This window comes from Loxodonta africana, chromosome 8 (assembly GCF_030014295.1).
Source record: "Loxodonta africana isolate mLoxAfr1 chromosome 8, mLoxAfr1.hap2, whole genome shotgun sequence".
Classification (NCBI taxonomy): Eukaryota; Metazoa; Chordata; class Mammalia; order Proboscidea; family Elephantidae; genus Loxodonta; species Loxodonta africana.
The window spans coordinates 65089578-65233756 of NC_087349.1; the positions used below are offsets into that span (position 1 = coordinate 65089578).

A 144179-nucleotide genomic window follows, 5' to 3' on the forward strand; every position below is an offset into this window, starting at 1 on the left:
TTACAGAACAAACTAGCTTCTCATTAAAACACTTAGTACACATATTGTTTTGTGACATTGGTTCTCCAACCCCATGACATATCAACACTCTCTCTTCTCAATGTTGGGTTCCTTATTACCAAATTTCCCGTCCTTTCCTGCCTTCTAGTCCTTGCGCCTGGGCTGGTGTGCCCCCTTAATCTCATTTTGCTTTAAGGGCCTGTCCAATCCCTGGCTGAAGGGAGAGCCTCAGGAGTGACTTCATTACTGAGCTGAAAGGGTACCTGGGGGCCATACTCTTAGGGTTTTCCAGTCTCTGTCAGGCCAATAAGTCTGGTCTTTTTTTAATGAGTTACAGTTTTGTTCTACACTTTTCTCCAGCTCTGTCCAGGACCCTCTATTGTGTTCCCTGTCAGGGCAGTTGGAGGTGGTAGCCTGGCACCATCTAGTTCTACTGGACTCAGTCTGATTGAGGCCATGGTAGTTGTGATGCATTGGTCCTTTGGACAAATCCTTCCCTCGCGTCTTTGGTTTTCTTCATTCTCCCTTGCTCCCAATGGGGTGAGACCAGTGGCGTATCTTAGATGGCCGCTCACAAGCTTTTCAGACCCCAGACGCTACTCACCAAAGTAGAATGTAGACCATTTTCTTTATAAACTATGTTATGTCAGTTGAGCTAGATGTTCCCTGTGACTGTGGTCCCCACAGCCTTCAGCCCAGTAATTCGGTCCCACAGGGAGTTTGGATGTGTCTGATTGTCTGTGGAGATTACATGACCTTGTCTTGGTCAAGTTGTGCTGGTTTCCCAAGTATTGTGTACTGTCTTACCCTTCACCCAAATTACCGCTTATCTATTGTTTATTGTTTTTCCATCCCCACCCCTCCCCTCCCTCCTAACCATCAAAGGTTGTTTCTTTTTGTGTGTAAACCTTTTCATGAGTTTTTATAGTAGTGGTCTCATACAATATTTGTCCTTTTGTGATTGACTTATCTCACTCAGCATAATGCCCTCCAGAGTCATCCATGTTGTGAGATGCTTCGCAGATTTATCACTGTTCTTTATCGTTTCCTAGTACTCCTTTGTGTGCAAGTACCATAGTTTCTTTATCCATTCATCTGTTGATGGGTATCTAGGTTGTTTCCATTTTTTGTTATTGTGACAATGCTGCAATGACCATGGGCATGCATATGTCTATTCTTGTGACAGCTCTTATTTCTCTAGGATATATTCCTAGTGGTGGGATTACTGATCATATGGTATTTCTAATTCTAGCTTTCTAAGGAAGCACCATATTGTTTTCCAAAATGGTTGTACCATTTTGCATTCCCAGAAGCACTGCATAAGAGTTCCAATCTTCCCACGGCCTCTCCAACATTTGTTATTTTCTGTTTTTTCATTTGTGCCAGTAATGCCAGGGTGAGATGGTATCTCACTGTGGTTTTGGTTTGCATTTCTCTAATGGCTAGTGATTGTGAGCATTTCCTCATGTGTCTGTTGGCCACTTGACTGTCTTCTTTGGTGAAGTGTCTGTTCATTTCCTTTGCCCATTTTTCAATTGGATTGTCTTTTTGTTGTAGAGGTGTTGAATTTTCCTGTAAATTTTAGAGATTAGACCTTTGCTGGATTCGCCATAGCCAATTTTTTTTTCCCCAGTCTATAGGTTCTGTTTTTACTCTTTCGGTGAAGTCTTTTGATGAACATCAAAGTTTAGTTTTTAGAAGATCCCAGTTATCTAGCTTATATTCTGGAGTTTGTGTGTTGTTAGTTATGGTTTGTAACCTGTTAATGCCATGTATTAGAGCCTCTAGCATTGATCCTATTTTTTCTTCTATTATCTTCACAGTTTTTGGTTTTATATTTAGGTCTTTGATCCATTTTGAATTAGTTTTTGTGTATGTTGTGAAATATGGGTCCTGTTTCATTTTTTTGTAGATGGACATCCAGTTTTGCCAGAACTATTTGTTAAAAAGACTGACTTTTCCCCATTTGAAGGACTTTGGGCACTTGTTGAAGATCAGGCGATGGTAGGTGGATGGGTTTTGTTCGCTTTTAAAGAAATATCAACTGAGGGCCAGACTTCACAATTAGAACAGTCTAGTTTAATTGTAATAATACACTACCATTTACTGAGTTCTTGCTATGTAACAGGGTCTATGCCAAGTAATTAATGTACCCCTTTTTAATAATTCATACAACAATCTCATGTTAACCCCCATTTTACTGATGAAGAAATGGAAGGTTGGAGAGGTGAAGTGGCTAGTCAAGATCACATAGTTCTTATAAGAGGTGGGGATAGATGAAATGGCGGGGAGCTGGGTTTCACAGATATTGACACTTCACAGAGGCCTCTTTAAACACGCCAGAATGTGTATACTGACTGGTTTCTATGTGGGGATTTGTACATTATGACTGCGATCAGAGTTGTGGATACTGCTCAGAGTTGTGGATACTAAAGTGTGTCTTTAGTGCAGTTTAATTACAATAATATGATAAAATATATAAAATCCAGCCTGGAGAATAACATCCTAGAGTCGTGGATTTTGTAGGGATTGTACAGCCTCCTGCTACACTGAGTGTTTGGATTCAAATCTTGATTCCACTTATATAGCTTGTGTGACCTTGTAAAAGTTATTTAACCCTTCAACTGTTACTTATTTTTGTGAAAAATAAGTGAATTATTCTTTGTTAAAACTCAAGAAACCAGTTGTCCTTGAGTCCACTCCAACTCGCAGCAACCCCATGTTTGTCAGAGTAGAACTGTATTTCGCAGGGTTTTCAATGTTTGATTTTTTGGAAGTAGATTGCCAGGACTTTCTTCCCAGGCACCTCTGGGTGGACTCAAACTTCCAAACTTTCAGTTAGCAGCCAAGTAGGTTAAACCTGTGCACCACTTTCAAGTTCTTATGATTGACCTTAGAGAGCGGGTGTGGTGGGATGGTGAGAAATCATGAATCCTCAAAACACTGTAAAATTGTGTGTGTATGTGTGTGTAGAAGTATAGAGGGGATGTGAACTGGCATCTACACTCATAAGTATACAAAAATGTCACGTTATTTGTTGTTGTTGTGTGCTATTGAGTTGATTTCAACTCATAGCGACCCTATGTGACAGAGTAGAACTGGCCCCTAGGGTTTCCCAGGTTGTAATCTTTATGGAAGCAGATTGCAAGGTCTTTTCTCCTGAGGAACTCCTAGTGGATTAGAACCACCAACCTTTCGGTTAGCAGCTGAGCACTTAACCATTGCTTCCCCAGTGCTCTTTTCACATTATTTAATAAATTTTAAATGGAATTAAACTTGATCTCAAGCCCCCATTCTGCCTCACATGGCAGGAAATCCAATCTTGGTCATTGCTGATACTTTCCCAACCCTTCCTTAGGCAGGACAAAGGTTCCATCCAGGGAGCAAACTTTCTGGGAAGCCCCTAGTGAATGGACGGGCAGGTTATGCTCTGCAAACCTCGGGGACACCATTCACGTCTCAAGAGGCTTGACCACATTCTTGGAACAGGAGGGAGGGAAAAATAGAGCATAAAACAACCCACCAATTAACATTTCAATAAATGATCCAGCCACGTGCATTTTTTTTTTTAAGAAGGGAGAGTCCATATCTTCATTACACTCTCAAAGCAAAGAGAGGCTGATTTGATCCAGCAAAGAGATGGGTGTCAAACCCCTATGCTCCACAAGGCAGGAAAACATCACATTTGCATTGATTATAGACCCTTTTCATAGTGCTGACACATCTATGAGCTTTGAGTAGCCTCATTTTTTTATTAAATTGGGTCGGGGTGGGGCCACCTATTCAACCTAAATGCAGATGGGGTGATTGTGAATGAACTGCAACATACACAATAGGTAATAAATTCTGGGAAATGAAATCTTTCATTAGACTACTTTTTCACATAACAAAACATAAGATGGGGAATAACATTGGGACTTGAGGCCAAAAAAAAAAAAAAAAAAAAGGCTCCAAGATAAAGAGGCAGAATTGCATTTATTGAGTTATAAAGCATTTGGGGGCCCCTTCTAAGGACAGAACATGAAAGGGCCACTATTGATTCAGTCAAATGTTTATAAAACTACTGAACAGAAGACCATGTAGGTAAAGGAAGGAGCCTGTGGAATACATGATGGCTTAACAAATAAATGTGGACACCTGGCTATAACCTCATTATCAGCTTCATCTTCAAATACAGGGAGAGAGAAAGAGCTTTCAGAAGAGAAGCAGGAAAAACACTCAGGTTAATGAAGAAAGCCTGCACTATGTGGTATCTGTCATTTTAAGTGCTCATTACAATGATTATTTTTACCAGCATTTAATTTTTTACAAAATTCAATTGATCAGACCTAGAGCCATGATTAATCACTTGAGATGACTGGACATAAGTGAGCACTAATGAGCAGCGAGAGAATGTCCAAGGCTCATTTTTAGCATTGTTCTTACATTAAGTAGTGTCCACTTTCTACATCCCATTGCCTTCGGGTGAATCTGGAAGCTCCTATTTCTTAACAGATCAGTTTAGGTTTTTTTTTTGTCACTTTGATGTCAGAGTTATTTAATAATTTAAAAGTTATTTTTATAATAATATATATTTTTTAATTCTTAGAGTTTTCGACGTGCCATACAACCACATTTTCCATGTCTTTATCCTCATAAAACATTATCTGTACAGGTTAGCTAAAGATTTTTCACTAATGAATGGTCAGCATGGAGTAATGGAAAGTACGTTATATTTGGAGTTGGACAGATTTGAATATGCAACCTGTTGGAGACTCATTTTCTTCATTTGTTAAACGAGAAAATAGCACCTAATTCACAGTGCAGTAGATAATATACCTAAAACATCTAGGATGGGTCAGAACACAGACGGTAGTGAATAAATAATTGTTTCCTTGCTTCAAAGTAAAAGTACAACATCACTGGTAAACAGCCAATTTTATCTTGCAAGTTCTGGAACAACAGAATTTCTGTAACTTTAGCACAAATGTTTATTTTGTAGTACAAAAGTCCTCAGTGCAAACTTTTATTTTACAGGGGAGGAAACTGAAGGTCTGAGGAGGCAAAAAGACTTGCCCAAGGTCAAATATCTAGTTTCATCATTCAATAACTATTGTTGAATGAAGGAAGAACGTTATATTATCACCAGAAACAAATTTCCTGTGTGTCAGGTAATGATCTATTTCCTACAAGCATGGCCTTTGGGCTGCATTATGGTAACGTAAAATGGTAAATGTGAAAAAGAATGAGAAAAATTTGTATGAATTCCTCTTTTTACATATTTTTTAATTGAAAAATATGCATTGATGGCACTTCATGCTAATTTAATTTGCTTATTCAGTTAAAACCGACACTGATTTATTGTTCTCATCAATTACCTATTTATACAATATATATATTATATATGTAATATAATAAAGAAAAGGACTAAGTCACACATGGCTGATTATGAGAAATAGCCATTTACCATTTAATTGCTGGTCCTTTGCCCATTCATAAAAAAACTAGAATTGTTGCAAATAAATTCACTGGTATATAACACAGTTCATTTGGCATACTCCTGTTCTCCTGTTCAGAATTTAGTAAATTTTATTTTCCATTATATCAGTCTTATCAGATTTATATACAAATACTACTAAAACGGTGAATTTCCATATAAAAGAAGAGGGCATTATGATGTATGAATTTTAAAGTAGTGCTTTCTGAGAAATTGCACTGTGGCAGTCCTGCCTTCCTGGGGTTATTCAACAGCACTTCAGCTTATGTAATTACCACACATGCCTGCCTTACAGAGACCACGAGGCGCCCAGGTCCGTCACCATGGCAACAGATTCTGAATCTGAGTAGCCCCATCCTTAATACTAAACAGAGAGCCTCTTCTTGGAAAAAAAGTTTTGTTTTTTTAAACACATCCCCCAAATGACAGATAAAACAATTTTGGAATATTTGTTCTAGTTTTCTTACAAATGTAATCTTATTATTGAAGGTCCGGGCATACAAAACTTCTTGAATAGCAAAGGAAATATAATGTAAACATTTAAATACACATTACTTTTTCATTCTGGGCACCATTTTGAAAAGAAGAGGAAGTAAATAACCTTTCAGAATTAAAAACAAAAACAAAACAAAACCCTGAAGGAATAGCCAACGGAGGAAATAAACTTTTTTTGATCTTTGACGTTTATTTGTTTTTAAAGGCCTTTAAAATGCATAGGTCGAACCAAATAAAATGCGTTTTTCTTTAAAATTAAAAAAAAAAAAAAAAAAGGAATGAACACACGCTTGTTGCATAGATTCTGTTTTCATCAGAAAAGCAGAGAGGACACAGATTTACTCAAGATTCCCTGTCCTCCTCTGTACCTTCAGGAGGTGGGTGAGACCTTGCAGCAGCTGTTGATCGCAGCTCGGGGCTCATTTCCGCTCGCTGTTTGGACCTGCTTCGCTGCTGTGTGATTGCATCTACGAAGGAAGGCCGATAATGGTTGACTATTACTTAATGGGGCCTCTCAAGCACTCTTCCATCCATTACCTCATTTGAAAGCAAAGGTAGAGTTTTCTTTTCTCCCCATTAGGAAATATATTTTTGTGTTTTATTTAGAATTCCTTTCTAATCTACCACCAAACAAGAGAAAGAAATTCACACAATAAACTCACAGCGTGGCTGTCTGTTAACACAGTTAAGCTCAACTTTTTGTTTTCTTTCAGAGTCTTAAATTTAAATCCTATTTCATTCCTTATTTCTATTTTTAACTATCCTTGAAGCCATATGTATTTAGTTCTTGATGATTTCCTTGAAACTTTTGCCTTGGCTCCTTTCTTACTGTGCTTTTTTATATACATATATATATATATGAAAAAAATATATATATATAAAACAAAAAAACCAAACTCGTTGCCAAAAAGTCGATTCTGACTCATAGTGACCCTACAGGACAGAGTAGAATTGCCCCATAGAGTTTCCAAGGAGTACCTGGTGGATTCCAACTGCTGACCTTTTGGTTAGCTGCCGTAGCTCTTAACCACTAGGCAACCAGGGTTTCCAGGTGTATATATGTGTGTGTGTGTGTGAGTGTGTGTGTATCACTGCCAGCCGCCCCATGACTTAAGGAGGAATCATCCATTATTAATCCTGTTCTACTTTTTTTTTTTTTTTTTACATAGGGTCGCTATGAACCAGAATTGACTCTATGGCAACCATTTTGGTTTGGTTTTGGGTTTATAGAGAAAAAGATATATGAGCCCTTCAAATGAGGTGGCTTATGCTGTTGAAAACAGGATTGATGTTTCAGCCAGGCCTGATCCTCAGGGTTCCTGCTCCAAGGCCAACAATATTTTCAATCTCTCTCCTCGGGCTCCTTCATTTACAAAATAATGTGAATACCCGTTCTAGTCTAACTAACGGGAAACTAGTTTTAAAAATCAGTTGCCTTTGAGTTGACTCCAACTTATGGTGACCCCACATCTGTCTGAGTAGAACTGTGCTCCAGAGGGTTTTCATTGGCTGATCTTTCCAAAGTAGATGGCCAGGCCTTTCTTCCAGGGTGCCTGTGGGTAGACTCAAACCTCCAAATTTTGGGCTAGCAGTATGTTTATTCCTTTGCACCATTACTAGGAAGAAGAGAAAAATCAGAGCAGCTATGTCCAGGGCCTTCGGCACTGCTAAGCAAAATTTAGGAAGAGAAGTTGAGAGAAATTCAGGCCACCTCCATTTCAGGCTGTAGGTATATTTAAAAAGGAAAAAAAATGCCAAAACTAGGTTGTGCTATACTTAAAATGTTTACATTTAGCAATTAAAGTCTTATGAGGAAAAAAGGATCCAAAGCTGTCAGTGTCTTTGTGACTGCATGTATTTATCCTTATTTGCAGATAAAAACAGATGTCTAAATTTTTGTCCCTTAATGAATTTGAGGACCAAGCCCAACGCCCTCTTGTCTCAGTAGAGGAGTGCTCCAACGTGAACATATGCTTTTTTAGGCAGGTACTATTATTATTCCCGGAAACCCTGGTGGCTTCGTGGTTAAGAGCTACGGATGCTAACCAAAAGGTTGGCAGTTCGAATCCACCAGGTGCTCCTTAGAAACCCTGTGGGGCAATTCTACCCTGTCCTACACTATGAGTTGGAATCGACTCAACAGCAATGTGTTTTTATTATTATCCTCATTTTTATAGAGGAAAACTGAGGCACCGAAAGACTAAATAATTTGCCCAAGGTTGTACAGCAAGCAGTGATATGGCGTCCATGCTCTTAACCAATGTGCTATTCCATCTCTTACAGGACACACGACAGAAAACACGAGGACAAGAGGAGTAGTGTAAGTGTCCTCAGACTCACAGCCCAGGCAGGTACCAGGAATAAAACTAGATGAGGACTCAGCAACGCATTTTGATTCTTCCTCAGCCTTGTGATCGTCCTCAGCAGGGCTGGAGGACTTAGGCAAACAAGGTTATATCTGCACCCATATTCTCTTCCCCTAGAGCATACGATATGTCCAAATCAAGATGCAAAGTGACATTCTTCACTGACACATGGAATAAGGGCTGTCTTCCCGGGCATGCGACCTGTGCAGGTACACATGATCCTGTGCTCAGAAAGGCTCCATGCTTATATTAATGCTCTGTTGTCCCCATCCTGAAAGTCTTAGTACATTTTTCAACAATGAGCCCTGCAAATTAGGTAGCCGGTCCTGTGTATAATCCTGAGCCATCTGCAGAAGTTTGCCGCTCCAGCCTAACAGGGGAGACAAGATTGGATTTCCCTGTGACTCCCTTGGAACTGCAGTGCTGTAAATCGCAGTTGCCTGTGAGTGGATTTGCATTTTACTACAGTGAAATGCTCTGTCCATCCCGGGAAGGCAGCCAGCTTTCGCTAATGGGGCTTTAACAATGCTCTGCCGAGGCCCACGTGCACAGCCTCAAGCAGAGAGGTTCAGGAAGGGCTCCCAGTTCAGCAGCAGGGTTAACTACAAGTGAGCCTTTTTGCAGAAAATAAAACACAATTAACCTCAGCTGGGTTTGCAGCTAGTCCCACGGAGTCCTCCTGCAAAGTTACACAGGCTGTGTATAGAATTTCAGCTCTGATTCTCCTACAAATTTTCATTTTATTTGTGCAATTAGGGCATGCAATAATTAAGTCAAGATTTGCCAAAACTTGTGGAGAAAATCAAACTGCCTTGGTACAAGCAAGACAATATGCTAAATCCTCTATTTCCTCTTTCAGTGCTTGAGGAGCTTGGCACTAGAATAACTGATGGCTTGCCAGTGGCGAGTTTCCAGGGGATCAGTTGCTCCTAATGCCTGTTCTGAAGTGAAGGGTAGTGAGCTGATTTGCTCCATCAGGGCAGTAATGACACCAGTGAGCAGAAACTTTCAGGGGAGTGGGTGGGGCGGACGAGCCAACTTCTTAAAGAAGTCAAAAAGGGAGTTTAGCACCTCCATCATTCTTTTTTTTTTTTTCATTCCAGGAGGAAACCCTGGTGGCACAGTGGTTAAGAGCTACAGCTGCTAGCCAAAAGTTCAGCAGTTGAATCCACCAGGCGTTTCTTGCAAACCCTATGGGGCAGTTCTACTCTGTCTTATAAGGTCGCTATGAGTTGGAATCTACTGGACGGCAACGTTTTTTGTTTTTTTGGGTTTTTTTTAATCATTTCAAGGAGGAGTCAGAGCCCTCACATTCAAGGAGATGCGTTGGGGTCTGTTGAATGAATAATGGCAGATAACATCTAGTGTTTACTGTGCCCCAGACTCCCTGATCGGGGCCCTGGTGGTGCAATGGTTAAAATGCTTGGCTGCTAACCAAGAGGCCAGAGGTTCGAACCCACCAGCCACCCCACGTCTGTAAAGCTCTTTAACCTTGGAAACCCTATGGTGGCAGTTCTATTCTGTCCTATAGGTCACTAAAAGTGAGAATATACTTAATGGCAGTGGGTTTGATTTTTTGGTTAGATTGCCCTCGTAAGGGCTTTACACATGTCCACTTAGTTAATCCTCACAGCAACACAATGAAGTATGTATAATTATTATCTCCGTTTTAAAAGTTAAGGACCTGAGACACAGAGGTTCAGTCAGGAGAGCAGCTGCCCGGCTACAGGAGCTACATACAGGTTTATCCAGAACAATAGCAAGCAGTGGTGAGCTCTCTGTGGGGCCTGGCTGAGTGTGCAGCTGCCGAGTTGCATCCTGTTCTTCTTCACAATGAACCCCCATTAACAAGGGAAGCCCAATTGGTCTCCCTTCCTCTTGCGACCAGAAAGAGCCTATAGAATGCAGATGCTATTGTGAAGGCTTTTGTAATTTGGAGATTCCTTTTTTTTAAAAAAAAATCAATGGAATAATCACCCTTTTAATGTAGTCCGTAGGGAATTCAGGAGAGGCATGAAGAAGCAGCTCCTGTTTTTGAGGCATTTGTAACCATTGTTGGAGAGACAGAGCCAACAGATGGGGAACAATGAATGGTGAGGGACTCTTAGAGCTGAGAGAGCAAGTGCTGCACTGTGGACTTTACCCGTGAGCGGTGTGGGAAATCAGAGAAGGAAATGCATTTACTCACTGGCTATTGAGTTAGGTGGGATAAAGGGTGACAGAAGAAACTAGATGGCTTTGGGCACATTTCTTAATCTTTAGGCTTTGCCTTCCTCACCTGTAAACTAAAGCCATGGAACCAAATGATTTCAAGGGCTGCTTCTAGCTTTTACAACTATGAATCTTGACTTTTTCTGTAAAGTTAGATCTTTATGTGTGGTATTTGCTAAAAGTAGCAGCATACTCATAGCTGACAGGACCAGGACTGAAGATCACATGGTCAGATTGATATAGTTTTCTGACCTCACTTTAGCTTCCAAGTACATACGTGTCCTGAACTTTGAATCTTTAGCTTTTCTTGTCTAATGATTAATTATTGCACTTGCCATTTTTATGCATTTATTTTTTTTCCCATGTGTGGGGGATATTTATTTTCTTCTTTTTAATTTTTTTTTGGCCAAAATATAAAAATAGGATTTACGTGGACTGTAGCACTCAACAGTGACTTGTATGTTTTGATTTTTTAAAGAAATAAAATTCACCAAGTGGAATAATCAGTCATCTTGCTCATTGTCATTTAAAATTTTTTTCCTCGTGTTTTTGTGTAATTCTTCCGGTGTTTTAAGTTATTCAACCCTAACAATTGGTTATGGTTGCTTAACATAAGTGTAAAATTGTTGTGTGCTGGAGAATAAACAAATTTTAGCAATTAGTTTACATATAATTAAACACATCATGTTTTCAACAGTAAAATGGTTTTATCCCAACCAGGCATGTGATTAAAATGAAAAATTACCTGACTGTGAGATAGAAACAATAGTTAAGGATGAAGGATTCATGAAGTATTTTTCCAGTAGGTTTTTCAGGATTGGGGTGGCTTTCTATAACCTGGCAAATATTTTGTAGAACTCATAGACCAGTGGCTCTGTGAGTGTGGCCTTGGACAGCAAAATTGGTGGGCTCTCCTGAAAATTTGTTAGGAATACAAATTCTCAGGTTTCACTCCAAACTTACTGAATCAGAAACTCCAGGGGTGGGCCCCCCCATCCCTGCCCCCATAATTCTGACACACCTTCAAGTTTGAGAACTTCCATCAAAGACTGGTCTGTCAATGGGATAGAAACAGTCATAGATTATATTCAATAACTATCTTTCATTACAGGATCCCTCCACATGCCCAACTTGATATAGCATTTTGCAAGCAAATCACAATTCAGGGTATTGGTAATCTTGAGTGGCTCCCCCCACTGCAGGTTGAATTTCACATGAACTGCTCCACTTGCATTGAAGGTTTTCCATATTTATAGACACAAACCATTTTGCATGTTATCATCTACTTCTCTTGGTGCCTTTTTTATTTTAGCGAAATTGGATTACCACTCTCTCCCCTGTCCCCTAGTCCTCTCCATTAGGGACATTCCTGGTGGATGCCACAGTGTAAACAAAGACATCAAGTCACTCTGGCTTCTTAAAAAAAAAAAAAAAAATTTTTTTTTTTTTCTTAGTCTCTATTAATATAATTCCGTGACAAATATCACTTCCTCTATAAAATCTCTCTTGATTCTTCAAACCGGAAGGTGTGGTTTCTCCCTTTTATAAAGCCCCAGCTTCTATGTTGCACTTCTCTCACAATATATCATAGCCTGCCTTGTTGCAGAGTCAGTATTGTATAATATCTTTGATTAGACTGGAAGTTCTTGTGATCAGAGTTTGCATTCTACTCATCTTTCTGCCCCCGTCATGCTTATTATGTGTCAAGCACATAATAACAACTCAGTCTGTCATTGTTGAATTGTAGTCCGCAGTGGCAGGGTGACAGCCCAGCCCAGAGAGTCATTGGATAGGTACTTTGCACATACCTGTCCCCAATATTCCCTGTAGGTGACTGGCATTCATTCTTTTAAAATGTATAAAAAGCTCACAGCCCGTGTTTAAAATACAAAATCCACGGAGGAGGGATCAAGAAATGGAGGGACTATCTAGAAGACAAGTCTAGCTCTTTTACCCCCTGGAGCTATCAAGAGGCAGCACAGAGCAATGAAAGGACCGGCCTAGCAAACGGGAACAAATCTTTGATTTCACAGTCTTGCCTGGGGCCTTGACTGACAGTAGCTGCTGCTTTAACCTCCATCTGTGGCTTCACGCCTTTTTAGAAAGGACTCAGGAAATCTCACTCTGGTCTTATAGGGAATATTTTCAACCTAAGAGGAAAATTGTTAGCCTGAGAAGCAAGCTTGTCTTGCGTTCCCACACCCAAAGATAGAGACTCATAAGACAATAACGGTCTGGAAGGAAACTGAAGACACACGGCCCAAGACATATCTAGTTTATTTTAAATGCTCTTCTTCTTTAAACGTTGTAGAAAAGACAAACAATAAATGGGCAGCCCCCTCCTCTCTCCAAACAATGTTTAATTTATACGTATTTGTTAGCCGCTCACGGCTTGAAAAATCATTAAAAAAAAAAAATCATTAGCCCATAGTAAATTCTGAACAGAACAATTCACTCTAGGAGAATATGATCAGGTAAGATATGGTTTAGGTGGGTTAGAACCGAATTTTTTAAATCCATATTTGTGATTTAATCTAAATCACGTTTTATCTGCATTGGCTCATTCCTCCCTCCCCCCACTCCCCAGGAATACTGCTGCGGGCCTTCCGGTTTCATTTCTCGAGGAACACTGCCATCATGTGGCTGGATATGTTAAAGACAGTTCGTAAAAGGAGACTAGCGGGGTGGTTTTAATTTTGATTTTCTCTAGAAAAATGTTTGTGGCTCTAAAATGTGCTTCGTTGTTTGAGGCTGTATTTGTTGATTTCTTTCTGATATAGAATCCTTAAAATATATGATAAGGGGTGAACTCTGTGTTAGCTTTTGAATCTCCCAAGTATTATAGTTACCACATAAACAATATTACATATACAAAATAATTGATCATTGCAGATTTTATGAATTTGTAGTTTTCATACATTTCTCCACTTTAAAGAGAGTAGAATACCTTTCTCGTATACACTAACGTGGCTGCCTATACTTTCTTTAAATACTGATAAGTCAGTTTAGGGGAAGGAGATGTCAACACAAACTATAGTGAAGCAAGGTTAGGTAGTTCAAAAGCTAAAGTATAAAGCTTGACACTAAGTTGATCTCCACTTTGCCCCTAATTAACCATGCAGTCTTGAGCAAGTCACGTAAGCTATCTGGCCTCAGTCTTTTCTTTCTAATATGAATAGATTTGACATATACACTCAAAACTACTTCCCAGCTTTATAACTCTGTGATTCTACTTAACAAGTAAACGAGTTCTAAAATCTCAAGAATACTGTTTCTCTTTAGGTAGATTATTTCCCTGTGGTTTTCCTGAAAATATGCTTCCCCTTCCTTTCTACCCCTCTGCCCAAACCCCAATTGCAACTTTGCCTGCGTGACTCATCATGCAAAATTTTCTCTATAGGAGCCGGGAGATTATGTGTTGTGCTTGGCAGTGCACCAGCGCACACGGCATTCATGCATTTTATAGGCATTCACAGTTTAGGTGTTTCCACAAATATAAAGTTGGTGAATCATTGTCATTGGTAAACAGCCTCCTGGCTTCTAAGAACTGTAGGTTTTACAGGATATTCAAGAATGTCAGATAAGACAATTCAGAGCAAAATCTGATTAACACCTGGAAGGGAAGGAAGGACAATTTTCTTCACTTATTACACCTTCTGCTTCATAAATTTGTCAAAAGTAACAAGAGGATATAAATGCTGCCTGGGATAGAACTGTGAGATTAATGTTCTGATTAGGCGAAATTATGGTAAATTGTTCCCTTGAGTTGATTTTGTGAACTGTTAACAGGGCGAGGGATGGAAATACAAGCTGGTGTTGATGTTTAAGCGGTGCTGGGAGGGTATGGAAATGCAGGTCAGTTGCTAGGAGACCTACAGCACAGAGCTAGTGTCCCCCTGTGTGCACAGGGATGTTTTAGTTCAAGAAACATTATCTTTCACAGTCAAAGATGTCATCAAATGTACAGTCTATCAAAATTCAGATGGGCCAGGGTTTGCTTATGGCTTGTGTCAATGCAGTTATTCTGCCATCCACCACCACCGCCAGTAAAGGGAGCCGCTAAAAGGGAACAATATAGCACAGTGTCAGTGACCAAGATCGGCCAGAAACACTCAGGGTAATTAACTGCAAATTCCGCTTAAATACTCTTACATGAGAGACAGCTGGGTTGCTCTCTGGTCTTGGTCCCAAGAAGTGTGCAGTAGTGGCTAAATAACCACTTTACATTGCAAAGAGAAGGAGGCCAGGTCACAAACAGTTCTGGAGGGAGATGTGCTTGAGTCACACTTTGGACCCTGACATTTACAAAGCAATTATTTCAGCCATTTGTAGGATTTTTGAAATAGATTTTATGCTAAACAATATTCTTCTAGTTTGTGATTATGACAAGTGTATATATGCACAGAATTTTAGAGCTGGAAGGGCCTTGAGAGTTACTCCAGTGCCCCCAACTGGCTGAAGGCAGAACCCGACCCAGTCTTGGGCGTGGGTGATGACAGCCCAAAGAGCTGCTTTCTCAGGGAAGTAGGGCAAGGACTTCCACCCTTGAAAAAATACTGTCAAGCTTTGCCAATATCCGGGACACAGTATTCAATGCCGGAAAAGCTTAAGGTTGAGGAGTAGCTCTAGTGGGTCTCATTTTACTTAGAGGAAACTGAGTCACTGAGAGGTATTTCCGATTACTGAATCACACAGCTAATGATCTCCAGACCTGGGAACATGATTCAGAGGTCCCAGTCCTATGCCCTTTACACGATCTCATCTTTCTCAGGAGAGTCATGATGTTCTCTTAGCCCACTGATACAAGCAACAACAGTAATAATCCTTCTGTAATGCTTTACAACCTGCAAAGCACTTTTATAGTCATTGTTTCCTTCAACTGTTATTATTATAATTCTGGGAATTATTCTTATGAAATCGTATACTCAGCACACAGAATTGATCCGTAGTGTTATAAAAGCATGATTCTAATTTTGTCAATTTTTTAAGTCTCTATTATAATTCTATTGCCATGCCCCAAGATCAAGGGCCATCAGATGGTCTCTGGGAATAGATCATTGAAACCCTCATGTGGTTCTGAGATTTTTGCCTTTGACCCCACTTAAATATTGAATATCTGCAAACAACTCATTGTGCTTTATTAACTATCTATGGAAAAGATAAAATTATCATCAATTATAAGCCATCTTTGAGAATTTATTATCAGGCCCTACACCCAGCAGATACAAAAATGCTGGTCTATACCTAGCTTTGAGAGGATTGGACTTGGGTTCAAGAAGTACAATAAATGAAATAAATGGATATCCATCAGTTCTAATTTTAAGCTTTATTGAGCTTCAAATACATCAAAAGAGATGGAGGCCATCTGAGTGAGGATGGTTTCCTGGGATCTTTTCCTGTTCTCCTCATCTTAGGACCTTAGCATCTGCTGCTTCTTGTCCTGCAAAGCTCTTTCTCTGACATCCGCATGGCTCACTCTCACATTTCAAGTCTTTGCTCAAATGCCACCTTAACAGGAGGACAACTTGTCTGTTTATTTATTGGAAACTGTAGTGCTTTCCAGGGCCGTAACATCTCCCCAGACCAGTCTGGAAGTGTAGGACTTTTTCTCTTATTTATCTACCCAGAGGAGCATACCTTTTTCTGATCTGTGCAAAGGAGACTCATGGGCTAGCTGCAGCTCTAGATCTTACCTCGTTGATTTTTCTCTGTACCACTATTGCCACTCAACAAACTATGTATCTTACTATTTGCTTACTGTCTATTTCCTCACAGTCCCACTAGTAGTACATAAGCTCTATGAGGATAGGGATTTTTGCTTGTTTTCTTTATGTACCTACAGTGCTGTGATAACTAGTCTCTAAAATGAACCTCAAGGATCCTTACTTCCTGGTAGTCATGCTCTTGCTTTGTCATCACTCACATTGAACCAGGGCTAATCGGTGTGACCAACAATATGATGAGAGCAATGGCGTAGGACTTCCTTAGCTGGGTTTAAAAGGCATTGCAGTTTCCATCTTGCTCTCTTGCATTTTCCATTCTGGGGAAAGCCAGCTGCCATGTCGTGATGATACCAAGCAGCCTTATGGAGAGGACCTCATGGAAAGAAATCAAATTGTCAGTACCAACTTGGTACAAATCAGCAAGAGACTGATTTGCTTTGAAAGGAAATCTTCTAACCCCAGGCTTTGAGTCTTCCAGCTGAGTCCTCCAACGTCATGGAGCAGAGACCATCCTTTCCCACTGTGGCTTGTCTAAATTCTTGACCCACAGAAACAGTGGAAGATAATAAATGATCATTGTTGCTTTAAGCCAGTTAATTTTGGGTTTATTTATTATACAGCATGAATATAGTGCCTGGCCCATGGTAATTATTTGTTTGTTGAATGAGGGAATAAATATGAGCAGATTTCCCTCCTCAGGTACTTAGTGATCACAATATAAGGTCTGTACTGAATGTAAGCGAAACTGTATCAAAAGTCATCTGATCAACAGGAATATTAGTTTGGAACTTCAAGACCTAGGCTTGAATTTTGGATCTGCTATGTATTTGCATTTGATCTTGTATAATTTAATTTTTTTTTTTTTGGTTCTTAGTTTTCTTGTAAGCCAGGAATAACAATAACAATTATAATTATGCTACTAGTGATACCACTACCTGGCAAATCCCTGGTGACATTATAAATCTCTGGATCATATCTCTCCTGAAATCCACTCTACAACTGGAATTTTCTGTTACACGAATTAATAAAGCATATTTACAGTTTAAGTCAATTCTAGTTGTTGCTGTTACCTGCAAGCAAAAAGATCTTTATAGAAAACGTTGACACTAACATATATGGGAAATAGCAAACACAACCAGATTACATGTAATGTGGTAAACTGAAGTGTAATAATGAAGAAAGGGATATCAGATCACCTCATCACGAATTTCTGTGCTCCAATAACAAGGACATCCTAATTCACCTGCCAGGAAGGTCCAAACGGCTCTGTTTTCACAGAAAATCTGGTTTCTGTAGGTATATTTTAGAAGCCCTGACTTCTCATTTCTTCCCTAGGGTTGCATTTGGTAAGTAATTATGGCTTAGCCGTATCAAATTCATGTTTAAAGGCCATAAGGGACCAAAGAGCTATTTGTGTTCCAGAGAAGACACTCCAAGTGGGCAGATTGCATTGTACACAGACATAATGAAAACAGCAACCAGGCTTTGGTGCCTGCTGCCTCAGCCATAGGTCCTCAGAGAGTACGGTAGGGTCTTAAAGGCCACTTGCCACAACATCATCGGCTTGTCAGAGGCACCTCATACTGTTACAAGAGCAGCGGACACTGTATTGGGCATGTCACAAAATACTAATAAAAATCCCATCCTATGGGATGGAGAGTTTTCATTTCTAGGAGCTGAGGCGACAGCATGAAATATGGCTGCTGTATAATTTGGCCTCCTGAGGCCTGGAGAGAGAGTGTGAATTGAGGCAGTGGTCTGCATAATTTAGGCAGATCTCAAACCTATTTTATTAACATTAGTTATATTACCTCCTACATGTTAGAATGACTTTGATGGACAATTTAATTAAACTGCTGTTTCCTTTTTTGTAAGTGCAAATAATAATCTTTAAGTTTTAGGCTCTGCCGCTTGGATTAATTGGTCAAAAATAAACTTTTAGCAGAATTAGCTGGATAATTTCCTCAATTTGATGCATTTCTTCTGGAAATTTGCCCTACGCTCTCAAATTATTCCACAAAGCTTAGATTGATGCATTTGTACAGTTAAGGGACAGGACTGAAATAGCTCCTGAGGAAAAATATAAGTCTTCTCCTTAGGTTAAATTTTAAAATAGAAATAATATTTTTCTAAATATTGAACAAAAGCTTTTAAATTTTATTTTTAAATCATTTTCCTTGTAACCTTCAACCTTCAGAGCCAACTCTTGAGGTTTATCAACCTAAAGAAAGAAAGAGTGGGAGCAGGCTGGGACAATTTGACCACTGATGAGGGTTGAGTCTCAAAAATGACTTTTCAGAAAAAGAATAGTTGTGAAAATCAGGCATTAAAATGAGAATTTTTCTAAATCATATTATTCCCTTTTAAATATCAAGCACCGAGCCAGAAGGACTCAGATCATGGAGTTTCTTCTACAATGCAGAGATGATAACCCTTCCACTTATGGACAGAGGTCAACAGGCTTGCTGACCCCAGGCGAACAAGGGAAAGAAAGTTAAAGAGGAACTAAAAGCAAGGGCGAAATGAGTGACTTTGCAACTTTGTGACAAATTCTTGTGTAGAGAAGATGGAAAAGATCCAGGGACCTCTGTCACTACTTAAATCCATTAGAATGCTGAATTCTACATGGGCAGGAGTTTTAGTCTGTTTTGTTCACTGCTGTATCTCCAGAGCCCTGAGTAGTGTCAAGTGCATGGTAGGTGCTCGATAGGTATTTGTTCAAGGAACTAAAACTATAACATGAAGCAGCCTTGCAAAGTGCCTCCCAAGAATTCCAATACAATTTCAGCAAAGAGTATGTCTCTATTCTCATCCATCATAATCTGTAGTTGTCAGCTTCCTCTAGGAACATTATGCTCCATTTTAAGCACCATGGTTGATGTCAATAAGCTAGAAAGGGATCCAGAAAGAACAGACAGGACAAGGGAATTCTGAAAACCACTCCAAATGAGGAACAGTAGAAGCTACTTGAAGAAAAGGTGATTGATGACAGACGGACACTATTTTCAAATGTTAGAAGGACTTTCATAAAAGATGAGTCTGGACTAAATGAATGATTGCGTGTGCATTATTAGATCAGACGGGAAGATACTATGGAGAGAGAAATTTTGGCTCAACGTAACAAAGGAACTTTCAGTTTCAGTAATGGAATGGATTGCTTTATGAACCACAATGTGAGATTTAACTATGTGTTTGGTTGCATTTTCTTTTCAGTATTCATGTATATTTGTCTTCTCCCCACAACTCACTTGTAAATTCCTGAAAGCAGAAAATGTAAAGTTTGAACTGGTAGGGTTAGGTTTTAAAACTTTATTACTGTAGAGAGTCATAGGCCCTATCAACTGATTTTTCAGTATCTTAATCTGTAAGCTTACAAAGTGGCGTATTCAAATATGAGAAGTTGTCTCTGACTTCGAATCAATACGTAGACAGGCTTACTCTGATCATCTGATGTCTTTTGCAAAATGAAATTGAAATATTGCAAATGAGGCAAGATTTTAAGAAGTTAATGGTTTTCTTCCTATACGTGTGTGTAACATATATATATACATATATATATGAAACTGTAAACAAGGCGCCAGGAATTGACAGAATACCAATTGAAATGTTTCAACAAATGGATGCTGGAGGTACTCACTCATGTATGCCAAGAAATTTGGAAGACAGCTACCTGGCCAACTTACTGGAAAAGACCCATATTTGTGCCCATTCCAAAGAAAGGTTATCCAACAGAATATGGAAATTATCGAATATCATTAATATCACACACTAAATTTTGCTGAAGATCATTCAGAAACAGTTGCAGCAGTACATTGACAGGGAACTTCCAGAAATTCAAGCCAGATTCAGAAACGAATGTAGAACAAGGGATATCATTTTTGTCAGATATCTTCGCTGAAAGTAGAGAATACCAGAAAGAGGTTTACCTGTGTTTTATTGAGTATACAAAGGCATTCGAGTGTGTGGATCATAACAAATTATGGATAGCATTGAGAAGAAGGGAAATTCCAGGACACTTAAATGTGCTCATGTGGAGCCTATGCATAGACTAAGAGGCAGTCGTTCAAACAGAGCAAAGGGATACTGCGTGGTTTAAAGTTAGGAAGGGTATGCGTCCGGGTTGTATCTTTTCACCATACTTATTCAATCTGTATGCTAAGCAATTAATTCCAGAAGCTGGACTATGAGAAGAAGAATGGGGCATCAGGATTGGAGGACTCATTAACAACCTGCATTATGCAGATGACAGAATCTTGCTTGCTGAAAGTGAAGAGGACTTGAAGCACTTACTGATGAAGATGAAAGACCACAGTCTTTAAAATGAATTACACTGCAACATAAAGAAAACAAAAATCCTCACAATTGGACAAATAAGCCACATCATGATAAACGAAGAAAATATCAAAGTTGTCAAGGATTTTATTTTAGTTGGATCCACAATGAATGCCCACCAAAGCATCAGGCAAGAAATCAAATGGTGTATTACATTGGGCAAATCTGCTGCAAAAGACCTCTTTCAAGTGTTAAAAACAAAGATGTCATTTTGAGGACCAAGGTGTGCCTGACCCAAGCCACAGTATTTTCAATCACCTTATATCCATGTGAGGAGCCCTGGTGGTTAAATGGCTAGGTGGTGAAATGGTTAAGAGCTCAGGTTGCTAACCAAAATGTCAGTAGTTCAAATCCACCAGCCGCTCCTTGGAAACTCTACAGGCAGTTCTGCTCTGTCCTATGGGGTCACTATGAGTTGAAATGAACTCAACAGCAATGAGTTTGTCTGCTGTTTTTATATGTACGTGAAAGCTGAACAATGAATAAGGAAGACCTAAGAAGAAATGATGCCTTTGAATTATGGTGTTGATGAAGAATATTGAATATACCATGGACTGCCAGAAAAACAAACGAATCTGTCTCGGAAGAAGTACAGCTAGGATGCGCCTTAGAAGTGAGGATGATGAGAATGCGTCTCACATACTTTGGACGGGTTATCAGGAAGGACCAGTCCCTGGAGAAGGACATCATGCTTGGTAAAGCTGAAGGTCAGCGAAAAAGAGGAAGTCCTTCAACAAGATGGATTGACACAATGGCTGTAACATGGGCTCAAACATAGCAACGATTGTGAGCATGGTGCAGGACCAGGCAGTGTTTGGTTCTGTTGTACACAGGGTTGCTATGAGTTGGAACAGACTGGATGGGACCTAACAACAACTTTTAATATGATTTTATCCCATTTAATTATATATGAATTTTATGTTAACTAACAAGTATAAAAAAGGAAAGCCAATGCTGTTGAGTCAATCACAAAATTAAAAAAAAAGATGTTCATACTATATATATATATATATAACCTGCTTATATCACTTCTTAATTTAGCAGAGATGCTTCTTTCATGTCAGTATGGACCTTTCTAATCAGAATGACTGAAGGGTATTTCATCACATAACTATGCCGTCATTTCTTTATCCAATTTTCTACTGATGGCCACTTAGATTGCTTCTAAATTTTTACTGTTGTTAACAATGTAATCATCCACATATACATTTTTACGCATTTAACCATCCTTTTTTTCAGGATGTTTTACAAATTTTTAAGCTTTAAATTTTATCTTCTTTAAGATTTAAATTTTGATAGTTTATATGATTGTCTGTCTCTCTTTTCATTCAAAAGTTACCTGACTTGGTCTAGTCACCAGCCAAGGACTCATGTGTCACAGAAGAGGCAGTTGAGGAATTAGTCCTGGTTGAGGAAATGTGTTCCCAAGTAGGAATTAAAAAATATTTTATAATTTAACAACGTAAAAAATATTAAAAACAAAAAAATTTATATTAAAATTGGAAACAAGCAAAGTTAACCTATTAGATGTTAAGATAATGGCTATTACTGGCAGGCAGATGGGGATAAAGATTGGAATGGGGCATGAAGGGAAATTTTGGATGCTAGACCTTGGTGTTGATTGCAAGGTGTGCTCATTTTGTGAAAATTCGACAAGCCGTACATTTATGATTTGTCACTTTTACTTATGCTGTTGTTGTTAGGTGCCCTAGGGTCGGTTCTGACTCATAGCGACCCTATGCGCAACAGAACAAAACACTGCCCGGTCCTGCACCATGCTCACAATTGTTATGCTTGAGCCCATTGTTGCAGCCACTATGTCAATCCATCTTGTTAAGGGTCTTTCTCTCTTTTGCTGACCCTCTGCTTTACCAAGCAGGACGTCTTTCTCCAGGGACTGTTCCCTCCTGATAACATGTCCAAGGTACATGAGATGCAGCCTCGCCATTCTCACTTCTAAGAAGCATTCTGGCTGTACTTCTTCCAAGACAGATTTGTTTGTTTGTCTGGCTAGTCCATGGTATATTTAATATTCCTCACCAACAACACAATTCAAAGGCATCAATTCTTCTTTGGTCTTCTTTATTCAATATGAAAAAAAAAAAAAAAAACCCAGTGCCATCGATTCGATTCCGACTAAATTGAAAATGCCATGGCTTGGGTCAGGCACACCTTAATCCTCAAAGTGACATCTTTGCCTTTTAACTCTTTAAAGAGGTCTTTTGCAGCATATTTGCCAGGTGCAATATGTCCTTTGATTTCTTGACTGCTGCTTCCATGGGTATTGATTGTGGATCAAAATAAAATGAAATCCTTGACAACTTAAAATACTTTCTGCATTTATCATGATATTGCTTATTGGTCCAGTTGTGGGGATTTTTGTTCTCTTTATGTTAACGCATAATTTGATCTTCATCAGTAAGTGCTTCAAGTCCTCATCACTTTCAGCAAGCAAAGTTGTGTCATCTGTATATCGCAGGTTGTTAATGAGTCTTCCTCCAATCCTGATGCCCATTCTTCTTCATATAGTCCAACTTCTTGGATTATTTGCTCAGCGTACAGATTGAATAAGTATGGTATTATACTAAGTATTATGTTACATCAATAAAATAAGTTTAAAAACTTACGTTGTGCTTTGCATTTATATTTAAATCCTTAGGCAAATTCTAAGAATCAAATAATATTACAAGTTTATTTTGATTCATGTTGCTAATCATTCTGCAGAAAATTTGCAGTTTTGATTTCTACTAACAATACACAAAAATGCTACTTCCTTGCATTCTGGTCAATGCTTGTTAGTATCATGTTTCTAAGTTTTAAAGATTTATAAATAAAAATAAAATTATGTATATTTTCCCTTCAACTTTTTATTTTGAACACTTTCAAACTTACAGAAAAGCAGAAAGAATAATAAAATTAACACTCATACATTCGTCATTAGATTCACCAATATTTAATTTTGGCTCTTTGCTTTTTCTCTTTCTCACTCTTTACACACATGCACACACCTATGTGTATAGTGCGTGTGTGTTTGAGTGTATTTCTAAATTATCAGAAGTTTTAGACAATTTGCCCCTTAATGCATCATTTCAGTAAAAATATTTTTCTATATAATCTCAATACCTTTATCATACCTTGAAAATGAACGATAATTCCATAATACCAAGAAAAATCTAGTCCATATTCAAATTTTCACAATTGCCTCAGTATGGTCCTAACTGTATTGGTGTTTTCTTAATCCAGAATTCAATCAAGTTCATTTACTTTGCATTTGGCTGTTGTCTCTTTTATCTCTTTTCCTCTAACAGAGTCCCTCACCCCCTTCGCCACCCCAACTTTTTTTCATGACAACGAATTTTTTAAAAATCTGGGCCAGTTGAAAACATTCTGTTTGTTTTCAAACACATATGACCATGCTTGATTATGGAGGCTCATGTTGCAAAATTATTACAGGTTTTCAGAAGCCTGTATATCGGCAACTGTGACAAATTTTCATTTTTGTCTGTTGGTTAATCAGAGCAAGACATTGAATCTCCAGTTGGAAACCAGATGTTTTTACTGAGGAAAAAGAGAAAAAAAAAAGCATTAAGAGCTTTTAATTCTTACATTACTACTTTGGTTGCATAAGAAATAATAGTGACTTTTTTTCTCTGAAATGTATCACAAGGCTTTCTTTCATATTGACACTGCCACTGAATGGGTCGGTTAGTGTATAACCAGTTTAAAGGACCTGAAAACGCAGTGACAGCCAAGAAGGATATTTTGAAGTTTGAAATGGTCCCTATATAAATAGAACGGATCAGCATAACTTTGGGATAAAATTAGCCGACAGTTTGTGGACTCTCCAGCATGTGCCTGTTTGCTTGGTGCTGCTCTCCTGATAAATCACAACAAAGCTTCGAGAGGGAGAGGAAGCATGGACGGCACCACCACCCCTAGAACTAAATCTGCAGCTGCCAACTTAGTTAAGAAAAATTTCCTTGAGGCTTTAAAGTCAAATGACTTCGGAAAATTGAAGGCTATTTTAATCCAAAGGCAAATAGATGTGGACACAGTGTTTGAAGTTGAAGATGAGAATATGATTTTGGCTTCTTATAAACAAGGTAAAAAATATAGGTGTAATTGTAAAAGCGATAGAATACTGGATTTGTTGTTTAAAATGCACAGTGTCAGTAACCCACTTGAAACCAGTAGCTCTTATTGTTTCTTTAAGTATTTATTTTGAAATTATTTCTAATTTAATCCTTTCTTTTTAAAATAGGCAGCATCATGGGCTGATATATGTATTTCTTTTCATTTCTTTCTCCACTCCTGTGCCTGGAATTTGAAATCCTGGACAATCATATTTAGTAATGTTCTATTTCTAACTTTCCTTCTGACTGTAATGTCATAGAATAAAGAAAACATCTCTAAATTTTGGCGAACCAGGTTGTTGAGACATAATCCAGACAATGTGGCCGGCTTGAGAACAAGCTGCTAATTCTCTGTTAACAGCCACTTAACAATATACCATCTCTATGTCCATCTGGACGAAAAAGAGGATTTTTTTCCCCCCATTTGGAGGGTTAATGAATGAGTGAGGCTATGCCACAGGCACCATGATGGTCCTTATCATTTTAATGAATTTTCAATGCAGGTACAAAAGCTGAACCCAGGAAAACCAAAAAATTTAGCTTTTTATTTCCTTGACTATTTGATAGATCTAAAATTGTAGCTTTGTTTACAAAAATATCTAGCTTCTAAAGAATGAAGGAAAACAAAAATTAGAACAGAATTTTTTTTTTTATCAAGGGATTTTTCTGGGACTCATGCTTAACAAATCAGAAATAAATTAGAAGTGCGCTGATTCTGATTTCCCAAATCAGCTAGTTAATGGGAAACTTGAGTAACGAGGCCATCTGGTGAGCGAACTGCAAACAAACACTGTTTAACATCACTTTTGTTTAAACAAATAAGGTCTTGTGTGTAGCATTTAGAGAGCGATAGTAATTATTTTTTGTGTTCAAAAATAATTTCTGTTCACATATAAATCATCAGCATCATCAATTTTCAGATACAAATGCTAATGGTGTTTTATTTCTGCATTCACTTAATATCCTCTGATTGCCAGTTTTGAAAAAAAGTATAAAATAGTCGAGGTCAGTTTCTGTGTTTATATTTACTTGAGAGCTTTATAATAAATTGCCTTGCTGCTTTGTCTGCAAGATGAAGGAGGAGTCTATTTTTTAAAAGTCGTTGATGGGGACTCTGTTAAAGGGAAAAAGTATATACCATATTAATTAGATTACTTTCATCCTACTGGCTTTGTTCTGTGAAAGAATGTCTGAATGTTAAACACATTTTAAAAATTTATCTTTTACTTGTATTTTCATCCAATGTAAAATGGCTTAGGTGTAAGTCAGTATGTAATTTATTGGACCCTGGGTTGTGAAGAGTGCCTTTTCTCATCTCCTGAGCCTGCCAAGTTGCACAGACCATGGTAAGGCTTTGAGATTATAAGAAAGGAAGTTTTAGGAGCAGGGTCTCTAGAAACAGGCAGTCGTTGCCCCTGCTTCCAATGGTGTCTTCACCCCTGAGTGAGAAGACAATGCATTTTAAATTCTTCTTGTCAGTATGAGCTGACTCCTATGGTCCTCGTAGAGCTAAATTTTCATTCACGCTAATGGGTGTTTTCCTAGCGTTAGGACTGTGGGATGTGGCTTTCAATTAGGGAGACACAAATCACACCCTCTGGGAAAGGGAAAGAACGGTTCCTTTCTTAAGCAAGCTGTGTGGATGTATGCACAGAAATAACAGAATTTGTGAGCATATCTTCAGGGTTTACGCAGGAAATCATTTGTGTATGAGTGTGTAGAAAGAAATACACACGGTCATTGTTTAACATGAATAGGAATAAGAATCTGGCATAAAATCTGAAACCACGGGTTAAAACTTCATCTTTCTTCAAATTTTTCACATGCCTTCCAGCCTGATGATCAATCCTTTTACATAGCAGTTAGGAATGGAAGTGATAAATAGAACCCCAGTGTCTAGCCAAGGAAAATTGACCTAAGTGATTATACAAATTTTTTTAAGTCACAAAGGAATTCTCAGTGAACAAGGTAGCCCTGATAATGGGTCAGTTAGCTCCTTTCTGAATAGTTCTAAGGGCAGGCACCTATTTCTGTGTGGCCTTGAAAAAGATGTCTTTGGATTAAGCTTTGTGAGACTTTATTAAATCAAAGCAGACCTCTTAGACGTTGAATGCTGTTGAACGGCTATACGCTACTGTTGAATTTTTTCATGCACTTTTTCAAAGCTCTACACAGAAACGTGTACAGATCTTACGTGTGCAGCTTGATTACTTTTCACCAAATAAACAAACCTACGTAACCAGCATCCAGATCAGGAAACAGAGCATGACTTGTTTACTTCTGAAGTGTGGGAATTTTCAGGTTTTATTTCTTTTTGGCTTAATAAGCAAGGCAATATGTAAAACCCATAACAGATATCATATAGATATGACTACTTTTAAATTTGCTTGTGTCATTGATAATATAATTCTATGGGCAACATTTGATGGGCCTGCTGGAGATCAACAGTGGTTATGAATGGTTACAACAATTCATTCAAAACCATGAAAATTTTATTTTAGGACATAACATTTTTCATAGAATTTCAAAAAGTGACCACATTTTACCCCTAAATATAGTATGCCTAAGCCATGGGGGTCACCATGAGCTGAAATTGACTTGATAGCACCTAATGACAACAAGCCAGTATAAATGACCTTTATAAGTTTTGGAAAGGTAACTCTGAACTGTTTTGGTGAAGAGATCAATTTAGGGTATAAATATTGTTCCCCCAAATCCACGGTCTAATTGGCACACTAATAATCAAAAGTTGACCTCATAAGCAAATATAAAGTGTGGATTTTGTGAGGAACGTAGAACTAAATTTTGGGGTTGCAATGAAGGCTGGGAACTCATTTCCGTCTTTTTTTTTTTCCCCTGTGGCATTTCCCCCCTCCCCGTGGCAACCGGCTCACCTCATTGAGTGGCTTCCCTTCTCTGTCCTGAATAGATTCAGAAGCCAGTCTGCAGAGCTCATGTTCAAACCGTGGGTCCTGGCTCTCCCCAGTACCTGATAATGATTCTTAATATTGGAGAAATCTCATCTTAATTTTTCAGTTTAAGTTCTGAATCAAATCTTCAGATAAAATCACATAAACCAAAAAACCAAACTCACTGACGTCCAGTTGATTCCAACTCATAGCGACCCTACGGGACAGAACAGAACTGCCCCATAGAGTTTCCAAGGAGTGCCTGGCAGATTCAAACTGCCGACCTCTTGGCTAGCAGCTATAGCACTTAACTACTATGCCACCATAAAGGAAACGTTGGAAGCATGCTGGTTGGCATTTGAGACACCTCAAGAGGAAGTTAGAGATATAAATCTGAAAAGCAAAAACAAGTAAGCCAAATTGCATCTACAAGACAATCACTTTAACATTGGAATGACATGAAAAAAACATAAAATTAACTGAGGGATGCAGTAAGTAGTCCAATAGTCAAGGAATGCCAATGACATAAAGTTTACTATGAGCCAAGCGCACAGTATTTAAATTGAAAACTGGGCCTCTCTCTAAGGGAACTGAAAACTATTCATCGTGGTTCTCATTGGTGACCTCCATATTGGAAACATGAATGTTTTCAAAGGTTTTTCCAACTATATATTTTGATTCTCCTTCAGATGGATGAGCCTTGGCTCATTAATGATACAGGCAGAACATCAGACTTATCTCTTTGGTATGAAATTCCCTAGTCAGCAAGGTTAATCAGAGTCCTTGTATTAATCAGTGTGATGCATTTTAAGCCCTCCGTTTATGCCCACAGCCGCTGGTTCCTTGGCTGGTAGTCATATTTTTAATTAAAATACCCAATGAATGATTTTACTTGAAAACTTTCTGGCAGGTACTCTACCTACTTTACTAAGTAGCAGCTGCTGTCCAAAAATCTCCTAAAAGCTCTTATTCCCACTCTCTTAATGAATGATCTCTTTATCACCTAATTTTTCTCTTTGCCAGAACTTTACTCTCTTGCTTTCCTATTACCACCTTTGGGTCCCTTTTTCTTCCAAGATGTTCAAATTTTCTTCTTTTAAACTTTAGATTTCAAGCTTGCTTGTTTTCTTCCTCGGGGGTTTGGGGGGAGGGAATCTCTGAGAGTTATCCTGAAAATATTAGTTATTAAAAAATAGCCAAGAATGGGGCTTCAGTGTATAATCCATCAGGACTGTGTAAATACGTGGACGCAGGCAGAACAAATGTGTACTAATCCAGCCACGAGCAGCGCTCGTATCCTTCGGCTGTAGTAACAACGGCTTCTTGTGTGTGAGGGTTCTTTTAACTCAGATAATGTGGTAGCTTGATAGCTGCTGCAGAGCCGGGCTTAGCTCAAGGTTTACCAGAGTTGTGTACATCCGCCCCCAAAGTGGGAGCAGACCCAATCACCTCTTCTGAAAGAGGATCAAATCTCCTCACCCCTTACCGTGTTTCCTCAGTTGGGGGGCTTTCTACTCAGCTACTTAGACCTATCTCCTTGGTTTCAGATTTAAAAAAAAAAAAAAAAGTGAGAGAGATTAGTCTGCATTATTTTTGTAGGGGTAAAACTTCTAAAATTCCCTCACAACTTTTAGCTACAAATGATGTTAGTTTGGAGGTGAACTGTTTACAGCCTTCAGAACACAGACGACCATTTAAAGATCCTGGGGTGACCAGAGTTTGGATGGACATCTGTCAGCTCTCCTTAGATGAAACAAGGGCACTTCACAATACTTAACCTTTAAAAAAAAAAAAACCTTTAGGAGACTAATTATTCTCATTCGTAAAATAAAGGCTTTGGCAAGATCCTCTCCAAGCCCCTGTATGCTGACCATTCATCATGTTATGAGGGAGAAATTATGTACGCAGACTGCATTTCCACGCCATGATCTCTGGAAGGTAAACCAAAAATAAAAACAAAGAAACAACCGAACTCATTGACAGGGAATTCCAGCTCATGGTGACCTCATGCGTTACGAAGTAGAACTGCTCCGCAGGGTTTTCTTGGCTGTCATCTTTACAAAGAAGATCGCCAATTATTTCTCTTGCAGAGCTACTGCGTGGATTTGAACAGCCAATCTTTAGGTTAATAGTCCAATTCAAACCGTTTGCTGCCACCCAGGGACCTTAGAAAGATAACGGGTAACTGAAAATATAAATCCACATGGGCATGACCTGTATTTGGGAGTCCCCTGGGGATGTTTGCAAAGAAGAAAGAATCTGTATTTTGTCTCCCTTCTCTTATCAGTTAAGCCCCTTGCTCAAGCAGAGCTGTTTTGCAGGGACCTGCCGTAGCACACAGACTGCAGACCTGGGTAGAGATCGCAAGTGGTTTATGTTAGAGGAAATACCGGCTCCTCACTTGCTGGAGGGCTTTTTTCCTGGGCTCTGTCCCACCCCTGTCCTTTGTGCCCTCTGAGCACACAGCAAAAGGGCAGCCTGGCATCTGCAGAGGTGAGCAGAGGGAGGCCCTTTGAAAGACAAATGCTAAAAATCAATCACATTCTAGCTTCGAAGCCCCAAGACGATTCTGCTGAGGGAATGAGGGAGAGTGTGAAAAATGAATCTGCCTTATAGGTTAACTGTGTTTCTATCATGCTGTGACTGTTGAGGGTTATATTTGGGCAGGCATATTCTAATCTCTTGATGTATCAGTGCCTACACCAGTATGTTATAATCTGTGGTTTTGAAGATGGCTTTACCTCCAGTTTGTCCTCAGTGAGGGTAGGTGTGGTAGAAAGGACTCTGCCCCTCATTTCCACACTAGGTAAACTTGGGGGTTGTTCAGGAGCCTGTGGTTGCAGCCTCATTTTAAGGCATGAGATTGTACATGGGTGGCCACTTTGCTATGGGGCTGCCAGTACTCTGCTCAAAGTGGGAGTCTTTCCTGTTACTTTCCAGGGTGAACTATTTAGAACTCTCCCTACCCCTAAAACCAAAAAAAAAAAAAAAAAACAGTTGACCACTCCCAAGCAAAGGTGGCCATCAAATTGACTCATGGCGACCCCATGTGTTGCAGAGTAGAACTGTGCTTCACAGAGTTTTCATCGCTGTGCCCTTTGAGAAGCAGATTACCAGGCCTTTCTTCTGAGGTACCTCTGAGTGAGTTCAAACCACCTTTCAGTTAGTAGCTGAGCACTTGACTGTTCGCACCACCAGTGACTCCTCCTTCCTTTCCCCAAAGTTCTGTAAAACGACTTCAAGATGTACCTCAGCATACCCTGATCTATATCCTATGATCTGTCCTATTCCTATTTCTTCATTTTCCTTCCCCGGGGGCAGCAGCTAGGGCACCCTGTTGCCACCCATCTGCACACATTTCCATCTAGGAGAGGTGAGTTGCAGGCGCACTTCCATTCCGGGGGTCCGCTGGATTCTAGCAGCTGGTGGGTGGGCTGGGAGCCTGATGTACCAGTTGATGATTATAGGAGATGCAGATGAAATTGACTGAGAAACCAAGGATGACTGCTTCACATAATAAATGGGTAGGAGACATTGTCTGGGTGCTATTGGGAATTTGGGAGGAAGAAAACAATCAACAAGCAAATGCATTTCCATATCAGAAACGTGACATATTATAGATGAGTTCAGGGTATTCTTCCCTTCCTTGTGATTTGTGAAGCAGCCTTGGAGCTAAACCTATTCTGCGTTCACAAAGACAAAGACAGATGGAAACCCTGCATTGCAGACATCCCGAGTCCATTAGCTTGGACTGAGGCAGGCAACTTATGGCTCTAGCAGGCTGAAAAAGTGGCAGTTTTCTCATCTGGAAAATGAAAGGCTTGGACTGGATAATCTTCTTTCCAGCGCTAACATTCTCTGTTTCTTTGATTTTACATCAAAATGGTGTTTTCTTAATCAGCTCTCTCTGCTTCCTTTCTGAGGTCATTTTTCTTTCCATTGCAGAAGCAGGCTTGAGTTTCCAAGCAATTGCTGCATATAGCTGCTTAATCTGTGCTGCTAATCGGCAGGCAAAACACATCCTGGGTTTTAGATTTGGAACCAGCTTCTTTCTGAGGCAGAGAGAAAAGACTGTCTTTGCGAATTGCCTGTTGAGGAAATTTGAGAATTAAAAGAACTGATTAAGGATTTGTATTCATGTGATTCAATCAGTTATCAAAGGCAGGTTGCATACCACAGGGCTTAAAAACAGCTTGGAACACAACACAATATCCAAAACTAAATAGAAATGGAGAAATAGCTATTTAGGCATGTAATGTGTGTACATCTATCTACACACACACACAAACACGCAGGTACAGATGCCACACACCCCTTAGAGGCATGAGGTTGATGCTCTTCAGCCCAGGCTGTCTGTAATATAATTTTAGCTTGAAAGTTGATATCACCAAATACCTTCCTTCTCAGGGTCTGGAATTTCAAATTCAAATCTTACAACCTAATTCTATTAAGTACAGATTTCCATATAAATTCAAACAATCCTTTAAACAATCCTCACTCCATTAAAACTTATTGCGAATTGAGTTTGGGTTTCTTTTTTAAAAGAGGATTAGGGTAAGTGAAGAGGTGGGAGGAAGAGAAAACAAGATGGCCCTAGAATTTTGAATGGGCATAGAAAAGGGATTGTGTGGGTGCGGGTAGGTGTAGACAGAGGGTGGAGGGAGGGCTGCAGAAACACAGACTTCAGTCTGGGTTCGTTCATTCCTGGGGAACTAATCAGCACTGTGTATGACCCTACGAACGGCCTCTTTAAATAAAATTATTTTCCTGTAGACATGGGGATAATAGTTTAATTTTACTTTTTTTTTTATGAAGAGTTATGCAAGCAAGATACTAAATTTAAAACTTACAAAGGGGGTATCCAGGGACAAGTAAATTTATGTCCTTGTCCCCCAGCCTCCCAGGTCTTCCTGGAGGTTTCCAGGGTTCATAACTCCAGGGACCACCATTCACAAAGAGTACAACAGAAATGATGTCCTTGGAGCTAGGCAATACAATGGCCCTGATAGGGCATTTCACTCAATGAGCAATTACACTTGTATGATGAATACCAAGGAATAAAATTGTTGGGTCAAATAGGATACACTTTTTAAGCTGATTGTTGTTAGGTGCTGTCAAGTCGTTCCTGACTCACAGTGACCTATGCGCAACAGAAAGAAACACTGTGAGGTCCTGCTCCATCCTCAAAATTGTTGCTATGTTTGAGCCCATTTTCTTCAGCCACTGTGTCAACCCACCTCACTGGGGATTTTCCTGTTTTATGCCGACCCTCCACTTTACCAAACATAATGTCCTTCCTGATAACCTGTCCAAAGTAAGCAAGATGAAATCTCACTATCCTCGCTTCTAAGGAACATTCTGACACTGCTCCTTCCAAGCAGATTTGTTTGTTCTTCTGGCAGTTCATGGTATATTCAATATTCTTCATGAACACCATAATTTAAATGCATCAATTTTACTTTAATCTTCCTTTTTCATTGACCAGCTTTTGCATGCATATGAGATGATTGAATATACCATGGCTTGAATTTTTTTTTTTTTTGAGTCGGGCACACCTTAGTCTTCAAGGTGACATCTTTGCTTTTTTAACACTTTGAAGAGGTCTTTTGCAGCAGATTCATCCAATGCAATATATTGTTTGATTTCTTGACTGTTGCTTCCATGGGTGTTGATTGTGGATCCAAATAAAATAAAATCCTTGACAACTTCAATCTTTTCTCCATTTATCCTGATGTTGCTCATTCGTCCTGTTGTGAGGATTTTTGTTTTCTTTACGTTGAGGTGTAATCCATACTGAAGGCTATGGTCTTTGACCGTTGGTAAGTGCTTCAGGTCCTCTTTGCTTTCAGCAAGCAAGGTGGTGTCATCTACATATCACAAGTTGTTAATTAGTCTTCCTCCAATCCTGATGCCCCGTTCTTCTTCATATAGTCCAGTTTCTCAGATTATTTGCTCAGCATACAGATTAATAAGTATACTGAAAGGATGCAACACTGACACACACCTTTCCTGATTTTAAACCATGTAGTATTTTTTTTCTAGTATCACTTTGTTCTTTTTGAACAATTACCTCTTTGCCTATGTACAGATTCCTCATGAGCACAATTAAGCCTTCTGGAATTCCCATTCTTCCCAATGTTATCCATAATTTCTTATGATCCACACAGCCACATGCCTTTTAAAAGTCAGTAAAACACAGTGTCTTGGACTGAATTTTGTCCCCCCAAAATGTGTGTCAACTTGCCTAGTCCATGATTCCCAGTATTGTGTGATTGTCCACCATTTTGTGATCTGATGTGATTTTCCTATGTGTTGTAAATCCTACCTCTAAGATGTTAATGAGGTGGGATTAGTGGCAGTTACGTTGATGAAGCAGGACTCAGTCTACAGGATTAGGTTGTGTTTTAAGCCAATCTCTTTTGAAATATAAAAGAGAGAAGCAAGCAGAGTCATGGGGACCTCATATCATCAAGAAAGTAGAGTCAGGAGTGCGTGTCCTTTGGACCTGGGATCCCTGCACTGAGAAGCTCCTAGAGCAGAGGAAGATTGATGAAAAGGACCTTCCTCCAGAGCTGACAGAGAAAGACTTTACCTGGGGCTGGCACCCTGAATTTGGACTTTTAGCCTCCTAGACTGTGAGCGAATAAATTTCTCTTTGATAAAGCCATCTACTTGTGGTATTTCTGTTATAGCAGCACTAGATAACTAAGACACACAGGTAAACATCTTTCTGTTATTCTCTGCTTTCAGCCAAGATCCATCTGACATCAGCAGTGATAGCCCTTGTTCCATGCCTTCTTCTGAATCTGGCTTGAAGTTCTGGCAGTTCCCTATCAATGTACTGCTGCAACCATTTTTGAACTACCTTCAGCATAATTTTACTTGCATGTGATATTAATGATATTGTTCAATAATTTCTGCATTCTGTTGAATCACCTTTCTTTGGAATGGCCATGAATATGGATCTCTTCTCGTCAATTGGTCAGGTAGCTTATCTTCCAAATTTCTTGGCATAGAACAGTGAGCACTTGTAGCATTGTATCTGTTTGTTGAAACATTTCAGTTGGTATTCTGTCAGTTCCTGGAGCCTTGTTTTTCACCAATGCTTTCAGTACTCCTTGGATTTTTTCCTTCAGTATCATAGGTCCTTGATCATATGCTACCTCCTAAAATGGATGCGTGTTGACCAATTTTATTTGGTACAGTGACTGTGTATTCCTTCCATCTTCTTTTGATGCTTCTTGCATTGTTCAATTTTTTGCCCATAGAATCCTTCAGTATTGCAACTCGAGACTTGAATTTTTTCTTCAGTTCTTTCAGTTTGAGAAATTCCAAGTGTATACTTTCCTTTGGGTTTTCTTACTCTAGGTTTTTGCACATTTCATTATAATACTTTGTCTTCTCGTACTGCTCTTTGAAATCTTCTGTTCAGCTCTTTACTCCATCATTTCTTCCTTTCATTTTAGCTACTCTGCATTCAAGGACGTGGAACCAGGGATATCATTGCTGATGTCAGATGGATCCTGGCTGAAAGCAGAGAATACCAGAAGGATGTTTACCTGTGTTTTATTGACTATGCAAAGGCATTTGACTGTGTGGATCATAATAAATTATGGATAACATTGCAAAAAATGGGAATTCCAGAAAACTTAATTGTGCCCATGAAGAACCTTTACATAGATCAAGAGACAGTTGTTCGGACAGAACAAGAGGATACTGATTGATTTAAAGTCAGGAAAGGTGTGCATCAGGGTTGTATTCTTTCACCATACCTAGTCAATCTGTATGCTGAGCAAATAATACAAGCAGCTGGACTGTATGAAGAAGAACGGGGCATCAGGATTGGAGGAAGACTCATTAAGAACCTGCATTATGCAGATGACACAACCTTGCTTGCTGAAAGTGAAGAGGACTTGAAGCACTTACTAATGAAGATCAAAGACCACACCCTTCAGTATGGATTGCACCTCAACATAAAGAAAACAAAAATCCTCACAACTGGACCAATGAGCAACATCATGATAAATAGAGAAAAGATTGAAGTTGTCAAGGATTTCATTTTACTTGGATCCACAATCAATTCCCATGGAAGCATCAGTCAAGAAATCAAATGACGTGCTGCATTGGGTAAATCTGCTGCAAAGGACCTCTTTAAAGTTTTGAAAAGCGAAGGTGTCACCTTGAAGACTAAGGTGCTCCTGACCCAAGCCATGATATTTTCAATCACATCATATGCATGTGAAAGCTGGACAATGAACAAGGAAGAGCGAAGAAGAATTGGCACCTTTGAATTGTGGTGCTGGTGAAGAATAGTGAATATACCATGGACTGCCAAAAGAACGGACAAATCTGTCTTAGAAGAAGTACAACCAGAAAGCTCCTTAGAAGCAAGGATGGCGAGACTGCATCTTACATACTTTGGACATGTTGTCAGGAGGGATCAGTCCCTGGAGAAGGACATCATACTTGGCAGAGTACAGGGTCAGCAGAAAAGAGGAAGACCCTCAATGAGGTGGATTGACACAGTGGCTGCAACAATGAGCTCAAGCATAACAACGATTGTAAAGATGGCTCAGGACCAGGCAGTGTTTCGTTCTGTTGTGCATAAGGTAGCTATGAGTCGGAACCAACTCGACGGCACCTAACAACAACAACAACACACATTTAAGAACAAATTCCAGAGTCCCTTCTGACATCCATTTTGGTCTTTTCTTTCTTTTTATTGATCTTTTGCTTTCTTCATGTATGATGTCCTCCATGTCATCCCAAACTCTTCTGGTCTTCTGTCATTAGTGTTCAGTGTTTTGAGTCTATATTGAGATGGTCTTTCAATTCAGGTGGGATATACTCAAAGTCTTACTTTGGCTCTCATAGACTTGTTTTAATTTTCTTCAGCTTCAACTTGAATTTGTGTACGAGCAATTGATGGTCTGTTCCACAGTCGGCCTCTGGCCTTGTACTGACTGATAATATTGAGCCTTTCCATTATCTCTTTCCACAGATGTAGTCATTTGATTCCTGTGTATTCCATTTGACGAGGTCCAGTGTATAGTCACTGGTTATGTTGTTGAAAAAAAGTACTTGCAATGAATAATTCATTGGTCTTACAAAATTCTGTCATGCGATTTCTATCACTAAGGCCATATTTTCCAACTACCAATTCTCCTTTGTTTCCAACTTTCACATTCCAATCAGCAGTAATTATCAATGCATCTTGATAACATCTTTGATCAATTTCAGAAAAATCTTCAATTTCTTCATCTTTGGCCTTAGTGGTTGATGCATAAGTTTGAATAATAGTGGTGTTAACTGGTTTTCCTTGTAGGCATATGGGTATTATCCTATCACTGACAGAGTTGTACTTCGGGGTAGATCTTGAAATGTTCTTTTTGACGATGAATTCAGCACCGTTCCTTTTCAATCTGTCATTCCCAACATAACAGACCATACGACTGTCTGATTCAGAATGCCAATACCAATGCATTTCAGCTCACTAATTCAGAGGATATTAATCATGTCTTGCTCTGTTTCATTTGTGATGACTTCCAATTTTCCTAGATTCATACTTTGTATATTCCACATTCTGATTACTAATGGATGTTTGCAGCTGCTTCTTCTCATTTTGAATTGTGTCATATCAGCAAATGAAGGCCTTGAAAGCTTTGTTCCATCTGTATCATTAAGGTTGACTCTACTTTGAGGAGGCAACTCTAGCACGATCGTATTTTGAGTGCCGTCCAAACTGAGGAGGTCATCTTCTGGCACCATACTAGACAATGTTCCGCTGCTGTCCATAAGGTTTTTACTGGCCAGTTTTTTCAGAAGTAGATCTCCAGGCCCTTCTTCCCAGTCTGTCTTAGCCTAGAAGCTCCGCTGAAATTTGTGCACCATGGATGACCCTGCTGTTATTTGAAATACTGGTGGCATAGCTTCCATCATCACAGCAACACACAAGCCACCACAGTACGACAAATTGACAGACAAGAGGTGATGAGTTGTGATAGCTACTGGCAAATTAGAAGCTGCATAAATTTACACTCCCCCCAGCAATATAGGAGAAAGCCTCTTTCCAAACACTGGAAGGGCCCTTTAAGAAGGTATACTTGGATAGGGTGGAGCAAGGAGAGAACAGTTTCACCTTCCTTCTCATATCTTGAATGAGTCCCATGTCTTCTAAGAGGCACACTTACTGAGTGCTTACTGTATACTAGGTACTGTCCTAAGCACTTCCCACATATTGGCTCATTTAATCCTCGCAATGACCCTATGAAGTAAGTATTTTCATATCCGCATTATACAGATAGGGCAATTGAGACACAGAGTGGTCAACCAGCTTGCTCAGGGCCTGTAGCTAGGAGTTATGAACATGGATAGTCTGGTGCCTGAGCTCAGCCCCCTCAGATACTATTTTCCCCTTTCTCAGCTCAAGATCAGAATGAGTACGTGACAACCATGTAGGATATAATAGTGGTATGTATGTAGTGTTTTTCACTCAAGTAAAAGAATTTTAGTACCTAATCTGATCACGAGGCCTATTTTCAATGTGGTCATCATCCTCAGAGAGCCCTCCAGACACTCAGCATTTCTTACAAAAGGTCATCCCCAGAAGTAATCACAGTATTTTGGATTTATTTTGTCCTCATCTAATCAGTGAAGAATACAACTTTTACTTTGCTTGTTCTGGGCACTGTACTTTTTTAAATGTAGCTTAAGATTGTATTATCATTTTTGGCAGCTCCATTGCACTGTTGGCTCATTTTGAGATTACCATCAACTCAAACCCCTAGGTCTTTTCTCAAATAAATTGCCACTAAAACATATTCTGCTTAGCTTATACCGGTATAACAAAATTTTAATAACCTAAAACCAAACTTTTGACTTACCCATGTTAAAATTTACTTTGTTGTTACAGCCCTAGAGTTTCTTCTGGACTCTCGAGCTATCGCTACATCTTCATCTTGTCCTAAATATTCCATCCTTCTGTACTTATTTTCCCTTCCTGCTATAGTGAGCTTAGGTTCCATGGCTATAGATATTGACATTGGAAGAAAGTTTATAAAAGATCACTGTTATAGCTTGTCAAAAACAGCAATCGTTGGAGACTTGTAAAGAAAAGATCTAGCTCAGTATATAGAAGCCAGAGGTCAGAGGAAGAAAGGAACTATGTGGGGAAGGGAGAGAAAGGGCATGAACATTTCCAACAACTAATGGGAAATTCTATCTAAGATCTCAGTTCTAAGAACAGCTGTGCTTCTCGTGACCAATTAATTTGTGTTTAGCTTGTGGGTATATGTTGTCATTGTCGTTAGGTGCCGTTGAGTCAGTTCTGACTCATAGTGACCCTATGTACGACAGAACGAAACACAGCCTGGTTCTGTGCCATCCTCATTATCGTTGTTATGTTTGACTATTGCTGCAGCCACTGTGTCAATCCATCTCTTTGAGGGTCTTCCTCTTTTTCTCTGATCCACTACTTTACCAAGCATGATGTCCTTCTCCAGGTATTGTTCCCTCCTGATAACATGTTCAAAGTATGTGAGATGAAGTCTCACCATCCTCACTTCTAAGGAGTGAGGTATTTGTGGGTATATGTGGTTTTTTTTGTGTGTGTTTGTGGTTATAGCTAATTATGCAATATATCATATTTTCCTGTTTATGTTGGCTGCTAGAAAATTCAAAGCCAAAATTGAAGTCCAGTTGTAGTGTACAAGACATGATTTATATTTTGTGGAGCTATCTTACCCTTGCTCTCTTTTTATTTTCCTTTTCCCTTATTTTCTAGATCATTAAAAACAAACAAAAAACCTTGTTTTGTCTGAAATTTGTAAGTTGCCTTAAATTCTTTTTTTGAAAGAGACATTGTATAAACCAACAGACAGGCAAATAAAATCTTAGCATCACAATTTTTTTTTTTAGACATTAAACACATCCACAGCTTCGATTGACAACAACAATAGGGAGAAAGAACTGCGATGGAATAAAAATTGCAAGTTTGTCACTAACAGCTGGGGAACCATGCAAGACAAGCTCTGGGTGAGAGCGAGAAAAAAAAAAAAAATTCCCTGAAGAGTCTCACATAACTCAGTGTGGAAATACAATCACATATATGATTCTGTGTGAAATCGAGGCAGGTAAAGTAAATAAAGGAACCCGAGGAATAGGCTTGATGAAAGTGAAGAGGACTTGAAGCATTTGTTGATGAAGATCAAAAACTACAGCCTTCAGTATGGATTACACCTCAACATAAAGAAAACTAAAATCCTCATAATGGGACCAATAAGCAACATTATGGTAAATGGAGAAAATATTTAAGTTGTCAAGGATTTCATTTTACATGGTTCTATTTTTTTTTTTTTTTTTACAATCAGTGCCCACAGAAGCAACAGTCAAGAAATCAAATGATGTATCACATTGGATAAATCTGTTGCAAAAGATCCCTTTCAAGTGTTAAAAGGCAAAGGTGTCACTTTGAGGACTAAGGTGTGCCTAACCCAAGCCATGGTATTTTCAATCACCTCATATGCATGCAAAAGCTGGACAATTAATAAGGAAAACTGCAGAATTGACGCATTTGAATTACTATATTGACAAAGAGTACTGAATACAGCATGGGCTGCCAGAAGAACAAACAAATCTGTCTTAGAAGAAGTATTGCCAGAATGCTCCTTAGAAGGAAGGATAGCAAGACTTTGTCTCACTCTCTTACTTTGGGCATGCTATCAGGAGAGATCAATCCCTGGAGAAGGACATTATGCTTGGTAAAGCAGGTCAGTGAAAGAAAGGAAGACCCTCCATGAACTGGGTTGACACGGTGGCTGCAACAATGGTTTAAATACACCTACTGTTATGAGGTTGTTTCAGGACTGGGCAGTGTTTCCTTCTGTTGTATGTGGGCTCCCTACGAGTTAGGATTGACTCCATGGCACCTAACAACATAACGACAAATAATAGAAACAATGAGAGCTGGAGAAAACTTGTCCCACTTAAATGTCCCACTTAAGTACATCCAAATATGCTACTAAGCAAAACCTTTGCAGGCCCGTTAGCTATTCTTTTACAATTTCTGAATCATTTCCCCCCAATTTTATAAATGTGACTAAAGTAAAATACTTTGTAAAAATACTCACTAAACAGGGAGAAATTCTAGACCAAGAAGTTTTCTTTCCTTTTCTTTTTCAGGTTATTGGTTGCCTAGTTATAAATTGAAGTCTTCCTGGGCCACGGGCCTGCATCTTTCTGTCTTGTTCGGACACCTGGAGTGTCTCCTAGTGCTGCTGGACCACAACGCTGCAATCAACTGTAGACCCAATGGGAAAACCCCTCTCCATGTAGCTTGTGAAATGGCCAATGTGGACTGCGTTAAGATCCTCTGTGATCGTGGAGCAAAGCTCAATTGCTACTCCTTAAGTGGGCACACAGCTTTGCACTTCTGTACAACTCCAAGCTCCATTCTCTGTGCCAAGCAATTGGTTTGGAGAGGTAAGCCTTTTTGTGTGGTCGACATTTCATCTGTTCGCACACTTCTGGTTTTGAAACTTGCTGATCCCTATTTACTTACCTCAGGCAATGTAGCAATTTATACCTGGGTGGTATAAACTGTTAATGTGCTTGGCTGCTAACTGAAAGGTTGGAGGTTTGAGTCCACCCAGGGCTCCCTTGGAAGAAAGGCTTTGTGATCTACTTCAGTAGATCAGTTACTGAAACACAGTTCTAGTCTGTCACAGGTGAGGTTGCCATGTGTTGGCGTTGACTTGACAATAACTGGTAACTGGTTTTATTATTTATATTATGTAATAATATAAACATACTTAAAAATAAATTTATTAAAATGTATAATATAAATACGTTTTATACAAGTACATTTACATTTTAATATATAATTATATTTTAATATATTTTATGTAAATTATATTATGTATATAATATATAAACATATATATGTAAATACATATTTTTTGTTCTGTTGGCACAAGTCATTCAGTGATAATCACATTGGAATCTTTTTTTTTTTTAATTGTAAAAACTTGTTAATTTACTAATTTATTTAGCAAATATTTATTTGGTATATACTGTGTGTTGGGTATGGAGTCCTAGTGGTGTAATGGTTAAAGCACTCAGCTGCTAACTGAAAGGTCAGCGATTTGAACCCACCAGCTGCTCTGCAAGAGAAAGATGTGGCAGTCTGCTTCCGTAAAGATTTATAGCCTTGGAAACCATATGGAGCAGTTCCACTCAGTCCTATAGGATTGCTGTGAGTTGGAATCCATGTTGATTTTTGGTTTGGAGCTGAATTAGATGTAGGTGGGGAGTGAAGGAAACCCTGGTGGCATAGTGGTTAAGTGCTATGGCTGTTAACCAAGAGGTCAGCAGTTCGAACCCGCCAGATGCTCCTCGGAAACTCTATGGGGCAGTTCTACTCCGTCCTACAGGGTCGCTATGACTCAGAATCTACTCGACGGTAGTGGGTTTGGGGTTTGGTGGGAAGAGTGAAGGAGAAAAGTTTCAAGAATCTTTGCCAAGTTTCTGGCTTTTGAAAATGGGTGGATAGTGATGTCATTTATTAAGGTGGGGAAGGTCATTAAATCAGTTTTTTAAAAGTCAGGTTTATTGAGGTATAATGTACACACAGTAAAATTCACCATTTTTGACAACCATAGAGTCCTAAACCCTGACCACCCTCATCTCAAAAAATCCCTGATGCTCTCTGTTGTTAATCCCCTCCTTCCACTCCTATCCCCTAACAACCAAGGATCAGTTTTCTGTCCCTTTTTCAAAATGTCATATAAACTAAATCATACAATATATAGCCTTTAAGCATTTGAGTCTGCTTTCTCTCACTTAGCGTAATGCTTTTGAGATTCATCCATGTTGTTGCATCCTCCGTAAGCCAGACCTTTTTAGCGCTGAGTAGTATTCCATTGTGTAGAGGTAAGTAACAGTTTTCCATTCTGTAGTAGAGGAGCATTTGGGTTGTTCCTAGCCTTTGGTGATTATAAAAAAAAACAAAAAAGTTGATATAAACACTCACCACAGGTTCTTGTGTGGACATAATTTTGCTTTCCTTTTGGTAAATAGCTAGTCGTGGGATTGTTGGGTTGTATGGTAAATTTATAAGAAACTGCCAAACTGCTTTTTCAAAGTGGTTATGGCATTTTGATTCCCATCAACAATGAGAAGTGAGGGTTCTGATGGCTCCTCATCCCCCCAGAACTTAGTAAGGTCAGATTAAAAAAACCTTTTTTTTTTAATTTTAGCTATTTTAATAGACGTGTGATGATATCTCACCATGGTTCTAACTTGAATTTCCCTAATGACTAAGGGTGTCGAACATGTTTTCATGTACTTTTTGTCAGCCATGTGTCTATTTGGGGGGAAGTATCTGTTCACATCTTTTGCTTGTTTTTAAAAAATTGTTTTTTTCTTCTTCTCATTGATATGTGGGGGGTTCTTTATATATTCGGTATACCAGCCCTTTATCAGATATGTGGTTTGCAAATATTTTTCCTTATTCTTTGGCTTTCTTTTTATTTTTCTAACAGCGTCTTTTGAAGATCGAAAGTATTTAATTTTGATAAATTCAATTTACCAATGTTTCTCTCATATGGCTTCTGCTTTTTGTGTCCTACCTAAGAAATCTTTGACTACCTTGGGTAGCATATATTGTCTCCTATGTTTTCTTCTAGGAGTTTTATAATTTTAGGTTTTACTTTTAGGTCTATGACTCACGTTGCATTAATTTTTACAAATGGTGTGAGGTATTGGGTCAAGGTTCACCCTTTTTTGTTTGTTCATTTTTGTATCTGGATGTTCAATTGTCTCAATACCATTTGCCGAAAAGATTATTCTTGCACCATTGAATCCCCTTGGTATCTTTGTCAAAAATCAGTTGTCCATATATGTATGAGTTTGTTTCTGTACTCTATCCTGTTTCGTTTGGTCCATGTGTCTATGTTTTTGCTAATCCTCTACTGACTCGGTTGCTGCAGCTTTATAGTAAGTCTTGAAATCAGGCGGTGCGAGTCTTCCTAGATCAGTTTTAAACTTGAGAATGTGAGATCTCTTTGAGACCTCAAAGTGGATAAGTTAAGTATGCACTCGTATAATTTTTCTTTTTCAGAAGAAAGCTCTGAACTAAAGCTAGAAGTTTAGGAATCATTGTCCTATAGGTTGTATTTGAAACTAACCAAATCACTGAAATCACCTAGAGAAAGAGAGTAGCAAGAGAAAAGAAAGCCTAAGACTACTACCTGATGAATTCCAACGTTTAGGTGTTTGAAGGCTGCGGAGGAGATAATACAGGTGACTGAGATGGGCTGATAGGAGAAGTTGGAGAAAACCCAAGGGCATTTTTGGTATCATAAGGACAGAGAAAGAGGCAGGTTCAAGAAGAAGAAGTGGTCAGCTGTTATTGATAGCTACTGAGAGGTTTAATCAGATGTTCATTACATTAGGTCACAGGGTCATCATTGGCAAAAACTGTTTTTTGGTGAAATGATTGGTATAGAAGCCGGGTTAGAGCAGGGGCTCCTAAGGTTTAAATGAAAGTTTGTGAATTAGAGATGACGTACATAAATAATTGCTAGAAGAAGCTTGGCTACAAAAATGAGCATAAGAAGATCAGGATTGCTAGAAGTGACTGGCATGGCTGCAGGAGAGTTTTATTTACAGCTAGAGATAAAAGGAAATGTTTGCATACTGTAGGAAATGATTCATAAAAAGAAAATAGTTGAGAAGTTGAGAGGAGATAAAACACAGACCATGGGACACATCCTCATTTTTAACAGGTGGATCGAACTAAAAAAAGGTTTTAAATGCCAGAGTGTTTATAGATTTGGTGTGCCTGGCCACCCCGCCTTTCACATTCACTCAGTGATTTGGTTGTTTTGTATTTATTTTTAGATTTAGTTTTTATTTCTTTTTAATGAATTCATTTAAAATTTTAAACTTTTCATTTTTAAAAATTTAAGAAAGTTAAGAAATGATTGAATTATAAACTATTTACACCAGAGCTATGTGTTTAATAATTAACTTTTTATATCACTGTTTTTCCGAGCCTCCATCAGCCACAAGCCTACAGAGAGCTGTCAGCTCCTTTAATGTCTCAGAGGCCTTACCACACAGCTTTATCCCTGTCATGAGAGGATGACTGCCTAAACAGGGGAAGGAGGAAAAAGGAAAGGGGAGGGCCCCCACCAACGGTCCCTGTAGCTGACGGGAATGAATCGGCTCCTAACAATCAAGGAGTAAGAATGGATGTCCACTAAAGATACACTTGCTATTTAGAGACATGGCATCAAAGGCGGAAACTATAAACAAGAGAAAGATAAATTAGAGAACGCAAAAAATGTTCAACTCCTGCATGGCAAACATTGTAAAATGAAATGGCAGTCATAAAACTAGGAAAAAGGGCTAATAACCTTAATATATACAAAGAAATTATAAAAATAAAATGCAAAGGTTAACACTGAAACAAAAAAGGGGGAGGGCAAGCACAGGAACAGATACTTTAAAAACAGACAAGCAAATATAAATAACAAACGAATATATATGACAAAATGATCACCTTCATTGGTAGTCATCAAAATGCCAATTAAAATAACTAGATTTTTTTGTGGTTGTTTATTACATATTACATTAACAAGGATACAAAACATATATATGATCTTCTATACTCTCTATACATATATCTGAAAATAATATCCAAATGATCTGAGTCCGCTTGATATCATAGCTAATATTTAACAGTAGTTTTTTTAAACAGTTTTAAAAAAAATCTATTATTTTACAGCCTCACTCCTAGGATAATACATGTTCTTTAAATTGTGGTACCAGGCATATGGAACCCTGGTGGCACAGTGGTTTAGAACTTGGCTGCTAACCAAAAGGTTGGCAGTTCAAATTCACCAGCTGCTCCTTAGAAACCCTATGAGGCAGTTCTACTCTGTTCTACAGGGTCACTGTAAGTTGGAATTGACTCCAGGCAATGGGTTTTTTTTTTTTTTTTTAAACCAGGCATGCATATTAAAAACAAAATAAAATTCTAAATCAGATAATTGGGGAAAATTTCACCCACTTCATGGGTGGAAAAATAGAAGAAAAAAGAAGGCAAGTGCTTGGAGGTAGGTCTTCTAGTCTGAAAACTATAGAAAACTGTGAATATCCTGCATCCTTTCTTCTGCGTTTTTATAGCCTCAGCTTCTTGGACAGTGCCTGGCATATAGGAAGTGGTCAAGAAATGGTTGTGGAATGATGTCGGAATGGCTCCAGAAGCCCTGAGTGCATGGATGAAATCGACTTCCATATAGTAAATGGAAACTATTATGTTCAAGGTTCAAGAAATGCTGCTGTAGATCAGCTCTACCCTCTTGGTCTCTAGGGATATAGCTGAGGGCTGAATTTTCTTTCTTTTGTATTACATCGTAGGCTCTGTGGGGAGAAGTCACATATATCTCTTCGTGCCTGAGCAGAGGAAATTGAGACAGCACATGGACAAGGCAAATAAGTCAGGCTAACGTGAAACTCAGGACCAGAGAAGTCCATTAACGGAAAAACCAATGCCATGGCAACTGAAAACTGCTGTAATTTCATTTGCTATTTAATGGGCTCTTTGTGGAAAAGTGCTCTTTGTGGAAAAGGCTAATTGAGGCCAAAAAATTGCATGCAATTTTCTCTTAAAGGATTGTCCCCTATTTTTTCAGTGTCGCAGAGCCTGCTTTGTCCTCATGCTGGATTTTGTCTGCTATTTTTCTGTTTGCCTTTCTACTTACTGCCCCCCACCCACCCCTCCACCCCCGCTCCTGGCCTTTGTTTCCTTTGGTATTAGTATAATAGTGTTCATCATTTGAGAGGGCTTATTTACCTCAGCGAAACCGTCCTCTCTGTGCATCCTGCATTTCCCTATGAATAAAGAGAGTCAAGTCAGGTTTGCTGGCTGAAAAGCCGCGTTATTATTTCTACCTATTCCCATTCTAAGAGGAAAATGAAAGCTGCTTGCTTTACTCTGCATGAAGCAAATCCTGACAGGAGGAGGAAAATTTGTTACTGCAGGAAAGCCATAAAAATTTCGATGTTTCCTAGCAGAATGTAGCCGAGGGCAATGTAAAGGAGATCGTGCCTTTTAAAAGACTGTCCCCTGCTACTTGGTGTGACAGTAACAAGTCACCTGCCCATTGGGAAATGCCCTATTCAATGAAAAGGAACATAGTAAGGCAAAACGTCATTGGCTTTGATTTTACTCAAGGAAATAGATATGCCTGCCCAATAGACACCCCTCTCGCCACCACATCCCCTTCCTCCCCTTTCCGTCTTTTCTGCTCTGCGTTGTACCAGCACACAAGTTTTATGATCTTAGTCATTTGCAAACCACACAGAGGATTTTTGGCACACCTACTCCACTATTAGTGCCATCTGAACAATATTAATTTAATATTTTCTTCAAATTGACTTTGCTTATTAAATTTACTTTTAAAGGAAACTTCACATCACCATAAAAAAAAAAATGACAACCATAAATAGAAGCTATCAGTAATAGTAAAAATGGGCAATGAAATTCTTGACCTCCATCTCTCAAACTCTCATCTCTCAGATGGCAGAGAATGACCAAAAAGGCTTTCTTCTGGTAGCTACTTGTCTCTAGAAGCTTTGCCTCCACTCATTCTGCTCTAAATGAGTGAACTTGGAATTCGTTTTCAGGCCATACCTCACATCCAGTTAGGCAGCAGTTACCCCCACCCCATAAAGAATGTCCCACTTAAAATCATACCACAGTTTGGGAAGCACTGCCTTAAGCAATGCCTTATAAAGCCAATAGTCTATTTAATGGTGACATTTTAGAAGCATCCCCTTTAGAATCAGGAATAAAACAAATTTGCTCCCTCACCACTTCTTTTCAGCCTTGTCCTAGAGGTCTTGGCCACCACAGAGAGAAAACAAAAAGCAATACATGAGGACTGGAAAGAAGAAGCACGACTGCCATTCTTTCACACGTTATGTTTGTCTACATAGAAAACCCTAGAAAATCTACAGTTAAATGATTGGAATTAGTAATTCTGTTCAGCAGAGGTTCTGCATTTAAGATCAATATAAAAAAATCAACTGCATTTCTGTATACCAGAAACCAGCAGTTATAGATTATAATTTAAGAAAAGATAAAAGTATAACATTGCAGGAAATTCAAAGTACCCAGAAAACATACTCAACAAAAGAAGTGGAGGAGATATAAAAATTGACTAAAAGACAGTACAGAAGATACTGTATTTGAGGTTTATTTTGAAAAATGTAGTCCAAACCTGCCAGCTGCTACTTGGAAACCCTGTAAGGCAGTTATACTCTGTTCTATAGGGTCACTATGGGTTGGAACCAGCTTGATGGCGATGGGTTTGGTTTGGTTTTTTGGAATTATTCCCTGCACAAGTCAACCACTTTCACTTCTTATATCTGATTAGTTTGATATTTTTTTCACATTGCTAAATACTTACCACTTACGTATGTAAAAAATTGAAAAAATAAGTAGCAATATAAGCAGTTTTTTGGTAATCAACTCATTTATGGTAATGAAAGATGGCTCCTTTTCCTCCCATCCACTCTCCTACACACACAAAAACCTTTCCTACCCTCTATTCTCATAATATGGTTATATTGTAATTATGGGGCTTGTAAAGTAGGGTAACTTTTCCTTTTTCGTACAACCTTTTGTTTTCCCTGGATTAATGGTCTAGTTTTATTCTTTCGCTTAATTTTCTATGTATACAACACTATTTTATCCCCAAAATGTTTGCCGATAGTTCTAATCTTTCCTCAAAATATTTAGATTCAAGGGGTATTCTAACAATTTAATCTTCTTAAAAAAGTCCCTTCCAGAACCTTCAGACCTGTTCTAGCTTGATACATATCTGGTATACCACAGTCATCTTGGGCTCTCCATTCCCTATCATCCTGGATATTTCCTTTGCCTCTCCCCTGTGTTGGATTTTCAATTTCCTGGCCCCCAAATCTCCTATATCTTCGTTTACTGCCTGTTTGGGTTGAGTTCATATTCTAGCAGATTTCTGAGAAACGGTACATGGGACCACACATTCTCCAAAATGCATTTATTCTACCCTGAGTCGGTATAGAATTTTAGGTTGATATTAATTTTCCTTTAGAATGATGAAGGCATTCCATTGCCTTCTAATTTCTGCTGCTGAAAAATCTGAAGCCTTTTTATTTCCTCATCCTTTATGTGTGACCTATTATTTTTTTTTTTTTATTGTTTTACTCTCTGGGAGGTTTAGAATTTTCTTTTTGTCTTCAGTGTTCTGAAATACCACGATGATCTGCCTTGGCAGGTTTATTTTCATCCATTTTCCTGGGTCTTTTCAACCCAAAAATGCATGTCTCTCAGTTCTGAGATATGTTCCTGAATTATTTCCTTCATAAACCCTTTTCTTTTGCTTTCTGAATCCCCTCTTTCTTGAATTGCTATTGTTTGGATACTGTAGTGCCTGCATGGGTATGGGTAGGGCTTGTTGGCTATTAGCTTCACTGTAGGGGGTCTGGCTGGACCTTTGATTTGGAGAATCTCTGACATGGTACATTTGGATCTTTTTCTTAGGCTGGTCAGATTCTCCATAGAAAAATCTACCCAGTTTCTTTCTGGAGGGTCAAGACTTGATTACCATTATTCTGAGTGCCAAGTGGGGAAAGAGGGCTGGGGATGCAAATGTTCACATAATCACTCTAGTGCCTAGCGTTCCTCAGTATAGAGACCCCCTGCTTTACCTTCTTCAGAATATACATCAAAGTTTTTACAGAGAGCAAGAGGGGCAGCTGCCTTGTTGTGAAAATTGAGGGACAGATCTGGGAATATGACATCTTTTCAACAGACTTTCAACTAAATTTCTTTATTTTATGCTGTCTTTTACCCCACCTCCATTTATAGATATTTAGTGCTGCCAATTCCTGAGCCTTTGGGAATTCTGTAGTGATAATTGGGTTAATTCTTGTTTTTCCCCACTGCTAGCTTAAGACTGAGTTTTCTCGGGTCCACTAAATCAGTTCCCACTCTTCTATATGCTTTTCTCCTTTCTACATTGTATTGTAGGTGCCTCTCCTCCTATTTACCCTGGCTTTGTGGATTCATGCCTTTTAAAAAATCATTTTACTGTCATTTTAGGAAAGTTGAGGAGGGAGTGGAAGTAGATGCAGATGTTCAGTTTACCATCTTAATTTGGAAACTTGCCCTTATGTATTTATGTGATATACAGGATGACTAGAATGCTCTCCCTGCTCCTCCTTGGTGATCTAACCCTTATTCCTATGTAAGGACTTAGTTTGGATGTCACTTTGGGAGATCATTCTTCCCTAATTTCCTTAAACTCAGGTCCCTGTGTTATAGTCTGTATTTCTGTATTATATTGTATTTTTCTTTCATGGCATCTATATTTTATTAGTTTGATTCGTTGATTAGTAGTTGCCTCCCTCACTAAACTATACGTTTTGTGAGAGCAGAGACAGCTTTGCTCAGCATAGACCAGTGCATAGTACATATTGGTTGTTGATCGTTGAGTATTTATTGCATGTTCAGTTAAAAACAATTACTATGCAAGAGAGCATGGTTCAACCAGAGAAATTCCATCACTATTACAAACAAAATGACCCCTGATTCATGGCCAATTGCACTGGTTACTTCTCTTCCTATATGAAAAGACAACATCAGGATGGACAAAGTCAAGTACTACTGAGAGACCAAGTAAGCTGAGAGTTAAAAAGTTCCCATTGGAGTTAGTGACATTGAAGGGATTGGAGATTATAGCAGTCAGAATGAATGGGATTGAAGATGAAAGAGAAGGTGGGCAGTAATTGTACACAAGACTTTTAAGGAGTACTTGTGAAGAATAGGCAGGAGGAGTAGATGCAGAAGGAAATGGGTTAATAATTTTTATTTTTTTATATGACAGAAACTTGAGCATTTTAAAAATGGATGGTAAAATCTACTGGAGGGGCAGCAATTGAAAAGAGGAGAGAGAGGTGAGATTATTGACAGTGTGAGGATTCGGAAAAGGCTGGGAAGTGGGATCCAGAGCCCAGGTGGGGGGATTGACTCTAGGAAGGAGAATATATATGTTTTACTGTATCAGTGGCAAAAAATGAGAGGATAGGAGATGATGTGTATGGTAGTAAGGTTGTAAGAAAGTTTCCATCTGAAGGATATTTTTGATGTAAAGTAAGAGGTGAGGAGATCTTTGAGAGTAAGAAGAGAAGGGAAAGGATTACCAGTTTGAGAAGGTGAGAAAGATTTGAAATAATTACTACAGAGAGTAGGAGAATGAATTAACCAGAGATACATATTGGATTGCTGAGCAGTCTGGAGGGTCCTGGTTGACTTTATGGTGGAACCAGTCTTTCCTGAAATGTGATTTTGCCACACGGGAGTTAACTGCTTGAGCACAGACACTGAAGCAGTGGATTTGGGTTTCCTCAGGATTCGATTCATTCCTAGCACCAAGTAGGTGCTATGAAGAGATGCAGGGAGTTTAAGGTTTTGGCAAAAAAATCATTGAAATGATGAAAAATGGAATCTAAGCTGAATGAGGGAGGGTCATAAAGTAAGGAATATTTAATGACCAAAGAGAACACAGAGAGGGGCTCTAATGAGTTCTAAGAATGGTTGTAGTGGGAGTTGAGCGGGCAAGATACAAAGATAGGAGGTTATGGTCAGAAAATAAGATGCACGAATTAGTGATTTCTGAAGATTAATCAACTTCAGGTAATGACTGAGAGGAGCCTTGGTGGCATTGTGGTGAAGCACTCGGCTGCTAACCAAAAGGTCAGTGGTCAACCCGGCAGCTACTCAGCAGGAGAAAAGACTTGGTGATTTACTCCCATAAGACTACAGCCTAGGAAACCCTACGAGCAGTTCTACTTTGTCCTATAGAGTTGCTATGAGTCAGAATCGACTCAGCAATGGGTTTTTTTAGGTACTGACTCATTGTAGGGGTTGACTGTGGATAGAGTCACTAATTCAGAGGGGAGGGGAAAATAACTGGAGGCAGTGAGATCAAGAGACCAGGGCATTGGGTGAGTCATCCAGGTGGTGGTTAAAGTCACTCAGAATGATGGCAGGGCTCTGTGTGGAGAAAAATAATGTGAGTCAGTCGTCAACAGCCTCATAAACTAATGTGGAGATGATTATTCAGAAAAGAGAGTAGGTGGTGTTGCTGAAAAAGCAAATCCACAAAGGAGCAGGGATGTTCTTTTTATTTTTATTTATTTTTTCAAGGGAAAAAGAAAAGGAGTCAGGGCTTAATTGGAAGCAGCAATGGGGAGCCAGATATATGAAAAAGGACACCCAGGTCTATACTGCAGGCCAGAGTTAAGCATCCCACATCCGTTCTTTGAGCTTCTAACAGGGCAGAGCTAGTTTGGTTGCCATGGTGACCAACACCAAGGCTCTGGGCTCATTAATCCTGTGTTCCAAACTAAGCACTTAGCCGATCGCATCTGAATAAATGCAACAAAGCTCTGCATACTGAAAAGGGCACATTCATGTTAAGCAGGGGAAAAAGGTTTTCAATTTCATTCATTAAACTTGAGTAAATAATTTAATATCTTTGTGCGCCAGTCCTCCTAGCTAATGAATAAGAATAAATGCTTAATGGAAAATCTAGCCTAATAAAGTTAACAGCATCAGCTTTACATATAAAGGAAATTGATGTTGCTGGTCTATATGCATATGAAAAGGAAAGTGGAAAGGAAAATAACATATATTAAGCATCTACGATGTGTCAGATACCTTAAAATAAAATGTCTCGGTTAATCCTTGCAACAACCACTTGAGGTGCATATTATTCTCTTCATTTTGTAGATGAGGAATCAGGAACTAAGACAAGTGAAATAAGGCCCTCATCCACACAGCTGGTAGGATTCAAGTAGGCCTGATTCTATCTGGTTTGGGTCCCTGATGATCACACTGAGCCTTGCTGGAGGCTGTATACTGGTCACCCGTCTGGGACAGTTGACTAATTGAAAAATTAGGGGGAAAAATGTGTGCTAAGATGACGCTACTACATAAAAAACAATCTAAAGCGCTCTGTTAGAATTCCACTAGCTTCAAAAAAATCCACTGCCATCAAGATGTTTTAAAAAAGCACTTCTTAAAAAAAAAAACCAAAAACGAGAAGACTGCTGAGTATATTAGAAGTGTGTCTAATTAGAAAATGTGAGAAGCTGTCAACATTTGTATCGAAATGAGTTCCACCAAGGCAATCCTTTACCCCCAATTTGCTGTTTCCTATCATTTAGAAAGTTTGCAGTTGCAAACCCTCAGCCAGGAAGCTGATTTGTTCCTTCTAAGTAAATTGCTTTCATTTGAGCTTGCTGAATTTGCACCAGCTATTTTTTTTTTTAATGTGTATAGAGAAATGATTGAAAACGATATATTAAAAATCCATTACTTCATTTTGTTTAACATTAAACTCTTTAATTAAAAACAATACTTTGATCAATTTCTAATTTCTGCCAACAAAAATGTGCTATAGCAAGCTTGAAACTAATAGAAATAATTAGGCGTAAGTTAAATATCCTTGTCACTAAACTTAGCTGGGAGCAATTTTTCTTTTACCCAAACACTAATTGTTTTGGTCTCACCCGTAAGACTATTCTTGGCCTATTTTCTCAAAATTTGGGTTGTTTCATGCTGCCCCGAGTCCCTGGATGGCATAAACACTTAAGTGCATGGCTGCCAACCAGAGGCTGGAGGTTTGACTCCACCAAGAGGCACCCTGGAAGAAAGGCCTTGCTTGTTGTTGTTAGGTGCTGTCAAGTTGATTTCAATTCCTAGTGACCCCGTGTGACAGAGTAGAACTGTCCCATAGGGTTTTCTAGGCTGAAATCTTTACAGGAGCAGATGAACAGGTCTTTCTTCCTCAGAACTACTGGGTACGTTTCAACCAACAGCTTTTTGGTTTGCAGCCAGGCACTTAACCGTTGTGCTCCCAGGGTTCCTTCCAAAATGTAATAGTCATGAAAACCATATGAAGCACTGTTCTACTCTGCAACACATGGTGTCATCATGAGTTGTAATCGATTTGATTTAAAAAAACAAAACAAAACAAAACTAAAAGCCCCCCAAAAAAAAAAATTTTTTTTTTTTTTGGGGGGCTTTTAGTTTTTTTTTTTTTTTTTTTAATTCCCAAGTGCATCTTCAGGCAGAAAGTGATAATTACAGTCTTTCTTCCCCTTGTTGGCCTTATAGATTTTCTTCTCCGACTGGCTCTTATTTCTCCTATTTGAGGCGGTATTTGACTTTTGTTCTGAGTTTTCAGCCTGGGAGTGTTATCTTTGTTTTATAGCCAGAAGTATCTGAAATTGGAAATTGTAAGGTAAAATTTCCTTAATCTTGTACTACTTTGCTTTTTTCTATCAGCACTTCTTTTCTAATTTGTTTCTGATTTAGCGGAGGCCGGCTCTCATTTGGAAACATGGTGGTGTAGCGATTAAGTGTTACGGCTGCTAACCAAAGGTTGACAGTTTGAATCCACCAGGTGCTCCTTGGAAACTATGGGGCAGGTCTACTCTGCCATACAGGGTTGCTATGAGTCGGAATCAACTCGACCGCAGTGTTCTTTTTTTTTTTTTGGTGGATCTCATTATCCCCTGAATATTTTAAACACCGTTTAACAAACGGTAATACATTTATAAACAGAAATGCAAAGTTTTTTTTTTGTAATCTCCATAAGTAATAACTTATGGAAGATAATCTAAACGATTTTAGAATGAGAATCAAGGACCCAGACTTGGAAATAAAATGGTTAAATCAAACAATAGCCCGAGGCTCCCATCTCTGTTTTCCATTCAGCCAAGAAAACACACAAATAAGGGGAAATGGCCAAAGCATCAGAACTGAAGGCTAAGAATCAAGCATATGCCAGGTTTCTGAAGACGTTTCTACTAATTAGAAGCTAATGGGAACAGTATAAGAGTGGGCCCCTCTCAGAAATGAGACAAAACATCACCGTGGCAGTCAGAAGAGGTGTTAGCCACCCCCGACTCAGAGCCATTGATGGCTGAATACTGCTTGGGAGACCCGGTTAAGGAGCCTGCTGAAAGCAAATCCCTCAGGCATCCTTTGCCTTTGTTTATTGTGGCCTTAGAAGTCCTCCGGCACTCAGGAATACTCATCAATTAAGAGAGACACACTGGCCAAAGTAACTGGGTGATAAAAGGAAGTAAATTCACTTTCCGCAAGCTAAGTTGAATTAACCTGGAGGGCAGGAGAAAGAGAGGGAACAAAAGCCCTGAGAAAGGCCTGCTTGGATTTAGTAATAATAACTCGTTATGGCATTTCTATTGTTCGCCTGACACTTTATTCATGCCCTCATTTAATCTTCACAAGTATCCTATGAGGGATACTGTTAGTCCTATTTGAGAATTAAACACTGAGCCTTAGGCAAGTTGCTTAATGGTGAAAACAGGTTTTGAACACATATTCACCTCAATGCAGAAGGCTTGCTTTTCCCACTAGGTGGTGCTACCTGTCCTTTGCTACTTAGAATTCTGATAAGGCAAATTAGCCAAGGAACTGCCCTGGGACTCTCCTATTGCCTTATTTTGTGAACCTTGTCTCCCTGTGGACTCAGCTTGTCAATCAGGTTACCTGCCACTCCTGCAGCTCCTTCTAGACTTTCTTGTTCATAGCCCCTGCTTAGGAAAAAACTTAAGTTGTTATGTTCTGTAATGCTTGATCTTTCCCCCACCACAGCACAATAGATCAGGGGTGGTATCTGGCTCAAGGGCTGGTCAGTGGGCTTTAGCATGGCTTCCTATGAAAAAAGAACTCAAGCGTAGTGGGTTAGAGCATCGGATCTGGAGTAAGAATGCCTGGGTTCAAATCCTGACTCCTCCATTCACTACTGACATGCGTGGGGCCAAGATTTAACTTCTTCAAATCTCATCCATCGATTGTCGAGTGGGGATATTGATAGAATTGGTTCTAGGAACCTCAAGCAAAGATTCATGGATCCTCTTCATCCATACATGCACCTGTATGGGCATCTTTGTGTTGTCTGTAGAAGCATATCCCAAGTCTATTATATGAAACACTGATTCCGGGGCTGCTAACAAAAAGCCAAAACCAAACCTGTTATTGTTGAGTAGATTCCTACTCATGGTGGCACCATGTGTTTCAGAGTAGAACTTCTCCATAGGGTTTTCTAGGCCTCTTAATGTTTATAGAAGCAAATCACAAGGTCTTTCTTCCGAGGTGCCGCTGGGTGGGTTCGAACAGCTAATCTTTCCGTTAGCAGTGGAGTGCAAACCATTTGCACCACCCAGAGACTTTTTGAGGCTTCTAATAGGTCTTACAAAAAAAAGTTCCATGGTCAAATAAGTTCTGGAAAACCCATGTTAAATTAGACAGGTTTTCTTAACACAGGACTTTTCAGAACTTTTCATATAATGCCGTCCATTCACTTCCGACTCATAGCGACTCTATAGGACAGAGTGGAACTGCCTCAAAGGGTTTCCAAGGAGTGGCTGGTGGATTTGAACTGGCAACCTTTTGGTTAGCTGCCTATCTCTTAACCACTGTGCCACCAGGGCTGCCATGTAAATTGTAAATAAACAAGGGTACAAAGAACCTATGAATTTATTTAACCACAGAGCCTTTGTTTTTGAAGCATCTCACAGTACTAATACGCCGCAAAACTGACTGGGAAATGCTGGTTTAAAGGAATGGAATTGGGCCTTACAGCAAAAGGGGAACTGGCATTTGGTAACAATAAAATTGCACACAGCCCTATGTACATTCATCTGCCCCCCGAGTCACCACCTGAGGGCAAATTCTATCTCACGGAATAGGCAGAATAATGCCACTCCCAAAAAATATCTTTGTCCTGATCTCTGAAAACCATGAATATGTTGCTTTACATGGCCAAAGTGTCTTTGAAGATGTGATTAAATTAAGGACCTTGAGATGGAGAGATTGTTCTGAATGAGCTGGATCAGCCCAATCTAATTACGTGGGCCCTTAAGGAAAACAGGACAGATGTCCCTCAAAGAGTTAGTCTTACACCCTGAGTGTCTAGCTTCAGGTTGCACAATTCTCCCTCCCCTTAACTTCTTTCTCACTGTATATGCACTGGCACTACAACTCCCAGGATGCAACCTACTAAATAAGTAGAGAAGATACTATATTCTCAGATGATTATAGTTGCTATGTGGTTTACAGGGCTCTCAAATATGAAGATGGTGAAAAGAATCCCAACTTGGAGACTATGAAAAATACACTGGCCCAGCAGAGGAAACATTACCTGACAACTCAGGATGAAATAATTCTGAAACCATCTTTCTGCAAAAAACAAAAATTTTGGAAGACCTCTTCTTGACTTTATCCAAAGTTTTCAGGGGACATGGCCTCTATGAAACCAAAGCAGATAATGGGTTGAGAGAAAAGCAGAAATGTAAAGGTAGCTGGGATAATTCCTTCTTCTGTTTTCCTCAGCTACTGCTCAGAACTTTAGGTAACCACACCTGCAGTTTCACCAGCTTGGGATGTAGACAATACCTCACACACAGAGGCTGGGTGTAACAACTTTAATCCTGCACATGCCTTACTAGCAGGAAGTCCTTCTCTAAGTTTCCTCTTCCAGATATGAATCCCCAGCAGTGACTTAACCCCTGTTCAGGTAACTAACTGTTCTTTTGGTAAGCCACTGGATGTAGCAAGAACACAGATATTCCTTCTGAATTAAGGGACTCCTAACTCGTTGTGGAGTTCCTGGGTGGTGCATTGGTTAACACACTTGATTGCTTATGAAAGGTTAGAGGTTCGAGTCTGCCCAGACTCAAACCCACACCACAAAAATACTGGGTTTTTTTTTCCACTAATTTTCCAGGATGCTGGCGGTTCCAGAAATGGGCTTCCTTGCCATTGCTTTTGCTATAGCTGCTGCCACAGAAAAGGGGAGGCCCATTGTTGCCTGACTAATTCCTTCCCATGCAATTGGTTTCTACTAACCTAATGCTAGTCCCCCTTCTAGCTCCTTCTGCCTTGGGGATGGGAGTAGCACCCTCTTCTATACCACTCCATCTCCCTATCTCACCCCAGACCTGTCTCCATGATGAAGCCATTCACCTCCACCTCTGGGTGTGATCCAGGCCTCCCCTTGCTCTGAGTCCAGAGCAAACTGAATTTTAGCATCCGATGGAGGAAGAAGTCCTTCTTAACCTTCTTCCAACTCATAGCCATTTAAAAAAAAAAAAACTTCCCCAGGGTTAACCTTTTTATTTCAGTTGAATGAGAATAACAGAATTCATTTCCTTCAAGGAAAACAGCATCCCAACCACGAGATATGGTCTGACTCTAGGAGCTCAGCAACATTAGGGCAAAACAGTGTGATAATGGTACATTTTCCAAAGTCTGAGTCATTCAGGCTTATCTATGGTTACTTTGTTAAATTTTAATCAGTGTTTTTTGGAATTTGAAAGACACATAATAAAATAAATATGAGGCAACTGAACTCAGTGCAATGAATCTTGATTATTTTCCAACACCAGCTCTAGAAAGATATCTTTTCTTTCGAGTTGAGTAAATTAAAAATAAATACAAGAATAAATAAACATGTGCTCTGTTAAAAAAAAAAAATCTGCAGCCCGAGGGATGGGAAGCAATATTCTGAGGAGTTGGCAGATAAGCTTTGATATGAAAAAGATTCGCTTCAGGAGGCAGAAGGAAATGGTTTGTGATATTTGCTTCCTGTTTTCAATATTGTTAAAAAAAAAAAAATACAGGCAGCTGTTAAAGAAGAAGTATGTTAGGAGAACAGGCCACATGAAAAGAAAGTTTGGTTTAATAAGCATTTATAAATTCGAGCTGTTTTTCTACTCCTTCACTGGCCTTTCTTCAGTCTTCTTTGCTGGATCTCTTTCTCCTTTCAACCTTTATGTTAGTGTGCCCCAGGGCTCAGAGGAAGATGCCCCTACCCATCTAAAACCTGGGGGATCCCATCTAGTCTGCCAGCTTCAATACCACAAAATGGTGTTAATATCTCCAGCCTGACTTTCTCCCCGAACTCCAGGTTTATCATATCCAACTGTATATATAGCTTATATACAAAAACCCGTTACTGTCACTGACTCGTGGTGACCCCATGTGTATCAGAGTACAATTGTGCTCCACAGGAGTTTTAATGGCTGATTTTTTAGAAGTAGATTTTTTTTTTTTTAGATCACCAGGCCTTTCTTCCAATTTGTTTCTGGAGGGACTGGAACCTCCAGCCTTTTGGTTACCAGTCGGGCTCATTAACCATTCGCACTACCAATTCATCTCAAACTTACCATGTCCAGACTGAACATAGAGGTTGCTGCCCCAACCTCTATGCTCTCCATCTTCCCCATCCTTGTAAATGACACTTTCATTTTCCAGTTGCACAAACTTAAACCTAGAAGGCATCTTTGATTCTTCAAGTTCCTTCACACATCACACCCCATAACAACAAGTCTTGTTGGTGCCATCAAAACATATCTCCAGTCTGACCGCTTCAAACCACCTACACTATAACCACCTTAATCCAACCCACAGAATTTCACCCTGGACTCCAGCAGTCAATGTCCAATAGTCTCTCTACTTCTACGCTTTCCTTTGTTCGCCCTCCACGCAGCCAGCCAGAGTGACCGTTGAAAAAGGTATATCAGACCATTTCACTTCCCAATGCCTCCTCTCACATTAAGAATATGCTCTAAAGTCTTTCCCAAACCCTTTAGATATTTCTTTATGGTCTCTCCCTGTTGCTACCACTCCCTCTGTTACCCATCATCTGTCTGTTTGTCCTACAGTAATGGCTTATGTGTTACTATGATGCTGGGAGATATGCCACCAGTATTTCAAATACCAGCAGCGTGATCCATGTTGGACAGGTTTCAGTGGAGCTTCTAAACTAAGACAGACTAGAAAGAAAGGGCTTTCTTAAAAATGGTTAAAATCGCAAATGTTTTTTGTATAATTTACCACACACAAAAAAAAAGAAAACCGGCACCTCTTACCCATTGCTCCCAAATCCCCCATCCCCCAGCCCTAGTTTACTTTCTGTCTTTATAGTTTTACCAATTATTGACTTTTGGCTATTACTAATAATGCTGCTATGAAATTTATGTGCGAGTTTTTTTTTTTTTTTTAATGGACATATGTTTTCATTTCTCATGGGCATATACCTAGGAGTGGAATTGCTGGATCATATGATAACTCTATGTTTAATCATTTGCAAAACTGCCAGACTGCTTTCCAAAGCAGCTGTACCATTTTACACACCCATCAACAGTATGAGACTTCCTATTTCTCCACTTATTTGCTAATATTTGTTGTTATTTGTCTTTTTAATTATAGCCCTCCAAGTAGATGGGAGGTGGTATTTCACTGTGGTTTTGATTTACATTTACCTGATGGCTGAGGATATTGAGCACAGTTTGTATACCTTCTTTGTCTATTCAGGTCCCTTGCCTATTTTTAAATTGGATTATTTGTCTCTTTATCACTGAGCTATAATATGTCTTTATATATTCTTGACATAAGTCCCTTACTAACTATATGATTGAGCATATAATTTTGAGAGTCAGATGTTCATTGATAAAACCAAAGGATAGTTATGTTTGCTCAGAAAGGTATATGCGGTAGGAAGTGCAGGGAGAAAAAGATGATACCCAAGGTTTTTGTTGTTGTTCTTAAGTGCCATCTAGTCAGTTCCAGCTCATAGCAACCCCATGTACAACAGAATGAAACACTGCCCGGTCCGACGCCATCCTCAAAATTGTTATGCTTGAGCCCATTGTTGCAGCCACTGTGTCAGCCTAACTGATTGAAGGTCTTCCTCTTTTTCACTGACCTTCCACTTTACCAAGTGTGATGGCTTTCTCCAGGGACTGATCCCTCCTGACAACATGTCCAAAGTATGTGAGACGAAGTCTTGCCATCCTCGCCTCTAAGACATATTTTTTTACTTCTTCCAAGACGGATTTGTTTGGCCTTTTGGCAGTTCATTGTATATCCAATATTCCTCGCCAACACCATAATTAAAAGGTGTCAAGTCTTCTTCAGTCTTCCTTATTCATTGTCCAGCTTTTGAATGCATATAAGGCAATTGAAAGCACTGGCTTGGATCAGGCATACCTTAGTCCTTAAAGTGACATCTTCTCTTTTTAACACTTTAAAGAAGTCTTTTGCAGCAGGTTTGCCCAATGCAATGTGTCATTTGATTTCTTGACTGCTGCTTCCATGGGTGTTGATTTTGGACCCAAGTAAAAAAAAAGGTAAGACACCCCCATTTAGAGAGTGAGAAGAAGAAGAGGAATCAGAGAAAACTATGAAGGATTGCCCATAGAGAGAGAAGATACTCTCAGGGAAGCTAAAAAAAAAAAAAAAAGAATTTCAAGAAGTGAACAACAGTATTGGATATAGCAGAGAAGTGTAATAAGATAAAGATTGAAAAATGTAGAGGGGAACCGTCACTTGGAGGCCACTGGTTACCACTGTCAGAGCAATTCCAATGGTGTCCTCGGGACAGAAGGCAGGTGGTGATGGACTACAGGGTGCATGGGTGGTGAGGAAGAATGTGCAGAAAGCAGAGATCACACTTTCAAGAAGTTTGACCAAAAAGAGATCAAAAGAAGTTGGAAAGAAGCTCTTACAAGGTAAGAGCAAAGAGTCATTAGAGAGGGAGATGCTGGATATATGATTAAGAGAAGTTATTTTCAGAGCAACATTCAACTGCAGGGTATATGATTAATTGCAAAGATGGAGGTGTTGGTCTTGGATTGGAGGAGAGACCCCTCTCCCTCTAAATGAAAGGGAGAAAGTACAGGTAAGTATTGAATCTTTTACAGTGAAACCTTTGAGAGCCGAAATTCGACAGGACTACCTTGTTTTTCCAGGTCTCACAAATTTTCCACCTTTGATAGGGTGCAGTCTTACCACTTTACTATCACTTGCTATTAGTGGAAAATATTTTAGTTTTCCTTCTCTGATAGGTTTCCGCCTTACACAGGTTCTGGCTTTTATAAGTTTTATTGTACTTCAACCCTCAGAAACTTAAGTCAGTTGTGGTAGAAATAATTAGTGTTCACCAATGTCTAGTTCTCTTCCCCTCGAGGCTCACAGAAGACTACACTTTTTAGTCCCCTTGTAATTTGGCAGGATCATGGGACTTTTCTGACTAACAGCATGTGAACAGAACAAAAAAGAGTCACTCCCAGACTTAGGCAGTGAAGTGGGAATTTTTTAGTCTATTTCTCCCTGTGGTGTCATGATAGTGAAGAGAACCTCAGGCAGAGATGGTGAAGTCACAAGACCAAAGCAGCTTAGATTCCTGATCAAACAATGGACATTTTTCTGAACTGTCACCTGTAATTACGGTGGACTTTGTAAGAATGAGAAATAAACTTTCATTGTGTTAAGCATCTGGGAATTGAGCATTATTACAATAGCATAATTTAGTCTACCCTGATTAAATCCTAGCCTAAGGAAAATTTAGGCTATATTGGCAAATAGAATCAGAGGAAAAGTTGAGCAACCTACCTAAAGAAAAGATAGAGCTGCAACTGGGCAACTGGAACCAGTAATGCGAAGTGAGTTCACCAAGGTGGAGATGTGTAAAGTTTCAGCAGGGAGGATACTTTAGGAAGGACTGCTGTGATATTTGGTAATGGTAATGCAATCTGCCTCAGAAAGTTAAGGAGTTGTGAGTCATCTACAAAGGAATTGTGGGTCATTTACAAAGACATTACAGGGTGACATCAGGACAGAGATAAAAAGAAATGATTGAGTCAGATATCTAAGTCTTTAGTGAAAATGGGAGAGTGACTGGAGTTTGTGAGATTATAGATATAAGGGGATAAAAGGTACATTGTTTGGTGATATAAACCTTAAAGGATGAAGGGTTTTTACACAGGGAGGAGGAGTAACCATTGTTGATCTAGAAGAAGGTAGTTCTCAACTCCATACTCTTTAGAATAAATATTAGAGGAATAGGGCTTTAGCAAAAATGGTATTTCATTTAAGATTTCATTTTAGACAAGACTGTAGAAGATAAAAGAAAATATATTTGCCATAGCTTGTAGATTGAAAGGGCAAAATTGAAACCAGAACAAAGCAGCCAACTGAAAATATGCTTTGGTGACGTTAATAACAAGCTTGACACTGCACAAAATTGCATCCATGATGAAGAAGCTGACTCTGGGAACAATCCCGGAATGTACAGAAAATGAGAAAGCCCTGAATATGATAAAAGAGCTCTAACCTTTGAATAACAGATGTTTCTAAAGAAAAAAAAAATGTTAATAATAAGCAGGACAATGTATGGAAAACTTCTAATGAGTGCTCAGATAGTTGCAGACATTATTGATATTTTCATTAAGAAACATTGAACACACATACTGTCTTTCACCTGCACCAAAGCCTTTACACACTCTAGCATGGTTTTGAATTGAGGCAGGTGCATGCACAATCACGCACACACAAGATCTCATTTGTGCTTTTACAACACTGTTAGTCTTTGGTCCCAATACCTTTATTAAATAGTCCATTATTTCTCCACTGATTTGTGCTGCCTCATCTGTCATTACAGGTGTTTTCTGCAAGTGGGCCCTGTTTCTAGGCTCTCAATTACCTTTCATTGGTCTAGTTATCTCTTCATACATCAATACCACACTGTTCTAATTACAGTTTGCTTGGGCATCTCGTAGGATAATTACTTCCTCTTCTCTATTTCTTCTTTCCTTCCAATTCTTCTTTTTTCCAAAATTGACCAGCTATTTTCACTCTTTACTCTTTGAAAATTCTGTGAAGAAAAAAAAATCAGAATTGCATTGAATTTATAGGTTAATTCAGACAGCATTGCCATCTTTACAATATTGAGTCTTTCCATGAATATAGTAAAACTCTCCTTTTATTTAGATGCCTTACCTTCGATAACAGTTTTATTATTTTCTCCCTAATGATCTTATTTATATCCTGAGAACACAAAGGAAAACACAAACAACCCAATGAAAAATGGGCAGTTTATGAATAGACAATTCATACAAGTGGAAGTCCTGTGACTCTAAACATATGAGAAGACAATCAACTTTACTGGCAACCTGGAGAATACAAATTAAATAAAAATACCATCATACCATTTAATTGGCAAACATTGAAAAGTTTGAGAGTGTCAAGTGTTGGAAATGATGTTGAACCCCCAAATTCTATTGATAGAAGAATAAATTGATATATTCAAATTTTATCGTTCTGTGCCATCAGGTTGATCCTGATTCAGAGCAACCCTACGTGACAGATTAGGACGGCTTCATAGAGCTTCCAGGGAGTGGCTGGTGGATTCAAACTGCCAACCTTTTTGTTAGCAGCCTGAGCTCTTACCCACTTTGCCACCGGGGTACCAATATACCCATAAATGAGTATAATTTAATATAGTTGAAAATGTTCATATACTAATATCCAGTAATTCTATTTCTCTCTCAAGAAACCCCTGTAGAAATTAAAAGATATTTGTTATTTTTGAAAAAAGATTAAAACAACTAAACCGTGGTTTAATTACACATGGTAATCTGATTCAGCAGTTAAAAAAAACCAAAAACAAAATTCTCCATTCAAAAATGTAACAAGACTGGTAAAACTAAGTTACAAAAGTGAAATAGCATTTATGTAATTTTTAAGAACATAGAACAGTACACAGTGTCTATAGATACATATATGAGTAGTAAAAGAAGAAAAATTTAGAAGGAAATGATAAACATCAACTTTAATAGTTTACTCTGTAGAGAAACAAAGGGAGGGGAGAAAGGAAATGAGCTAGGCTTTTAATGTAAATTTTTATTTTAGAAAAAGGAAACACGGCAAAATTAATATTTATTACACATGGGTGGTGGCATATCCTATCGTGGAAACCCTGATGGCATGTAGTGGTTAAGAGCTATAGCTGCTAACCAAAAGGTTGGCAGTTCAAATCCACCAGGCGCTCCTTGGGGGCAGTTCTACTCTGTCCTATATGGTCGCTATGAGTCAGAATTGACTCACCAGCTCCTAACAACAATAGCAACAAGTGCTATATTGATGTCTGATATAATATTCCTAGAATTTTCTGTATGTTTGAATTATTTAATTAAAAAGTCTTAGGTTTGGTGCAAATGCAATCATAGACATTTAGATGAAACAACACAATAGAATTCTAACCTAGCTCCCTTTTACATATAAACGTAAAATATTTTTTATATTTTAAAATAATATGGACATTTCCAGGAATACAAGTCTGGTGTAAATAAATGCAAAATTGGACTTAATTTTGTTCAGAGCTTTACCAAGATTTTTTCTCATTTCGGAATGCTTGTGATATCTGAATCGCAATACGAAACACCTGAATAGTTTGAATATGTAGCTGTTCCAGTCATGATGATTCTTCATAGGGGTGCAAACAAATCACTATTTAATCATATTATCTAGGGTAGTTATTTCCTAAGCACTATCATATTGAACTTCACAGTACATTATTGTAATTTATTTATATCATCAATAATAACCATACTTAACGTAATTATAATTCTTAGAAATTACTTTCATGTTGCCTATACACCTTATAGGCAAGTAAAAAGAAACCAAAAACAAACCCAGTGCCGTCGAGTCGATTCCAACTCGTAGCAACCCTATAGAGACCTTATGTTTTATATTTATATTTTAAAAGTAAATATAATACCCTATATGAAATGATGAAATGATGAAATGATGAGTATGAGTATAGGCAAATATAGGGTATTATGTTTACTTTTAAAATATTATGTGTGAAGGTAGATTGTGTTATCTATGAATTTCAATGCAAAATAGGAAAGAATGTCTACAAGGGTTGAGAAGTACTCGTCTGGGCTCTTCCTCCATCTCACTACCAACTTTTCCAATAGTAGGCTTTCATTTCTTAAAAATGAAGTCCATTGGACAGGGAGTGGGGAGAAAAGCTAGTTTAGGGATATGAAGTGGGGGATGTGGAGTCCCCAAGTCTGGAAAGATGGAAGAGAGAGTTTCTGCAGTGATAAAAACCTGCTCCCTGTTTCCTTGCAGCTCTTGGAGGTGACAGATTTGGATGGAATGGGATGTTTGGGAGAGGATGGCCTTGAGAGGCATCTTGAAGCCTGCAGGAGTAGCAAGGGCCAGCAGATGGAGCCACAACGATATCTGATAGTGGACGATCAGCCAACGCTAACAAATGGAAGCTCTGAGGCAGTTTAATTATATATATAAGGAAATGTGAGTTATAACTAGGATTCACGAAATAAACTCTATCTGTTGAGGATAATGAAAAGGAGATAACTGATACTGAGGATAATGCCAGAATATGGCAGAAGAGAAAAAACTTAATATTGCAGGCACTGTGCTAAAGTTCCTCGGTTGTTATGGGTTCAAGAAATTTCTCAACTACTATCTTTTCCTTGGACCAGGCTGGCCACCATTTTTTTTATGACAGGTTCTCACCCTTTGTATACAATTCTTATCCTAGCTCTCCTCATCATCCCATTCACAGTTCATACAAACCCCTCTCTCCTTCGCCCACAGATGAAATCCGAAAATTCCTTGTTCTTTTTCAAGCAAAGCAAATTTAAATTTTTATCTGTTTCATTTGCTACCATTCCAGACTAGTCCTGGAGACTGCCTTGGATAAATTAAAGGCTCAAGAAAGGACTTTCCTCATTAAAAGTTACTTTACCACGGAAATGATTTATACCCTGTTTCCCTGGAATAAAAATTGCTGCAAAGCTTTGGGGGCAAAGTTCCACAGATGGGTGAAGAACACCTTTCAGAGAAACAGACCGTGTTTCTAAATGGATAAACTCCATATTGTAAGAATGTCAATTCTTCTCATATTGATGTCTAGTCCAAAATAAATTTCGGATGAATCAGACGTTATATGTTTAAAAAGCCTATATAAAACCAGATAATAACTAATCAGGATAGTTATGAAAGCTCCGAAGGGAGTTGTTAGTTGCCTTTGAGTTGATTTGACTCATGGTGACCCAAGGCTGTGACCTTCCAGAAGCAGATCACCAGGCCTGTCATTTGAGGCACCTCTGGGTGGGTTTGAACTGCCAACATTTCAGCTAGTAGTCCAGCGTTTAACCATTTGTGCCACCCAGGGACACCTAGCACATTAGGGATACTGTCAAAGAAGAAAATCTTGCACTCTGTTAGGAGTGAAAGAAAAGGAGTTTTATTGAGGAATAATACAGCTCAAACTGGGTAGTGCTAAGTAAAAATACAAAGCACCCCACTGGTCTATATACATAGAGAACAAAGGTAAGGTAGGGGTTAATGATTGGTAAGGATAAGATCAGCTTCAGCTTGAAGTTCTTTGAAATGTAAATGTTGGGGTGCCTAGGAAGGAAGGAGTTACCACAGAGGCAAGTGGCACCAGCTGGTTTGGTTATACAGGATTGTAGTTGTGAACAGTTTTCCCAGAAAAAAATTGCTTACATCTTGACACAGTCTTCCTACCAACAAATGGTTTACTTCCTGACCTGTTGCTTCCTGGGAATGCATGTCGGCCCTGTCATCCTTACATCTGATGTGAGTGTCTCCAACCTGAAACTTATCCATTCTCAAAACTATACAGCATATCCAGTTGTCAAGAGGTCAAGAATCAATTATAAATATCCACGCACATTAAAAATGTAAAGGATGTGGTTTGTTCCATGTTGGCCTGTAAAATTTTCATCCTGACCCTTTAATTCCTTTCCTTACTGGAAATTCTCCAGGTCCGAAGCTACGCTGCATCTGGCTTCTGAGAAGAAGTTCTTAATTATTCCTTCTCACTCCAGAGCAAAGAAGATCTGACCTGACCCAGAACTTCTACAGGGTAGAATACTGATGAACACAGATGGCTTCATGAAACATGATCTTTAATTATAATTCTGCTTTCTGTAAGTTAGAAGTACAAACAGTCTTGCTTGGCGTTTACAGAGCAATGTGCTCCTGGAAACCTCACTAGGGGGTTGATTTTGTATAGGATACTGAGCATGCTTGCAGGACAATTGTCTTTCTCAAATATGTTGTTCAAATATGATCAGGGGAAGCTGTAAGTAAGGCCATAAAGGCACCAAGACAAGGAAAATAAATTTTTTTAATTAACAAATGCGAAGTGATTTCTCATCTACTTTCAAGTATTTGTATAACAAAAGAGAGCAACGTACAGAAAAAATTTCCTCCAGAAAAATAATAATGAGTTAGAACAACGCAGTGGTAAGAGCTTGGAAGCCAGATTGTCAGCTCTGAAACCTCAGTTGTACTGCTTACTAACTTAGTGTACTTTTAACAAGTTATTAACCTAAGTACAAATTTCTTTATCTGTAAAATTGAGGTACAAATTGCACTTGCTGCAGAGGGTTGCTAGGAAGATTCAATGAGGCAATACATGAGAAGCATTTATCTCACAGTGTTGCACCTGGTGAATGCTTAATAAATATTAGTCACTGAAATAATAATAATAAAGTTTCTTCCAGATTTATGCTTGAGGTAACTATAAAATTTCCAGTAGAATTGATTATAGAGTTGGCCCCCCACAGGTCATTTGGTTCATCCCATTCATTTAGGCAGAAAAGGAAAATTTCAGCTTCTCACGTTAACCATGGTACTACTTAACATACCCTATCAGAAAAATGAAATTTGCTCCATTTCCTAGCCTGTTAAATAAATGGGTGGAACTAAATAATCTTTACAGTGTTGAAAAGCAAAGATGTCACTTTGAGGCTAAGGTGTGCCTGACCCAAGTCATATTTTCAATTCCCTCATATGCATGTGAAAGCTGGACATTGAATAAGGAAGACCAAAGAAGAATTGATGCCTTTGAATTGTGGCATTGGCGAAGAATATTGACTATTCCCTGGACTGCCAGAAGAACTAATAAGATTCTCTTGGAAGAAGTACAGCCAGAGTGCTCCTTGGAAGCGAGGATTGGGAGACTTCGTCCCACATCCTTTAGACATGTTATCGGGTGGGACCAGTCTCTGGAGAAGGACATCATGCTTGGTAGAGTAGAGGGTGAGCAGAAAAAGAGGAAGACCCTTGATGAGATGGATTGACCTAGTGGCTGCCACAATGGGCTCAAACACAGCAACAACAATTGTGAGAATGGCACAGGACCAGGCAGTGTTTCGTTCTTTTGCACATAGGGTTGCTATGAATCAGAACCCACTTGATGGCACCTAACGGCAACAACAATAAATAACCTTTAAGATGCCCTCCAAGCTCTAAAACTTAGTGGTTATAAACATCCTTTTTCAACCATAATCAAACATGTTGCAATATCTAAATCAATTTCCTTCTTTGAGTTTCTATTATACTAGCTTCTACCCCTTTCAATCATATCATCATAGGGTCGCTATGAGTCGGAATCAACTCGATGGTACTGGGTTTGGTTTTTTTTTTTTTTTTTTTACCCCTTTCGATGCAAAATACAATCTTCAAGCTAGTTTGGTAGTCAAGGTGTCCCCCCACCCCCTTCGTCCGTTTGGAGCTCGGCTGCTAACCAAAAAGTCACCAGTTGGAATCCACCAGCCGCTCCTTGGATACGCTATGGGGCCATTCAACTCTGTTCTATAGGGTCGCTATAAGTCGGAATCTACCTGAAGGCAACGGTTTTTGTTTTGGTTTGCCCATTTATCTAAGAAGCCTCATAGACATACACCACAGCTCTAAGAGAGTTCAGCACTGTAATTTCACCCAGAGGGCTGGGCAATTTACATACTATTAATATTTACTTTGGAGTCCCTGGGTGGTGCAAATGGTTAACTACTGCTGAAAAGTTGAAGAGCTACCTCAGAAGAAAAGCCTGGTGACCTACCTCAGAAAAATCAGCCATTGAAAATTCTGTGAAGCATAGTTCTACTCTCACACACAAGGGGTCGCCATGAGTCAGAGATGACTTGGCAGCAACTGATTAACATTACTTGTACCAAACGTTTAGGCTTACCAGGTTTGAAAGAGAAGAAAATCATTTTGTGAAACATTCAAAACAATTGATGATTCTTAAAGCCACTTGATGAGCTTTAGAGGTTGAGATACAGTCTTTATTTTTAATGATATTTGATATTTTATTGATGAAAGCTATTTGGTTACAGGAATCACTTTTTACTTAAAAATCCATCTGGGAGTAAAAACTAAAACTCAGTAGCGCCTCAGCGATCCTGCAGAAAATCCTTTGTTCTTTTCTCCTGGGTCCATTAGCTGGTTGTCCAGGAGATGGTACTGTTGTTTCAAAGGAATGCCTTCCATGAGGCCCAGAAATGGAGCTTGGAAAAAATGGATAATGTATGCAACAGAGGTTAAAGGAGAGAAAAAGCCATGTTTAATGAACCTTGGGAATAATGGCTAAATACGTTTAAGTAATCGTCTTTCCCAATTTCCCTTCATAGGGGCGAATGTGAACATGAAGACCAACAACCAAGATGAGGAAACGCCGTTGCACACAGCCGCTCACTTCGGCCTCTCCGAGCTGGTGGCCTTCTACGTGCAGCACGGGGCCATAGTGGACAGTGTCAATGCCCACATGGAGACCCCCTTGGCTACCGCAACCTACTGGGCCCTCCGCTTTAAAGAGCAGGAGTACAGCAGGGAGCACCACCTCGTCTGCCGCATGTTGCTCGACTACAAAGCCGAGGTCAACACCCGGGATGACGACTTTAAATCTCCCCTCCACAAGGCAGCCTGGAACTGTGACCACGTGCTCATGGACATGATGCTGGAAGCTGGCGCGGAAGCCAATCTCATGGACATCAACGGTTGCGCTGCCATCCAGTACGTGCTGAAGGTCACCTCTGTGCGCCCTGCCGCCCAGCCCGAGATCTGCTACCAGCTACTGTTGAACCATGGGGCTGCTCGAATATACCCTCCACAGTTCCATAAGGTGAGCTGTGTCCAGGGGCGCCAAGTGGAAAACTGGTTAATCAGGAGAGTAATAGACTCGAATGCAGCTTGGCTCGAAATCTCCAGGTAACTCAAGCACCGTTGAGGCTTGAGTCCTTGGAATAATTGCCTCTGATACTGTACCTGACCTTCCATTTACACACATAAGTCTATGCTGCCATCATCCAAGTTTCTTTGAAAACTGAGGGTGAGAGCAAGAAATGGGAATAAGAGTGGCAAATACTTTTTCATGTCTATGTAAACACCAGTCAGTGGCTGCCTGGGGACTGAGTTGAGAGAGATGAGAAGGCCAGTTTAAGTCTGCAATAGAGGTGAATGGTGTCAAACGGGCCACGCACTTGTCATCTCAAGTAGACTGTGATCTAAAGATGACCCAGGCTGCTTTGGAATTAGTTCGTAGACATAAAAGGAAGTCCCAATCTTCTAGTTTAATGAAAGCTAACATTTATTGTTGTTGTCGTTGGGTACCACCAAGTTGATTCTGACTCACATCAACCCCACGTGACAGAGTAGAACTGCCCTATTGGGCTTTGTCTTTGGCTGTAATCTTTACTGGAGCAGATCACTGGATCTTTCTCTGTTGGAGTAGCTGAGTGGGTTGGAACCACACACCTTTCAGTTAGTAGCCAAGTGCTTAACTGTTGCACCACTGGGGCTCCTTAATATTTAGCAAGCACTACTAAATGTAATGCACAACATTATAAGCATTTTCCATGTCTTTATTTGATTCATTTAATTCTCACAATCCTAGGAGCTTCCGCTTAAAAAAAAAAAGTTGCCGTGGAGTCAGTTTGGATTCATAGTGACCCTATAGTACAGAGTATAACTGCCCCATAGGATTTCACTGGTGGATTCGAACTGTAACCTTTGGTTAGCAGTCAAGCTCTTAACCACTGTGCCACCAGAGCTCCTCCTAGGAGTTAAATATTATTATTATACCCATACTACAGGAGAAAACTGAGGCACAGAGAAATTCAGTAGCTTGCCCAAGCTCACCATGATTCAAATTTAGGTAATTTGGCTCTACCATCCATTCTTGTAATATCACACATATAGCCTCTCATTTTAATAGCATTTATTGATCATCTCTAATGAGCTGGCCAGGACCAGATGCTATGAATGTTGATATGACTAAGACATGTTGTCTACCCTCAAAGCAGTTGCAGGTGATTCTGAGTCATGGCAAGCCCTTGTGTGTCAGAGTAGAACTGTGTTGCATAGGGTTTTCAGTGGGTGATTTTTCAGAAGTAGTTTGCCAGCCTTTCTTTTGAGGTACGTCTCAGTGGACTGGAATCTTCAACCACACTAATAGTTTGCACTACCCAGGAACACATCTCCTATGCTCAAGTAACTTAGAATCTAGTTGGCGGAGACAAGCACATAAAGAGGTGATTTTAATATGTCTGGTAAATGATAACGTAGAGGAACAAAGGGTGCAACAGGCACACGGAAGTTTTGCTGATGAACCAAAAAAAAAAAAACCAAACCCAGTGCCGTGGAGTCGATTCCGACTCCTAGCGACCCTATAGGACAGAGTAGAACTGCCCCACAGAGTTTCCAAGGAGTGCCTGGCGGATTCGAGCTGCCAACCCTTTGGTTAGTAGCTGTAACACTTAACCGCTACGCCAAGTGGTATTAATTTGGAAACCAAAATGCGTTTCACCTGAAAATAAACAAAGTAAATAACAGTGTACTCAGAATCCCACTCATTTTAAAAATTTAATTAACAAGAAGCAGAGGTGTTTCATGTATAAACCAGCTAAGGAATGTAGGGTCACAGAAAACAAATTGACAGAAATTTTATTAAATTCGCTGCTAAATTCTACCTTCTACTTTGATAAAATGTCAGGAGCTTGTCTGAAGTTCTGCAATGTGAGGGTTAGTTAGAAGAAAAATCCCATTAAAGAATTTAAGGAGCATGTACTCCATCAGGGAAAATTCCAGATGGTCAACCCAGAGAACATTCAGATGAAGGTACCATGAGTTCAGAAGCCCCTGTAATCTCTGTAAGGGACCTGCCCCTGGTCATCAGTGTTTTAATGGAAGATTAAGTAATTTTTTTTTCTTAAAATTATATGTGATGCTCAGAATGCTCTGGAATTCCCTGTAATTTTTATAGAGAATTCGAAATGATCATGGTGATGACATGGTTAAAAATACTGCTACAATAGCTGTAACATCCTTCATTTGGAGACAAAGGGATGGGATCAAGTGCACAAATGGAGTTGTTGGAGTTACTAGCACAGACATTTCATCCTTTGCAACAGGAGGTCCCAAGGTAGTACAAACGGTTTGTGCTTGACTGCTAACTAAAGGTTGGCAGTTTGAAGTCACCTGTCGGTACTGGAGGAGCCCTGGTGGTGCAGGCGTTAAGCATTTGGCTGCTAACCAAAAGGTTAGCAGTTTCAATCCACCAGCTGCTTTTCGGAAATCCTATGGGGCAGTTCTACTCTGTTCTAAAGCATAGCTATGGGTTGGAATTGATTCAACGTCAATGGGTTTGGTACCGTGGAAGAAAAGGCCTGGTGATCTATTTCCGTTAAGATTACAGCCAAGAAAACCCTATGGAGCACTTCTACTATGTAACACGTGGAGTTGCCATGAGTAGGAATCAAATGGATGGCAACTAACAACAACAACAACAGGAGGGAAGGCCATGTCTACTTGCATAGATGCAGGGATGTTGGTAGATGGGTTGGTAGCAGTTTGTAGTTCTCTTCTGATTGCTTCTGTTTTCTCAGTGAAATTAGAAGCAAAGTTTTGAGGTGAAAATGAGAATGGAGGAGGAGATTGAAAAGCTGAGAGCCAAGTGGAAGGTGTGAGGTGCTTATTTTGAGGCGTTTAAGGACTTGGGAGATGTAATAGATTGCTGGGTGGCTTATGCTCACAAAAGGTTAATGGTGATGCATTTGACTCAGACTGAAGTCTATCTGAATCCAAAGCCTAAACTCTTAGACTTAGTAGTTTCAGCTGTAACTTCTGATAACGTGTTCCTTATGAAAGAAATTATACCTAGATGAACATAAGGTGAGAAAAGACCTGAAGGGGTCATTTTGTTTAATTCTTTATTCTCCAAGCAGAAATAGTGTTCTTGTCCTATTTGTAAATTTCCATGAAGGCAGATCCTGCACCACTCTTTTCCTTGGGTATCGCTTCCATTTTGGAAGGTCTAGCACTTTTTAAAATATGTGTGTATATTAAACTAATGCTAATTCATGATCTAGAACTGCTCATATGATCCTAATAAATCTTAATGTCTTTGTATCAGTTTGTGCCTAGGGCCTCTCTTTCCTCAGAATCAAATTTTGTATTTCTTCCAAATTATTAGCTATTGATTGTTTTTGCCTCTGCATCTTGGTCAGGGTACATCTGGAAGGCCAAGAATCATGAAGATGCTTAACTTTTTATTTCCCTATAATTTTTAAAGGAAGACTGCTTCATAAATGGCCTGAAAAACTATCTGGTGAAATTTACCATTAAATGTTTCTGTTTGACTTCATTTGTAAATTCTTATCTTCCTTGCAATTTTCTCATGGATGCAAGTCAGTAGACTTTTGAATTTTTTAATACTTTTGCATGTTAAGGTTGGACTCGAGATATTTTCATATCAGAACTGTTATACATGTTGCAGCCTTAGATATAAGGTCAAATGGGTATACCACATGAAAAATTCAACAGTGATCCACAGCTTGTATCTATGAATACCTACTGTTTAGGTTGCATCTGGAGTCCCTGGGTGGTGCTCCCAGGGTTTTTGGCTGCTAATTGAAAGGTTGGAGACTTGAGCACACCCAGAGGCACCTCAGAAGAAAGGCCTGGCAATCTACTTTTGAAAAATCAGCCATTGAAAACCCTATAGAGCACAGTTCTACTCAGCCACATGCAAGGTCACCATGAGTTGGAATCAACTTGATGGCAACTGGTTTAGTTTTAGGTTTCATCTGTTTTCTGCATCATACGTTGGCATCCTAGATTTGGCTAAAAAAAAAAAAAGAGCTAAACACTAAAGAGAGTACACAACCCAATATTTTAAATTGCATATGAATTTGTTCCTATTTTTATCCCTTCTTTGTAACTCATAGCTCATTCATTCTAGACTTAGCCATGCTATTCATGTCAGGAATAACGAAGCATGGACTTTGGGGTCAGACAAACCTCAGCTCTATGACTTACCTAAGAGTGTGACTATGAACGAATTACTTAAACTTCCACAGTTTTCCCCCTTGCTTTCATGTGTTGGCAATAATATGCAGTCTCAGTACTTAACCAGAAGGAAGTTACTTGTCACACATCACAAATATAGTCAGAGCCCAGAGAATGGAGCAAAACTACTTTATTCTTTTTCTTGGGTCACTTTCAACCCCTCGAGAATTTCTTCCCCAGTCTTGCCCCCTCTCCATCCCACGTCTATAAACATCTCTCCTTTGATCTACCTCCAGCTTTTTTTTTCCCCCTACCCACATCTCACCAAGGTCTGGCCATTCTTCATAGTAGATTCCTGGAAGACAAACACGCCCGTCTCTTTAAATACGGTTCACTTCTAAAAGCATAAAGTTGACAAAGGCATGAAGATGCCAGAGAACACACTCTGCACTTTATTCATGAATAATATGTCTTTTCATAGGGTTGTTGTGAGGATCGAGTGAGACAATATTTTAGACATTTAGCATGGTACCTGGTGCATGGTAAACATTTAAACAAATGTTGGCTGTAACTATTAATTAAATATCTGTTGAGCAGTAGAATCGGTGCTCCTAGGCCAGGTTAACCATAGGAGTCTTCCTAACCAGGAGAGACAATGTATGAGTCACTTCCTTGAGACTAAATGTTGAATTTTCTTCTGAAACTCACTGCTGGCTGGCTGTGGATGAAATAGGTCTCGGAAGAAATAACTCAGAGGCCCTCTCTTCATTTGCCTTCAGGAGCCAGATTAGGGAGAATGGGCTGTTAAACAGAGTTTCTGTTCTCCCAAAGAACTTCTGGGGAATGTGGGGAGTTCTCCAGGGTCCTTTTCACAGAGGTGCTGAGAGGTAAGAGAGAGACATTCTGAGCAGAAACTTAGTGACCCGGGGTGTGAGTCTGGGCTTGGCCACTTACTTGATCAATTTCTCAGATCCCAATATTCTCATCTGAAGGAACGGGGGCAATAATATCTCCTTTTCAGGACTGTCTGAGTATTCAGTGAGTAAGACATGTAAATCTCTGAGCCTGATATGGTGCTCAACAAAACCCCTTCCTTTCTTAGTTCCTAGTAGGAGTCTTCTGTAACAGGCCTTTTTCAGGGTCTTCACCAGCCTGTAAAATTGACAGACCGTTTTGTGTTTCAAGAAATACTTTGGCCCACTGTTAGCATTTTCTTCATGTTTAGTTCTGTTTAGTTCCTCTGAGTTCCTCTGGTTTAGTTGTATTCTAAAGAGATTTAGGGTAGAGTTGGCTACTTATGGGTAGCTGGCATTGTAAACATTTTTGTTGCTCCCCAACAGACTGTGGAAGAGAACTAGCCTCCTTCCAAAGGAAAGCTAAAGAAAAATATTCAATTTACTATGCAGATCCTTCAAAGTGATTTAGAACAACTACTCCACAGCCCAACTTTCCAAAAAGAAAGTCATCTTTATGACAAGTAAATGACTGACTAATTTATCCACAAGATAAAGTGATTTGTTCTCTGGTGGATAGGGAATTCAGTTTCCTTATTTACAAGGAACAAGGTCAGAGCTGAACACGCTGTTTTCCAAATATAAAGAAAATTTGTAGAGGGTATATTTCACTGAAAGGCAATGTATAAATTACATAAGAAAGGAAAAAAAAAAAAGAATTATAGGCTCTTGTGATTTCATTCAAGGGTAAAAAGGACATTTGATTTTTTTTTTCTCTCAGCATAATTCAGAAGGAAGTGACACCCTAGGGAGCCAAGACTGGGTTTTCCTGTAGGGCAAGAAAGACATTTTTCTAGGGGAGGGAAAGGTAATGTGAGGTTTGGGGGAAGTAAGGATGATTTCTGCAGTTGAACAGTGCTGTATATGAAGCCAAGGGTACAAGCAGGTCCCTTTGATCATTAAGTATCTTTCTGCACATCCACAAATCAGTACATCAATCAGAGCAGAGACATCTTTAGAATTTCTCTGCTGAAGTAGTTTAGGGGTGGCACTTGAATTAGAAGAGTGGGAAGGAAACATATCTTGAATCTCTTTTTTGAATACCAGGTCATACCAGTTGCCATCGAGTCGACTCTCACTCATGGCAACCCCATGTATGTCAGAGTAGAACTGTACTCCATGGGGTTTCCAATGGCTGATTTTTTCGGAAGTAGATCTCTAGGCCTTTCTTCTGAGGCAACTGTGGGTGCATTCGAACCTCCAATCTCTTGGTTAGCAGTTGAGTGCATTAACCATTTGTACCACCCAGGGGCTTTGTTTTTGAATATTAATTTGCACTTTTGGAAAAGGATCAAATGAAGAGGGGAGTCTAAAACTCTTTCCATTGCCATCACTCTATGATGAGCCTTTTTGTCCAACTGTGCTTCCATGAGGGGAGAATAGAGACTCCAGAGGTTCACAGAAGGTGAAGCTCATTGGACATCTTTTGTTCTCGGGCAGGCAAAAGGGAATCAGAAGCTTCTCTCTTTGAGGTCTACACTAGTCCTTTCACATTTGATGGTCGAGGTTCCTGGTAGTCAGCATAGAGCAATGATTTAGACTTTGCTGTCTCTCAAGAGTCTTTTCATGTTGTTGCCTGGTGAATAATTGCTGAGGCCTGAAGAGGGTGTGTCCAGCTGTCTTAGTTCTAGAAGAAGCTAAAATGCCAGTGTGAAGGGCTGGGAGGCTGTCTTAGGCTGAGTTCTCTAGAGAAGCAAAACCAATGAAGCATATATATACTACAGAGAGACAGAGATTGATCTCAAGGAAATGGCTCACATGGTTGTAGAGGTTGGCAAGTCCCAACCAGCCTCTTCAGGCTGAAGGCTGAAGGCTTCTGCTGTCTTCTGTAGCTTCAGGGGCTGACTAACCCAAGATTGACAGGTCAGAATGCAGGCTGTTGGCTCACAGGCTGTTGGCTCGCAGGCTGTTGGCTCACAGGCTCTAGAGGCCGAGGCATACCAAGATCGGCAGGTAAGCTGCTAGCTCAAGTCCCAAGAACTGGAGGTCAGATGATGATGAGCCAGATGCAGGATTTAGACTGAGAGCCTAGCTGGAATATCCATATATGTACTGGAGGCAGGCCACACCCCCAAGGGAACTCTTTTTCAACTGATTGGCTGCTTATAGCATATCTCATCATGGAGTTGATTACATTGTTATGTAACTGTCAAATTACACCTTAACTGCAAAACCACTGAGAATCATGGCCCAGTCAAGTTGACATACAGCTTAACAATCACAGCCTGTCACTTGTCAACTTGGCACCTGTACACAACTCCTTGAACCATACATAATCTCTCAATAAAGTAATTATAAAGTCATACTTGTACATAACATGGTGCAACTAACATGCGTCCAACTGAAAACACACTAGTCCCATTTACATCTTATATTTCATAAGTGATGAAAACAAAATATTTGATGCATACATACAAGGAAGAAATACTCCTAACAATTATAATCCTCATTTCTGCAACTGCTCATATGGTGGTAGCTGATATTTAGAACTACCTTCTTCCACCACCCATTTCATATTTTCTTTGCCTTCAGGAAGCACTTCAGCTAGTGGTGGTTTTTTGCCCAGTGGGCTGACCCAAACTTTCATTTCTGAAGGATCTGGGCCATCAATAATCATGTTGGAATTGGGTTGCTATAATTTTCCAGTGACTTTAATCACAGGTCATGGTAGCAGTAAGAGATGCCCTAAGGGATCTCCTGTATTCTAGACATACTCTTCTTTACCTCCATTACGTAATAACAATCCAATTTCCTCTTGGTAATCAGGATCTTTTTAATCAGGATCAATCCCATCAGCCAATATGGTAACTCTCTTCTTTGTCTGTTGATCCAGAGGCATCAGGAGCCCAAAGTGTCTGGGTGGTATTCTTAACTTTCAGTTTAATGGAATCAGTGATGTGTCTCCAGGTGGAAGCATCCCTCCCTTTAGAACTAAGACCCCTAGACCCACAGAGCATAGGGTCATGAGGACAGGAAGCAAAAATTTTGTAATTGGGCCACTAGGGGTAATAGTGAGTGGTGCCACTCCCATTTCCACCCCTTGATTCCTGGACCCATGAATCCTGGCTTTGGGAGAAACAGTGTCATATATTGGACAGTGGTTTAGAGCATATACAGCCTCCTGTAGAACATTGCCCCAGCCGTGCAAGGTATTGCCACCTATCTGGTGCTATAATTGTGTCTTTAGAAGCCCATTCCATTGCTCTATCAAGCCAGCTGCTTCAGGATGATGAGGAACATGATAAGACAAGTGAATTCCATGAGCATAGGCCTGCTATCACACTTCATTTGCTGTGCAATGAGTCCCTTGGTCTAAGGTGTTGCTGTGTGAGATGCCATGATGGTGGATAAGGCATTATGTAAGTCCACAGATGGCAGTTTTGGTAGAAACACTGTGTTCAGGGAAGGCAAATCTGTATCCAAAGTATCTTTTCCAGTAAGAACAAAACACTGCCCTTACGGTGATGGAAGTAGTCCAATGTAGTCAATTTGCCACCAGATTGCTGCCTGATCACTTCGAGGAATGGTGCCATATCGGGTACTCAGTGTGGGTCTCTGCTGCTGGCATATTGGGCATTATCAGTGGCTGTATCCAAGGCAGCCTTGGTGAGTGGAAGTCCATGTTTGTTGAGCCCATACATAACCTCCATCCCTGCCACCATGGCCACTTTGTTCATGAGTCCATTGGACAATGACAGAAGTGGCTGGGGAAAAGACTAACTGGTTTCCATGGAACACATCATCCTATCCACTTGACTGTTAAAATCCTTCTCTGCCAAGGTCACCCTTTGATAAGCATTCACATGAGACACAAATATCTTCACTTTTTTGGCCTATTCAGAGAGGTTAATTCACATACCTCTTCACCATACCTCTTCATCACAAATTTTCCTTCCAAGTCCCTGACCATCCAACCAAACCACTGGTTACAGCCCATGAATCAGTATATAGTTGCACATCTGGCCATTATCATTCCAAGAAAGTGAACATCCAGGTACATTGCTCGAAATTCTGTCCATTGGGAAGTTTTCCCTTCACCACTGTCTTTCCAGGAAGTCTCAGAAAGGGGTTGTAGTGCTGCTGCTGTCCGCTTTCCAGTGGTGCCTGCACATCATGCAGAACCATCTGTAAAGCAGGCATGAGTTCTCTCTTCCTCAGTCAACTGATTATAAGGAACTCCCCATGAAGCCTTAGGTGCAGACTGGAAGAGGGCAGGTAATGTGACAGGAATGGAGACCATGAGAATTTGGGCTACTTCCTCATGTAACTTACTTGTGCCTTCAGGTCCTGCTTGGACCTAATCTGGAATATACAACTTCCATTTAATGGTGGAGTGCTGCTGTGCACGTCCAACTTTATGACTCTGTGAGTCAGACAACACCCAGTTCATGATGGGCAGCTCAGACTGCATGGTGACTTGATGTCCCAAGGTTAAGCATTCAGTCTCTACTAAGGTCCAGTAACAAGCCAAAAGCTGTTTCTCAAAAGGAGAGTAGTTATCTGTAGAGCATGGCAGGGCTTTGCTCTAAAACCCGAAGGGTCTGCATTGTGATTCACCAATGGAGACCTGCCAAAGACTCCAAACAGCATTTCTGTCCTCCACTAATACTTCAAACACCATTGGATCATCTGGGTCATATGGCCTAAGTGGTAGAACAGCTTGCATGGCAGCCTGAACCTGTTGCAGAGCCTTCTCTTGTTCTGGGCTCCATTCAAAACTAGTAGCTTTTTGAGTCACTTGATAAATAGGCCTGAGTAGTACACCCAAGTGAGGGATATGCTGCCTCCAAAATCCAAAGAGGCCCACCAGACATTCTGTCTCCTTTTTAGTTGCAGGAGGAGCCAGATGCAACAATTTATCCTTCATTTTAGAAGGAATATCTCCACATGCCCCAAACTGCTGGACCTCTGGAAATTTCACTGAGATGGAAGGTGCCTGGATTTTTGTCATCTAATTTCCCACCCTCTAGCACACAAATGCTCTTACCAGTAAGTCTAGAGTCACTGATACTTCTTCCTTACTAAGTCCAATAAGCATACTGTCATCAGTGTAATGGACCAGTGCAGAAGGGAAAGGTGATCAAGGTCCCTTCTGACTAAACTGTGACATAGGGCTGGAGAGTTGATATACTATGAGGTAGGACAGTGAAGGTGTATTGCTGGCCTTGCCAGCTGAAAGAAAATTGCTTCTGTGGTTCCTTCAAAACAAGTACGGAGAAAAAGTCATTGACCAGATCAATAGCTGCAGGTACCAGGAGATGTATTAATTTGCTCAAGCAATGAAACCACATTTGGAACAGCAGCTGCAATTGGAGTCACCATTTGGTTACGTTTACAGTAACCCACTGTCATTCTCCAAGATCCATCTGCTTTTTGCGCAGGTCAAATAGGCGAGTTGAATGGGGATATGATTGGAATTAACCCCCTGCATCCTCAGGTCTTTGATGGTGGAAGTAATCTCTGCAATCCCTCCAGAAATGCAGTATTGCTGTTGATTTATTATTTTCATAGGTAGGAACAGTTCTAATGGCTTCCACTTGCCTTTCCTACCAAAATAGCCCCTATTCCACATGTCAGGGATCCAATGTGGGAATTCTACCAGTTGCTGAGTATGTCTATTCCAATTATGCATTCTGCAACTAGGGATATCACTACGGGATGGGTCCTGGGGCCCGCTGGACCCACTATGAGGTGGAATACGGGCATGAGCTAAGATTCAGTTAGTCAGTTGACCTCCATATGCCCCGAATCTGACTGTGGGCCACAGTGATGTTCTGATTATTTCCTTTTCTCAAATAAACAATTATGTAAAACGCCTTTGGGGGTACCTTTGGGGAAACCTGGGAGAAAGATTAGCAGTATAAATTTTTGGATGTGCAGTGGGGTTCTTCTCAAGGGAACCTGGCTTGCACTTCATTCAAGGGGTTGTAGCTCTGTAAACTGGCTCAAGTCTGGGAATTGATTGAGGGGCCATGACTCTCTATCCTGATAATTCAAGTTAGACTGTCATTCACTTAACCTAGAATTCTTCTATTTGTAAAGATCAAGTAAATATTTAGTAGATTTCCCATCTCTTTCATGCCTAGAGACACCATGACTAAGTAGCCAACACCATAAGTCCCTGAGCCAGACTATTCTGATTACTGCTTTGACTCTGTTGTCCATTATGGCAACCATGCCCAGCTTGCCTTTGTTGCTTGAGTGCACAGCTTGGCCCCTATTGCCATGAAGTCCAATCAGCCCCATTGTAGTTGGGTGTGTTAATTCAGTTAGGGCAGTTCCTACTGTCAAATATGACTTACATAAAATAACAACCACAACAGTATTCGAGGATTCTGGGGGTCCCTTCACAATTTTGTTCCTCACTGTTGTGGTAAAAATTATGTCCTCTGGGTACTCTGTGTGTGGGTCTGTGGGTTTAACCTGATAAATCTACTCTAACATGCCAATTTCCCTAGGTCTTTGGATACCTTCTTCTGCAGTTATACCAAGGCATGTCTGGTACTTCAACTTGATTAAGTGTAGGGCACTACATGATCCATGCTTCAGTGAACCAACCAAATGAACTATTAGATCCTTTCCTAACCTCTCGAGCTGAAACACTGAATAAAGAATCTGTGCTTAGTGGGAGCATATCAATAATTTCTAAATGATCCAACTTTATGTTCCTTGTATCATTATCTCACACCATTAATAGTCATTCCCACACATATTTCCCAGGTTTCTGTTTGTACATATTAGGAAAATCAAGCAGTTTTTTTGGAGTGTAGTGAACCTCCTCCTGGGTCACACTTTGCACTTCATCTTTTGGGACTGGACTCCTTGGGGCTTAAGTCTAGTTGTAGGCCTAGAAGTGAAAATGGGTGGTAAGGGTGTGTTCTGAGAACATTCAGCAATGTCTTGTAAGGCATTTGCTTTTGACAATTTCCTAGGCAATGACTTAGATGCCTCCCCAGGGGATGACTCAGACAAAGGCTGTTTAGACACAGCTGGGTTAATCTCATCAAATAGGTGTGGAAGGGCTAATGGTTTTACCAGGGGAGGGTGGTTTAGCAGACAAAGATGGAGTAATCTCTTCAGATGGGAGTGGGAGTCTTGTTCTGTTGGCAGGAGTGATTCGATGGAAATTAGGCGCTCAGTGTCCCCAGCTTCCTGATAATCTGCCCAAACCCTGGTAGTGTAGTGGTTAAGAGCTCTGGCTGTTACCCAAAAGGTCAGCAGTTTGAATCCACCAGGCACTCCTTGGAAACCCTGTGGGGCAGTTCTACTCTGTCTCATAGGGTTGCTATAAGTCAGAATTGACTTGACGGCAGTGGGTTTGTTTTGTTTTTGTTTGATTTCCTCATCCTAAATTTCAGGATCCCATTTCTTCCCAATAATGCCCTCACTTTAACTTCAGATGCCATTTGGTGTCGGGAATTCAATTGGCATTGTAATTTAGCCACTTTTATGATAAGGCTGTGAATTTGGTTTTTGTCACTATCAGCTCTGTTACTACAGGAAACTTGAGGTCGTTTAGGCAGTGCTTGAGCTGTGACTCTGAAACCCTGAGTTCATTTCTTTCTTTCACCACTTTGTCTAGTGAAAGTAGCACCAGTCAGCTTCCTTATACTTGTCATTCTGACAAAATTGTAGAAAAGTATCAAACATGTGATCAGCCAGAGCCTTGCCTTTCACCAATACTGGATCTACTGATGGTGATATTTTATGTATTTCTATTGCCACCTCAAGGAAACCCTGGTGGCATAGTGGTTAAGTGCTACAGCTGCTAACCAAAAGATCAGCCGTTCAAATTCACCAGGTGCCCCTTGGAAACTCCATAAGGCAGTTCTACTCTACCATATAGGGTCACTATGAGTTGGAGTCGACATGATGGCAATGGGTTTGGTTTGGTTTTGGTTTATTGCCACCTCAAGCCACGGATTAGCAATGCCCTCTTTACACTGGAAGTAGAATCATCAATATCTTTTTGACTAACCAAACTTGGCAACCAATTTAGAAAACTCATTCTTACAGTTTTGTTTCTCTAGAGCCACTCTCCATACCAAATGTCTTAGGCTGGGTTCTCTAGAGAAGCAAAACCGGTGAAGCATGTAAATAGATAGATAGATTAGATAGATAGATAGATAGATAGATAGATAGATAGATAGATAGATAGATAGATAGATAGATAGATAGATAGATAAGATAGATAGATGATATAGATAGATAGATAGATAGATGATATAGATAGATAGATAGATAGATGATATAGATAGATAGATAGATAGATAGATAGATAGATAGATAGATAGATAGATAGATAGATAGATAGATAGATAGATAGATAGATAGATAGATAGATAGATAGATAGATAATGTGTGTGTGTGTGTGTGTGTGAGAGTGTGTATGTACAGGTATAAGTATGTATATATATAGAGAGAGAGATTGATCTCAAGGAAATAGCTCAGGTGGTTGTAGAAGTTGGCAAGTTCCAAGTCCTTGGGTCAGGCGTGTGGCTGGAGGCTTCTGACTCCTGTAGCTGCAGGGGCTGACGAACCCAAGATTGGCAAGTCAGATGGTAGGCTGCTGGCTTACGTGCTGCAGAGGCAAACAAATCCTAAGATTTGCAGGTAAGCTGCTAGTCCGAGTCCCAAGACCTGGAGGATTCAGAGCGAGAGCCTTGCTGGAACATCCATTTATATATTGGAGGCAGGCCACACCCCCAAGGAAACTCTCAACTGATTGGCTGCTCATAGCATATCTCATCATGGAGTTGATTACATCATTACATAACTGCCCAATTACATCATAACTGCCAAACCACTGAGAATCATGGCCCAGCCAAGTTGACACTCAACCTTAACCATCACAGAGACTGGTAGGCTAAAAACGGGCCTTTTATGCTGTGTGAACCAAGTCTTCTGTCAGCAGAAAACTAAGTAGTCAGAGTTTCATCAAAAACTAATGACAGCAGTGGGAGCTTTGAACTTTGTGCATCTAAAGACAGCAGAGGTTTAGAATTTGGAACCATCTATTTTTTTACCCTAAGAAAAGGTGAGAAGTTATCTCCCTGCTATGTAAGGGAGTATGCAAGGTGCAAATTGAAGCACCAAATATGTAGGATTAGGCTCTTAAAACGTGAATGATGTTCCTTTATCCATAACTTCATTTGAACTGTTTCTGAATTGGGTTGCCAGATAAAGTACAGAATGCCCAATTAATTTGAATTTCAGGTAGACAATGAATAACTTTTTGTATAAGTATGTCCCATGTAATATTTGGGACATACTTATACTAAAAATTATTTGCTGTCTATCCAAAATTTAAATTTAAGTGGGCATCCTGTATTTTTAGGGCATCTTGTATTTTTATTTGATAAATTTGGCAACTCTAGCTGGGAAATGTGAGAGGAGAGTACTTTTAGCCATGTACTTTCCATCTGCATTTCTCTATGTTCTCAGTGTTGGCAAGGAGGGAGAGGGAAGGAATACTTATGGACAAAACACCTATGTCAGATATGTGGATGTTGCAGTTTGCTTCTTTAAACCCAAGAATAACCAGCTGGAATTCCATGAAGAGTGAGTTTGGCCTGGGAATCAATGCAGAGCCTGGAGGTCAGTTTTCTAAGTAAACGCCTTAACCATGTGTAGAGCTTCACTGCTGGCTTTCAGACCTGCTGTACAGTGGGTTTCTCTTATATGTGGCCTTTCTAACCTTAGCTTCATAATTGTGCAAAAAAAAAGATTTGCTGGACTACAATCGTGCATGGGATTGGTCTCAGTATACTATGCAAATAGGGTATGTAAAACCACCTCATAGGATTAAGTGACATTGCAGGAATTGGTTGATTATTTATACAAATTGAATGACTGTGGCCTACCAAGGGGATTGGTCAGTTTCATGATCCTGGTGGGAGAACCATGAGTTGAAGTTGACAAGAAGTAGGCTTACATAAGGGCTAATAGCACACAGGTTCAGGGAGACCTCACCACCATCAAGAAAAGCTTGGAGTAGAGTGTGTTCTCTGGACCTACGTTCCCTGTGCTGAGAACCTCCTAGACCCAGGCAAGAGAGAGCTGTGACACTGAAGATGGAATGAGATGGCAAGAAATGGCAGGAACCACAGCAGAGCCCAGAGGCAGAGAAACCGCTGCAGCAAGATGAGCAGCAAGAGCCAGGAGACTTGCATGAGGCAGCTGCAGTGGGCTTGTCAACCCACGGAGTGAGAGAGAGCTGAGTACCTTTGGGCAGGAGGTTTGCTGGCAGAGTGGGGTGCCTCTGAGCATTTGTCAGTGGAGCTAAAAAGTTATTACACTTGCCCAGGCAGGGCACAGCCAAGAGAAGGCCTGGCAGCAGACACAGCTGAAAGAAGGCCCAGCAGTGGGCATGACTGAGAGCAGGGCCAGTGGCATGGCCGAGAGAAGAACCGCCTACCTGAAGCATGACCGAGAAGAAGTTGAAGGCTGTCTTGGGTGGAAGGTGTACTGATTGAAGAACTGTAACCCGTCTCCTGAGTTGTATTCTGTTACTTTCAAGTTGATCCTGATCCCAAGTTATAGCCTGTTTCTTCCCTAATAAACTGCATAATCTCAAGTATGGTCTGTGAGTTCTGTGTGGCCATTGCAATGAATTATCAAACCCAGCAGAGAAGTACAAAGTGTCATGGGGAGGATGGCTTGTGTCAGAAATGGTGAAAAAGTTGGAGAGTGGAGGTACGTCTGACCTCCACCTCATAGAGATCAGCTTTGTGCTGATGGTGGTTTTCATTGTGCTCCCTAAAGTTAGAGAACTTCTGATGCTAGATTATAAGGCATCTTCATGACTTTTTTTTTTTAATAATTCCAGAATAAGTGTATTCTTGATACAGATCTTGGACTAATTTCAGTTATCACCCCTGTACTGGTTATTCTTACATTTAAATCTTTATTTTGGACTCCTCAACTAATCATCTACCTACTTTTCACCATGTAACACCTTTCCAGAAAGGATGTCTTAAAGTCTTTAAAACATGGATGCTATTTTCATATTAATTATTAGCAAAACTTTGTATTTAAAGGAGAATTCTTTTGACATTTCAACAAAACCCAGCCTGAGATAATTGTGCAAAAGAACTTTTCTCATTTTAAATGTCTGGGCAATGGGATTTGTATTCTAAAACCAGTCATTTCAAGTTCATTGCCTAATAACGTGTTAGTGCTTCTGTTCTACTTCATAGCTCATTGTGTAGTACCTGGAGTCTTAAAAGCTTGTAAGTGGCCATCCAAGGTACAACAATTGGATTTTATTCTCCTGGAGCAACAGAGAAAGAAAGTCAGGAATAGGAGGAGGAAATGGAATGTGTGGCTAATTGCTTCCATAAACAACTGCCCGTTTTGCCATGAGACCAGAAGAACTAGATGGTGCCCAGCTACCATTACTGAACATTTTGATCAAAGATTCTGTAGAAGAATCCTGATTAAAGGAGGGAAAAGCAGAACAGAATTTCAAACTCTCCTGGAATCCAGACTTTCTGGAGCCATTGAGGCTGAATGAATTCCTGAAGTTATTGTCCTGAGTTAATCTCTAAATCTTAAACTGAAAATACTCCCTGAAGCCTTGTTAAAACCAAACAATAGTTTAGCTTAACTAGTAAAGAATGTCTGCCCTAAGCATTGTGCTTTTTTAAAAAGAACTGTCTATATGGGATCAAAGTGACAACAGCAACTCAAAAGATTAGATAGGAACCTTGGGGGGCAGTGAATCTACTGTTAATGGGGGAGGAACAATTCAGAAAAGGAGGGTGAGAATGCTTACACAACTTGAAGAATGTAATCAATGTCACTGAATTGCACATGTAGAAATGTTATTGGTGTATGTTTGCTGTGTATATTCTCAACAACAAAATACATTTTTTTAAAAAGTAAAAAAAAAAAATTATTTTCTAAAACTGAAAATAAACGCATCAGTACATATTTGAAAGAGCACTAAACTCAAGTTTAAGAACACCTAAGATTAAATTCCAGTGCTGCCTCTTACTGCATGCCTCTCTGGGCTTCCATTTCCTCATCTCTAAAGTAGGGAGACTGGATAATCTCTAGGGTCCCTGTGACTCTAACAGCCTATGATATATGATGGTGGTTTATGATTAGTGTTCAAAGCATTTAATCAGCTTCAGATTTTGTCTGTCTCTTTGGCATACATATTTGCCATCCTCATCCCAACTGCAGAGAAGCGATCAGCCCCATTTGCCTCAATTTTCCAAGACCAAGGTACTGGAAAATTAGCTACCCAGTCTGACAGCTGTGTTTCCTAATAAATGTTCTTCGAGGTACATTTTCTGCAGACTCAGAAATGCTGACTCTTCAGAGGTCCCATATCAGTGGGTGTTTGGCTCCATCCCACCTGTTTACCTCTTATGGATGAATGACATAAGATTGCTCTTTGTTTGTTTAGCCTTGGATGTAAAAGTCACAGTCAGCAGCACAACTTTGTGCACTGTGCCCAGAGGATGCATGTGACTAGATCCTTCCATTAAACAATTTTGACCCAGCCACTGGGCAGGATGATTCTGACGTCTCCACAGATTTAGAACTTTAATATGCACAGTTAGTCTGCAGTGACTTGTGACCATGCTGCTTAAATATAAGGACAATTCAAAGCATTGATGTGCTGGCATTGGCTCACACCAGCTCATGGGAAACCATTCATTAAATTATCAGGAATTTTGCCACCTGGCTGTTCAATGCAGCCATTATTAAAAAGTAAATCATACAGGCTTGTAACAAATAAATTATATTAAAAACTAAGGTGATATTCAAAATACATTGCTTTGTAATTATTTTACTCTACATTTTATCTATGTTCTTGAGGCTATTTACATCAATTATATCTTTATGGTAAAAATGCTATACGGTGATATATAAAGACTGCATGTCTCTTCCCAAGTTTACATTCAATGACCTCACACTGGTAGCTTAAAATATAAGCTGGTGGTGGTGCTACAGCACGAAGATCAGCAAATCCTACCAATCAGAGTTTGATGTATTGTTTTGTTGATGTCTAGACTTAAGAAATTAGTGGATAAAATGTCTGTAATGCAGATTAAACTTAAAAGTGTGTCATTGTATTGGGTCTGTAACTGTTACATTATGAATAGCACAAAAAATCAATGAAATGTTCTTCTAATATTCAAAAACTGTTATCTGATTCAACAAAAAAAGTCATTCACGTTATTCATGAATGAAGTTCCAACACACATCTTCATTGTTTCACTTTATCTTATTCTTTTGACATAATGGAAATATTGTCTGACGTTCATGTAGGAACTACATGCATTCTTCAGTTGCAACCATAGATTAGCTATGAATACAAGAGTTGGCAAAAGTCAATGAAAACATTCTGTGAGAACCAGTTGGCTATATAAAATTTAAAGCAAAGAGTATTGTATGTTTTATTATTGTTTGTAAACTGTGAGTTGTACATCCTTCATATCAGTAACATTTATAATAAACTTATTCGTGTTGTTAGATGCCATCGAGTCAATTTTGACTGATAGCGACCCTATATACAACAGAACAAAACACTGCCTGGTCTTGCGCCATCCTCACAATCATTGTTATGCTTAAGCTCATTGTTGCAGCCACTGTGTCAATCCATCTCCTTGAGAATCTTCTTTTTTTTTTTTGCTGATCCTCTACTTTACCAAGCATGATTTCCTTCTTCAGGGATTGATTCCTGCTGGCAACATGTTCAAAGTATGTGAGATGTAGACTCGTCACCATCCTTGCTTCCAAGCAGCAATCTGGTCGCACTTCTTCCAAGACAGACTTGTTCGTTCTTTTGGCAGTCCATGGTATATTCAATATTCTTCTCCAACACCACAATTCAAAGGAATCAACTCTTCTTTGGTCTTACTTATTCGTTGTCCAGCTTTAGCGTTCATAGGAGGCAATGGAAAACACTATGGCTTGGGTCAGGTGCACTTTAGTCTTCAAGGTGGTATCTTCGCTTTTCGACACTTTAAAAAAAGGTCTTCTGCGGCAGATTAGCAGTGCGTCTTTTGATTTCCTGACTGCTGCTTCCATGAGTGTTGATTGTGGATCCAGGTAAAATGAAATCCTTGACAACTTCAATCTTTTCTCCATTTATCATGATGCTGCTTATTGGTCCAGTTGTGAGGATTTTTGTTTTCTTAATGTTGAGGTGTAATCCATACTGAAGGCTGTGGTCTTTAACCTTCATCAGTAAATGCTTCAAGTCCGCTTCACTTTCAGGAAAAAAGGTTGTGTCATCTGCATAACACAGGTTGCTAATGAGCCTTCCTCCAATCCTGATGCCCCGTTCTTCTTCATATAGTCCAGCTTCTTGAATTATTTGCTCAGCATACAGATTGAATAGGTATGGTGAAACGATACAACCCTGATTCACACCTATCCTGACTTTAAACCACGCAGTATCCCCTTGTTCTGTTCGAATGACTGCCTCTTGCTCCCTGTACAGATTCCTCAGGAGCACAATTAAGTGCTCTGGAATTCCCATTCTCCACAATGTTATCCATAATTTGTTATGGTCCACACAGTCAGTTGCCTTTGCATAATCAATAAAACACAGGTAAACATCTTTCTGATATTCTCTGCTTTCAGCCAGGATCCATCTGACATCAGCAATGATATTCCTGGTTCCACGACCTCTTCTGAATCTGGCTTGATTTTCTGGCAGTTCCCTGTTGATATACTGCTGTAGCTACTTTTGAATGATCTTCAGCAAAATTTTACTTGCGTGTGAAATTAATGATATTGTTCTATAATTTCCACATTTGGTTGGATCACCTTTCTTGGGAATAGGCGTAAACATGTATCTCTTCCTGTTGGTTGGCCAGATAGCTGTCTTCCAAATTTCTTGGCATAAATGAATGAGCACTTCCAGCACTGCATTCTTTTGTTGAAACATCTCAATTGGTTTTCCATCAATTTCTGGAGCCTTGTTATTCGCCAGTGCCTTCAGTCAGCTTGGACTTGTTCCTTCAGTATAGGATCAGTTCCTGATCATATGCTACCTCCTGAAATGGTTGAACATCGACCAATTCTTTTTGGTATAATGACTCTGTGTATTCCTTCCATCTCCCTTTGATGCTGCCTGCATCATTTAATATTTTACCTGTAGAATCCTTCAATATTGCAACTCGAGCCTTGAATTTTTTCTTCAGTTCTTTCAGCTTGAGAAATGCCAAGCATGTTCTTCCCTTTTGGTTTTCTGTCTCTAGGTCTTTGCACATGTCATTATAATACTTTGTTTTCTTGATCCACCCTTTGAAATCTTCTGTTCAGCTCTTTTACTTCATCATTTCTTCCTTTCACTTTAGCTACTTGACGTTCAAGAGCAAGTCTCAGAGTCTCTTCTGACATCCATTTTGGCCTTTTGTTCTTTCTTGTCTTTTTAATGACCTCTTGCTTTCTTCATGTATGATGTCCTTGATGTCATTCCACAACATGTCTGGTCTTTGGTTATTTGTGTTCAACAAGTCAAATCTATTCTTGAGATGTTCTCTAAATTCAGATGGGATATACTTAATGTTGCACTTTGGCTCTTGTGGACTTGTTCTAATTTTATTCAGTTTCAACTTGAACTTGCATATGAGCAATTGATGGTCAGTTCTGCAGTTCGCCCTGGCTTTGTTCTGACTGATGATATTAAGCTTTTCCATCTTCTCTTTGCACAGATGTAGTCGATTTGATTCCCGTGTATGCCATCTGGCAAGGTCCACATGTATAGTTGCCGCTTATGTTGGTGAAGAAAGGTATTTGCAATGAAGAAGTCTTTGGTCTTGCAAAATTCTATCATGTGATTTCTGGCATCATTTCTATCACCAAGGCCATATTTTCAAACTATCCTTCTTTGTTTCCAAATTTCTCATTCCAGTCATATATGTGTGTGAAATTTTTTTTTTTTTTTTCTGGAGAGTTGATTGTTGAACATTTTCTAGCACACCACTGAGTCAAACCTCTGTCTCAGTAGTAATTGTCATTGTGTGGTGTGGAGTTGATTCTGACTCATAACTACCCTATATGACAGAATAGAACTGCCCCCATAGGGTTTTCTAGGTTGTAAGTATTCAGCTACAATGCTTGCTAATGGAAAGGTAGGCAGTTTGAATCCATCAGCAGTTCCTTGGAAACCCTATGTGGCAACTCTACTCTTTCCTATAGGGTTGCTATGAGTCAGAATTCACCCAGTGGCAACCAGGTAATCTTTAGCTGCTGCATTTTTAGTGGAAGCTCTCTGTCTGGCTTGTTTGCTGGGGCTAATGCAGGCTGTGTTCCAGAAAATTCTTTAAAAAAATTTTGTTTCTGCAGTACTATAATGACCCTGCTTTACCTCACCATATCTTGTTATTCTTTATTTTCATTGGGTCTGGGCTGTTGAAGGTGATTTTGATGTGCTATGTTAGAAGAACCCTGCCATTTCCTTTGTCTCACGTTTCCATGAGTAAAATGCTGCTAAGATACCTCCCTTCCTCCCTTCCCTGCCCCCTCCCCCCCCAACTGTCCTCTTATCTCACTCACTCCTCTTGTCAGATTGGTAAATTAGGAGGAGGAACTGAGTTTACCTACTTCATTATTGAGCCTAGAGGACACTAAGAATTTTGTGTGTTGAGTTTACAGCAACAAGCTCTGTCAGGGAGAGGCCTGCAGTTTGGGGTGTAAGTTCAATTTTGGGGTGAAGTGTTAGGAAGCTCTATGTGGCCACATAACTAAATGTATTTTATATAATCAGTTTTATCAGTGATAAAGCTGATATTCTGATCTCCAATTGTTCATTTGCTGGTGAGTTATAAACTGAGGAGGGAAAAACAAGGGTGTTAAACCCTGCATGCTGTGACAAGAAGGTACAATGGGTGGTGATCCTATTTTGTCATTTAATCTTTTGTAGGTCTCTTATATGGAAGATCATAGGTCAGCCTGGTTACAATTGCTCACCCATCCTCTATTTATCCCCACAATCTGGTTTTACCTGTTTTAATCTACCCAACTCCTGGGTAAAGTGGCCTTCTAAACAAATCCAGTGCTTTTTAATCTCCATCTCTACAGTCTTCAAGGTTCTGGTGAGAACTTTGCTTTGAATGCTGTCCTCATCTGGTGTCTTTCATTCTTTGTCTTGTCTTCCTTTGACTTTTGGCATCATACAGACCTGAAGGCAGGAATGTTGGCAGTGTGTCTGAATACTTAAAGGCATAAGGCTTCTCAAAGGCATTTCGGGGCTTCAGGGAGCCTAGCAGATCCATGAATCCTTGATGTCTCTGTGAACAGAATGAATGAATCATATGTGTGTGAATTGAACAAATGAAATGCTGTGCTTCCTTTGCAGGTGATACAAGCTTGCCATTCTTGTCCCAGAGCAATTGAAGTTGTAGTCAATGCCTATGAACACATCAAGTGGAATGTAAAGTGGAAAAGAGCCATCCCCGATGATGACTTAGAGGTAAATATGGTTTACTTATGATTGCACTATGAAGCACTTTCAGACTGTATTAGAAGTGCAGACAATCCTAACTAAAAAATTGTTTTGAGAATGCTTTTAAGACCTATTCAGATGCAATGTAAGAGTAAATAGGTGTGCTTCTAATATGTAGCATTTGGGAATGTCTTGGGGATTTCTCCATTTATGGGAGAGTTGAAGAATGGTATAAAGGTGGAAGTTTTATCTTCTTCTTATCAATTTAGGTGAATTAAATAATAATATTTGAGATTAACCATATAGCATTTTTACCAGAAGATTTAAGTGTTTAGTTTCATTTACTTTTAAATATCTCAAAGCCATTATTAGGTAGGAATTAGAGTATTTAAAACCCTGGGTGGTGCAAATGGTTTTCACTCGACTACTAACCTAAAAGTTGGCAGTTTGAACCCACCTAGTGGCACCACAAAAGATAGGTCTGGCAATCTGCTTCCATTAAGATTATAGCCAAGCAAACCCTATGGAACAGTTCTACTCCCTAACATGTGGGGTTGCCATGAGTCAGAATTAACTCAATGGCAACAGGTTTGGTTTGTTTTTTATGGGTCATACAGAAAACCACTGGCTAAGTTGAGTCCATAGTCCACATGTAGGCTTTGCTACCCTTGTAAAGCAGTGCTTCTCCCAAGCCTCCCGTACTTGGTTTTAGAAATGAAGGGTTGCCTCCAACACGTGGAGAGGTAGCCAACATAGAGTGCTAAGCTCACTGGGGTTGGAGGCTGTTGTCTTAGGTGCAGTTTTATTCTGCTACGTATTACCTATCTCACCCTAAAAAGTTACTTACCCTGCCTGACTTTCGTTAATTTTCAATTTTGAGGACTAAATATGTGAATGTCTGGGCCACACCAGGCACATACGGGTTATACAATAATACTTAGATTAATTTAAAATTGCTCTTTTGAACTTGAAAAGTTAGATGGGAAGCTTGGGAGCAGTGAGTTTTTGTTAATGGGGGAGGAACAATTCGGAAAAGAAGGATGAGAATGGTTGTACCGCTCGAAGAAAGTAATCAGTCACTGAACTGTACATGTAGAAATTGTTGAGCTGGTGTCTGTTTTGCTGTGTATATTTTCAACAACAATAAAAATAGTTAAAAAATAAAATGAAATTGCTCTTTTGGTTTTGAACCAGTCTAGGCCATTCACATAAATATATTTTGTCTCACTTCCTGGTTTCTGAATTGTAGTATAAAGTATTACTTCCCTTTCTCTTCTTCCATTCCACCTCTTCACCTCCCCAGTCTCAATTTCATGTTTAATTTTGTCTCATCACCAGACACCCTAGAAAGCTGCCACTATGCATAAAGTAGGGACTAAATGCATCCTTATTGATTTTTCTTGATGTAAACTGTGGGACCTTTCTAACAGCAACATGTCTTGCTTACCTTTTCAGAGATACTGGGATTTCTACCACTCTCTCTTCATGGTCTGCAGTAACTCTCCAAGGACTCTTATGCATTTATCAAGATGTGCCATTCGAAGAACGTTGCACAGCAGATGCCACAGAGCAATTCCTTTGCTTTCCCTTCCATTGTCATTGAAAAAGTACTTGCTTTTAGAGCCAGAGGGAATCATTTATTAAGCCTTATGAGACAAATTCCCAATCCTAGATATTTAAGTGGACTCACTGGGTAGACACAGTTTGCATAAATAAAATGGTACTTAGGTTGATTATAACACTTCAGGGATTTCAAAACACTTTACAAACACTATGTCATTAATCCTGGGGTACCATGGTGAGGGGAAATAAGCAAGACATAAAGTTAAGGGATTTTCGAAGACAAGAAAGTATCTGGAAGGTACAGCTATAACAATATTAACTAATAATTATAGCACTCTTACTAGATGCCTGATATATTTTTATAACATTTTCATATATTACCTTATTTTAAATGGGACCCAGGTTTTCTTACAACCAATCTCATCCTCTACCTTATCAGTAATAAGTTTACATTACCGTTCAGCTTGCAAAACAGCAAGCTTTGTGACCGGTCTCTTAAACTCTGTCTTCTCCACTTACGGTAAATTGCTAGTTATGCAAACTCTTACTCCCCAACCACTGTCATTAACTTATTTTAGTGACGAAAGCACATGAATAGAGTCAAAGCAAGGAGGTCTTTAAGACGAATTTGAAGTTAAAAAGAAAGACCAGTCCACTGAAGAGCCAAGAATGGACATTTCAACACACACTTATTGAGCCAGAGACTGGAGACACAAAGAGGAGTCGGATGTATCTCCCACCCTCCAGGAACTCACCATTTAGCAGAGGATCCAGACATACAAGCAGGGAACTGCGATGTGAAAGGACAGAGGAGAGGGTACAGGGGCACTCATTCTTAGCGCTTGGCTTTTGAGGTTGTGTTTCTGAGATGAAGTGTGATTTTTCTTTTAAACATGAAGACGAAGGGTGAGGGGATTGTGTCAAGTAGAGGGGTCTACTGCTGCTTTTAGGGTAAATGTGTTGATGCTAAATTTCTCCCAAAATCTAGATATTGTTTTATTTTAGTACTTTCCGTTTAGTGCTTCTCCAAGGAGCCCTGGTGGTGCAACGGTTAAGCACTCAGCTGCTAACTGAAAGGTTGGCAGTTAGAGCCTACCCAGTGGTTCTGAGGGAGAAAGACCTGGCGATCTGCTTCCATAAGATTACAGCCAAGAAAGCCTTACGGGACAGTTCTACTGTGTCACATGGGGTCACTGTGAGTCAGAATCGATTCCACAGCACCCAACAACAACAGCAACAGCCACAGTGCTTCCCCAGACTCCTTGAGAAAAACAGTGACCACTCAGTGCCCCCTCCCCCCCAATTACGTGACAAGTAAGCTTAAGAAAATGTGTGAAAGAAAGCTTGTAAAGACAAAGACTTAAGTTGATTTCTTTGGTCTTTTTATGTGACAGACTGACATTTCAGAGTATATTATTTAGTGAAGGCAAGGAGCACTTTGCTGGCTACAGGAAGAAAATAGAAAGACTGAAAATGGTAGAAGTTTGAGAAATTGGGAAAGATAAGTGTGTTAATCAGGCTTGCTAGTTAGGGGTTTGTGGAAAGAGAAATGTAGAAGATTAACCCCTGGACCTCATGGTTTATGAGGCCAACCTTGCTTCACCTTTTTGTTCTTGCTAACCGCTTTCAGGTAAACTCATTCCTCTTGGCATTGCTTTTAGAGGTTAAGGCAGAAGTCATTTGCCAGTTGTGGGCAAGTTTGTTTTATTTGTGTGTTTCTCCATCTTATTTAACTTCGGGTGCTTGAGTTTTGAATAGAGAAGATGTCAAATATTCCACTAGGCTGCAACAACTGTGTTTCTGAGTAAACTCTCTTACCCTGAGTGGCTTTAAGGAAGAATCAGATGGACACAATAATCTTTCTGGAGTATAAGTTTTACTAAAATGTTTTGGGGAAAATATTTTGTACTAAAACAAGACCTATATTATAGAACAGGATGCTGAATTTGTATGAGCATATAAAACAGGATTCTTAAAAAAAAAAACAAATTTTACTCCCGGCAAGTGGTGTTAGAACATGTCCTAGACCACTGGGAGGTGCAAGCTGCCCTCCACAGTTTCTCTGGAAAGTTCAAGATGCACTGATTTGGCACAAGTAAAACAGATGCTGAGGACAAAGGAAGAGGATATTCTTTGCATGGGGAAATGAAACTGTTTTCTCAGTTTGCTTGTTTCCGCTTAAATATTTTGTGTCAATCTAGTGTATAATACATGACTGTTTTGAATTGTTTATTCATGAATTTAAAGTTGCTTTTCCTTATCTTTGAACTTTTATTTAGAGGGCGTAAATAAAGCTCTTCTGTTTCCTTTCATCTCTGTGAATTGTTTATTAACCAGTAAGATTAGTTTACCTAACCTAACGTTGACTTTTCAGCAATTATACTGAAAAGCTCTACACAGTGACCTGCTGTCTTCAAAATTTAGAACGGAAAGGAGAACGAGGAGTTTTTCCTATAAACAAATACACCCGAAGCAGGCGGTCATGAAAGGGTTATTAACCATCCCGTAATAGTCGTTTTTCAGAAAGTCTACTCTTGCTACATTTTTGCTGCATTGCTACAGCACTTCACCATGATTGGTTGAATCCCCCGGTTTCTTCTTTTCTCCTGGCAGGAGGCGGAGGTGCAGGCATACGAACTCTGAATTCGCCCACTATAAGACCTTCTCTGGGTGGCAGTAGAGAGCAGTTACCATTTTAGGACCTTACCCAAAGACCTGTTCAGGAACAATTTGGTGTATGCCACTCGCGAACTGTGCACGCATTTTCCTATCACAAGACTGAAGATCCTCCCCTTGCTGCCAGTCCATATGTATGTCACTCCCTATAAAAGGAAAAAATCTGCTCTGGTTCACGGAGCAGGCAGCCTTAGGTCACAAGACCCTGCTTGTCTCCCAGTTTGCAAACTGCAAATAAACCTTTCTGTTTTTCCAACTCTGCGTCTGGCTGACTTCAGTTCTCTAGTCTGCTTGGCAAGAATCTGTTAGTTGATGGCTTCACACCTACTCCTCATTTATTGACTATCTTGCTATCTGATATTTTGCATTTGCAACAATAGTAAAAAAAAAAAACCTAATATCTGACTATTTTGGGTATTAATGATGTATGTCTGGCAGTAATGAATGCCAAGGTGCAAGGTCAGAGTAATGCTGTCTGTGCTGATTAATATTGTGTCATCTTGGCTGGGCCACGATTTTCAGTGTTTTGGCAGTTATGTAATGATGTAATTTGGCAGTTGTGTAATGATGTGGTCATGCTCCATTTTGGGATCTGATGTGGTCATCCTTCATTTGTGCATAATGCCAATTCACACATAATGACCTTGTCTTTGGAACCTAACCATGCCAATAAACGAAGAGTGGGTATGTTTTCAAAGAAAATTAAAGGGTAAATATGGCTGAAACACAAAACACAGGCTATTGCTATAGGAACAAGGGTGTTTTAACAATACTAAAGAAATTGTATTAAATCATTCACTTCCGCCTATCACCATCTTGGTATTCCTGGGTTTCTATTTTCCCTTTATTCTCACTTTCCACTCAACCCTGGGCAATAGCAACAGAAGATATTATACCCTCATGATGCCTTGTTACCTTCGGGGAGTACCTCCGGTAAACACGTATCTAATGGCCTGAAAAAAACTTCTCTCTTCTTTAAAGTGCGTGTGAGGAAGATCTTTGTCCTTCCGTTCTGAACCCAGTGGCTTGTGATAGAGAACACAGTAATATAAAGGTAATCTAAAGGATAAGAAAAGTAACAAACTGTTGCCAGTGGGTTATCAAGGTTGGCAAAAACAGCTAAGCCTCATATATTTATTACTCATCTGATTGCTGGTAAAGAACTCACCAGTTCGAAGCTGGCACACCTTCAAAACTTAAAAAAAAAAAAAAAAAACTATTATTCACTCATTTTCTTTGAAATGCAAACACCATAGCTGGTATCTGGAAGAAATTCATTGCCATTTTCTCTAGGCATATAAGCAGATCCATTGTAAAAGAATTTTTGAGAATTGAAACAAAGTTAAAAACAATACTAGAGATTTTCACAGATAGGGGAGCACACAGCCTATACCTAAACCATGTGTTCCAAAGAAATGTGGCAGCATCGGGGAGTCAGAGGGGAACAAAAGCAATCTGGGAAGTCTGGGCAATTTTAGGCTGGTTTTGCAGAAGTTCCTTAAAATGTCCTTAGAAATCCTTTCTTTTCTGAAATGTTGGTTTGCTTAAGATGACAAATGTTGTAGCTTTTCTTTCTTTCTTTTTTTTTTGGGTGGAGGTGTTCGTGCTTACTGATCAGAAGCAGATAAGCAGGCACCTACCTGTCTGGAAAGCAGGAGTTACAGAGCAGAACTGTTGATTACACGTAAACCTACCGAAACAAGCTAATTAGTATTTCTAAAATTCAGGTTACTTAACCTCTTAAACATTTGCTCTGTAAAACCAGGTAGTAGCTATGCTCTTCCAGCATGGCAAAAGGGATTCCATGTTGGTTTTAGCTTCCATAGCCACAGAATTCCAATCAAAAGTTAAGAGTTTAGGCTCTAGTACCTGTCTGTCTGTCTGGTCCCTGAGTGGCAAAAATGGTTTGCACTCCATTATTGACTGAAATGTTGGCACTTAGGACCCACCCAGCGACACTGTGGAAGAAACACCTGGTAATCTACTTCCATAAAGACTACAGCCAAAAAAAACACAACCCTATGGAGCAATTTTAATCTCTAGCATGCGGGGTTGCTATGAGTTGGAATTGACTTGACGACAATGAGTTTGAATCGTTTTGGTTTACCTGTCTGGATTCATATCCTGACTCCCACTCTTAACCCACAACATACAGAAAATGATACACCTACTCCATGCCTCAGTTTCCTTATCTGTAAAGTGGGAATAATGATAGTACTTACTTCATAGAGCATTTATAGGATTGTCTGGAGGGTTAAGTTGTAAATATGTAAAGCAGGTGGAACAAAGCATGACATTCAGTATCACAATCATTCTTATTCAGGGCTAGGCTTCTACCGGTGAGGTAACCTATCCTTAGTGTGAAGCTCTAGCCGTACGTAGGTGGTACATGATAGATTTATGCTTACTTAAGAAATATTTGTTGAGCTCCTGCTTCATGCCAGGCACTTTGCTGACAGTGGGGGAATCAATGAAGTAACAAGACAAAATATGTTCCTGACCTCTTAAGTTCGTATTTTGGGGGTGGGGGACAGAGAGAAAACGTATTGATTTGGACAATTAGCAAACAAATACTAAGATAAATGCCTAGCAAATTGGTTTATTTTTAAAACTCTTCCCTTTTCTAAGTGCATTTATCAAGCATGAAATGACTCCTTTTACTATCCCATGAAGGCTATTCGGGTCACTTGAAAATTTATCATGTGGACAGAGATCAACTGTTTGCATTGGGGAAAAGGGTGAGAAGAGATTAATTTTGTAGCAGGAGGAGTGTAGATTAGCCACTGAGATTCCTAGCAGTGCAGGTTGTTATACAGCAGAATGAATGAACAGGCAAGGCTGTAGAATTTCATTAACCTACTCCCTCACCTGCAGAAATTTATTCAGTATTACTACATGTATAGTTCTGTGGTAAAAGTGGAAAGAAGAAGGTGAGTGTTGACACCAAGCCACTGCAAAATTTCCTTTTTTACTAGCTCAATTTTTTTTTTTCAACAAAGAAGTAAGAATAAAAAATATGCTTTGGGCTTTTAAAAAAATTACATAGTATCTAACTGATAGTAACTCAGCCGGCCATAAAATAGTTGATTATAAATGATTTTCTGTTTTTTTTTTTTTTTATTTCAGTACTAAATTGCCTTAGTCTATGTTTGGTCACACCTGTCACCAAGGAGAGGCAATGCATGAAATATGTAAAAACGACATTCAAGAAGCACTTGCTTTTTTTTTTTTTTTCTTTTTAAGCAACACTAAGTAAAACTGTAGATTGTGCTTAAGTTGCTTCTTCACTAATTTGTTTTATTGGGAAACAATTATGCAAATACCTGCTAATCCAACCAAGGAAATAAAATGCTGATGCCACCTTGCACTTCCTAAATTAAAGACACCTGTTAATTAGTTCTTAGTACTTTTCAAGTAGAGAAGAATCGGTAAAATAGAACGACCATCATGGGAAGTTTAAGGTGACCTTAAAACTGTTGCTAATAAGTCAGTTCTGACTCATTATTGTGACCCTGTAGGACAGAGTATAGGGTTTCCAAGGCTGTAATTTTTACAGGGGCAGACTGCCACATCTTTCTCCCATGGAACGTCTAGTGGGCTCAAACTGCTGACCTTCCAGTTAGCAGCCGAGTGTTTCACCACTGCTCCTTTGAAGGTGATCTTAGATGTAGAGAAATGGTACTGGGGGCCTTCTCAAGGTCCAGGAGCTCACAAGGGAAGGTCTAGAGCCACAAGTGAAGACTTTTCCTCACTGTCCTGCTCCAGATTTGTGGGGAGCCTGAAAGTCAGGTTTTTGATCAAGAGGCAGTGGGAATCAATGAAGTTTACAAACTGTAGCAGAAACAAGACATACAAACTGGGCTACCCTTCTAAACACACTGTCTCTCCATCCTGCTCTGGTCCTTGGGAAGATGACTTCCATAGATTGCACAAACTGGGCTCCCTGCCTTCTGGCTTGCTGGTGGATTCAGCCGATAGAAAGACCAGGGCGGGTACTGAAGCGCAGAAGAAGACAGAGATTGGGACCTCTTTCTGGCTTCCTCCCTGGTGGGCCTACTTTTGATGGTGACTAAATTCCTCTATCAAGACCACAGCTGTTGCCAGGAACCCCCCTCCTAAACTACCCTTCTCTCTGGGTTATAGTAACTGCTCCCTCCACTTGTTGTTTTGGGTTTAGGGATAGTCAAGGCTTCCCTACCGCTGCCTTTGCTCCAATTGCTTCATTATTCCTTGGTGGTTTCCCCTTCTCTACTTATACCTTTATAAATAGTCCTTGATTACAATCCCTTCTACTACCTCTATTAAGTGTGCCATCCATTTCCTCTGTGGATTCTGACAGATTCATGTTGTTTTTTGTTGTTAATTGATGTCCAGTTGATTCTGACTCATGGTGGCCCCATCGTTACAATGTAGAACTGCTCCATAGGTTTTTGTTGGTTGTAATCTTAATGGAAACAGATCTTCAAGACTTTTCTTTTGCCCTACCACTGGGTGGGTTTGAAGTGCCAACCTTTAGGTTAGCATTGGGCACAAAGCATTTGTGTCTCCTAGGGACTTGTTGACAGATGCCAGACAAACATAAAACTGTGATAAGACAATGAGAGCCTGAACACTGGTACAGAGGGTAAGTGCTGTCAGGCTTGATAGAAGATAGAGATCACTGTGGACTGGAGTGGTTATGGAAGGCAAATTGCAGGCAGGTGTTCCTGAGCTGTGACCTGAGAAAAAGTGGGATTTGCACAACAGAGCAGTGTGTTTTTGTTAGTTGCCATCAAGTTAGCTCTGACTCATGGTGACCTTAAGTACAACAGAATGAAATTTCGCCCAGTCCTGAACCATCTTCATCATTGTAGGTTTGCTGGGGCCCATTGTTGCAACCATGGTGTATTTTGAGGGCCTTTGAACCTAGGGAACTCATCTGCCAGCACTATATCAGGCTACATTCTGTTGTGATCCATTGGATTTTCACTGACTAATTTTCAGAAGTAGATCACCAGGCCTTTCTTCCTAGCGCATTTTAGTTAGGAAGCTCTGCTGAAACCTGTCTACCACGGGTAAACCTGCTGATATCTGAAGTGCTGGTGGCATAGCTTCCGGCATCATAGCAGCATGCAAGCCATGTGTGGAGGAGAGCAGTGGGAGGGGGTAGCAATTAAGATAAGTGAGTAGCCACAGTGAAGGTTTGGCGCTGGAATGTACAATGAGAATTCACCACCGTTCATTAGACAAGTTTGACGAAAGTAGATGAAGGTTTGTTGTGGAGAACAGAGGATGAGGTTGAAAAGTTTGGGTGGGGCCAAATTATAAAAGGTCTTGAACCGTATGTGGAAGCACCATGAGGAACCAATGGGATTTTTATTTTTATCATAATTACTCTTATTCCAACTCTACTACTTTTACAGCAATAATAATTATGATACTACTATATAATATTTATAGGATCCTTTATTATTTTCAGAGAATCCTCATGATGTTTGATACCAAATAATTGCCTAGACCATCACCCTCAACTCTGCTTCCACGCACAAAAAAGATACAATTCTACATATTTTGATCTGAAAAAAAAAAAACTAAACATGACGTTAATTAACCTTTTTCTTCTCATATAGCCCTCAAATCATATGGAATGATTTAGTCTTGAACAAAAAAAAAAAGATTATAGACTAAAATTGTTTTCTTTCTTTTAAACAAAAGCTAAATTATGTTTTGTTTTGGTTTGCTTTTAATTGCCTAAAGGAAAGAAAGAATTTCTTCCAGGGTGTTAGAGAAGATAGAATAAAGGCAAATTTTCGAGTTCTGGGAAGGCCTATAGTTCTCTGCAGGGTGGGGTTCAAGTGATGAATTGCTTACAGAAGGACTGATGTAATTACAGTCCTTCAGGGGGCCCAGAGCTCCCAGTACTGCTGAAGGCAGAGGGGCAATGAATGAGCTCTCTTAGGATGATCCCTCAGGGAAAGTTTAGGCAGTAGCTAATATATTGTTTCTAAATAACTTTTGGCTAATTCCCAGGTAAAGATACAGACATAGGAACTGAAAAGCATTTGCTGCCATGTGTTTGCAATGCAGCGTGGCAGAAGGGAAAAAAAGATGAACTTTGGAATTCAATGATTGGGTTTTAATATTGATTGTGCCACTTAATGTCTGTGTGAACTTGGGTAAGTTTCTCAACTTGAGTGTCAATTTCTTTTTTTTCTTCCAAATACTATTATTTATTTATTTTACATTTTTGAAATAATCTCGAAGTTATAGAAAAGTTACAAATATAGTACAAAAATTTTTTCTTTCCTGAATCTCTTGAGAATAAGCTGTCAACATCTTCCATCATTCCCAAATGCTTAGTGTTTCTTTAAGTGAAAGTTTACAGTTCAAGTTAGTTTCTGACACAAAAATTTATACACACATTATCATGCGACACTAGCTGCCCTCCCTAAAACGTGACAGCACATTCTCCCTTTTTACCGTGAATTTCCCACGTCCATTCGACCAGCTCCTGTCCCTTTCTGCCCTCTCATCTCACCTCCAGACAGGAGCTCCCCATGTAGTTTCATGTATTTACTTGAGCTAAGAAGCACACTCTTCACAAGTATCATTTTATGTCTTATAGTCCGGTCTAATCTTCGTCTGAAGAGTTGGCTTTGGGAATGGTTTTAATTTTGGGCTAACAAAGATTTTGGGGGCAATGTCTTCTGGGTTCCCTCCAGTCTCAGTCAAGCCTTTAAGTCTGGTCTTTTCAGGTGAATTTTAGTTCTGCACCCCACTTTTCTCCTGCTTCATCAGGGACTCTCTGTTGTGTCCCCTGTCAGGGTAGTCATCAGTTGTAGTCTGTAGTCTCAGGCTGATGGAGTCTCTGGTTTATGTGGCCCTTTCTGTCTCTTGGGCTCATATTTTCCTTGTGTCTTTGGTGTTTTTCATTCTCCTTTTTTTTTTTTTTTTGCTCCAGTTGGGTTGGGGCCAATTGATGCCATCTTAGATGGCCACTCGATAGCTTTTAAGATCCTAGATGCCACTCACCAAAGTGGGATGCAGAACGTTTTCTTAACAAACTTTGTTATGCCAATTGACCTAGATGTCCTCTAAAACCGTGGTCCCCAGACCCCTGTCCCTCCAAGTGTTTGGTCGTAATCAAGAAACATCTTAGCTTTTGCTTTAGTCCAGCTGTGCTGACTTCACCCGTGTTGCGTGTTGTCCTTCTCTTCACCTGAGATAATTCTTGTCTACTCTCTAGTAGTGAATCCCCCTCCCCCTCCCTCCCCACCCTTGTAACCATCAAAGAATGTTTTCTTCTGTGTTTAAACCTTTTTTTGAGCTCTTATAATAGCGGTCTCATACAATATTTGTCGTTTTGCAACTGAGTAATTTCACTCAGCTTAATGTCTTCCAGATTCATCCATATTATGAGATGTTTTGGGGATTCATCGTTGTTCTTTATCGTTGCATAGTTTTCCATTGTGTGATATACTGTAACTTGTTTATCTATTCATCCATTGATGGGCACCTCGGTTGCTTCCATCTTTTTGCTATTGTGAACAGTGCTGCAATGAACATGGGTGTGCATATATCTATTTGTGTGACAGCTCTTATTTCTCTAGGATATATTCCAAGGAGTAGAACTGCCAGATTGTATGGTACTTCTATTTCTAGCTTTTTAAGGAAGTGCCAAATCGATTTCCTAAGCGGTTGTACCATTTTACATTCCCATCAGCAGTTTATAAGTGTTCCAGTCTCTCCACAACCTCTCCAACATTTATTATTTTTTGTTTTTGGGGTTAATACCAGTCTTGTTAGGGTGAGATGGTATCTCATTGTAGTTTTGATTTGCACTTGTGAGCATTTCCTCAGGTACCTGTTAGCTGCCTGAATGTTTTCTTTGGCGAAGTGACTGTTCATATCCTTTGCCCATTTTGTAATTGGATTTTTGTCTTTTTGGTGTTGACTTTTTGCAGTATCTTGTAGATTTTAGAGTTTAGATGCTGATCGGATTTGTCATAGCCAAAAACTTATTCCCAGTCTGTAGGTTGTCTTTTTATTCTCTTGGTGAAGTCTTTTGATGAGCATAAGTGTTTGATTTTTAGGAGCTCCCAGTTATCTAGTTTCTCTTCTGGTGTTTGTGCATTGTTAGTAATGTTTTGTATTTCCTTTATACCATGTATTAGGGCTCCTAGCATTGTCCTTACGTTTTCTTCCATGATCGTTGTCATTTTAGATTTTATATTTAGATCTTTGATCCGTTTGAGTTAGTTTTTTGTGCATGGTGTGAGGTATGGGTCTTGTTTCATTTTTTTGCAGATGGATATCCAGTTATGCCAGCGCCATTTGTTAAAGAGATTATCCTTCCTCCAATTAGTGGACTTTGGGCCTTTGTCAAACATCAGCTGTTCATAGGTGGATGAATTTATGTCTGGATTCTCAATTCTGTTCCATTGGTCTATGTATCTGTTATAGTACCGGTACCAGGCTGTTTTGACTACTGTGGCAGTAAAATAAGTTCTAAAATCAGATAGTGTGAGGTGTCTTACTTTGTTCTTCTTCAGTAATGCTTTACTTATCCAGGGCCTCTTCCCTTTCCACATGAAATTGGTGATTTGTTTCTCCATCTCATTAAAAAATGCCGTTAGAATTTGGATCAGGATTGCATTGTATCTGTAGATTGCTTTGGGTAGAATAGACATTTTCACAATGTCGAGTCATCCCATCCATGAGTAAGGTATGTTTTTCCACTTATGTGGGTCTCTTTTGGTTTCTTGCAGTAGTGTCTTGTAGTTTTCTTCGTATAGGTCTTTTACATCTCTGGTTAGATTTACTCCTAAGTATTTTATCTTCTTGGGGGCCCTTGTAAATGGTATTGATTTGGTGATTTCCTCTTTGAAGTTCTGTTTGTCGGCATATAGGAATTCAACTGATTTTTGTGTGTTTATTTTGTATTCTGATACTTTGCTGAACTCTTCTATTAGTTCTGGGAAACCCTGGTGGTGTAGTGGTTAAGAGCTATGACTGCTAACCAAAAGGTCAGCAGTTCACATCCACCAGACGGTCCCTGGAAACCCTACAGGGAAGTTCTACTCTGTCCTATAGGGTCGCTATGAATTGGAATCGACTCGAAGGCAACGGGCTTGGCTTGGGCTCTATTATTTCCAGTAGTTTCCTTGTGAATTCTTTGGGGTTTTCTGTGTATAAGATCATATCATCTGCAAATAGAGATATTTTAGTCCTTCCTTACCAATTCGGATTCCCTTTATTTCTTTTTCTGCCTAATTGCTCAGGCTAGGACCTCCAGCACAATGTTGAATAAGAGTGGTAATAAAGGGCATCCTTGTTTGGTTTCCATTCTAAAGGGAAATGTTTTCAGACTCCATTTAGGATGATGGCGGCTGTTGGCTTTGTATAAATGCCCTTTATTTTGAGGAATTTTTCTTCTATTCCTATTTTGCTGAGAGTTTTTATCATGAATGGGTGTTGGACTTTGTCAAATGCCTTTTCTGCATCAATTGATAAGCTCATGTGGTTTTTGTCTTTTGTTTTATTTATGTGATGAATTACATTGATTGTTTTTCTAGTGATGAACCATCCCTGCATGCCTGGTATGAATCCCTCTTGGTCATGGTGAATTATTTTTTTGATACATTGTTGAATTCTATTGGCTAGAATTTTGTTGAGGATTTTTGCCTCTATGTTCATGAGGGACATATCTGTAATTTTCTTTTTTTTTTTGGAGTCTTTATCTGGTTTTAGTATCAGGGTTATGCTGGGTTCATAGAATGAGTTTGAGAGTATCATATCCTTGTCTATGCTCTGAAATACCGTTAGTTGCAGTGGTGTTAAATTTTCTTTGACACTTTGGTAGAATTGCCTAGTGAAATGGTGAGGGCCAGGGCTTGCTTTTATTTGAGAGTTTTTAAATTATCTTTTCAATCTCTTCTTTTGTTATATATTCATTTAGTTACTCTACCTCTGTTTATGTTTAGGTGGGTAGTGTGTTTCTAGAAATTTGTCCATTTCCTCTAGGTTTTCAAATTCGTTAGAGTACAGTTTTTCATAGTATTCTGTTATGATTCTTTTAATTTCAGTTGGGTCTGTTGTGCTATGACCCATCTTGTTTCTTATTTGGGTTATTTGCTTCCTCCCCTGTTTTTCTTTTGTCACTTTGGCCAGTGCTTTATTGATTTTGCTGATCTTTTCAAAGAGCCAGCTTTTGGTCTTGTTAACTCTTTCAATAGTTTTTCTATTCTCTATTTCATTTAATTCTGCTCTGATTTTCATTATTTGCTTTCTTCTGGTGCCCAAGGACTTCTTTTGCTGCTCTCTATTTGTTTGAGCTGTAGGGTTAATGTTTTGATTTTGGCCCTTTCTTCTTTTTGAATGTGTGAATTTATTACTATCAATTAACCTCTGAGCACTGCTTTTGCTGTGTTCCAAAGGTTCTGGCAGGATGTGCTTTCATTCTCATTCGATCCTGTGAATTTCTTTATTCCATCCTTCGTTTCTCCTATAACCCAGTAGTTTTTGAACAAGATGTTGTTCAGTTTCCATGTGTTTGATTTTTTTTTCCTTGCTTTTTCTGTTATTTATTTCTACTTTTATGACTTTCTGGTTAGAAAAGATGCTTTGTAATATTTCAATGCTTTGGATTCTGTTATGTCTTACTTTATGGCCTAATATGTGGTCTATTCTGGAGAATGGCTGCTGTTGGGTGGAGTGTTCTGTATATGTCTAAGAAGTCAAGCTGATTGATTTTGGCATTTAGATCTTCTGTGTCTTTACTGAGCTACTTTCTGAATTTTCTGTCCTTCACCAAAAGTGGTGTGTTCAAGTCTCCTACTATTATTGTGGAGCTTCTATGTCTCTTTTAAATGCGGTTAGAATTTGTTTTATGTATTTTGGAACCCTGTAATTGGGTGTGTAAATATTTATTATGGTTATGTCCTCTTGGTGTATTGACTCTTTAATCATTATATAGTGCCCTTCCTTATCCTTTGTGGTAGATTCTTGGCTGGCAATTTTTTTCTTCAAGGCTTTATAATATGTCATCCCATCTCCTTCTTGCCTGCATGGTTTCTGCTGAGTAGTCCGAGCTTAGTCTTATTGACACTCCTTTGTAAATGACTTTTTGTTTATACCTAGGTGCTCTTAAAATTCTTTCTTTATCTTTGGTTTTGGCAAGTTTGATTATAATATGTCTTGGTGACTTTTTGGGGGATCTGCCTTGTATGGGGTTCGATGAACATCTTGAATAGATATCTTCTCATCTTTCGTGATATCAGGGAAGTTTTCTGCTAACAAATCTTCAACTATTCTCTCTGTATTTTCTATTACTCCCCCCCATTCTGGTACCCCAATCACTCATAGGTTATTCTTCTTGATAGAGTTCCACATAATTATTAGGGCTTCTTCTTTTTTTAAATTTTTTTTTGTGATTTTTCCACAAATATGTTGGTGTGAAGTGCTTTACCTTCAGTCTCACTAATTCTGACTTCCATTTCCTCAATTCTGCTCCTGTGACTTTCTATTGAGTTGTCTAATTCTGAAATTTTATTGTTAATCTTCTGGATTTCTCTTTGCTATCTCTCTATGGATCCTTGCAGCCTGTTAAATTTATCATTATGCTCTTCTATAATCTTAAGCTCCTCTATTGCTATATCTGTGTGTTCTTTGGCTTGTCCTGCCTTTTACCTGATCTCTTGAAGAGTTCTGTATATTAATCTTTTGTATTCTACCTCCAGTAATTCCAGGAAGTTCTCTTCCTCTGGAAGATTTCTTTATTCTTTGTTTTGTATGCCTGCCGAGGCCATCATTGTCTGCCTCTTTATGTGATTTGATATTGACTGTTGTCTCCGAGTCATCAATAAGTTGCTATATTTATTTATTTTATGTTTGCTTACTGTGTCCTAGCTTCTTGTTTTGTTTTATTGTGATATGCCCAAGTAGCTAGTTTGATTATTGGAGTCTTTGAAGCTCTCACATCCTGTCACTGGGTGGTTAAATCTGCTACTAGGTATGTAAGCCCAGGAGTCTGTTTACTTTTCTTGCATGGATTCAGCTCAGTTGTCCAGGTAGTTGTTCACCAAGTATATGGTGCAGGCTCTCAGCTACAGTCCTAGATAGGCAGGGGTGATTGATGCAGAGGCTCAGGTATCTGTCTGCAGTAGGGGGCCATGCATTGAGCAAGGCGGGGAGCTGACAGCTGCCTCTGAGTGTCTGTGAGGAAAATGTGTCCCTTTTTCCTAGAGTGTGTAGGTGGGTGTGTTTTGCAAGTGAGCTATGGGCACCCAGTGCTGTTGGCTGTAAAGACTGGGAGGCACCACTTATTCTTAGGCCCTTTTCACGGGTGGGTAGGTGGCAAGGCTAAATCCACCACTCCCCAGGCCCCTGACGTGAGTAGCTGAAGACCCTGCTTGATATGCAGAGAGGTGTGAAACGTCAGGAACTTGGCTCTCAACCATATAGTTGGTACAGTTGAAGTTAGGCTTCAGGTATATACCCTGTTTTACTGTACTAATGAAGGCCTACACTGTTGAAGTGGTCCACACAGGTCTATGCAGGGGTAAAAGGAATTCAGAATCCATGATCCCCTTATGCCTGTGCTTAGGCAAAGGAGCTGTGCCTGCCCTGAATTCCCAGCTTAGGGGAATTGACAGATTATTTTTTCCTGTTTGTTAGTTTGTTGCCTCTGCAAGGCTGGGAGAATGGCTTAGTGAGCTTAACAGGTCCTACTTCTGGCCCAGGGGACACGGCAATCTCTGAAGCTGGCCCGGGACCCAGTGCAGAGTGTGGGGGTGGGGGGACTGGTAAATGGGAGAGAGGTTTTTCCCAAAGAGGTGTTTTTTGATCTGCATGGCAGGTTAGATGCATGTACTTATCTTTTGCCGACTGAGCACTGTTTTTCCCTGGTTCTGGAGGCTTGAGTAAACTCTCTGCCACTCGGTCTCTTGCAATGTGGAAAACACAACCCAAGTGCCACTTTTTGCCTTACCACTCACACCAGCCAACCTGGCCTGCAGGGTGCTGGTTCTGCTGGGTCAGTTCTGGCAAGTCCTTGCTGCTTCTAACCATCTCTCCCTCCTCCTGCCACTCAGTCCAACTCCACAACTTTGCCTTTGATGTTCGGGGCTCCTAGATTACCATATATAATTGATTCACTTGTTTTTTCGGGTCTTTGTTGTAAAAGGGACCACAAGAAACATCTGACTACTCTGCCACCTTGGCCCTACCTCCTTGAATGACAATTTCTTTATTTGGAAAATAGCAATTAAATGCCTAACTTACAGGGTTCTCATAAATGATTCATGAAAATTGTCTAATGCAGCATCTTGCATGTAGTTTAATCCTAATAAATACTCAGATCATATACACTTCTGCTCTACAGGGAGTGGTGGGAGAATTAGGTAGACTATGCTGGAGGACACATTGAGTTTCTAAGATGTTCAGGTACACAGGGCAGAGACCTGACGAGCAATTTTTGTTGCATTTTAATTGCAAGATTTTCCTTCATTACAAACTCACCCTCTGAAGCAAACTATTCCAAGCCAACTTTGTTATTGGTTCTCTGCTCATGGTAGTTTGCCCTGAAGGGGACAGTATAGGAGAACTTTCTCTCTACCATGAGCCAGAGCTCTGGAATTACTAGTAGCTCTCAATTCTGAAATGCAGCTCTATAGAAAATTAAACCTGAAAGTTCGAGAAAGGCAAACAGATATTCTGTAGCAACTTTCTCTAAATTGTATACAATTTCGAGGGAATCTGCTCTTCCTCTCATTGGAAAGAGGTCTGGGAATCAGGGAGAAATCTTGGAACCACAGATTTGTATTCTGTGAATATAATCTATGTATGTATGATAGGGGAAAACAAGACATTGCCGCTAATTTCTCTCTGTATAGCACTGAAGTAAACTATTAGTAATTTCATTCATTTAATTTCCCTTCTTTCTTGCTTCCCTTGCTTATTCCCTTCCTTCTGTTCTTCCCTCACCCTCCTTCCATGTTTGTTTCTAGCCCTCATTCTTGAGTGCATTTTTGGCCCTTGTTTGCTTTGCCAAGATCTCAGTGTAAGCAGCCAGAGGCCTTGTTGGAGCATTCCTGGGGAATATCAACTGACTGAACCTGTGTCTTCCGCAAAATTTTGCTTTGAATGCATGAAATTTACACTCCAGTCATCCAGAGCCTGGAAAATCACGTGCTTCTTTCTCCCTCTCTAATCCTTTGATTCTTTTTTCCAATCCGAAGCCCACAGTTATGGCTTATCTATTCTTTCTAGCAACAGATCACAGCTGGAAGATTAGAGCCAAGATAGAAGGAAAAACTACCAAGGAGGTAATGAGGAGAAAATCCTCCAACGGAGTCAGGTACGTTCTGTCTGCCTGGGTAATACTAGGGAAGAGGCCCTATCATCCAGCTGATCTGACTTACAACCCTCCCACAGACTGCTGCACCAAGAGTCAGGCAGTTCCACCAGTAAGGTCACAAGGTGCTCCCTTTAGCAAATGCACAAAAGATTTGTTGCTGAGATAATAAAGCAGAATAGTTGACCACACAGACAAATGGTTTCAGGCATGTTGTAGTTCTAATTCCTCCCAGTCTCTTACTCCCTGAGACTCAGTCTCTATCTTTGTAGTAAGGGGCAATAACAGCGTCATTGCAGAATCTTTTGGGGATTAAATAAAATAATATCTTCAGTGTGTTTAGTATAATAGAGTTATTAATATTATTACAGTCCTACCCTGTTTGAATTTTCTTGCTGAATTCTAGATTTCTTCTAAGTGACTTATGCAGACCTCACTTATGCCAGGAAAGGTTAGACATACATACATCTAGCAAACATATATGAGTACACTCTATGGATGTATTTATCCTATGACTCCATCAGTATGTGCTGTAGCACGCAAGAGGAAACCTGTCCATATGTAGATGTTAGCCATATCTAAACAAATCAATGTAGGCATTCTATCAAAATGTTGTTATTTAAATTGGTTTTCAATAGTCCTTAAATACTTTTTATGCATTGGAAGAGGGCTGCTTGACCCACTTCAACATATGCTGCTGCTATATGTATTGCTTACTTTCCTTATTGAGATAGTGCACATCATTGAAAGTTGAGCTCTCCTGGGATAGTAAACTTATGGCAAATCATTTTCCACACCTATGACGAGTAATAAAAACCAGTCATAATATTCATTCATATTGAACCCAGACTCAGCCTCAAAATCCTCCTCAACACTATGGGCTAGACTGCTGCTGTCAATTGTTTGGAGTTGATAGGCAGGATGAAATCTATTTGTCATTGAGTTCTATTCTTAAAGCTCTCACATGCTCATAGTAAGTCATTATGTAAATAAAAAGCAAGAAGGAATTACGCATTATGATTACTGACTTTTTTTTCTAGGTATAGAATTTTGACACTTATTCAACAAATATTTGGTGAGTTGGACCCCGTACCTGATATTGGGGATTCAATGGTGAATAACAACAGATAAGGTCCTTGACCTCGTGGGAAACAATTAGGCCTCTGTCTCACACACAAGGGGCTGCACATTAGAACGCCTGGGGAGCTTTAAAAATGCTACTGTCCACTCCTCACCTTCCCCTCTCAAAGCTTTAACAAGGTAATTGGGTAAGTGACTCACTTTTTGTACCCAAAACCAAACCCACCGCTGTCCAGTCGACTCTGACTCATAGCGACCCATGTTGTAAATGTCTGTTTCCCATACTAAGCTGTAACCTCCCTAATTGGAGGAAGTATAATCTATTCAATTTTTTTAAATTTTACATACAGTGAAATACATGACCTTTAAGTATGTAATTCAACAAATTTTTACAAGATATACATCCAGTCAAGAAAACAAACAACAAAAAATCTATTATCCCAGGAGGTTCCATTCTGCCTCTTCCCAGTAAAGCCTTACCTTCCACAGAAACCACGATACTACTTCTTTCACCATAAGTTAGTTTTACTTGTTTGTGAAGTTCACAGAATTGGAATTATACAGTATGTACTCTTTTCGTGTCTGGTTTCTTTCTCTTAACATAATATTTTGGAGATCCATCCGTGTTTCTGCAAGTTGCAGTTGTTTGCCTCTCTTTACTGCTTAGTAGTGTTTCATGTATGAACAACAACAACAAAAAAATGTACCATAATATGTGTATCCATTTTCCTGTTTATGGACATTTCAGTTTTTTTCTAGTTTTTGGTATTAACAGACAAACCTACTTAGACATTCTTTTCCAAGTCTGTTTTTTTTTTTTATTAACTTTTATTGAGCTTCAAGTGAACGTTTACAAATCAAGTCAGACTGTCACATATAAGTTTATATACACCTTACTCTGTACTCCCACTTGCTCTCCCCCTAATGAGTCAGCCCTTCCAGTCTCTCCTTTCATGACATTTTTGCCAGCTTCCAACTCTCTCTATCCTCCCATCCCCCCTCCAGACAGGAGATGCCAACACAGTCTCAAGTGTCCACCTGATATAATTAGCTCACTCCTCATCAGCATCTCTCTCCTACCCACTGTCCAGTCCCTTTCATGTGTGATGAGTTGTCTTCGGGAATGGTTCCTGTCCTGTTCCAACAGAAGGTTTGGGGACCATGACCGCCGGGATTCCTCTAGTCTCAGTCAGACCATTAAGTATGGTCTTTTTATGAGAATTTGGGGTCTGCATCCCACTGATCTCATGCTCCCTCAGGGGTTCTCTCTTGTGCTCCCTGTCAGGGCAGTCATCAGTTGTGGCCGGGCACCATGTAGTTCTTCTGGTCTCAGGATGATGTAAGTCTCTGGTTCATGTGGCCCTTTCTGTCTCTTGGGCTCTTAGTTATCGTGTGACCTTGGTGTTCTTCATTCTCCTTTGTTCCAGGTGGGTTGAGACCAATTGATGCATCTTAGATGGCTGCTTGTTAGCATTTAAGACCCCAGACGCCACATTTCAAAGTGGGATGCAGAATGTTTTCATAATAGAATTATTTTACCAATTGTCCAAGTCTGTTTTTGGACACATGTTTTCATTTCCCTTGAGTAAACATCTCAGTGGAAGTTATAGGTCAGACAGCAGTCATACATTTAACTCAGTAAGTAAACAGCAAGACCATATGAAGAGAGATGTGTTGGGAGTGGTTAAAGAAGTGCTGGATGTATTAGAAGAGGAAGGAATCTCACTAGTTTTTATTTCCAAAAGTTCAACTACAGACCCTAATATTTATAGACCTGCCTTGCCGCCAAGATTAGACCTGTAATGATGAAACCTTATGATCTCCAATAGTCTGTCCCTAAGATGTTGTTGTGTTGATGTTGTGAGCCTTTGAGTCGATTCTGACTCATACCCACCCTACATGACAGAGTAGAACTGCCCCCATAGGGTTTCTTGGGCTGTTATATTTATGGGAGCAGATCACCAGGTCTTTTCTCCCACAGAGCAACTGCCAAACTTTCATTTAGCAGTTGGGTGGTCAACCATTGTGCCACTAGGGGTCCTTGTCCCTAAGATAACTTCAATACATGGGCTGCTGTTTGCTATTAGAATCAAAGATAGGTGGATGGAGGGTGCCTCCCCAGAGAGGCTAGGAACTCACTGTCATTTCAATGACCCCTTTTCTGTTTACTGGAAACTCCTGCAGTTGGGCCCCCTCGGGCCAGACTGACTAATCTCTTTCTGCTCAGATTTCTGCCTCCAGAAAAGGGAGCGTGAGGAGCAAGAAGAAGTGAGTCAGTACCTCCAAACTGACAGTGCCCAGTGCTGGTGTTAATCTGTGTTATTTTATCTCCCACAGGGTGAGTAATTGTGCCTAGCCGGAGCTCTAACCCAGGCAAACAGGTGTGCTTTTCCAAAGGAGGCCTTTGTGACCATAAGAAGAGGTTAGCTGAAACCCAATCTGTATTTGCTCTTTATAATAGAACATTTTTTGTATAGTTTGCAGAAATGTTCATATTCCCTAAAAATTTATCTCTGCACCAATTGCCTGGGCATCATAGAAACACCAGCAATGTGCCCAGACTGGACTTGGGCACCAGCCAGCTTATGAGGACTTGCAAAACAGGTCTGAAGCCAAAGCCTTCCTCCTGACACTCCAGAGAGGCAGTAGGTGACACGGAGTGACTAAGCCAGGCCCTGCCTACTGGGTTGCACACACAAACATGTTTTTGAAGCCCTTTATACACTGCAGGGAACACGCTGTCCTCTTTGGAAAGTTGCCAGAGACTTACGAGAGAGTGAGATCTATGCCAAGAATAGAAACCAAGGCCTCTCTCCTGCCTCCGAGGTGGACACTGTGTGCCACTACCCTTCCCTGCAATCCCTGGTCTCTGAAAGCAAGCCTACAGACTGTTCTCTGTTCTTCTTAACCCCTTGGTTAGTTTTAAAATTATTACTAAAGGCCTCTATACCTCTTTGAACAACTGTAATCTCACTATCGAAAGTGAGATTACATTAAAATGCAAATAAATTCCTTCTACTCTCATTTGGGAGTTTTGGTGGTTCAGTGGTAGAATTTTTGCCTTCCATGCCAGACACCCAGGTTTGAGTCTCCGCCAATGCACCCCACTTGTTGCCACCACCTATCCGTCAGTGAAGGCTTCTGTGCTGCTATGGTGCTGATCAGGTTTCAGTGGAGCTTCCAAACTAATATGGACTCAGGAGAAATGTCTGGCTATCTACTTCTGAAAATTATCCAATGAAAACCCTACGGATCACAATGGGTTCCATCCCTAAGTGATCAAGGGGATGGCACAGGGCTGGGCAGCCTTTTGTTCCATTGTACATGGGGTACCCTTGAGTCAGAGCAGCCTTCATGCAAGCTGACAACAGCAGCTCTCATTTGTTTTGTGTCTCAGAGCCTCAAGCCATCGATCTTTGAGATAGGAGCCCTAGGAGACTAGCCATCAAACTTTCCCACTTCATACAGGTTTAAGCAGAGGTCAAAATGCAGGAGGCCCAAGTTAGCCCTCTGCTCTAGCTTTGGTAAGGAATGCGAAGGTTACTCGAAATTCAGCCAGTCCAGGCAAAGTTTAGGGAAAATTTGACCTGCCTGTAGAGGTTCTGGGTTTCTCCCCACTCCTTCCCCCAGGATATTCCTAAATCCTCTGTGTCTCCACCTTGGCCAGGCTCTGAAACAGAACATTTAAAAATATTTCCTTCCCTATAAAAATACCTATAAGAATCAAGTGCCAATTTTTAAATAAAGATTTTTTTTTTAAGTGAGTGTTTCATGTCTTCCCCATATTTGAATGGGATATAGCTTCTTGTTTGAAAGCTGTTTGGATAGTTCTCTAAGGCTCTGAGACTCAACTTTTTTCTTGGTTTCTGAAATTGCCATTAACCAAGGTGCATTCATATTGTGTCAACTACCTGAAATGTTGGCATTCACTCCATCTATACCCATCCATCCTTCCCTGCATCCAGTCATCTTTCCCTCCATCTATTCATCAATCTATTCATCCATCCATTCATCTAACCATCCATCCATGCAACCATGCATCCATCCATCCATGCGTCCACGCGTCCACCCGTCCACACGTCCACCCGCCCACCCACACACCCGCCCACCTATGCACCCGCCCACCCATCCATCCATCCATCCATCCATCCATCCATCCATCCAGCCAGCCAGCCAGCCAGCCAGCCAGCCAGCCAGCCATCCATCCATCCATCCATCCTTCCTTCCTTCCTTCCTTCCATCCATCCGTCCATCATCCCTCCATCCAATACTTTTTTGAGTTTGAAGTCCCAAAACAGTAACTAACCGACCCTTATAGCACTGACCTTGAAAATCTAAGGCAATTAGTAGATGATAAATGTTACACAGATACTTATTGCTTATCAAACTAAAAATAGGAAAGCTAAGGGGTGAATTATCTTTGTGAGTGTTGTTAAGGATTCTGCCATGGAGTGAATTTACCAACCATATGCAAGTGCAAAATATAGCAAGCCAAGCCCAAGCAGGAGAAGCTCATTCTGGGCTTAGAATCTGCTGATTGGTTTCCCACATCTGTGGATTGGACCATCATAGAGTCCAATATGGGGAGGGAAATGAAATGTTTCACTGGACTTTATACCTGAATCACACAGAAGGAGCTGTTATGTGACATTGGACTGTGACCATAACCAGCTTTAGCGTGAAGATGACACTGTTGAGGGACACATTGGTGGTCAAAAAGAACCAAGTTTGAATGCCAGCTTATCATTTCCTCAGCATGACCTTGGACTATTCATTCAATAAATATTTATTGAGCTCTATTATGTGCCAAGCACGATGTGAGGTGATGGAAATTCGCTCATGGAGTAACATTAGTTATTCTTTGTGCTTCATTTTTCTAAGGTGTAGCAATACCTATCTTGCAGAGTTGTGTGGAATTCAGATGAACTGTATGTGTGCTAAGATATTGAGTGAAACTGTTCTTACCATTCTGGAATTGGAAAGTTGATCTCAAAGTTGAGGACAAATACATGAAATTTAGGGGACAAATAATGATTGGGACTTATTAAGAAGTAAACCCATTCTGCTATACTAATTATCACTAGTTATCAATATTTTTTTATTGACGATGAGCAGTAGTTTTTTTTTACTTAAGGCCCACCAGTCAGCCTGCTAGATGCTTGGTTGTTAGCTTCTAATCTTGAGGGAACAATTAAATTATAAATCCTCAGCCTGAGAAAGAGTCTGTGTTTTTTCCTTCCCCTCTTGTGTGATGCTCCTTCTCAAATGAGACAAAAGGGGATTCTCCAAGAGAATGATTTGTAGAAGCTGAGGGTGCCTGCAAGAAGTTGAGTCTGGAATCCCATGTTTCAGTTGGAAACTTTCTTATGTAATGGACTTGCTGGACTGCCCTTTGTGACTATTTGATCAAAGGGAAAGAGGTTTAGGAGGAGAGCTCAAGGCAGATAAACCAGACAGCAGGGAAATAGGACAGCCCCTCCCCATTATCTGAAGATATCAGGCTTGACCTGTTGTGATGGAACCCCACAATAAATTGTGACTCACCAAGAGAGGAGAAACCAACAGCAAAATTCTGTAGGGTGGATTACAGGAATGGGGGCTGAGGGAGTCTAGAAGAGGTCCATTGGAGCTCCAGAGGAGACTGGGCAGTGAAGAGGTCCCTAAAAGGTCTTCCAAAGAATCCTCAAATATCTCCCAAGAGGTGTAGTATTTGAATGCCTGCTATGAGGAGGGCAGAGATCACAACAGCAACTGGTAAGCAAAAACATATCTGCTCTCTTTTATTAATTTTGTCTCCCTGCCCTCAACATAGACAGGGACCCAGAAGATGGTGGGAAGGGGGGGTAAGAGAGAACTCTTCTCCCTGTCCACACTCATGCCTCAGGCCTACCACTGGGTCTAGGAAGAAACGAACATTTAACTGGGAAAAGAAACTGAAGCGGAGGGCATTGGGCTACTGTTTTTTACAACTTTAAAAAGGTCAGAAACCTAGGATTTGCTTGAGATGTCATAAAGTCTTGGGAAGAGGAGATTCAATGGAGCATGTTTTAGAGCAGAGATTGGAGAAAATTACACTCTATCACAGTTATGAACTCTTGTTAAGTTCAGAGTGTTCAATAAACTGCTGGCAAATAAAAACACAGCATCCACTTGGTGCCCCACAACTGGTTAAAAAAAAAAAGAAAGCCTCTGTTGACCCAATTTCAACTCATTGCAAACTCGTGGTGACCTCACATGTGTCAAAGCAGAACTGTGCTCCATAGGGTTTCTAATAGCTGATTTTTTGGAGGTAGATCGCCCAGCCTTTCTTCCAAGGTGCCTCTGGGTGAACACAAACCTTCAACCTTCCAGTTAGCAGCTAAGCATGTTAACTGTTTGCTCCCCCCCCTTCAAGATGTTGTTGTTGTTAGGTGCTATTGAGCCTGTTCTGACTCAGTGACCCCATGTACAATAGAATGAAATGCTATCTAGTCCTGCACAATCCTAACAATTGTTGCTATGCTTGAGCCCCTTGTTGCAGCTACTATGTCAGTTCATCTCATTGAGGGTCTTTCTCTTTTCGCTGACTGTTCCCTGTACCAAGCATGATGTCCTTCTCCAAGGACTGGTCCCTCCTGATAATATGTCCAAAGTGTGTAAGACAAGGTCTTGTTGTCCTTGCTTCTAAGGAGTGCTCTGGCTGTACTTCCAAGACAGATTTGTTTGTTCTTCTGGCAGTCCATAATATATTCATAATTCTTCATCAACACCATAATTCAAGGGCATCAATTCTCTATTGGTCTTCCTTATTCATTGTCCAGCTTTCACATGCATATGAGGCGATTGATAATACCATGGCTTGGGTCAAGCACACCTTAGTCCTCAAAGTGACGTCTTTGCTTTTTAACACTCCAAAGAGGTCTTTTGCAGCAGATATGCCCAATGCAATTTGTCATTTGATTTCTTGACTGCTGTTTCCATGGGCATTGATTGTGGATCCAAGTAAAATAAAATCTTTGCCAACTTCAGTATTTTCTCCATTCCTCGGATGATGAATATTCTTATTCCTAGTTACTTAAAGAGCATAAATATTCTGAAAATGTCTACGTATGTTTCCATACCAAAGATCAAACAAGATTTAATTCGTACTTTTTGTTTGGGAAGAGCACAATGTGTTTGTTTTATCTTCAAATTTTCATTTGCTTCATGAATGCCTTCTCAGAATTTTTTCTGGGCTGTATAATTCCACATTCCTTTTGCTGTTCTAGGCCTTTGCTTTCTCTGACATGTTATATGCTCCCAGGGACTGAGAAGGCTACAAAGGTCATCTAATCTCATCTTGCATCTTGTTGAAGAAAAATGCTACTTAATTAGTGGAAAAATACTGTAAGTTATTAAAAATAAGGTATCTTGTGCAGGTATATGAACAGAGCAGTTTTTGCAGGCTTATCCTTGGCTAACCAAAAGGTTGGAGGTTTGAGTCCACCCAAAGGTGCCTTCTGCAAAGAAAATCTGGTGATCTACTCGTAAAAAATAAGCCATTGAAAACCCAGTAGAGCAGCTCTACTCATTGCCATGAGTCAGAGTCAACTTAACGGCAACTGGTTTATTACTCAAAGAGGAGTCCTGATATAGTGAAGCAGAAGGGAGAAAACACTGGAACTGGATCCAGAGCATTCAAAGCAATATTATATTTCACGTGTTGATTTTACCCCACGTGGCATCCATTTCTTCACCCGTAAGATGGGGATTTTGACAAGGACCACATTGAGCCACTGTGAAGATTAAAGATGATTATGTGCACAGTGCTAGGCACACAGTTGATGTTTAAGAAAAGGCTGTTCTCCCTTTTCCAATGCTTCAGGATTAGAAGACAACACTGGGAAGAAGAGCTAAGGAATGTTGGTCAGAAGAACACATTGAGGGGGAAGGTATCGAAAAAGTAAACTGAACGTAGATTTGCACATTTGGTCAACCAATGCTCGTGGTCATTTATGCAGCATTATTTGAGAAGTGCCATGGAAAATCATGATTACAATATTGGAGCAAAATGACAGTTCTGTATTTTAATATTGATTTACTGGTACTAAAGCCCATAGTTTATTTAAAAACAATATTTAGAATACTGAAAAAATGTTTAAATCATTGAAATTAAATATTTGATATACAAAAACCCAGTGCCGTCGAATACAGAGAGATATTTGATATATTTCCATATAAAAATGTGCAAACCTATTACATAACATTAAATAAAACTTAAATTTCAAAAAGATAAATTCTAAATATGGATTATCATTCTAATTTGAATTATTAGCAGAAAAAGCAATAAGTATACAAAATAAACTAAATGTTACATGAAATGAAGAAAATTAATTCTAAAAATTAAAAATGAATTAAATTATTATACTTTTGCAGTTATGATTTTAAGAACAGTGTGCATCAATAGTGTCATTTTTTACTATGAGCTTATTTTTGGGGCACGTTTTTCCAGCCACCAGAAAAGTGTTTTTTTTTTTTGAAATATTTTACACTAGACAGAGAAAAATGAAGAGGCAAATCCAAACTAAATCCAAATATTTTCCTCTGAATATTTTACCTAAAAATCATCTCATCTCTTGTGTAATAATATAAGGAAGATCTTTTAGACATTTTTATTTTTGTTAGACTACAGTATTTTTATCGACAGCGAGCTGTAGTTTTTGTTACTTAAGGCCCAGCAGTCAACTTGCTAGATACCAGGTTCTTAGCTTCTGCTATGAAAACGCCTTTTTTCAAACAAACAAAAATAAACCAATCAAACAGATAAGGAGTTTCCATCATCAAACTCTGATTGTTTTCACTATTAACCTGACCTCACTTGACAGTGCTGATATCTTGGGAATAAGGTAGTTCCTTGACCACGACGAAGGCTCTGCTTCTTTACATATTCAGGGGAGCCTAAAAAAATTAAAAAATAAAAATTAACCACCACCACTAACAAAATACTTTAAAGAATTAGAGTGAATTTGATCCTGGAAAATCTGGGTTAGTGTCCCAGTCTTTTGCACTTACTAGCTGGGAAGCCTTGAGAGGTCATGTTGCTGGTAGTTGTTGTTCAATAGATTCTGACTCATGGCAACCCCACTGTGTGTCAGAATAGAACTGTGCTCCATAGGGTTTTCCCAAGGCTGTGATTTTTCAGAAACAGATTGCCAGGCCTGTCTTCTGAGGTGCCCCTGGGTGGGTTCAAACCACCAACTTTTCAACTAGTAGTCAGTGCTTAACTATTTGTTCCACCCAGGGATGCCCTGGAAAATTCTAAACCAAACCAAACCAAACCCATTGCCTTCAAGTTGATTCCAACTCATAGCGACCTTATAGGAGAGAGTTGAATTGCCCCATAGGGTTTCCAAGGAGTGGCTGGTGGATTGGAACTGTTGACCTTTTGGCTAGCAGCTGAGCTCTTAACCACTGAGCCACCAGCCTTTTAAAGCTGGGCTAAACTCCCTGAGTTTATGCTCTCGGAGCGTAAATAATTCAGATTTTTAAGATACTGAGATAATCACACAAAAATACAGGTGTTTTGGTATTTAATAAGCAATATACTGGAGTTCTAGAATGTTAAAAATCCACATTGAAATCACTAATTAAAAAGCCATCTTGCCCAGGAAGTTCTCCACAATTAAGCTACTAAAAAAAAAACCCCAAAACTCAGTGCCTTCAAATTGACTCCGACTCATAGGGACCTTATTAGACAGAGTAGAACTGCCCCATAGCGTTTCCAAGGAGCGCCTGGTGGATTTTAAGCTACTGCAGGGTCTAAATTCCACCTTCAGAGTAAGTCCATTTTGATTTAAATCAACAGTTTATAGAATATTCTTAAATAAATATATCCCAAGGTATTACTCCTTTACATATTAATAACTTGGAACAATTGTTTATCAATTTAAATAGCCAGGAATATGAACTTTGAATAAATGCGACCCAGGTCAAACTAGTTTTTTTTTTTTTTTGAGGTTGGGACAGAGGAAAAAGAAGTACATGCAAGGATTCAAGGAAGAGGATAATTAAAATTGTGAGGCAGGACCCAGGGCAGGAAGTACCCCAGGTTGCCATGGAAAGCCTGGGTTGCCTCAGGAAGACAAGCTGGCCTTGGAAGAAATGCTGGTAGAGGAAAGGCAGAAGCCAGGAGAATAGACTGACAACATCTTTACAGCTGCGTCCACATGTGTGAATTAGTTTATCATTTGGATGACATTCTAGGAAAGGCCAAGCTCAGATTTAAAAGATTAATTTGAGTGAGCTTGAAGCTTGTGCCCATTTTGTTGTGCTTACAACAAATAATCTTTTCAACCTCTTTCCTAAACTGCAGAGGCTGGAAAGCTTTTAAAAGCAACATTTTTAAGAATGTAAGGCAGCTAGAATTCTGGACATGATTTAGGTTTTTCTAGAACCCTAGTGGGAGCCCTGGTGGCACACTGGTTAAGAGCTTGGCTGCTAACCAAAAGATGAGCAGATTGAATCCACCAGCTGCTCCTCAGAAGCCCTGTGGGGACAGTTCTACTATAGGGTTGCTAAGAGTCTGAATCCACCCAACAGCAATAGATTTAGAACCTCGGTGGTACAACAATTAAGCACTCAGCTGCTAACTGAAAGGTTGGCGATTTGAACCCACCCAGTGGCTCCAGGAAAGAAAGACCTGGTGATCTGTTCCCTAAAGATTACAGCCTAGATGACCCTATGGGGCAGTTCTACTCTGCCACTTGGGGTGGCTATGAGTGGAAATAGACTCAGTGGCACCTAACAACAATGACAATGGGATGCACTTATAAGAGAGATGAATTCACAACTGAAGTAGTGATGAGAGATGTTATGTCCACTTCTGTAATGTTCTCAAATCACACAAGTCACTATTATGTATGCTCTTATAATGCTTTTTTCACTGTTATGATGTTTGTATAATATTTTTAAACACCTACGTATAAGTCACCTATAATATGAAGTTAGAAATTTCTGAACTTAGGAATAAAAACACATGTATTTCTATAACGCTATTTAACCATTAACTGTATGTAAGTCATTAGAAAGTTGTTCTAACCTTGAAAATAGACAATACAAGTATGTGAAGTAGGTCATAAATAACTTCTCTAGATTAGCTGTGCACCTGCACTGTGATAACAGAATGTAACATTAATCAAATCTCCATAAATTAGCAAGATGTAAATATGTCACAATTCTCACAATTTTTATTTAATCAACTTGACCTTGAAACATATGTAGTAAACAAGAACATAAATATGTCATGCCCTGATTGACAATAATTCAAATGTCTATAAATTAACAAATATAACAATTTTCTAACTGGCAATAAAATATACCAATTATAAATTAAACATGACAGCACACATGGTATATAAACCCATGAATTTCTACCCATTTTCAGAGAGGAAGACAGAAGCAAAAGATCTCTCTGACTGCCTGAAGACTGAGAAGTCTGCTGAGATACTGCTCCCCAAAACTGACCTCATACCCTAGCTACAGGGGACATCCTCTGAGTTTGAGGGGTGTCATGCCTCCTCCCTGAGATCACTCGTTAAAGGTAAAAGCCTGAAGTCCAAAGATTTGGACTCTAGCATTTAAACTAACATTGTAATTGTCAATTCTGATTCTCTGGTTCTAAATGAATATCTTGAGGTCTTACTTGCATGCCTTGCCATGACTACTTTGCAATAAATGAAATGAGTTTATGAATGACAAAACTGTGTATTTCTTTATTTTTTCTTTTTTTAAAGTAATATTTTATTGTGTTTAAGATAAGAGTTTACACAGCAAATTAGGCTTCCATTTAACAATTTCTACACAAATTACTCAACAATATTGGTTACATTTTTCACAATATGTCATCATTCTCATTCATTCTGTTCTGGTTGTAGTATTTCTAGTACTCTAGTTTTACAGCTTCTTTTCCTTCTCATCTTTGCTTTAGAGTAATTTTTGACCATTTGGTCCCCTATAGATGACTTTTTAAAGAAGCTCATTTCTCACAGGTGATATTTTTTATTTCATGAGCCAATCTTTTATTTAGCTAAAAGGTGACCTCAAGGGATAATTCCATCTTTATTTATTCTTAAGATAAACTCCTCCCTACTGTGTGAGACCACTATTACAAAAACTTATGAAAAGGTTTACACACAGAAAGAAACAATCTTTGATGGTTACAAGGAAGGGGTGGGCTGGGAAGGGAAAAACACTAACCAGAAGATAGATAAGTGGTAACTCTGGTGAAAGGTAAGACAGTACACAATACCTGGGATGGTCAGCACAATTTGATCAAGGCAAAATCACGGAAACTTCATAGACACATCCAAACTCCCTGAGGTACCAATTTACTGGGCTGAGGGCTGGGGACTATGGCTTTGGAGGACATCTAGCTCAAATGGCATAGCATAGTTTATAAAGAAAATTTTCTACAACCTACTTTGGTGAGTAGTGTCTGGGGTCTTAAAAGCTTGTGAGCAGCCATCTAAGATACTCCACTGGCCCCACCCCATCTGTAGCAAGGGAGAATGAAGAAAACCAAAGACACAAGGGAAAGATTAGTCCAAAGGACTAATGGACCACAACTACCAGAGCCTCCACCAGACTGAGTCTCGCACAACAAGATGGTGCCCGGCTACCACCACTGACTGCTCTGACGGAGATCATAATATAGGGTCCTGGATAGAGAAGGAGAAAAGGGTAGAACAAAATTCTAACTCACAAAAAATGTCCAGACTTACTTGTCTGACAGATACTAGAGAAAATCTGAGAATATGGCCCCCGGACACCCTTTTAACTCAATACTAAAGTCACTCCTGGGGTTCACGCTTCAGCCCTATAAAACAGAACGAAACTAAAGGGGTACACCAGCCTAGGGGCAAGGACTAGAAGGCAGGAGGGGACAGGAAAGCTGGTAATGGGGAACCCCAGTTTGAGAAGGGGAGAGTGTTGACAGGTCATGGGGTTGACAACAAATGTCGCAAAATAATATGTGTATTAATTGTTTAATGAGAAACTAATTTTCTCTGTAAACCTTTATCTAAAGTACAATTAAAAAAAAAAAAACTTTGGGAAAAAAAAAAGACAAACTCCTCTAGCACAAGAGGCATGAGGGAGGCCTCTGGTTTACTAATGTAGCCTGTAGCTGTGACTAGGTGTATAGGCAGCAGCCAGTGTGACACATTCTACAGTGGCAGCAGCCTGGTGGCCCAGTTCTTTGATGTGACTTTGGGAATCTCTCCTGGAAGCTCAACTTAGAAACTGTTTCTCTCTTACTTAATTTGTAAGCCATTTGAAGCTTTGGTAAAAAAACTTAAAAAAAAAATTCTTTTCCTTAAACCAGCTATAGTGGTGCTCTCTGGTAATGACTTGATAACTTTACAATATCTTGTAAAGTTTTGCCAGAGAAGTCTGTAGGAGAGAGAGAAGGAAGAAGACAGGATAGAGAGATTAACGTATTAACTCTGGTTAACGTATTAACCTAAGAGTTAACATATTAACTCTTAGGTGCTGGGCAATTCAATATCTACAGCTATTAATCTGATTGGCTCTCTCAGCAGAAGTTCACATAGATAACACCCACAATGAAACACAGAACCTTGAAGGTACCTGAATGTATTTGACTTCTCAGTCATCATCAAACATTAAGAGAACTTCAACAAAATGTGTACTTTGTTAAGGACTTTCGGACCCCAAAATAAGGAAAAATGAAGTATTCGATTTAGAGTCCTGTTGTTTACAGAGATAAAGCCTTCTGTGCCCTGCATACTCTGGCGGGGTAAACATCAGGTTGTTGTAGCAGCCTATGTGCCTTGATGTCCTTCTGGTAGACTTTGATCCCTTATTGAGCCACGTGACCTCTTCTCCTCCAACCTGGTTCTATCCAAAAAAAAAAAAAAAATTTTTTTTTTTTTTAGATATCTAGCCGGTGATTAAAAGGTCATTTTTAAGCAGCAACAGACAGATGCATAGAAAACAACTTGCTTCTAATTTCATACTTTACCTGGAAGATGTGCTGAAAATAGATCTAACTAAATATTTGAACCTAGACCCATCAAGGTGCTCAACAGAACAAAGGGGGTGTCTGAATTTATTTAGAGAATTCTCTTTCCCCAGAAGGCATTTGAATAATGACAGTTTTTTTTTTTTTTTTTATAACATGAAAAGGAAGAATCATTAGGGACTGGTAGCTGCTTGAGACAAGCAATGTGAAAGAATTGAAAGTGATGTCTGCAGTAATCAATAATTCAAGTTGGTCTTTTAAACACCCCAGAGACTAGTTCTTATTTTTCTCATTGAGATCAAAGATGAGTATTTGCAAAAATCTCAACCAAAAGTAAACTTCATAATGGCCATGTGAAATAATTAAAATAAATAATACATGAATTGTTTTCTAGGTGCTTGCTATTTTTTTGCTATTCAAAGTATGGCTCATGGACCAGCAGCATCAGTATCACTCAGGAACTTGTTAGAAATTCAGTCTCAGGCCTCCTTCACCTCGGATTTACTAAATCAGAATTGGGATTTTAGTAATATTCCTAGGCAATTTATAAGCATATTAAAATTAAAAAGTTCTGTTCTAGATATAATAAAATTGTTCATAAGGCATCTTTTTAAAAAGTCTTTATTTTGTGGTTTTTCTATATGTTATTTTGTTGTCATTGGCTCATAAGGCATCTTGTTGAAACAATTCCATTCAGTATTTAAATATATCATGTCAAATGTCCATCACGGATCAGCAGATACTTATTTGTGTTCATATTAATGCTATTGTCAGATGGGTTTTTATTTAGTCAATGTTTCTTGTTCTCAGAAAGAACTCTGATTTTATCCAATGGTATTTCTTGAGTTTCTCAAGTGATAAATAATCCTTTTTTTTTTACTATTTATTCTTTTAGATAGTTGTTTTAATTCATCTTTCTTTTGTCATCTCAGCCCCCAGTAATGAGTTACCATTTAAGGATTCTTGAGAGCCTTATAATTAAGAGATGAAAATACAAGCCACAGGTTGGAAAAAATATTTGCAAAACACTTATCTGTTAAGGGACTTGTATCCAAACCTCAATACTTAACAATAAACTCAATGATACAATAAACACAAAACAACAGCAATAAAAAAAAACCCTCAATAACCAATGAAACTCAGAAATAAGAAAACAACCAGTTCTGAAATGAGCAAAAGATCTGAACAGATCTCTAACCAAAGAAGATAGATGACAAATAAGCATATGAAAACATGCTCTACCTCATATGTTATTAGGGGATTGTAGATTAGAATAACAGTGAGGTATCACCACATCTCTATAAGAATGGCTAAAATCTCAAACTCTGACAACACCAAATGCTGAAGAGGATGTGGAGCAACAGGAACTCTTATCCATTGCTGGTGGGAATGCAAAATGGTACAGTCATTTTAGAATAGAGTCTGACAGCTTCTTACAAAGCTAAACACAGTCTTACCATATGACCCAGCAATCATGCCCCTAGGAATTTACTCAAATGAATTGAAAATGTATGTCGACATAAAAGCCTGCTCACGAATGTTTATAGCAGCTTTATTCATAATTGCCAAAAGCCGGAAGCAACGAAGATGCTCTTCAATAGGTGAAGGAATCAATGAACTGTAGTAGATGCAAACAAAGAAGTATTATTTAGAGATGAAAAGAAATGAGCTATGAAGTTACAAAAAGATGTGGAGGAACCTTAAATGCATGTTACTAAGTAAAGGAAATCAGCCTGAATAAAAGGTATACATGATATGATTCCAATTATATGACACTCTGGAGAAGGCATAATTCCAGAAATAGTAAACAGATCAGTGGTTTCCAGGGATTCAGGGGGGTGGGGTGAGAGATGGAAGAATATGTGAAGCACAGGGCATTTTTAGGGCAGTGAAGCTATTCTGTATGATACTGTTATGGTGGACACATTTGTCAGCATTTATAGGACATACAGTATAAGGAGTGACCCCTAATATAAACTGTGGACTTTACCCCTACTGTACCCATTGCCATCGAGTCGATTCCAACTCATAGCAACCCTATAGGACAGAGTAGAATTGCCCCACAGAGTTTCCAAGGAGCATCTGGTGAATTCAAACCACTGGCCTTTTGGGTAGCAGCCATAATTCTTAACCACTATGTCGCCAAGGTTTCCAATATTGCTTCATAAATTATAAAAAATGTACCACAAGACTGCAAGATGTTAATAATAGGAGAAACAGTATGTGGGGGAGAGGGTGTATATGAGAACTATCCCTACTTTTTGCACAATTTTTTCTGTAAGCCTAATACTGCTGTAAAGAATAAAGTCTATTTTTTTTTTTTGTTAAAGAAAAAAAAGTCTTCTGCTATATCTCTCAAGGTTGTTCTGGGAGACATCGTATACCCAACAGTCATTTCCCCATTCTTCTTTGATGACAGAAACATAATTTAGTTCAGTGTCATGATGTTTTCATTCCTATTCTGAGCAAACTATGAAGATGTTATTCTCCTTTGTCATATACTCAATTTCTCATCCTTTTCTATCAAAGGTGACTATTGTGACTGAGGTCTGACCGATTAGCTGGAGGCTTCTGGGAAAGCCTTTGCTCCGTAATAAAAGGAATAGAGATGAAAACATAACTTACTGGTCCCTTCCATTGCTTATTTTAAGATAAACCCCATAAAAAAAAATTTTTTTTTTTTTTTAATGTGATGTCTGGTGCTGTGAAGCCATCTTGAAACCATGAAGGGATAAAAATGAGGACAAAAAGTCGACTCTATCTCCAAAGTTGGGGTTATGTAGAACAAAATAAAAAACAGTCCTCTCAAAATCTTATCTGTTTAAGCTATTGTTAGAATAGTATGTTGTTATTCACTGCCAAAAGAAATCTTAACTTGTACAAAGAATAAGGATTTCTGTAGTTAGGAATTACTCTGTAAATTAGCATGTATTAGGAATATATGATCATTGAATACAGTATGGATTACATCTCAACATAAAGAAAACGAAAATCCTCAACTGAATCAATAGCAACATCATGATAAACAGAGAAAGATTGAAGTTGTAAAGAGTTTCATTTTATTTGGATCCAGAATCAACGCCCACAAAAGCAGCAGTCAAAAAATCAAGCGATGCATTACACTGAGCAAATCTGTGTTAAAAAGCAAAGATGTTATTTTGAGGACTGAGGTGTGCCTGACCCAAGCCATGGTGTTTTCAATTGCCTCATATGCATGTAAAAGCTGGACAATGAATAGGAAGATCGAAGAAGAATTGATGCCTTTCAATTATAGTGTTGGCAAAGAATATTGAATATACCATGGACTGCCAGGAGAACGAACAAACCTGTCTTGGAAGAAGTACAACCAGAATGCTCATTAGAAGCAAGGATGATGAGGCTTCGTCTCACATACATTGGACATGTTTTTAGGAGGGATCAGTCCCTGGAGAAGGACATCATACTTGGTAAAGTTGAGGTCAGTGAAAAAGAGGAAGACCCTCAATAAGATGGATTGACACAGTGGCTGCAACAATGGGCTCAAGCGTAACCACTGTGAGGATGGCACAGGATTGGGCAGGGTTTTGTTCAGTTGTACGTGGGGTCGCTATGGGTCAGAACCAAATCGACAGCACCTAACAACACAACAAATAGTGAGTCAACGTAGAGTGTTAGAAGACATGAGGATTCAGATATTGGCTTCCATACTTCTTAAAATAGAAAACAACCAACAGTTGCTGTGAGTTGACTCTGATTCATGGTGACTCCATATGTATCAGAGTAAAACTGTGTTCCATAAGGTTTTAAATGACTGATTTTTAGGAGTAGATTGCCAGGCCTTTCATCCAAGGTACCTCAAATAGATTCAAACATCTAACTTTTGTTTAGCAGCTGAGTGCATTAACTGTTGGCATCATCCAGAGACTCCTCTATACTTGTTTTTAGTTTTCTTTGAGATGGCTCAGATTTATGGTGACAGTCTTAGTTTCTTAGTGCTTCTATAACAGAAATACCACAAGTGGGTGGCTTTAAGAGCAGAGATTTATTTTCTCAAAGTTTAAAGCAATAAAACAAACAACTGTCATCCAGTTGACTGGCTCATGGTGATCCCATGTGTGTAAGGGTGGCACTGTGCTCCATAGGGTGTTCAATGGCTGTGATCTTTTGAAAGTAGGTCTCCAGGCCTGTCTTCTGAGGCATCTCTGGGTGGGTTTGGACCACCAAACTTTCGGTTAGTAACCAAGCGCTTAACATTTGTGCTACCCAGGGACTCCTTTTTACAGTTTGTTGATGTTATTGTGTGCCACTGAGTCAATTCCAACTCATGTTGACCCTATGTGACGGAGAATTGCACCATATGGTTTTCTTGGCTGTAATCATTATGGAAGCAGATCGCCAAGTCTTTTCTTCTGTGGTTTTGCTGGGTGGGTTCTAACCACTAGTCTTTCAGCTAGCAGCCAAATGCTTAATTGTTATGCTACCAGGGCTTCTTTCTTATAATTTAGGAGGCTAGAGGCAGGCTCTCTATCCGCCCCGGGGGAAAATCCTTGCCTTAGCTTCTCCAGCTGGCCATCCTTGGAGTTCCTAGGCTTGTAGATTGGTCTGCCTTAGTGGTCTTCAGACAATGTCTTTCCCTAGTGTCTGCTTTCCTTTGTGCCTAAACTACTCTTTTATATCTCAAATGTGATTGGCTTAAGACACACCCTATACTGATACAGCCTCATTAACATAATAAAGAAAGCCCTATTCCCAAAATGTGATTACTTGCACAGGACAGGGGTTAGGATCTACAACATGTTTTTCTGGGACACAGGTCAATCCGTAACAGTGGCCTTATGAATAACAGAACAAAATGCTGCCAGGCTCTGTGCCATCCTCATGATCACGGGTATGTTTGAGTCCATTGTTGTGGTTATTGTGTCAGTCCATCTCTTTGAGAGTTTCCCGTGTTTTCACTCACCCTGTACTTACCAAACCTAACGTCCTTTTCTAGCAATTAGTCTTTCCTGATGTTGTGTCCAAATTAAGCTTTACTTCTTTGCCATGTAAAATCAAGAGCCTTTCTTTATAGAAACTTTGGCTCCTCTATTTACAAGGTCAACGTCAACTCTCAGTGCCTTCTTTTTTTGGCAAAAGAGGGAAATGGGTTAAGTTCTGGGGTATTGTCCTTTATGTAAGTATATGAAGTTTCTTAAAGGTTTCTAGAAAGTTCAATGTTTTCCTTGTAATTGGTGGTTTCCTATAAATTAGATTTAACTGATAGTTCCTTCCTAGGAGCAGATTTTTTATTTTTAAATATAGAGATTTCCTTTCTTTTTTCAGGATGAAAAAGAAAATTAGTTTTATAAAGGATTTCTTTTAAAGTGACCGCCTTCTTTTTCAAGGCAAACACAATCTTACGCTGAATTAAGACCAATTACCTGAAACCGTATTTTAAATTAAGGATAAAAAGAAGCCACATCTATGTCCTTTGAGGAAAATGGGAACATTTTGAAAGAAAAGACATAAAGAATTGGCATTCATAGCATTTTAGATCTGGTAAAGACTTTAGGTAAATTTTAATTATAATATTACATATTATGGTCTTTGATAGTCCACAGACATCCTGGTTTGATTCACCCAATGTTTTAAAAAGGAACCCTGGTGTCACAGGGCTTAAGCACTTGGTTGCTAACTGAAGGGTGAGTAGTATGCTTTTGTAAAGATTAAAGCCTTGGAAATCCTATGAGGCAGCTCTGTTCTGTCCTTTTGTGTTGTTGTGAGTCAGAATTGACTTGAGGGCAATGGTTATGTTTATAAAATTTTAAATTTGTTGCCAACGGTTCCTCTGCCCCTATTCCACCTTACATTGCCCCTGCGTGCTGATGCACTAGACCTAAGAGGGACTGACTGGAACCCTCCTGGTGCCAAAATTGTCTGCTGTTGAGTGTTGAGGTCAGTGGATGGTGAGGAGAACCTTCATGGTTACATTCTGACAGAGGCGTTCCAAAGCAGCGCAGTATGGAATCCATTGCTGAAGAGTTTAAGTCAAAGGGCTCTTAGCTTTTTTTTCTTTTTTTAATTGATCTTTAAAAAAAATACATTCAGAATTGTTTCGCCATCATCAACATAAACTCACTGCCCCCTAAGTTTCTTATCTAACCTTTCCAGTTGCTGCTGTCAACTCAATCTCATATAGATAATTTTTAAAAAGAACACAATGCTCAAAGTGGACATTCTTTCCTAATTATGCTAAAGTACTGTTCGGTTTAAAGACCACTTCAGGGGGTAATTTCAGTTTATAGTTTAAGTTTTAAAGATTTCTTCAGGGCAATAGTTTTTGGCTGTCATTCAGCCTCCCTGGCTCCAGAGAGTGCTGATGGAACAATTCAAAAAAGGATATCGAGAAAGCACAACTTGAAGAATGTAACCAATGTCACTAAATTGTATATGTAGAAATTGTCGAATTGGTGTATGTTTTGCTGTGTATATCTTCAAATACACACAAAAAATAATAAATAAATACATTCAGTAGGAACTGAACTAGAAAATTAAATTTGAGTAACTGGAAACATTCCATACTCAGAATCTCAGAATTGTCTCTTCCCCTTACTCCCAAACCACACTCTCCATCCTGCAAGATAATTCGTCAGATGCCTATCTCATTGGCCTGCCAGACTCACCCTGCAAAGTTTGAGTTTCTCTTAAATGTAAAGGTCAAGTGATATTTTCTTTTAAATATAAAAAACGGATACCTTTTTTTTATATTTCCTTAACCCAAGTTTGGCTAGGCCTCTGCCACATCTGTGTATAACATGTTTGACTCTCACCTAAACTCAGATTGGACTTCTTCAACTTTAATAGACCACCACACATTTGTTAGTTTGTTGCACTGTGGTGGCTTGAGTGTTGTGGATGCTGGAAACTATGCCATTGGTATTTCAAATATCAGCAGGGTCACTCATGGTGGACTGGTTTCAGCAGAGCTTCCAGACTAGTAAGAAAAGCCTGACAACTGACTTCCGAAAACTAGCTAATAAAACCTTATGGATTACAACTTGTTTGACTCACCTGCTTGACATGCCATGAGGAAGGATCGATGATACCATGCTTGGTGAAGGAAAGTGTCAATGAGAGCGTGGGAAACTCTTCGTGAGATGGATTAACACAATAGCAACAACATGGACTCAGACATTCTGACAACTGTGAGAATGAAGTAGGACCAGGCGACATTTTGTTCTGTTGTACGTAAGGCCTCCATGAGTCAGAGTCAACTCTAGGGCAGCTAAAAACAACCTTAACAGAACTCTGCTAGGAAGCTCCATAGCATTCCTTAATAATCTGCTTCAGTTCATTTACTGTTAGAAAAGTCTTTTTTGGGATTGCCTTGAAACCATTGTCCAAAATGAATGTGTTTGTTCCCGCATTATCGTTTGTAAAGATAAAAACTACGTGATAAGATAAACATTAAGCTAAGTCTACATCCATTGGGGGGAAAGTTTTATTTTCTTTCCCATTCTTCACTAAATAACTCTGCTGTTATTGTTGGGTTCATTGAGTTGATTTTGACTCATAGCAACCCCATGTGACAGAGTAGAGCTGCCCCATAGGGTTTTCTAGGCTATAATCTTTATGGAAATAGATCCCCAGGTCTTTCTCCTACAGAGCTGCTGAGTGGGTTCGAACAGCCAACATTTCAGTTAGCCGTCAAGAGCTTACTCTAGTTTTAAAGTTTTTAGCTTTCAATTTTTAATCATTTGAATTCTTGGGAAATAGTCCCTCACCAGCTTCTCCATGTTAGGATATGAAACACCAAATTGGAAATGAATGTGTAACATGTCAAATAAAAATATTCGTATGCTTTCAAAAGAAACGCTTGCCACAATAAAATTTCTAGATGGAAGTTGAAGTCCTTGTACACAGAGCTCCTCCGATTACAAGAGCATAAACGAAAACCAAACCAAACCCATTGCCATCAAGTCAATTCTGACTCATAGCAACCCTATAGGACTGGGTAGAATTGCCCCATAGAGTTTCCAAGGAGTGCATGGTGGCTTCGAACTGCTGACCTTTTGGTTAGCAGCTGTAGCATTTAACCACTACACCACCAGGGTTTCCACTTAAAAGAGCATAGCTGTTCTTTCGTACACCTTTTAAAAACAGTGTACAAAAGACATGGGGAAACTATTTTGCTTGCCATGTTAGCATTCCTTTGAGAGGAAAGAAAGGAAAAGACGTGTTGTGAATTCTTCAATTTAGCTCTATGGAGATTTAAAAAATGTTTTGACTTTAAAAGTACTCTTACAGATTTATAAAACTGCCTGATTCTTTTCCAGGCTATTCTGTTTCTAGACAATATGGACTAATGGAGTTCTAAGTTTTATAAAGTACTGCTTTGAACATGCAGTTCTGTGTTCAAAAGAGATAACGTCTTCTTACTGTGTGTCAGGTCACATCTCCACTTTTCAGGACCCCGATAATCTGCATCCATCCTACCTGCCCAATATTTCATCCTACATTTTCCCATAATAAACTGTATTACCTTACTGCCTTTCTCTTCCTCTGTCAGCTCTAACATCTGTGGATTTCCACACAGAACACAACACACATACACACACACACACACACACATAAATACAACATACATATTCTGGTCCTGGGACTTTTACTTCCCCTTTTTTGTTGTCTTCTAATATCTTTTTCTCCTAGCCAGATTCTACACTTCTTCAAAAGTCACCACATGTTCCATTTTCTTCCAGGAGGCTCCTCCGATGACCTTCACCTACATTATCCATCCATTCTTTTATCTCTGCTACTTACTCGTTGCTGTGTTCCATCAAGTCGATTCAGACTCATAGCGACACTATGAACAGAGTAGAGCTGCCCCATAGGGTTTTCTAGACTGCAATCCTTACGGAAGCAGATCGCCAGGCCATTTATCCCATGGAGCTGCTGGTAGGTTCAAACCTCCGACCTTTCAGTTAGCAGCTAAGTACTTAACTGTTGCACCATCAGGGTTCCTGGCTTCTTACTTACTAAGACAATATCCAGCATTCAGTTAAATACCATTTTATGCCAGTATTAGTTGCCTAGTCATTTCCAACTCGTGGCCACCCTCATGTGTGTCAGAGTAGAACCGTACTCTGCAGGGTTTTCAATGGTTAATTTTGGGGGAGTGAAACGCCAGGCCTTTCTTCTGAGGCACTCCTGGGTGGACTCGAACTGTCAACCTTTCAATTAGCGGCTAAGCATGTTAACTGTTTATACCACTCAGGGACTCAAAAAGGGGACAGTGTGCTGCATGGGTCATTTTATAAAAACCCGTCACAGTTGAGTCAATTTTGACTCAGTGACTCTACAGGACAGAGTAAAACTGCCCCATAGAGTTTGCAGGGAGCACCTGGTGGATTTGAACTGCTGACCTTTTGGTTAGCAGCCATAACACTTAACCACTATGCTACCAGGATTTTTGGCCATTGTACAGTGCTTTCTAATTTTTTTATGGTTTAGATTTAGTGTTTTCTGGCTCAAGGGCTTTTGTATTATATTATTAAGAAAGAAGTTGCTAGACTGGAGAACTTAAGCCTCCTGGGTTTTGTTTGTTTATTATTATTATTTTTTTTAATAAACTGCTTTTTGTTTTAGAATAGTTTTATATTTAGAGGAGGTTGTAGAATGTAGAAGGGGCTCCATACCCCATACCCAGCTTTCCCAGTTATCGGCGTCTTACGTTAATTTGGTACATTTGTCACAATCAAAGAACCAGTATTATTATTATCTAAAGTATTGTTATCCAAAGTTCTTACTTTATTCAGATTTCCTTAGTTTTTACCTAGTGTCCTTTTTCTGTTCCAGGATTCCATCCAGGATACCACATCCTGAGGCTCTTTTTTTTTTTTTTATTGTGCTTTAGGTGAAAGCTTACAAATAAAGTCAGTCTCTCATACACACCCCGCCGTGCACTCCCAGCTGCTCTCCCCTTGATGAGACAGCACATTCCTCCTCTCCACCCTGTATTCTCCATGTCCATTCAACCAGCTCCTGTCCCCTCTTCCTTCTCATCTTGCCACCAGACAGGAATCACCCATATAGTCTCATGTACCTACTTTTTTTTTACAAAAAAAGTAGGTACATACTTGAGCCACGAAGTTCACTCCTCACCAGCATCATTGTCTGTCTTATAGTCCAGGCCAATCCCTGTCTGTAGAGTTGGTTTTGGGAATGGTTCCAATCCTGGGCTATCAAAGGGCCTGGGGACCATGACCGTCAGGGTCCCTCCAGTCTCAGTCAGACCATGAAGCCTGGTGTTTTTATGGGAATTTAAGATCTGCATCTCACTATTCTCCTGCTCCATCAGGGATTCTCTGTTGTGTTCCCTGTCAGGGCAGTGATCGGTGGTAGCCGAGCACCATCTAGTTCTTCGGGTCTCAGGCTGAGGGAGCCTCTGGTTCCTGTGACCTTTTCTGTCTCTTGGGCTCATAATTACCTTGTGTCTTTGGTGTTCTTCACTCTCCTTTGCTCCAGGTGGGTTGAGACCAATTAATGCATCTTAGATGGCCGGTTGCTAGCGCTTAAGACCCCAGACACTGAGGCTCTTCTTTGCTGTGTCAGTTTCTCAGACTTGCTTTGGCCTTGAAAGTTTTGAGAATTACCGGCCAGGTATTTTGTAGAATGTCCCTAAATTGGAATTTATCTAATCTTTTTTTTCCATGGTTAGACTGGAATTTTTGGGGAGGAAGACCACAGAGGTAAAGTGCCATTCCCACAACAGCATATCAAGGGTCCCTAATATCAACATGAATTATCACTCTTGATTACCTGACTGGTGCAGTGTATGTTCACAGATTAGGAGTTTTTAATTTTAATAAAGTACAAATTGTAATTCTTATGTTCATGTTTTATGCTTTTGATGTTATATCAGAAAACGTAACAGTAAACCTAATGTAGATTTTCTTTTACATTTCTCACAGAAATTTCATAGCTTTATTACTTTCTTTGCAATCTGTATAATTTTTGTTGCTTTTTCTGGTCTTAATGAATTAACAAGAACTTCCAGTATGATGATAAATAGGAAAGGTGAGAGAGAACATCCTTGCCTTGTTTAAGTCTTAGGGGAAAACACCCAGTCTCTCACCAGTTAAGTATAATGTCAGCTGTAGGGTTTTTTTTGTAGATTTCTTTATCAAGCTGAAGAAATTCCCCTCTATTCCTAGCCTGTTGTGAGGTTTTTTTGTTTGTTTTTAAGTGTGAACCATTTGAAGCAAAATTGGTGAAAGTCAGTTTTTCATTGTGGGAGATCAACAAAATATTGCATTGACTATTGAAACAACTAAGTTCACTGACTTATTTTCTTTATTGTAGGATATATGAAATATTCTTTTTGTAGAAAACGTGGCATATAGTAAAAATCTTAGTACCCTGCCTCCACTAAAAATTTTATAACCCAGTTCATCTTATTCCTCTAAAATGGCATGTTCCACTTTTGCTTTCAATTACTAACATATATATTTTTTTCTTTTTCTCTCTCTTTTTCTAAAATCGTGATTTAGGTGAAAGTTTACAGGGCAAATTAGTTTCTCATTCAAAAATTTATACACAAATTGTTTCATGGCATTGGCTGCAATCCCACATTGTGTCAGCACTCTCTCCCTTTCCCTTTCCACCCTGGGTTCACCGTGTCTATTCGTCCAGTTTTCCTGTGTCTCCCACTTCCCCCCCTTGTCTTTGTTCCTGGGCAGGTGTTGCCCATTTAATCTCATACACTTAATTGATCTAAGAAGCATGTTCTTCACGTGTGTTATTGTCTTATAGGCCTGCCTAATCTTTGGTTGAAAGACGGACTTTGGAAGTGGCTTCAAGTCTGAGTTAGAAGGGTGTCCAAGGGCCATAGTCTCAGGAGTTCCTCCAGTGTCTGTCAGATCAATAAGTCTAGCCTTTTTTTTGAATTTGATTATTTGTTCTACGTTTTTCTCCTGCTCTGCCTGGGACTCTTTGTTGTAATCCTAGTCAGAGCAGCCGGTCGTGGGAGCAGGGCAGCATTTAGTTCTGGTAACGGGTCCATGTGGTCCATTAGTCTTTTGGACTGCTGAGAATTTTTATCATGAATTGGTGTTGAGTTTTGTCAAATGCCTTTTTTTTGTGTGCATCAATTGATACAATCACATGATCTTTCCATTTTAGCCTGTTGGTGTGATGGATTACATTGATTGATTTTCAAATTTGTTTCAGCCTTGCATTCTTGGAATAAATTCCACTTCGTCATTCTTTGTACACATCATTGGATTTGATTAGTTAATACTTTGTTGAGGAATTTTTCATCTCTGTTCGTAACAGATGTTTGTTGATCTGTAGTTTTCTTAAATATCTTTATCTGATTTTGGTATGAGAGTAATGCTGACCTCACAGCATGTTAGAAAATGTTCTTTCTGCTTCTGTTTTCTGCAAGAGATTGAGTCCTTAAGTGTTTGGTAGAATTCATCAGTGAAACCACCTAGGCCTCGTGCTTTCTTTTTTGGAAGTTATTAATTATTGATTCAACTGCTTAAAAGATACAGGGCTATTCAGTTATCTATTTCTCCTGATGTGAGTTTTGGGAGCTTGTGTCTTTGAAGGAATTAGTCCATTTGATCTATGCTATCAGATTTGTTGGCATTATGTTGTTCATCCCTCTTGATACTTGTTTATAAAATATTTGACTTGTTGAGAGGGCTTTTGCAGGACTGAACCAGAAGGAGAGAGGGTGGAGGCAAGGAATATGGTTTAAGAGGTAGAATGACTGATTCCTTGGCCATATCTAGTACAGGTGGCAACATTTTGAGGGATCCAGGCATTTTTATCCAGGAAATTGCTGTGAGAACACTAGAAATAGATATCCATATTCAAAGCTGATGTGGCAGGCAAAGATATTCCCCGTTATATCCCCTTTTGCAGGAACCAGTCAGGTATAGAATGTAGTTTTAACAGCAGTTACTAGTGTAGTTCAAAGGCCAAAGGGCTATACTTGAATGTTCTGGATTATGAAAGATTCCTAGGTTATTATACAACCCTGGGTGAGGAGAGGGAGGCGGGAAGCTCCCTCATAACCAGGAATCCCTATGACATGATATAGGGATTTGATACGGGATAGAGACTCTGAGCAAGCTAACTTTGACTTGGAAGAATAAAGAAATGTAATATATCTTGCATTACTTATGGAGAAAAATTTGTACCCAGCACACAGATATCAAGGTATAGTTATATTTTCATTTGTGTGATTTAAAAATTAATTTCTGTCTTTATCCATAAGCAGTACGAGGATAGAGGTATTGATGTCTATTTTGATTGCCATTGTATCCCCAAACCTAGCTTTGTATTTAGCAAGCATCAGTCACCTAACCAATATCAGTTGTATTTATTAATAAATAATGCATGATTGATAATTTCAATATCCAGTGGACTCAAAATTTCAATCATTCAGTTGGCAATACTTTAAACTTTATTGTCTTCTTTTATTTTCATTTTATCTCCTGACAAACCCAGAAATTTAGATAAGTGTAACCATTTATGGTTTTTCTTCCTAAATCTAGACCAAAGGCTAACAAACTCCAACCTGCTCCAGGAGCTAAGAGTGGTTTTCACATTTTTAAAGACATGTTTAAAAACAAAAAAACTAAAAAATAAAGTAGCAAAGACCATATGCAGCCCACAAGACCTAACATATTTACTATCTGACCTTTCACAGAAAGAAGTTTCTGGACCCTTAGTCCAGACTGCCGAGTACATTGAGATAAAAATCATACAATTGAGCAGATTAGTCAAGAGCCTCAAGTTGCTCTCTAATAAACCTATTATGTTTTTTTTCAGCTCCATCTTTTACTCTCTGCCATTTTTTCAAAGTTCAATCCATGTCTTCAAACATCTGATTCTTCAAATATTGTATGAGACCACTATTAAAATAACTGGAGAAATAGTTTAAACAGAGAAGAAAATATTCCTTGATGGTTACAAGAGGGGGGAGGGAGAGGGGTTTTCACTAATTAGATAGTAGATAAGAATTATTTCAGGTGAAGGGAAAGACGACACAATATAGGCAAGGTCAGCACAACTGGACTAAACTAAAAGCAAAGAAATTTTCTGAATAAACTGAAAGCTTCAAAGGCCAGCATAGTAGGGGCAGGGGTTTGGGGACCATGGTTTCACAGGACATCTAAGTCAACTGGAATAATAAAATCTATTAAGCAAACATTCCACATTCCACTTTGAAGAGTGGCTTCTGGGGTCTTAAACACTAGCAAGCGGCCATCTAAGGTGCACCAATGGGTCTTAACCCACTTGGAGCAATTGAGAACAAAGGACACCACAGACACAAGGTAATTATGAGCCCAAGAGACAGAAAAGACCACATAAACCAGAGACTACGTCAGCCTGAGACCAGAAGAGCTAGATGGTACCTGGCTACAACTGATGACTGCCCTGACAGGGAACAGAACAGAGAACCCCTGAGGGAGCAGAAAAGTAGTGAGATACAGACCCTAAACTCTCATAAAAAGACCAGACTTAATAGTCTGACTGAGACTAGAAGGACCCCGGAGGTCATGGTCCCCGGACCTTCTGTTAGCCCAAGACAGGAACCATTCCCAAAGACAACTCTTCAGACAGGGATTGGACTAGACTATGGGATAGAAAATGATACTGGTGAAGGGTGAGCTTCTTGGATCAAGTAGACACATGAGACTATGTTGGCATCTCCTCTGTGGAGAGAAGATGAGAGGGCAGAGGGGGCCAGAAGCTGGCCGAATGGACACAAAAGTAGAGAGTGGAGGGGAGGAGTGTGCTGTCTCATTAGGGGGAGAGCAATCAGGAGTATATAGCAAGGTGTATAAAAATTTTTGTATGAGAGACTGACTTGATTTGTAAACTTTCACTTAAAGCACAATAAAAATTAAAAAAAAAAATCTGATCTTTCCACCCTTCCCCTCCCTCTCTACAGATAAGCTTTGCAATCACAAATATAATCTGCCTACATCTTGCTCATCCTTTCCTGTTGTTACAGTGGAGGATACGTTTCTCACACTAGCTAGTGAAAATGCTCGCACATGTTCTCTAGACCTCATACTTTCCTACTGTAGTGGACATATGCTTTTATTTTGACTGCCATCCCTTCTGTTAGGGAACTATCTCTACCCCATTTCATAGTTATCTTCCAAGATTTATATAGTTCAAGTTGGACCAACTCTTACCACACCTTCATTCCTCTAGCCCTGGCCAATCAAAGTATTCCATCTCCATGTTACATCGCTTGATTCAAAATTAGGCATGTGGTCAAGATTAAGCCAAACTATTGTGAGAAGGTAAAGATATCTTTTCCTTTTGAAGGGCCTCTCTGAAGAGCAAAGACCTGAACGAAGTAAAGAAGCAAGCCATATGAGGGTCTGGGGAAGGACATTCCAGGCAGAAGAAACATGCAAAGACTGTTAGGTGAGAATGAAAAGGGCAGATTCAAGGAGCAGCCAGGAAGCCAGTGTGACTGAAGTGGAAAGAGTCAGGAGGACAGTGGTAGGAGATGAGTCTGAGGAGGGAGACATGGGTTAAATCTCCAAACCATGGCAAAGAATTTTGATTTTATTCCAAGATAAATGGGAAAGAATTTTAAGGGTTGAACTGGGAGGGAATGTGATTGATTTATACCACTGACCCCTCCTCCCTTCTTGAAATACTCTCAATCTTTGTTTGGATTCTTCAGATTTTCCTCAGCCTTATGGCCGTTCCTTTCAGCCTTCCTCGCAGCTTCCAATTCCTCTATTCAACTGCTAAATACAAATCTTTTTTGGCTCTATCATACCCCTCCTTCTGTTTTCACTCCAATCTTTTGTTGGACCGATACCCCTAGGGCTTCTGAGACCATCTCTACTTTGACTACTCCCGAACTTAGATCCTGAGCCAGATCTCTCTTCCGAGTTTTGGCCTTCACATATTTAATTGCTTCTTTGACATATCCACCTGGATGTTTCATAAGCACTTAAAAACCAACATGAAAATAACCAACATCATGATCTCCATCCTAAAAACTGCTTGTTCTCAAGGTATCTACCTCTCAGTGAATGGGGCAATCATCCACACTCGGTGTAATTTGGGATTTTTCCTAGACTCATCCCTAACTTTTCTTCCTTATCCAAACAGTCACCAAAGTCTCTTGATTCCAGCTCCTATACATTTTTCAAATCCAGCCACATTACTTTATCTTCACTGCTACCACCCGATGCTAACTCTTCCTCCCTACCATGATTTCTTTCAAGTCCATTCTGTTTTATCTCTCAGCCATCCTACAAATTGTCATTCCAAATGACTTTTTTTTTATTAACTTTTATTTTTCAGGTGAATGTTTACAAATCAAGGCAGACTGTCACATATAAATTTATATACATCTTACTTCGTACACCAACTTGCTCTCCCCCTAATGAGTCAGCCCTTCCAGTCTCTCCTTTCATGACATTTTTGCCAGCTTCCAACTCTCTCTATCCTCCCATCCCCCTTCCAGACAGGAGATGCCAACACAGTCTCAAGTGTCCACCTGATATAATTAGCTCACTCTTCATCAGCATCTCTCTCCTACCCACTGTCCAGTCCCTTTCATGTCTGATGAGTTGTCTTCGGGAATGGTTCCTGTTCTGTGCCAACAGAAGGTTTGGGGACCATGACCGCCGGGATTCTTCTAGTCTCAGTCAGACCATTAAGTATGGTCTTTCTATGAGAATTTGGGGTCTGCATCCCACTGATCTCCTGCTCCCTCAAGGGTTCTCTCTTGTGCTCCCTGTCAGGACAGTCATCGATTGTGGCCGGGCACCAACTAGTTTTTCTGGTCTCCGGATGATGTAGGTCTCTGGTTTATGTGGCCCTTTCTGTCTCTTGGGCTCTTAGTTGTCGTGTGGCCTTGGTGTTCTTCATTTTCCTTTGCTCCAGGTGGGTTGAGACCAATTGATGCATCTTAGATGGCCGCTTGTTAGCATTTAAGACCCCAGACGCCACATTTCAAAGTGGGATGCAGAATGTTTTCATAATAGAATGATTTTGCCAATTGACTTAGAAGTCCCCTTAAACCATGGTCCCCAAACCCCTGCCCTTGCTCCACTGACCTTTGAAGCATTCATTTTATCCCGGAAACTTCTTTGCTTTTGGTCCAGTCCAATTGAGCTGACCTTCCATGTATTAAGTGTTGTCCTTCCCTTCACCTAAAGCAGTTCTTATCTACTGATTCGTCAGTAAAAAAACCTCTCCCTCCCTCCCTCCCTCCCCCCTTCGTAACCACAAAAGTATGTGTTCTTCTCAGTTTATACTATTTCTCAAGATCTTGTAATAGTGGTCTTATACAATATTTGTACTTTTGCCTCTGACTAATTTCGCTCAGCATAATGCCTTCCAGGTTCCTCCATGTTATGAAATGTTTCACAGATTCGTCA

General features: G+C 39.6%; 1 protein-coding gene across 1 annotated transcript; it reads left to right on the forward strand.

Moving 5' to 3' along the window:
* Positions 1 to 24449: 24449 nt before the first annotated feature.
* On the forward strand, positions 24450 to 94786 carry ASB4 (ankyrin repeat and SOCS box containing 4). The gene is made up of 5 exons (XM_003407129.2): positions 24450 to 24706; positions 40825 to 41124; positions 70057 to 70547; positions 93050 to 93163; positions 94592 to 94786. Exons 1-5 carry the CDS (start codon positions 24520 to 24522, stop codon positions 94778 to 94780), a joined length of 1281 nt encoding a protein of 426 aa, XP_003407177.1. The 5' UTR covers positions 24450 to 24519; the 3' UTR covers positions 94781 to 94786.
* Positions 94787 to 144179: the final 49393 nt, after the last annotated feature.

Excerpts from the sequence above, each read along its gene's own strand:
- ASB4 (XM_003407129.2), top strand. The coding sequence starts at position 24,520 with ATGGACGGCACCACCACCCCTAGAACTAAATCTGCAGCTGCCAACTTA. Across the intron at positions 24,707-40,824 it reads TTTGGCTTCTTATAAACAAG|GTTATTGGTTGCCTAGTTAT; the intron begins GTAAAAAATATA and ends TTTCTTTTTCAG. Across the intron at positions 93,164-94,591 it reads TCCCCGATGATGACTTAGAG|AGATACTGGGATTTCTACCA; the intron begins GTAAATATGGTT and ends TTACCTTTTCAG.